General features: G+C 37.2%; 2 protein-coding genes, 2 long non-coding RNA genes and 2 pseudogenes across 9 annotated transcripts; 2 read left to right on the forward strand and 4 right to left on the reverse strand.

Annotated features, from left to right (window-relative positions):
• Positions 1-6,884: 6,884 nt before the first annotated feature.
• Positions 6,885-50,477, reverse strand: LOC109186045 (annotated as a pseudogene).
• A 10,455-nt stretch (positions 50,478-60,932) lies between these two features.
• On the reverse strand, positions 60,933-73,961 carry LOC109186043 ((R)-specific enoyl-CoA hydratase-like). Its single transcript, XM_019335958.1, has 4 exons — positions 73,891-73,961; positions 73,687-73,802; positions 73,487-73,588; positions 60,933-60,975 (listed from the first exon to the last, which is right to left on the reverse strand). The coding sequence occupies exons 1-4, from the start codon at positions 73,933-73,935 to the stop codon at positions 60,933-60,935; spliced, it is 306 nt and encodes a 101-aa protein (XP_019191503.1). The 5' UTR covers positions 73,936-73,961.
• Positions 73,962-73,979: 18 nt separating this feature from the next.
• Positions 73,980-78,810, reverse strand: LOC109186049. Of its 2 annotated transcripts, XR_002055074.1 has the most exons (4): positions 78,692-78,810; positions 76,702-76,778; positions 74,230-74,278; positions 73,980-74,033 (listed from the first exon to the last, which is right to left on the reverse strand). It is a non-coding gene; the product is annotated as an uncharacterized LOC109186049 (long non-coding RNA). The 2 variants fall into 2 exon arrangements; XR_002055073.1 differs by having other exon boundaries at positions 73,986-74,278.
• A 9,066-nt stretch (positions 78,811-87,876) lies between these two features.
• LOC109186044 lies at positions 87,877-97,430 on the reverse strand (annotated as a pseudogene).
• A 1,052-nt stretch (positions 97,431-98,482) lies between these two features.
• On the forward strand, positions 98,483-101,022 carry LOC109186046 ((R)-specific enoyl-CoA hydratase-like). Of its 3 annotated transcripts, none has more exons than XM_019335959.1 (4): positions 98,483-98,898; positions 99,891-100,411; positions 100,500-100,615; positions 100,714-101,022. In XM_019335959.1, the coding sequence occupies exons 2-4, from the start codon at positions 100,145-100,147 to the stop codon at positions 100,838-100,840; spliced, it is 510 nt and encodes a 169-aa protein (XP_019191504.1). In that variant the 5' UTR covers positions 98,483-98,898; positions 99,891-100,144; the 3' UTR covers positions 100,841-101,022. The 3 variants fall into 3 exon arrangements, with proteins under 3 accessions (XP_019191504.1, XP_019191505.1, XP_019191506.1); XM_019335960.1 differs by having other exon boundaries at positions 100,075-100,411; XM_019335961.1 differs by lacking the exon at positions 98,483-98,898 and having other exon boundaries at positions 98,949-100,038; positions 100,083-100,411.
• Positions 101,023-107,033: 6,011 nt separating this feature from the next.
• On the forward strand, positions 107,034-111,982 carry LOC109186047. 3 transcript variants are annotated; one of them, XR_002055071.1, is made up of 4 exons: positions 107,034-107,269; positions 109,186-109,262; positions 111,684-111,732; positions 111,929-111,982. It is a non-coding gene; the product is annotated as an uncharacterized LOC109186047 (long non-coding RNA). The 3 variants fall into 3 exon arrangements; XR_002055070.1 differs by having other exon boundaries at positions 111,684-111,976; XR_002055072.1 differs by having other exon boundaries at positions 111,689-111,976.
• The last annotated feature ends 10,892 nt before the right edge of the window (positions 111,983-122,874 follow it).

The raw sequence follows: 122,874 nt of genomic DNA on the forward strand, positions 1-122,874 counted from the left end.
AGCCGCGATTTCTTCATCATTGATTGAGTGTTTGCCCATGCAAACTAATCAGTATTTTTTATTTTTTTTTCGCTTGTTCTTTTGAGTATAATATTGTCTATATTTGGATTGTCGTGTATATGTATAAATGCCCGAGTAATACGATTGTGCATTCGTGTGTGCTGATTGTGCAACCTAGTGTTGTAAGTTGTGCACTATAGGCTAGGGAGTTGTGCATTATAGCACATAGTTCAATGCATCGTAGAACATTGGATGTTCACTGTATGATTTTTGGCGGGGTTTGAATGCACAACAATGAAGTCATTGATGCACAACACTCAGTATAGGAATGCACAACATTTTGTATAGGAATGCACATCTTTTAATAAGACTGATTTACCCTAAATTTATATATTTTAATATTTTAAAGGGATTTGTTTTCTTAATCCGTGTGATTTGTTTCTTTTAATCTCAATCATACATCATTCTGATTTAATGCTCTAGATTAGTCCTCACGTCCTCACCTGATCCGGACCCTAATATATATATATATATATTATATATATATATATATATATATATTATGTGTGTGTGTGTGTGTGTGTGTGGTGTGTGTGTGTGTGTGTGTGTGTGTGTGTGTGTGTCTGTGTGTTTTATTAAATATTAAAAAGCTATTAACAATGTGATTATGTTGAAGCCAAGAGAAATTATAAAATTATAATAATACCAAAAATGGATTCAAACTCTAGACCTTCACTATAACCAAATATATACCATGTGGCTTGTGATCCACTAGTATTCTGTTGCTCCCTTATGTGGGAGGTCTAAGGTTTGAGCATCGGTGTAGGCATAGATCGTATATTAATTCACTTCTTGTTAACATTTATCTGTTTTTTTATACTAATATTAAAATTTAAACTATATATACATATATACATACAACTATTATATATGGGGTGAGGAGGGCAGCTGCCCCCCTTTGGCTCCGTCCATGACCATGTCCACCTTGCAAGGTAAACACGGTTCAACAATTTAATTTGCCCCAAAAGGGTGGGGCGGGCTCTAATTTTTTGAGCCCATATTAGAGCGGACTTTTTAGCCCGTCCCGCCAGCCCGCTTAATTTTAAAATAATAAAAAAATAATAAAAAAAAAAAAAAAAAAACAGCCCTACATGGAAATTGTTATATCGTGCACAAAGGCGAACAATGCATTGTGCGCCCTCAAAAAATTAAATGTTTCGTATGTACAGAATTGTATAATATAATACACATAAACTCTTAACATAATATAATAATCTAACATAATAAATAATATACATAAACTCTTAACATAATAAACATAAACTCTTAGCAGAATACACATGAACTCTTAACATAATCCACATAAACTCTTAACACACACACAAACTCTTAATATAATATATCATTATAATAAAGCTCTAAGTTTCTGCTTAACAAATTCTCCCGCTCAATTAAAACGATGTCACTTTATGTCCACAAAAAAAAAAAAAAAAAAAAAAGTTGTACACTAAATGGTGCTAAACCAAGCTTAACGCGTGCACTTTAATTTTGACAGCTACTTTTTGGTAATACCAAGTAAAATAAAGCAATTTAAATAGACTTCTAATAATTACACACTTCTAAAGAGAGTGTTCATATTAAACACTGTGGTAGTATAAGTTCCGACCGAGAACTCCATGTGTCCTTTCCGTAACCTTGCCCTGCTTGCTCGATCGATTAGCCCGACCGCGTTGCTCGACTGATACTAGCCCGACCGCCTTGCCTTTGTAATAAAGAAGGGACAACACGTGTCGGAAGTAAGAGATGACAAAGGGCCAAGATGGCATGATGACACGTAGAAGACACGCGTGCGACATGCCGATAAGGAGTGGAGCTATAAATACCTTCTAATTACCTGAGTTAAGGGATTTTGGGAGAAATTAGAAAGACTAGACCCAGAGCTGCCCAACCGTACCCGGTCGGTCCTCGAGTTTAGTCGGATAGGTTCTCTTTAGGACCACGTGTATTAACACTATCACACTGCTTCAAAAACATACTTCTCAAATCTAAAATAAATAAATATAAATAGACTCATACTAAAGAGACTCAATGATGTAAATGTCTGATCACCATGCTCTTGGAAACTGAAAGGTCTCCAGCAGCATTCATACTTCCAAGATAACATCATAGATTTTGAAATCTAGTTTTACATTGTATATAAGCCTCTGTCGATGGAGACATCCACTCCCAACTTCACCATATCTTCAGTTCGAATCACCTGCCAATTAGAAAACAAAAAAAAAAAAAACAAAATATCTGCAAAGAAACCATGCCAATGTATGCTGCTGTAAAAGATATTGGCCCTCTAGATAGGGAGAAAGCAATAAGAGTAAAGTGTGTTAGATGTTATGAAATAGCTGAAAATAGAGGCTCTACAGAGATAAAGAGTCAAGAAGTTTTGGTCTGCGATGAAGAGGTATTTTATTTCACTGTTTAATATTTTAGTTCACTGTTTAATGTTTAGGCTCTACACAGATTTATGCTCTACCAAATCGAGGCTCTAAACATATTTTTGATGTACACAGTTTTTTTCTGTTCATTGTTTAAGGTTTTCCTTATGCTAATGTTTTATTTATTTCACTAATCTTATGTGCAGGGAACCTTCATTCATTTGAATATGCAAAACAATGATGTAAAAAAATACAAAAATATTTTCAGAGAAGGGAAGCTCTATTTAGTCAAAAAAATTTTTGGTGTTCACCCACTATTATATGTACAAAGCTTGTGATCACAAATATATGATCAGGCTAAACTATAAAACTCAGGTAAAGGCAATCAAATCCAAAGGTTTTCCTACTAAAATGTTTCAGCTAAAAAGCTATGACTCTTTGAAAGACCCTACTCAAGTCAATCACAAGGTGCTTGTTTGGTAAGTATTTTGTTCTTATTTTTGCTATTTTTCATTCAACTATATTAGTATTTGGTCTACTATTCATTTATTTTCTATTTATACATATTTAATAGGCAGAGTGGTCGAGATCCATGCTCCTGTTGAAAAAATCATAGGAGGTAGACCATCCAAACTACTAGACTTTAAAATGGCTGACAATGAGTAAGTTTCATACTAATAAATCTGTTCCTATATTTCCAGTGATTATATTTTTTCTAACACACTTGCCTATAGGGGAAATACCTTACAGTGCACTGTGTGGGACAGTCATGTTGGTGCCATGCTACCATACTATGATGCAGGTCTTAAAGAACCACTAATTTTGGTTTTTCAGCTTTGTCGGGCAAAGGTGGTCAATGGTAAGTTATAATCATACATTATTCTTTTACAGTATTTCTAGGTTTTCCATTGTTCATTAACACCTATCATGCTAATAGGTGAAATCAGAATCACTAGCTGCTATGATGCTACCCAACTTCATTTCAATGCATCTTACTAGGAATTTGCTGATTTTAGGTCTTAGTAAGTGCCTGAATTTTATGTTTTATCTACACTCTACATTTTCTAAACTACTATATCAGACATTTATACAACTGTGTATTAATTTTACCTGTAGGTTAACTGCTGCAAACAGTCATTTACACAGTATCAGTACTGCAACAGTGCTGTCTCAATCAACAGGAATTGATGACTCTACGAGTGGTGCTTTGACTGTAACTAAAGTAGTTAATCTATTGAAAAAGAAGCAGGTTAGACTCTATGGTTCTAAAAACCATGAATACAATCCACAAAACTAATTATAGGTTAAATAAGATAGATTACATAACACAGAGTAACCAAGTGATTTCAAAAAAATTGTAGAATGGGGAATTCTATGTTTCTGCTAAAATTGTGGTCATTGAAGGTTCTTTTGGATGGATGTACATCTCTTGCATGTCACTAGGATGTAACAGAAAGCTTTATGAACAAGTAGGTGATCTGATTTGTACAACTTGTGATAAGAAATATAAAGAAGGAATGGTCAAGTATCGGGTCAAAGTTATTGTTCTAGATAAAGGTCTAGGAGATGTTCCCTTCCTTTTATGGGATAGGGAGTGTTCTGAATTAGTTGGTATCCCAACACACAGTTTGTACACAAAGTATAATAAAGTAAAGTTACATTACTTTTAAATTTAACACATACATATAAAGTCTTTTTTTATTTGTCTTTTTTAAAAGTATGCTATTTTCTGTATGTTAAGTTTCTGACACTTCCAAAAGAATTAGGAATATTAGTTGGTATGAGAATGGTAGTTAAGATATCATTAAAAAATGGAGTTCATGAAGGGAGCAAATTCAGCCTACACTGTTATGAGAGTTCTAAGGGATGAAGCCTTAGTCCTAGCATACTGTTCTAAACTGATTAAAGACCAAGACAAGGATTTGATATCAAAAATGATAGATGAGGACGAAGAGGAACATGAGGAATCAGATCAGGTAGTTATTGTTACTAAAGTAAAATCATTTTTTACATTTTTAATCCTATGTTTGACATGTTTTAGACTAAACTTTATTTTAATATACATGAAGCTTCTAATGGAGACAATGAGGTCAATAGTCCATTAAGTATACAACAGTCTCAAAGGCTAGACAATGAACTTGAAGATTCTAATGGTGTGAGGAGATCGCTTTTGGGCCAATTCTCCTCCTCTTGCAAGAAGGGAAAAACTGTGGCTGTTTAACAAGAAAAACTTTAAGATCTGGGAGACTACAGACTATTACCACATTAGTGTGGTTTTTTTATCTTTTTAGACTAATCACTTACCCTGCTCAATTTCACTGTGTTTGTGCTGAACAATTTCATTTTGTTTGAATCTATGATTAGACACTTTGCCTTTGTTATTTACCTATTGAGAGCTACAAGTTGTCTTGGGAAGAAAGAAGAAAGCTAAGGAGATTTGGGAGAATTACTTGGTTTATTCTTGTACTCTCTTTGATTATTTGTAAACTCTTTATTTTTATTATGAATTCTAGTTTAGCCATGCTCGGCTAAACACTTAGATTCTTGGGTTAAAGTATTTATGAACCTTTGTGCTTAGTTCTCATAATCTTTAATATATTATTATTTGGGTTTTATGCTTGTATTGCAATTGTGATTATATTGTTGTTGCTAGTAGTTCAGAGCCTGAATTACTTGTTTCATAGCTTTATTTATGTCATAACGGAAGTTAGACATAATTGAGAGTACACACAATTGCATTTAATTGTTGCACATTGGGAGAGGGCAATTATGTTAGGGAGTTTAATTCTTGATTATTGCACATCGAGAGATGATAGTAGTTAGGAGTTTATTATGAATGCTTGTTCTTATATTGTTGGGTGTTTATATCACGGGAGTGAATATTTACTAGGGTTAGAGATTACGTGAGTAACTCTATACAATATTTGCATTCTCACACTTGTTTAAACCCAGTTTTAATAATGTTCATAAGGTTGGCACTAGGTGATTAAATACTTGAATCCCAGAAATCTCATTCTCTCTCTATTGTTTTCGCAAACCTACTACCTTTCTTTTAAATTAGTTTTATATTTAATCAACCATCCATGATTTTCGTTAGGATTAGCTTCACAAGAATAAATTAGTAGCTAGTGCTTGATACGCCTCACTTCCCTGTGGATTGGTAACCCGATACTCCGTGTAATTATTTGTTTGAGAAATATACTACAATCAACCGTTGACTCGCTTCTCAGACAAAATCAACACTTTTCGTCGCTCTCGCCTCGTCACTTTGGCTGGAAAGTGCAATTAAGCGCATGTTATATCATGTAGCTGTGCCTTGCTCAGGCGACGCCTCGCCTCGCTTTTGCACTTAAGCTCAAAAAGCGCTTGCCTTTAACAAGTTTGATCTTAGGTTGCGAGATGCTATGATTGAAGAGATGAATGCTTTAGATCACAATGGTACCTGGGAATTGATTACTATGCCTGCGAGTAAGGATGTGTTTAGAAACCCGGAAAATGATTTCTGGAAATCATTTTCCGGGTTTTCAGTGTTTGGTAGGAAGGAAAATACTAAAGTCAGGGAAAATGAAGTTTATTCAATGGAAAATTCATACACTTTTCCGGAAAATGACTTCCCCTTTCTTTGAGGGGAAGTCATTTTCCGCGTTTTTCTTCTTCTTCGCACATCGTTATTTCCTCATTCGCACAATCATGGAGACTTTTTGTTGCGCCGCTTCCTTCTTGACCAACGGAAACCTTTGCCGCGCCGCTTTCTGCTCGACCACCGAAAACCTTCGTCGCGCCACTTCCTTCTCGACCACCGAAAACAGTTTCCGACTTGGAAACCTACAGATCTGGTTTTCCACGTCGAAAACCAGTTTGGTTTTCCGACTTGGAAAACCAGAGGGTTCCAAGAATGAAACCAGATTGGTTTCCTTGCCGGAAACCATGCTCTGGTTTGGTTTCCGCGATTGATTTCTTGCTGGAAACCAAACCAGTGCTTTGGTTTGGTTTCCGACAAGGAAACCAAAATTTTATTTTTAAAAAAAAAATAAATAAATTGTTGTTTGGGTTCTAAATGGGTTAAAAGATTATAGGACAAACTAATTTCTCTTCGCATTGGCATTATAATAATCAAAATGGTGAAGTATACAATTTTGTTCATTTTCCTACTCATTTTCTGAAAAATGAACCAAACACAGTTTTCTGTTGTGCAGCCAAACACGGGAAAAGAAAATATTTTTCCGAAAATGAGTCATTTTCCAGAAGTAATTTTCCTGCTTTCTAAACGGACCCTAAAAGACCAACTGGAGAACAATTAAAGGATCTATTCACAAAGGCCCTAAATAGAACTTGAGTTTGTTATTTGTGTAACAAGTTGGCCATAATTAACATCTATGTACCAACTTGAGGGAAAGTGTTATGGAATGTACATATATTATTAGGTAGCATGGAAATTTATAAGGAATTCAATAACATAAGGAAATAATGTCTTATTTCCTTCTTAGAGGTCTTTTAGATGTACATATAGAACTGTGTATTCACCTTTCTATTCACTGATTCAGAAACCTTCTCTTCACTTTCTCAGGCACTGACAATACCACAGTTGAATGCATTACAGCTCACAATACGAGCCACAGAAAGGACAAGGACAATGAGTGTTGTCAAATTTCAGCTTGATTGATTACGTACTACACAATTGGGGCATATGTACAAAACAATTAACATATCCTCTGTTTTTCTCCAACATTGTCATGATAAGTTTAGCCACTCTTTTAATTTGTTTAAAAATCTACCTTAGGCTACTTTGGTGCAAAAGATGCACATGGCACCGGCCTTGCTCTTTAGCCTGGTCAATTGCAGACAAAAGTGTGTGTAGAAAGTCCGTTGCCCTTTCTTTTGATGTAAAGAGCAAGTCAGTTTGGAATAATGGAAGAGGAGCACGAGGATTATTGTTCCAGCTTCGCTTGCCTTCTGTTCCCCAACCTCTTTTCTGCTGATTCTGCTTCATTACTATATCTGACCTACTTCCTATGATATGCACCACCTCACCATCATTATCAGCATGGATGATGCTATCCATTCCAATCTCCATGTCTATCACCCATTCCAGGTTAGCAGGAACTCCACGAAACTCGGGCTTACCCAAATTTTCCAAACTTTTGCTACTGACAACTAAGATGAGTCTCTCAGTGATGATTACAAATCTCCCATCCTCTTTGAGTGCATTACAGATGACTAGGACCTCATCCTTGAGATTTAAACTATCATCAACCTCCTGGAGTACAGATGATCCAATTGCTTCCTCCCAACAGTATGGCCTCAAGGGGTATTCCCTGCTTAAATGCCTTGGCAAACGAACCCTAAAGCGGTGGCATCCACTGTGATGCCGCTTGCTCCAATTTCTAATGCTTTGTGCTGTTTTACCAGTGATATCAAGGACACTAGCAGTAGGTTTTGCCACGAGTCCCGTCACACCAAGGGCTATACCTGGAACAAAGGAAAATCTTAAAACATGAATTAAACCTCTCACGCAGCTTGCAAACACCATTACCACAGCGATAAATTAATCTAGAAATTAATCTTCAACTAGTAAGTAATACCTGAGACTACTCCTGGAAGTCCATGTTTTTCAGCCCCCTTTATAGGTGATTGTAGTAGACCAGTTAGTCCCTGAGTATCAACACAACAAACTTCAAAAAAGGTAAAAACAAGGAGATAAAGTAAACTTGCAAGACTCAGAACTTTCTATATTACTATACAGCCATACAGGTTAAATTATTTGATGAGGTGTACTAAGAAATTCTAGCACGTCAGTGCCATGAAAAGTAGACAAATCAAACAAATAAAAAGAATGGATAAGAAGAGGAAACTAAAATCAATGTAGCTATGAAGTGCAAGCAAATACCTCCAGGAATTCATTTATTACACCTTTACTCTGGGCGGATATTCCTTTCTGGGGTCTATCCATATTTGCTATACTGTGGTCATCAAATGTAAATGCAACAATGCCCTACATTGTTAAGGTTGAATTGCATTTTAGATAAAATAACCACAGGATTTACAATTCTCAAGTGTTAGACAAAGGCAATCATAAACCTTCTGTGCAGCCTTGCTAAATTGAGTGGCTGTATCACTTATTGCATAGACAGTGTTGCTCAAGAGACTGGAGGTGCCTTGTGCCATGCCTTTAATAAGTCCTGCACGACTCTGCAGAAGCAATTTTGAGCCTAGTATTAGAAGAGAAAATTTGATTAGTGAACAAATCATATACGTATAGTACCTGGAAAACACTTTGCAAAGGAGCTGATAAGAAATCTTTGATGCCAAGAGTTACACTCCTTGCGAACCCCATTGGATTACCTATCACTCCAGCTGAACCAAGCACCTGTAATGCAATCAACAACAAGTCCTGGTTGCTACTAAATTCAAACCTTTTTGGTTGCAAAATTAGAAGAGGGTCTATAGAAATAATTGTAGCAAAACAGGAAGCTTTTGGAGAAGTGCAGATCACGTTGGAAATTCTGGATTGTTATCAATTAGAACATGTCAAAGAAGTAACTTCATACTTGGTCAACAAAGAAAATGTGCACAATGAAAAATTTGTACATAAATTGCCAGAATAGCAAATCAGGAGACAGAACACTTTAAGTGGCACCTTGGTTTTTGTTTCTTGTATTTTATTGTTATTCACATTATAATAGTCCATTCTCAATACAATGCTGTTTTGTTTCCTTTGGTTGAATGTGCAGCAGAAACCTACTAATCAATGGTCAAGGGTTCCAAGGACACTAGAGAGTAAAGCACAGTATTTCAATTGGATCTTTCAACTAGTCTTCATGATTAAGGATCCTATGGACTCTGGAGCCTTCAATGGGTTCTAGGGTTGAAAGTATAAGACATCATATTCTCATCTTTCTTTTGTATGGTGTCACTAGGTAAATAGCCTGGCATCGACAAAATGAAGCACATCATCATTGTAGAACCAAGTGGAAAATAATTACCATCCTAATATCCTCCTGTAATGGGTGTAAATAACAAATATGTACATTTACCTTCAACTCATTATATATGCATATAGGCATTCCAAACATAAAATGCAATGGAGAATACAACTAACCAATAAAGTACCTTTAGCTGATGGTTTGATATGAGGTATTTTTACAGGGTTCTAGCATTTAAATATTTGAACACTGAGCTCCTTGTGATGAGAACCACTAACCTTATACATTTCATGAAGAAATTGTCTACTGTAATGCCCAATGAGGATCTCTTGGATGGATTCCCAGCTAGCTAGTTGATGTGATAGAATCAAATGTTTGAGATGAATTTGTGCTCCCTCCACATCAGCAAGTGCCATTAGACCACTCTGTAATTCTTAGTGTCACAGGGCTTGAATTGAAAAAAGTTATATAAATATAATTCTAATTGCAACAATAGCAAAAATGCACTGCCCTTTGGCACTTCATATGCTAAAATCATTGAAAAATGTTTATACTGTATGAACTTCTGAGTCTCGGATATGCATGGCACCTTCACCAATCACCACTTACATGAACAAGAGATTCACCAGATGTAAGGACCCCATTTCGAAGCATCCAAGGACTGCTAGAAAAGCTGCATGAAAAATTCATGCTGCATAGAATCAAGTTTTGTACACAGTACACTACAAGCATGACTAGTGGGAAGAATGACTTACCTTAAAGTCAGTTTGATTGAGGACATATCAAGAAATTCAACATATATTTTCTTCTGCTTTCTGGCCAGAAGGTGAATCTGCTGCCATGGTGCACCAATAGGGATTATTGGAGGCAGCAAAGAGTTCTTGCTGCTTTCATGAAATAAAGTAATGTTTGATACAGGGTGCTGCTTAGAATTTGAATTCAGAGGTTCAAAGTCTAGAGAGCAGGAATGGATAGACAAATCCGATTCCAAATCAGAAAATATTGGATGTAGGGTTGGACTCATATGCTGCAACACTCTGCTCTGCAACCTTGAAGATACTGACTTGATAAAGTCAAACAAGCTCAATATCACTTCTTGATCAAGTTCTAGATGAAGTTCAGCCACTCTGCAAGTACAAAGCATGTAACATGTCAAGGAATGACAAAACTAGCAAAAATTTTCACAGCCGCTGGTGCAGAAAACAAACCTTAAGCCTATATATTCAAATGAAACCAGTGAAAGATATTTGTTCCTCCACTTTGCTACAACTACAGAGAATGCAGGTTCCTGGGTCCCAATAGCTGCATCTCTTGTATCTCTACTGGTAATGCCAATATTATGGTCAAAAGATAGGATGACAGGGTAAGGAGTACCAGGCAACTGGTTATCGATTTGCAAAGACATAATTTGCAAGGAGAACTTTTGTTGATCTAGACTCTGCCCAAAATTCATGGTAATGTTCCTTGCACAAGCAAAAAGCAATTCCTACAAAATAAAACCCACAAGATACCAAGGGTTACTTTTGGCACCTAAAACAAGGTTGTAATATCCTCTATATAAAATTTTAGGTACCTCTGGTATAGAATTTATTAAAGATATTCCAACAAAGGGAATGTCAACCACAATTCTCTCCTTGAAGTGAGCAACAGATTCAAGCTTCCTGGCATGATTTCCTTTATCTTTAAACTGTGGGAGACATGGGCCCTTTGAATCGTTTAAATCATGGCAGCTTGAATCAATAATGCGAAGAACCTTATCACGAGGGAAAAAGAAAGAAACATTATTTTACAGGGAATAAATAAACAAAAGTATTTACACCCCCATAATCATAAAATAAGCACCTTAGTTGCTCCTTCAGAACAGACAGAAACAAGCAGAGTTCTTTCAGGTTTCTGTAAAGAGTAAGCAGATATTACAAGCTTAACAAATGAAACAAGCTCAGCAAGCAATGAAAAAATATACAAATTATTATTGTTGATGGTGATGTTATTATTATCACTTTGAATCCCAGAATAAAAGGATTACAGTTATAAAAGCAAAAGACAGTAGTAAAAGAGCATTAATAACAGACATCGGAAGGTACCTCAGAAGTAGCTGATAAACAAACAGGTGTGTAGTCCTTTACGTCATCAAGAGTATATGATCCTACGACACGTTCACCAGGAACCTTACAGATTTCAAGAAAAATTACTCATGTATGTCCACCAGATGTCATTCATCTGTCAAATGTAGCAGATCATACCTCAACAGTTAAACGATGCGGGTAACAAGGTTCATCCCATGCATAAGGGCAAGAACTGTAGGAGTAAATCATCGTTTCAAAAGCCTCACACCTTTGTTGGTAAACGCGTAGTCTCTGCATCTCGTCAAAGACATCATGTCAGATAATAAGTATATCTGATATTTGACGATGGATATCTTAATTCAAGAGTAAAGAAAAACTTCAAAAATTTAAATGCAAGTTACTATGTTGAACTGCATTATTTCATGAACCAGCAGCATATACTGTGATTGCTCTCTAGAATTGGAGCATAAATTGCCTTAATATTTTGGGAAAGCAACAGCAAAGTTGTAAGAGCAAAGCACATCATCTCAACCATTTTATGTATACACAAAGAACTAAATAGATTATAAGAATAAAGAAAATTGAATACATATTAGAAAAAGGTTGATTGAGCAGCTGTCAGAGTTGATTTGCATGAATACCTTTGCAACACAAACCTGAGGCATAAAGCTTACTGTGCAAATACTGGCATAACGCACTAACCTCCTTTGAGAAATTATCAATCCTGTATGGCATAAAGCCTGTGTCATCATCTGACAAAAGAATCAGGTTTGTCCCAGAGTTTCCACGTGGGCTTCCAACAATCTTTTCATCTCTAATGGAGAAATCAGCACTTTGCACTTCTACGCGAATCATATTAACAGCACCAGAAACAAAGTTTCTCATTTTCACCTGAGTATCACCTAAATGTTCAGGCAAGAAGCATCCTGACCATTGCCATCCAGGTTCAACAAAACGAAAAGAAACTAGTAATTCTCTGCAAAACATTGAAACAAAATTCTTAGAAGTATAGGGTGCAGATTGTGGGCAAGTATAGCCATAATGATGGCCAATAGGCTGAGAAGCACCTCTACTTTCAGGACATCCATTTTCTGAGAACTCTTTCTAGAGTGTTGAATAGTAGAAAGATTCATTGTATTCAACTCAAAAGAACTGTACAAACATCTACTATTTAAATAGGAATATGCTATTAACCTAATGGGCCTATTTCTAAAAGGACCTAGGGTTTCAACACTCCCCCTCAAGCTGGAGAGTATAAATCATATGCTCCAAGCTTGTTACAAATATACTCAACCCTTGGAGCTCTAAGGGGTTTTGTCAAAATATCAGCCAATTGATCTGCAGAGTTGACAAAGCTTGTTTTGATACACCCTGACACAATCTTCTCTCTAATGAAGTGACAATCAACCTCAATATGTTTGGTTCTCTCGTGATAAACTGGATTTGAGGCAATATGTAGAGCTGCTTGGTTGTCACATATCAATGTCATTTGAGCAACCTTGCCACATTGCAACTCTTGTAGTAAGTGCTTCAGCCACATAAGCTCACACGTGGCAAGGGCCATGGCTCGGTATTCAGCTTCAGCATTGGACCTGGCAACAACATCTTGCTTCTTACTTTTCCAAGATATGAGATTACCACCAATGAGTACACAATAACCCGAAGTAGAGCGCCGGTCAAACGGACAACCAGCCCAATTTGCATCAGAATACCCAACAACCTGAGCATGTCCTCTATCTTCATATAGTAAACCTTGTCCTGGTGCTCTCTTGATATACCTTAGAACCCGAAAAGCACCATCCCAATGAGTATCACAAGGATTCTCAAGAAACTGACTCAACACACTAATTGCAAAAGAGATATCTGGTCGTGTGATTGTGAGGTAATTCAATTTTCCAATTAATCTCCTATATCGTTCTCGGTCAAGTAATGGCTCCCCTTGTCTTGGTAAAAGTTTAACATTCGGACCCATTGGATTATCTACCGGTCTATAATCCAACATGCCAGTTTCTTCTAAAATATCCAGTGCATACTTTCTTTGAGAAATGACAATACCACTACTAGACTGGGCTACTTCAATTCCAAGAAAGTATTTCAGCTTACCCAAATCCTTAGTCTGAAATCGACTGAAGAGATACTCTTTCAACTGAGATATGCCCTCCCGATCACTCCCTGTAATAACAATGTCATCCACATATACTACAAGGTATATGCATTTCCCATTAGAATGACGATAGAAAACAGAATGATCAACTTCACTTCTAGTCATACCAAACTCACATACCACAGAGCTAAATCTTCCAAACCAAGCCCGTGGAGATTGCTTCAAACCATACAAGGAACGACGAAGTTTACATACCAGACCAGGCTCCCCCTGAGCAACAAACCCAGGTGGTTGCTCCATATAAACCTCCTCTTGAAGATCGCCATGTAGAAAAGCATTCTTGATATCCAATTGGTGTAAATCCCAATGATTGATTGCTGCCAAAGATAAAAGTAATCGAACTGATGCAATTTTAGCTACAGGAGAAAAAGTATCAGTGTAATCCAGACCAAAAATTTGAGTGTAGCCTTTTGCCACCAGTCGTGCCTTAAGGCGATCAATCTTGCCATCAGGGCCCACCTTCACAGTATAAATCCACCTACAACCAACAACGGTTTTACCAGGAGGGAGGGGAACCAACTCCCATGTGCCACTAGACTCCAGGGCCTCCATCTCAGTGAACATGGCTTGGCGCCAATCGGGATCCGAGAGGGCCTCACGAGTGGATTTAGGTATAGACACAGAAGAAAGGTGAGAAAGGAAGGCAAAGTAAGGAGAAGATACACGATGATAACTCAAAAAGGTATATATAGGATGAGGGTTACGAGTAGAACGTGTACCTTTCCGGATAGCAATGGGTGCCTCAGTGGGATCAGCGTCAGATTGCAATTGAAGTGGTGGAACCGCAGCCGGAGGAGGATCGGGTGGCATGGGTGAGTCAACAGGAGCCTCAACAGACACAGGGCGAGGACGGCGATGGTAGACTTGAAGGGGGCGGTCAGGAGCAATTGGAGGATTATGATCTTGAACAAGAGGAAGTGAACCAAGATAAGGAAGAGGGAGAACCTCTGAAATAGAGACTGCGTTACCTGGTGTGGGCTGGAAAAAAGAAGTAGACTCAATAAATGTGACATCAGCAGACACAAACGACGATTAAGTTCTGGAGAATAACACCGATAACCCTTTTGGTGCCAGGAATAACCTAAGAAAACACACTTGACAGCTTTAGGGGCCAATTTCGAATGCCCAGGAGTCATGTCATGAACAAAACAAACACACTCAAAAACCCGAGGTGGAAGAAGGAAAAAATCAACAGAAGGATACACAATGGAATATGGCGTTTCATTGTTTAGGACTGAGGATGGCATGCGATTTATCAAGTAACACGCAGTAAGAATAGCATCAGCCCAAAAATGATGAGGAACATGAGAATGAACTAACATAGTGTGAGCAATTTCAACTAAATGTCGATTCTTACGCTCAGCCACCCCATTCTGCTGAGGTGTGTAAACACACGACCGTTGGTGTAACATACCCCGAGAAGTCATATAGGATTGAAAGGGGTTAGAGAGATATTCTTTAGCATTGTCACTACGCAGAACACGAATGGGTTTACCAAATTGAGTTTGTATTTCAACACAAAAATTTTGAAAAATCTGGAATAACTCAGAACGATCTTTCATAAGGAACAACCAAGTACACCTAGAATAATCATCTGTAAAAGTGACAAAGTAACGAAACCCCAAAGCAGAATTGACACGACATGGACCCCAAACATCAGTATGGACTAAATCAAAAAGAGACGCAGCCCGATTATTGACTCTCCGTGGAAAGGATTTACGTGATTGCTTTCCAAGGTGACACGACTCACAATCTAATGACTCTATAGATAAACCTGGAACCATCCGTCGAAGTTTGGAGAGACTAGGGTGGCCCAAACGACTATGGAGAAGCAAGTGAGAATCTGTAGAAGCATAGGCAGCAAGATCACCACCACGGAGGTAATAGAGGCCTTGTGACTCAATCCCAGTGCCAATCACCTTCCCCGTACTACGGTCCTGCACAACAACCGAATCCGCACAAAAGGTTACAGAACAATTAAGGGTACGGGTGATTTTACTCACAGAGATAAGGTTGAAAGGACTATTAGGAACATATAAAGGGATAGGATAAACTGATTTTAAAGGGAAAGATGGCATAGGATGAGCCTGACCAACACCGGCAGCTGGTGTTTGATTGCCATTAGCTAAGGTAACCATGGGCAAAGCCTTAGACTTTGTGACATTAGTTACCAGAAATATGGTCTGAGGCACCTGTGTCTAGAATCCAAGTATTTGTGTTACTAGCTTGAGAAAGACACAACAAAGAAGAGGTACCAACGGCGAGAGATGAAGCCATAATATTATTCAAAAGGAAAGGGAAAAACTGCCTCAAAGGATGGTTGACCGGAAAGTTGACCGTTGACCGGTGAGTTGACCGTTGACCGGCGAGTTGACCGGCAGAGATGAGAAAACGGAAAACACAGTCTGAAGCATTTTCTCGAGACGAATCCAACGGTGGTAACGTTGTCACGATCGGAGGTCGGTACAGGCAGATCTGGCCGGAAAACAGTGGCAGGTCTCGGTGACGGCGGCGGCGCGTGCGGCGGCAGACGGCGACCGGACTTCGGGCTTTGGCTCGCGACGAGGCTCCGGTGAGGCCTGTGGTCTTGGTTTGGGAGAAGAACCACCAAGCAGATGTCCAAAAGCAAAAAAAACAGTAGCGGCGGCGTGAACTCCGGTGGCGGCAGCGGGAAAGAAAGCGGAATTATTATTTAAGGTTTAGGCTCTGATACCATGTTGAATAGTAGAAAGATTCATTGCATTCAACCCAAAAGAACTGTACAAACATCTACTATTTAAATAGGAATATGCTATTAACCTAATGGGCCTATTTCTAAAAGGACCTAGGGTTTCAACATAGAGTATTATGATGTCCTCATTAGGAGGGAAGTAAAGGTGCTTTTTGTGGAAAACATTTAATCTTATTTTCAGCGAGAATTGCAAGTTGTTTGTGCTTTGAATTGTTCATTTCTTATTTCTCAGTTTCCGTTCACATTAGAGGACATTTTGTCTTTATTTCCATTTATTACTCACTTTTGTTAGACAATGAACTCAACTTGTATATTTCTATATGTTCTGTGTATATGTACAAGGGAGTGTAGAGCTATTTATTATACAAGACAAGAGCTAATCCTAGCCGTAGATTTCAAACACCTAAACCTAAGGCTAAGAGAGATCCTCTCAACTAACACCCTATTCCTCTAACACTCCCCCTCAAGTTAGAGCATCCAACTTGTTACATATGTATCACATGAACCATAGGACTCCACACCTAGACTCAAAACTTCCAAGGCTAACACCCAAGTCTTGAACCACTCGAACAACCTTCGAACCACGTTGTGCCAAACCAGTCCACAACGGACCTTGTCGCACCAACAACACTTCTACAGAGCCAACAAAAGCTAGCCCAATCACCACAACGCCGCACCTGCCTCTCACACCCCACACCCTTATCACCGCTGCCTAACACCATAGCGTACTTGCCTCTCACTCCACAAACCCTAACACTCCCCCTCAAGTTAGAGCATCCAACTTGTTACATATGTATCACATGAACCATGGGACTCCACACCTAGACTCATAACTTCCAAGGCTAACACCCAAGTCTTGAACCACTCGAACAACCTTCGAACCACGCTGTGCCAAACCAGTCCACAACGGACCTTGTCGCACCAACAACGCTTCTACAGAGCCAACAAAAGCTAGCCCAATCACCACAGCGCCGCACCTGCCTCTCACACCCCACACCCTTATCACCGCTGCCTAACACCACAGCGTACTTGCCTCTCACTCTACAAACCATTAGCGCTGCTAGACCACAGTGCACCTGTCCCTCTCACCATGCACCCTTATCAACGTTGCCTCACACCACAGCGTTTCCCTGGTGCATGCACGTAAACCGATTCACTCTGAATCATTCTCTAGCCGTCGGCCTCCCCCGCGGCATATGCTAGGTCCGCCCCACTCCTGGCACCTGTGCTGCCCACTCCTGCAGCACCCCTGTTTACGCACACTAAACATGCTGAACTTGACTCAACTCAGACCCTAAAATTGCTCCCATACCAAATTAACTTAAAACGAGCGACAAACTATGACAAACCAAACACAAAGCTCAAGACTTATTAATACGATAAACAAAAGAACCTACTGCCTAATTATTCCTCGTCAGCAGCACAAACCTAACCACACATTATGCTTCCAATTAATTTCCAGAAGCATTCATCAACTAGACCTCCACGCCATTTTTTATTTGTAGCCATGAGACCACCCAGCTTCGTGGACCTACCTACCATCTCTCTCTCGATCGTCTCTCTCTCGCTGGTTCCCCTCCATCTCTCTCGACCAGCAGCAATTCCTCCGACGCGCAGCTCCCTCCAGCGACCTCTGTTTCTTCCTGGCGTGCACAACAGATCCGGTGAGCTTGGAAGCTTCTCTCTGGCAAACTCTGCTGCCTGTGTTGCTTGACGAAATGGGATCGCCAACACGTTTTGCTGGAAAAGTCACCGGAAATGACCTCACGTGCCTCCACCACCACCCCAGACCTCTTGGGCTCATAGAGACGAGCCGGCCGGTACCAGCCTCGACCGGAGAAGATGCCAGAATAGTGTGCACGCGCCGGCGCGTGGCGTCGGAATCCTAGGACTGCGCCGGCACGTGGCGGCGCATGAGAACTCCGGTGGCTGCTCCGCTTTTTCCGACGGCGTCGCCTCTTCTTTCCGACCAAAGCCCACTAACCACTCACCTCAGTCTCGCTCTAATACCATGTTAAACAATGAACTCAACTTGTATATTTCTACATGTTCTGTGTATATGTACAAGGGAGTGCAGAGCTATTTATACAAGACGAGCTAATCCTAGCCGTAGATTTCAAACACCGAAACCTAAGGCTAAGAGAGATCCTCTCAACTAACACCATATTCCTCTAACAACTTTCTTCAGGCAATCAATATACTTTTTTTTAATTTTTATAAAAAATTGACAGAATGAAATGAAAACTGATAATATTTGAAAAAGGACAAGGTATAAAAGTATAAGGTATTACACCTTGTTGTATCTGTCCATCGAATATGGGAATGTTGTCCAGCCTCCAATAGAAAAACAACATCAGTTCCCTTTTGCCTGTAGCACAGGTCCTTGTTGCAGGCATTACTGATCACATATCTGCAGAATTACGGTGATTTATGCACAATTACTAATGAGAAAGGATCAAGATTGTATACTAATTGCTGGCATGCTATTACGCTCCTGTCTTAGAATAACAAAAGTAAGGTCACACATAATGGTCTCAAGAGAGTACCTGGGTTGAAAAGTAATAATCTTTGTCCTTCCAGAAAATGGTGCAGCAACAGCACTAACAGACATTACGTACCCAGAACTTTTGGATGGTTGTGGAACAACAACAGAAGTTGAACCAGTACGGGGGACAAGGGAAAAAGCATTTGACCAAGACTCAGGGGCATTATGTGTAACACAAGCAGACAGGAATCTACTGACCTTAACTACAATTTTATCAGAAGAGAAACTTGAATCGGGAGAATACATGCAGCAATTAATCACGTCACTTTCATTTTCAAGGAAATCAGAAGACCTCAAGCTGGATTGGCTACTTGACCCTGACTGATTCTTGAAAGTAGAAGAAGATGATTTTTGAGTGTATAGACCGCGGTTATGTGAATACCGATGTACAACTGTGGATGAATGTAATGCCTTTGAATGATTATCAGATAATCTGTTGTCATTTGAATTCATGATAGGGTAACTGTTCGTGGATGATATTGGGAAGCTATTGTCATATGGAGCTATATCAGAATCAATAATAGGTGATAGGAGGCTAAGACCATCCTTCCTGCTTGGGACCAGGTCTTGCTTGTCCAAATCGTAACATGAAGGAACAATACAACAATGCCCCTTTGTCCCATTGACAGCATTGGATACAACAAGTGATAAACCCGTGCAATTATATAGTAGAAATGGAACAGAAATGCAAATTTCACGGGCCCCAGAGAATGCATCCATTACCTTCTCAAAAGTAATGCATAAAGGGCCTATGGAAGAAGGAAATTGTCAAATAAAAATTTTAAATAAGCAGTAACATGATGCAGCTTTACTATTTCGTAAGATCCAAAATCACACAGTTAACAATTAGAAATTACCGGAACTTGATTTAGAATCAAAGATGATGGTTTCCCACAGAGAAAATCTTGTTCCACTGAACTTAGCTGTCTCACAAAATGTTTCAGCACGTGGAAATTTTATAGCTGAAGGGTTAAATCCACGCAACTGGAAAGTAATTGTCAAGTCATGTGAAGAATCAATGTGAAAAAAGGAATTTTCCACCTGAAAAAAGATTAGTATATTGATGAAGATAAATAAGGCATAACAAAATCAATATATAAAATCTCTGCTGCAAAGAAATGATGCAAACCTCTGACAATATTGCAGAACTTGTAACACCTCCATTTTCTATTGTGATCGATACAGCCTCTGGGAGATAGTTTTTCAAAACTAGTGGGCTGCTTAGAGTCAACTGGTGGACATATCTCTTTTTTGATCTAATCATATCATGTGACAATTCATTACGAATTTCAGAAGAAGGTCTAAGTGTATCCCTATTGGACCGTAATGCACCCATCTTAGTTAGCCCAACTGAAGGTAAGCACCAATCATGAACAGATATGCAACAGCGGAATGGATCACTGCTTGGATGAGATGGATAGCAAACAAAGGAACGCAAGATGCTGATTCTACTCTCATGTGAAAGAATATTTTGAATATTATATGCTTCACTCCATAAGTAAGCATTGCCAAGAGGACGCCATCTCATGCGGCCTGCTTCAGCCAAATGGAGAGGAAGAGGACATTGCTGACCAGGATATATGGGATCCAGAATCTAAAATGAAAGAGTCATGTAGGTGTAAGATCTATATGACATCAAAATAAAATTTTAATTACATGGAATGAAGCAGTGGAACATCCTTTTTGCTTCTATAGAGATTACCTTCGGAGATACACTAAATGGAATATCCAACCGTACTTCAAGTGGTTCTGAAGTTGCATTTGAGAGTAACACCTGACCAAATATATTTCAGAGGCAGCTACAAAACGGAAATAAACAAAACTGAAATTATGCCAATTGTTGGTAGTAAATGTGCTTACCGTTGAGTACAACTGCACCATCTTAGTATAAGGCTGAATGGAAACATCAATAACTACGGGAACAACAAATCCAGTTTCTGAACCTGTGCAAACTTGCCCTTCAATCTTTTTGAATATTTTTGAAGCATTTTCATTTGTAACAGCATCAGATTTACTTGATGATTTTGAAAAATCCACCTCAAAGTACCTCAGACCTACAAGATCCATTGAAATAGGACCAGATGGCATTGATGTTCCCTCAAGTTGAATAGAGATATAATGATGAGCTGCCTCTGCTGATTGCCCATCACTAAGTTTATCTGAGGTTTGAGCATAGTTTACAGTGTAGATGTTGTTTTTCTGGAGTTTCTTCCACATCAATAGGAATAGAAAAACCTGGTTGCAAAAGCTTTCCACTTTTTGTAAGTGATACTGAAAAATTACTGCTGGCTTGCTGCCCTTTATAGACATAAAAACTTAGAGGCAAGGAAGTCAAATTCTGTAGTACATATGGAGCATGTCTTCTGCCATCCAAATTCACATTTAAACGAGAACTATGCAAGTTTAGGCTTTCTGAACTAGTCCTAATCTCTGCTGTGTTCCAAGCATCTCTAATTACCTCAGTGGTCCTAGAAGCAACCTTCACAAATGGAGATTACAACAGCTTGTCATCAATCACTTCAACCAATCTTTTTTGGGATAAGGGTCAAATAAGCCCTTGAACTATTCATGAAAGTGCAATTAAGCACTCAAACTAGAAAAAGCTCCAATTAGACACTTGAACTTAGAAAAAAAGTGCAAATGTGCAATTAACCCCATTTGACCTGTTATTACAGGCAACAAAACATATTGACATGGCATTCCAATCACCTTTAACTTGGGAGGTTACCTGCAATAACAGATCAAATGGGTAAATTGCACTTTTTTCTAAGTTCAGGTGTCTAATTGGAACTTTTGCTAATTCGAGGGCTTAATTGTACTTTCATAAATAGTTCAAGGGCTTATTTGACCCTTACCCCATCTTTTTTTTTAATATTTTATAAACTCCCCATATCGCTGCCACTTTTCTGGCAAGCCATGAATTTCAAGGCACATGACCCTGGAGATTATTTTATTTTTTTTTTGGGGGGGGGGGGGGGGGGGGGGGGGGGTTGGGGTGGGGGGAAGAGATGCAAGAAATCTAGAAAAACAGAGAAATAATAAATCTTACTTCCTCCAAATGATAATTCAAAATAAAAACAGAAAAAGAGGGATTCAATTCATCTATAAATACTGGATTCAATTTGTTGAAGTGGACCAGTAATTAGCTCACTTGGTGTTTTTGGGTCATCATTGAGAACATTAGCTCAATTAGAGTGCAAACGGTCAAACAAAATAATAAGCAATCATTCAAGATGTAGAAATCGTATACTTGGTGTTGTGAAAGAATATATTTTGGTCAACTTGTAAGGCTATTTGAAGACATCTGTAAATACTAGACTAGAAATGAGGGCCTTTGAAATCACCATTTCATTTTCTGTAACTATCCAAAGATTCGTAAAAATAGAGCTATTCTAAACAAAATTGTGGAGCTTTGGTTATTTTTCCCAATCTTATGGTTTACACATTTAATACATTCCACCCATTTATCTTATTTCCATATTTAACTGGCACTATGTTGAATAGTAAGGAGTCAAAGTTAGGGAATTTATTTTAGGAAAATATTTTAGGAATAATGGAGAGGTTGAGGGTGATTTTCAGTATCTCCTATAAATCAGTTCTTGATTTTCAGTTACCAATTTTTTAAGGGAAGAATTAAGCTAATTAGTTCTTTCCTTTATTAGAGTAGGTTGTATATACACTGCTGTAATCACACCATTATTGTATGTAAGAATTTCAGAATTTCTTCACTATAATGTCACAAATACCACTGCCTCCAACCCCCCCCCCCCCCCCCCCGCTCCCCCAAGTCAACAAGCCATCCAGGCAGGCATGACCTATCTCATGCTATGAAGTACCAAGAAAAATTTCCTTTTGATTGCGAAAGTGTACTGTAAAGGTTAAACCACAAGTACCTCAACAAGGGATTCAGTGATGTTCAACTTAAGCTGAGAAGTAGATTCAAGACGAATCTCAGTAGAAGCTTCAGTACTTAGAAGCGAAGTCTTGTCATGTATTCTGCATAAGCATAGCTGGAAACCCCAGGGCTCTATAAATGGTTCCCACAACACCTGAGGCAACACAAATAAAGAACTTATTTGAGACTTCAGAGAGAAAGAAGCAAGCACACAGCATCAAGATTCCTGTAACTCTACAATACCTTGTCAATATTATTATAGTAGGCTTGTATATCACCCACAACTGACACCTGAATTTCTTTGTCATTTAAGCTTGAGTGAAGGAGTAAGTTTTGGATCAAAAACTCCATCAGAGGTCCAGTAGAACTCCACTATAAGAAACATAATGATTTTGAATTAGCAAAACTTGAAAGATATAATAGATTTTAACGCCTTCTGATATAATATCATTTCACAAAAAATATAAGGAGAATTATCAAAATGAACATCAAAATTGTTTCAAGCAACATTCAGCTAAGTGAAGGATCAACAAATGACACTGTGACACCTTTTCAATCTTCTTAAGTTTAGAGACATGCAAGATCACATTTGTTTTCATAAGTTCAGCCAATGTAAATGAAAGTAAAATTTACATATATAACTATAAGCAGGAGACTAAAATGACTGGACTTCCTGGGCCCTCAATTGAATTATCTGAAAAATTCTCTTTCCTTAGCCAACAGCTGTTTACTGACTAGTTAAAGCAGAACCGGTCTAAATCAAACTCCAATTCAATAATGACACCCTTTACACCATTTTTATTGGCCATGTTTTCTTTATGGGATCTTCCACAGTTAAACTTCAAAAGGATATTTAACAAATTAAGTCACAAAATCATAACATGAATATCATAAAACAAGTTATGAGTATTAAAGGCAAAGGTTGGGGTATGCATAAATGCACTGACCGGACTTTCATTATACACTACCTAATTTCCTAATCAGAGTGGAATTAACAATTAGACATAGGGAGTAATAATAATGAGCTTGAAGAATAAATGCTATATTTTTAAGCTGCTAGTGGGGAAACATTTATAAAAGTTAATTCCAGATTTAGTCCTCAACTATGGTGGCATACTGGCATTTCCAAATTTAGTCATTGACTAATAATTTGACCCTCTGGTGACAATTTCAGATTCAGTCATTTATTACCAATTTTGTCTTATTTTGTGAAATTTTAGAATTAAAAGGTAAATTATTATAATGTCAATAGAGGAATCATCAAAGTTAACATTCACCAATTACTAGCTTTGCTCTGACAATCAGGATTCTGGCACAATGTTCAGCATCCAAATCCACACAGAACTGTGTAAGTGCATTAAAATAAGCTTTAATGGAGTCAAAGAAAGAAGTAGTAACAAAAGAAATCTATTGGCAGATAATAATTTAACTTTTAACTCCCCAATTTTATAAAAATCAAACAAAATCGGTAATGAATGACTAAATCTAATATTGTCATCAAAGTCAAGGAAAAAATATGGTCATTATTTATTATTTGTTAAGAACTGAATCTGGAAATGCCACCATAGTGAAGGACTAAATTTGGAATTAATTCTACTTTATAACACTATCCACAACACACAACCTCACGTTTGGGAAAATATTCTTTTATAGTTCGAACACAGGGTGATTAGTGAAGGCAAACATTTACTGTATATTTTTGTCCTCAACACTCTCATACCAAAGTGAAACTTACACCAACATCTCCCATGTAAGATTTGCTGCAAAGTATCAATTATTAAATCATCTTTTACTTCTTTAAAACTAAATACATTAAAGAAAAGAGCCTACTAGCAAAACATTTAAAATAGAATCAGATATTCTAGTTTCCATAATTTATAGTGAAAAGCTTCTAATTAAATAAATAAATAAACAAAAACAAAAACTTATCACTAAACACTATAAAGAATATTTAAGATAGAGAATTAGGTCTAGTCTGTTGCTTTCCATATCAATTTGAGAAAAGCAAGCACCAAGTCTTTGGACAGTACCGAAACATACTAGCATGGATCTGCTTATTTTGTATGGTAATAATCTTTGGACTTAGTATAAGTCTATAAAAAGAACCATATATGCGAAATATTCTACACATTGGAAATTCATTCTAAACGTGGTTATGACAAAATATGTATCTTATTTAGTTCTATAAAGCAGCCATAGCTCTTTATAAGTAAAGGAAATTGTGTACTGGTTCAAAATACATATAATATGCTATGAAATGTATAGTGTACGTGACTACAAGCACTGTGGGGCTACCTTGATGTTTATGTGTGTATGTTTTATACTCTTCTTTTAGGATGTTTGATTAGCATTTAGGCTAGAACAATGAAGATATTTCATATGCAGAATGTTCAAATAGAGAGAAATTAATGCATAGTCAACCAGTAACGAATCTTGTTATGTAGGAAGGGACTCCAGTGCAACAAAAATAGAGAAATTTAAACAAAAACTACCTTCCCATTAGTCAAAAAAAGAGACAGCTTCCTCAAGTGGACTTTTGAATCCATGCAATTGATAATGAATTGAGAAGTGTCAGCAGCCTGATTTTGAAAATGCACAAAACACCAGAAGTAAAATATATGATTCGAAAGCCACACATCCAGACTATCACATTGAATGTCCAGTTTCCCGCGGATCCCATTCACCAGATAAGAAGAAATTTCAGCATCCAAATTGACTTGGAACAATTGAAAAAGAGGCGATGTGTGTAATTTATCTTCCCCACGGAGCTCCACTGACCCCTTTGTATGATCCAGACAGAGTTCAAGCCTCATACCTTTCCCACCAATAGCCAGTTTGACAGTTCCCTTTTGCAACTTAACTGTGATAAAGCCATGCTGATTTCCATAAATCATGCTTCGTAAGTCATCCAGATTATCATTCTTATTTCCTTCAAAGATGTCAAAGGCATCTTTTCTCACCCAAACAGGAATGTGAACTGTTGTGCCAACAATTTCGAGCTCTACTCTGGGGAATACAGTAGAAGGCTTCACATATTCAGAACCAGAGCAAGATGAAATATTTGGAAGCCTATGAGAGTGTCTTAAAGTATCAATTGCCTCATTTTCAATTTCATCCACAAAAGCGGAAGTGAGATTCTCTGGCGGGGTGCTCAAAGTATGAGTTACAGGCTGTTCTTGAATAAAAGACTGAACTAAGTTCACTAACTCACCCCAATCATATGTATGCAGCCAAAAATCAACTGAAGGAATGGAAAGTAGAAGTATACTTCCATTCTCCTTTGATATTAAATAGGTCAAGTCCAGAACAGAAATAGTGGAAGTCGAAGGACATTCTGCAAGCATAACTGAATTGAGTAATGAAAATAATGATAGCGTAGAGAACGAAATCTTTAGGCATTGAAGTTCATCGTTTCTAAATGATGCAGTGCAAGTAAATTGTGAATTAGCCTCTGCAATGACATCAGCAGCAACAGAATCTCCTTTTGTACGGCACAGTCTTAAGGACATTGACTTTATACATGCACGGAGTATCATTAAGTTTGCCGCAGATGATTCAGGTAGAGATGCATTATCAACCCCTAGTAACTTCTTGAATTCAAAGAACTGGTAAATATTAGATTTGAATGCTTTGGATTGTTTCTCAATCATGGAAAACTGATTTATGCCGTCCACCAATGCTTCATATCCAACAACTAGAGAATCACCTGTAGATTAAAAAAAAAAAAATTAAAACATGAGGCGGGGGGGATAGCATAGGAATTGGACATATTCAATGATAGAAAAGCTTGAGTTGTGATCCAATCAAGGCATAAGATGAAATGTAGCTCCTACCTTCAGCTGTAAGCTGACAATCACTGACCATAATCATGATGAATATTGGACAAGAGGCTAACACCTTAGGAGGCTCACAATGAGAAGGTATTCTCACCCATAATTCAACAGTGAGAGGAGAAATCAAGGTAATATGCATTTTCCTGGGAATGTGAGTGGAACCTGAGCACTCGGGCATGTCTTTAATCGACAATAATGATAGGGACAAGTCACGCCCAGATAAGTTTAAGCAATGGTTTCCATGAGCAACTTCATCAGCTTTGACCAAACATTCTGATGGAACATTCTTAAGGGCAGACTCTAGATCTACATTTTCAATGAAACTACCACACAACTGAGGAATATCAAGTTTTAGATATTGGTTTCCATCCAATCCTACAGGTACAAACAAATTTGAGTCTAATATCTCAAATTTATATGTGACAGATGCATTGCCTAATATGTCAGTATGCTCAGAGTTTTCAACTATATGTGGTTTTATTCAGGCTGGCGCTCCAATCAGGTAATAAAAAGTAACCTATTATGACAGCCAGAAATTCAGGAGGAAGAACACAGGACACATGCCGGATATCAAAGCTCATTTCCAAGAGTGATTTAGCAGTTTCTTTCCTCACACATAAGTTCAGAATTGGAGGACAAGTGGGTGTCAAGGGACCCCAAAGAAAATCATGGATCGGCTGAGGCCACCATGGTGAAGAAAGAATCAATCCCTTAGAAGAGCAAAGCACATCTAAATTGTTTTCACCAATGGAAAATTCTGACCTCAGATTAGGTAAAGAAACACTTCCAAGAATGCTACAAGAATCATGAAAATGGATCCTGAGACCACCAAGATCTAAATTAATGAAGTACATCGTGGCAACATTAATTTGAGGGCAGGAAGGATTAGACAAGAATGTGGGCTGTGCATTAGATATCTCATTTGAGTTAAATGCACAACTCCTGATCTTGCAATCTCTTGGATCAGAATATTTCCACTGCTCAGGTGTGGCCGAGATAAGTGGACTTTCAGGATTGGAAAGAGAGCAAGACTTTTGAACTGATACAGAAGGTAACTGCTGCAAGGGAGACCATTTTGAAGAACTAGAACCACAGAAGCCTGAGATGCCAAATCCTTGGCATGGAAAATTGGAGTATGAAAGTGATACTTCACCATATGCTCCAGCAGTATTTTCAACTCCAGTAGATGCTTTATACTCAATTATTTTATCAAAAAATCCAGTCAAGTGTCCAATTATAAATGGGTAGCAGTGAATATCAAGACCAGTTAACCATAATGCATATTCATGCCGAATCATTTCGAAACACTTGCAAGCTTTGTAATGCAACAAAAAGAACTGCTCCCCAACAAATTTTTTATTACTATGATTGCCAATTTGATGACAAGTTGGGGTGCCAATGTCATACTGGCCAAAAGATTCTCCCGAGAAACTTCTGGATGAGCACAAAACATTGTCCTTTTCTTCAATCTGACTTGAATAACATTTGACATCCAGTGCCTTTATGGAAGTCCAGCATTCCGCAAATTTGTTTTTATCAAACCTGCAATTTTGTTAGCATTATGAGATGTTCTTGAAATAAGAGAAGCACTCATAAGCAGTGAAAATATATGGAAAATTCTTCACCATTGTGAAGTAGATTATGTCAAATAGATTTTTGAAACAAAAGCAGAAGAAATAATAGTGTTGGAAGAAAAGGTTACTGGTTTATTATTGTGAGAAAACAAAAGTGTTCTTCTAATTTTCTTATTTATCACATGCTATATAAACAAGGTCACAACATTATTTGAATACATGAGCTATAGTAATCTTTTTATCACTCTAATAATTATCATCAAGTTATTAATCTATCTGAAGAAGTTCAGAAATTCTTACATAAACTAATGGTGATTACAGCAGCATATATACAACCTACTTCAAGGAAAGAACTAATTAGCTTAATTCTTTCGTCAAAATCTGGTGACTGAAAATCAAGAAGCTGATTCACAGGAGAAACTGAAAATCACCCTCAATCTCTCCATTATTACTAAAATATTTTCCTAAAATAAATACCCTAACTTTGACTCCCTACTATTCAACACTCCCCCTCAAGCTGGGGAATATACAACATGTAATCCCAGCTTGCAAATTAAGTCTTCAAAGTTAGGTCTTGGTAGAGCCTTCGTGAGGATGTTTGTAGTTTGTTGCTTGGTAGGAATGTTGTTCAATTTAATAGTCTCACTAGTCACCTTCTTTGTGTTGAAGTGTCGATCAATTCCAACATGCTTAGTCGTATCATGATGAACAGGATTCTTTGCTATGCTAATAGCTGCCTGATTGTCACACATTATTAGAACAGGTGATGAACTAACTTGTCCCAATTCACTAGGAACCCTTTTCATCCAAATTCCTTCACAAATTCCTTGTGCTAGTGCTAACTCGGCTTCTGCACTGCTTCTGGCTACCACTGATTGCTTCTTAGTTCTTACTCCTCCATGTAACAAGATTACTCCAAACAAAACAAACAATATCTAGAAGTTGACCGTCTATCAATGATGTCTCTTGCCCAATCAACATTTGAGTACATCTCAATGTCACTTCTTAAAAATAAGCTTGTCCCTAGTGTCATCTTCAAGTATCTAAGAATTCTGTAGACTGCTTCTATGTGTCTCTTTGGAGGGTTGTGCATGAATTAACTCACAACACTCACTGCAAAACCAATACTTGGTCGAGTGTGTGAAAGATAAATCAAGCGTCCAACAAGTCACTGATACCTCCCCGTATCTACATTTGCACTTTCTTTCTTAGTGCCAAGTTTATTTTGACTATCCATAGGAGAATCAACCGACTTACCTCTAAGCATGCCAGTGTCCTTGAGAAGTCTAAAATGTATTTTCTTTGAGAACCAATAATGCCTTTCCTTGATCTAACCACTTCTACCCCAAGGAAATATTTTAGATTGCCAAGATCTTTAACCACAAAGTCTTTTGACAAACACTTGTACAAATTTTGTAGTCCTTCCACATCATTCCTAGATAAAATAATATCATCGACATAGACTATCAGTACAAAAAAATTTCATGTATGAGATTTCTTACCAAACAGAGTATGATCAGACTGACCTTATATATAGCCAAGCTTCAAAACCACCTTTGTGGATATATCAAACCAGGCAAGGGGGGGTTGTTTAAGGACTTCTTGTAATTCTCCAGCCCTATCCAAACCCATGTTCACCCTAAGTGGACTTGAAATTGAGTTAATGTCTTGGCCACATGTTGGCTATGATCCGTACTCTAACTCCTATCTTTTCTTCCTCCTAATGTAAACTTGAAAATTATCATTAGCAAGTTGTGGAGCCACAGAAATAATGGGTACGGGAGACTAAATAGGCACCGGAGAAGAAACATCTAGTGGCACGGAAGACTGGATAGGCACAAGAGAAAAAACATCAAGTGTGGACATGTCTTGTGCAGAATCAATAACCACAGGTTGATAAGGCATGGGATGAGAAGAATTTAGTGACTCTGAATGGGCAAAGGGTACGAACTCAAGAAAGGACTCCCAAATTTGAAGTTCCTTCATGCTCTCCCCCTGAACACGAGATTTGGGATAGAATTATATATGTTCAAAGAAAGAGACATCCATATTGGTGTTAAACTTTTTGGTGGTTGGAGAATAACACTTGTATCCTTTTTATGTTGGGGCATAACCTAGAAAAATACACTTATTGGCTCTAGGATCAAATTTGCTAAGATGTTGGGGATACACAAACAAATGCCATGCAACCAAATACCTTGAGTGGTAAATCAAATGACATTGCATGTATGTGAGGAAAATATTGCAATTTGCAAAAGAAGTTGATGTGGGTTTTTAAAATTAAGGAGTCTAGATGGCATACGATTAATCAGGTAGGTGGTTGTGAGAATGGCTTCCCCAGAAATAATTAGGAACATGAGAAGAAAATATAAGGCACCGGACAACTTTCAAGAGATGTCTATTCTTTCGTTCAGCCACCCCATTTTGTTGGGGGGTGTTAACACGAGCTTATTATCCATATATAACAAAGGCCTTTAAAAACATATATATATATATATATATATATATATATATATTAGACCCCCCCCCCCCCCCCCCACACACACACACACAAGAATCTAAAAGAATAAGATATCACATAAGGTCATTGAATTTCTCATTACATGTCTGAAGGCCTACAAAGCATTCCCATTTTCTTTCATTCCAAATCAGGCAAAATAAGAAAATAGGAGCTAGGTTCCATTTTTGGCTTCTTTTTCTCTTTCTTAGAAGATTCCAACCACGCAGTAAATTTTTGACAGAAAAGGACATAGTCCATTAAATGTCACCCAAAACAAAACTGAAATTCCAAAACATCCACGCCCAATTATATTAAATGAGCAGATGGTGGTGGTTTCTTCATCCTTGTGACACAAGGGGCAGCATTTCGCATGGACACTTTTCCTCTTCCCAATATTTATACCTATAATGAATTAAGGATAGTCTCTCTAGAAACTTGCCCAGCTAAAGCTAAACTTTTGGTGCACAATCAACTGCAAAAATACTTTTACAAGGAAAGGTGCTCAAATCAGAGTGGCATGAGGACTGGTAGGACATACACAGATACATTTTGTTGCTGTTCTTTTTTCATCACCCCTATATATTAAAGTTATAGGAAGCTTGAACGGAAAAGAAAATTGTTCACTCTCCAGTCTTGGAGGCTCCTCTTAAGTCCTAAGTCTCATGTTCCAGAAACTCTCCATTATCAATCTATTTTATCTTTAATTCTACTCTCCCACTGTGTATTTATAGTATTCATAGTACAAGGCTTGTTTCAAAATATTATATATACAAGGATTGAAAATAAATGCAGATCCTCTAATCTAAGTTACAACTGACTCCAAAAATATAATCCAACAAATACAATTTAAAAAAAAAAAAAAAAGAAATAGTGGGTAAGTACCCTTTGTAATTTCAAAATGTAAGACACATCCACTCTATGAATCCAGGTAATTGTTCATCTCAAATTTAAGATTATATAATTTAATAACATGCAAGAGTAGCATCAAAATATACCATTATGCGACCAAAAGAGCAGGAAACATGAGAAAGGCTTGACTTTTTGTTATCAAGGGCTTTTTAGCAAAAACATTGAATAATAGCAGAAATACAGAATAAAGATATGTCAAGGAGCTGTGGCTATTTTAATATCGTCATTCAATAAAAATGAAATTTAAGCATCTTTTATTTGTCAAAGTTTCATTTCCTTGGACTCCACAAGAGTTTAGTTTTGAGGTCACTAAATAAGATACTTACAATAACTGATATATAATATAATAAAATAAAATAAAACATACCGAATATCTAGCTCCTGAAAAGAAAGCATGAGGCTACAAGGATTCCCAGCATCATTTTCAAGGTCAATTAAAAAAGCAACAGACTCCACATTGGCATTGGCAGAAAGCCAAAAACAATTAGAGGGAGCCAGCCCACCAGACTTATTATTAACCATGTTTGAGAACGAAGAAACAGATGTCAGATCCGGCAGCACAAAATCTATGATTAGTTCTGTAAGTGATGCATATAGAGGTAGTGAAATGTGAACAAGAATGGATGAAACCTCCATGTCAACCTGAAAGCAATAGAAGAAAACAAAAAAAAAAAAAAAAAAAAAAAAAAAAAAAAAAAAAAAAAAAACAAAACAAAACAAAAAAAAAAAAACATCACTGACATGTATGAATATAATGCACATATATAAATATAAATAATAGATCGTTAAAAAGAGTTGGCTTTTTTTCCATTTTGGGTGCAATCGAAAAATGTAATTAAATCCATAGTCCATACAGATTAAAAAATGTATCCTACTGATTCTTAATGAAAGAAATAATAATAGTTTTTCTTAAAAATTCATTTACTGTACACACACACATCTGTATAGTTGCAACTGGCAAGAGCAATTTATATACTTACAAATCTCCTACTTAAGTTGTTTATCTGCACTATTAATAGTCGCTCCTTGATTGATTATCGAATAATCTGCACTATTAATACTGCTCTTTGCTATTGATTTTGCAGCAGTTTTTGTATTACATACAGTGCCCCCTTAGTGCCTTTTAATGAACTTTCTTAAGCATTTTATTTACTACAGGAAAAAAATGGCTCTGGAAAGGAAGCACTTTATTTACTAGATAAGTGCAGGATAGCTGTCTATAAAGTAATCTAAGCATGCACATTTCAAATAATATCATCCTAACCTCAAGTCTTTTCAATATTGGTTCATCAGGAATAATGCACAATGCCAGGGCAATAGAACCAGTGAACTTTTCGAGAAGGGGGAGAGGCACAGAAGAGTAAGAAGTCAATAAATTTACCTGCAAAATTTGACAAGTTATGACTTGCATGTGAAGGATTATTCTGTTAACATAACCAGCACACTGTTGCAAAAATCAGCCTAGGCGGCCTAGGCGCCCGAGTCGGCCAACTCAACCGAGTGTTTTTTTTGTGTGTGCTGTTTTTCTTATTATTATTACTCGGCCGCCTAGGCGCCCAACTAGCACCTAGCACCTTCTACAACATTGCACCAGCATACTAAAAGTTTGTTCAAATAACAATCAAAAGACACTGACCTGAAAATTGTTTATATTGATCTTAAAATGCTCATAGAAATCTTGGAGAAGATAACCGTCAAGAAAATCATCTGAGAAATCAGAAGTTACCGTAAAAGATCCCTTGTCATATTTAGAGACAAAAGACAACTCGCCCACTTCAAATACCTGCCCAACTCATATCTTTGAGACGGTATAGATGGTAAAACAATGAAAGAACATGAAAATAGTAAAGAACGACAACCAAACTTGTTAAGTATATCCCTATGAGAATGGGCCAGGCCGATATTAACCTCTATATTTGTATATGTTGTATTTGTTTCTACAATAAATAAAACAATAATATTCTTTCTTGAAACAAAACTAAAAGATATTACAATACTTGGGTCCAATGGAATCTCTGCAATCAATTCAAGAAGAACCTTAACAGTTTCCAAATTCAGGTCTTTGATTGCTTGGTCTTGAAAAAACACAGTGCAGAAATACTCAAACGTCACCTTTAACCCAATTATTAGATACAAAACATCCCTAGCAATATGGGAACCTAATGGCAGAGTCCAATATACAACTCATATATAGTATAGATGAAAACATAATTCCCACACTGATCAATACAGCACTCAGCAAAGCCAGTGTAAAAGTTCCCACATAGCACAGGGTGTTTGGGTTGAAGAGGGAGAGCATCATATGTTCATTCACATAACCTTTGCACAGAAAAAGGGTGGATTTGGGACTCCTAACAATTTGCTTATAGGCACGGCACATAAACCAATTGTTTTGCAAAACGTAGACACTGAAACTATAATACAACAATCTTTTACCTAGGCTTTTGGCTTGAATTTCACTTATATTGTAGTTATGCTCTCATTATTTAGGAAGGGGTTTGTTCCCTTTCCAAAATTGGGCAATATGTCACCTTTGGTGACTATACTCCCTGTATTGTTTTACATCTCAATAGTATTCTTCTATTTCTAATTATATAAGAATGGGAGAAATCAGGAAAAAAGAGTGCCTCCTGTGAAAAAAGAGAATGAATCTTGACTGTCAATCACAAAGTATGAAAAAGTTTGAATGAATAAATGATGTGTACTTATCCAAGCTGATTCATGTTTAAGCTTCTTGATCTATTCATGTGTGTTTAGACCAAAACGAAGTGTGTTTGGATTGAAACAATGAGTTTGGACTTTGGACAGTGAGTATTTAATCTAAAACAATGCATGTAAAGAAAGTCAGTCCACTGCGTATTTAGCCTAAAACAATGCAAGTTTTCTTAAAACGATATGATTTTATCCAAAACTAATGTATGGAAAAAACTTCTATATGTTTACAAAAATGCCACATCTTTCATTCAAACTTCTGCATATTTTAACAGGTTTTTCCCTAAAAATGTGAGTTTTCCCCAATGTGATGTGTTTTACCCCAAAACAACGGTGTTTGAATCCTAAATAATGTAATGAAAGTTCTGCATATTTACAAAAATGTCACAATGCTTTTCATTTAAGTATAGGTCTCATCCGTCTACTATTTTGTGATGGACGAATGAGATTCATTATCATTTTTCACAGGAGCAACTATTTTTAGATGATAGTATGATACAGTTCCTATATATACTTCGAGTAGACCTACCCATGGGCCATGGCCCCCTATTTCAAGAATTGCAAATTGATACATGAAAATAAGTTACTGCTACTTTTTGTTGAAATTATAGCTTTGAATGGAATAATATGAGCCGAATCCTTTATTTGTAATGAAAGGAATATTTTTACCATCCAGATAATTAGTTAAAATTTTCTTGGCCAACAAATAAGTACATTGAAGAGGAAAGTAAATACCAAAATCTTAAAGAGGAACTAGCTTGACTTGGATGCATTACATCAGTTTGAACTAAAGAGAGGGCACTTTTCAGCATTGTAAGAAAACTTCTATGGTAAATTTCCATATGTTTGAATAAGTTAGCTTCTTGATACATCATACATCCGAACCTCAAAAGTTTTTTTCACTTTCAAGAAGGGACTAAATGAGATTTAAAATAAAATAAAATAAAAAGGTCATGTTAGAATTTAAGATTGGGTTGAGATCACACGTAAATAGATTGGAGTTGAGTCCATGAATAAAATCGGGTCATAATGCACATGGGTCAAACGAACACTAAAAGGTGGAATCCAATCTATTAGCTAGTCTAACTCATGGCACTATAAACTCATTTCTTTCTCTCAAATTTATCAATGTATGACTCTCTCAATACATCACAAAAGTAAAAATCAGAAGGCTACTGAAAACACATTCTTAAACCAGGAAATGATGAGAACAGTAGACCTTCACAGTCAGGTGATCTGTCATACAGAATTCTGAAGAGGAAATCTCAAAACATAGAAAAGCATCCACTGCTATTGTTCAACAAAATAAGGAAGGATGAATACAGGCACATATTTAGAAAAATATAATTCATGAATAACCTAAATTGTTTAAATGCATTCTAAACAATATAGTATCAAGACTGTTCCTCAAAAATTTGATAGATGTTTCATAGCCTACAACAAACTTCAATGTGGAGAAATCAGAAAAGTATGCAGAATTTAACTGCAATGCATACCCATGAAATCAATTTAACAATTCAAGTAAAAAATGGCATCATGATAAAGTTTCATAATCAAAATAGTGTGTACTACTCACTACTACATCTGAGGATATATGAAACGAGAAATAATTATTTGCACCAATTATGAATTAAAATAAATACCAGTTTGTGCACTTCAGAATTTGCATTTTTCCAGGGAAAGCTGATAACAACAGCTGTGAAACAAGCATCCCAAATAATCTTCTTGCGACTTGATAAAATATAGCTGTAAAGAAATAAAGGAAATAAAACTATGAGTGGCTGACTAACAGGCATATCAGAACTAGGCTTATTCTAAATGCATTACAAGCAAGTATTAGTTGTCACAACATATAACGCAAAGAAATGTATTCATAAGCAATACTTACTCAACCTTAGACAGAAGTCTGCGTTTGATGTTGTCAATCCCATTCATGGATAACAGGATCTAATGAGGAAAACATCATTGTCAGGTAATCATTACACAACCTTTCCAGGATTTACTTTAATAAAACATAAATACACATAACATTACAGCCACCTTTAAAACTAACTGTTACGAAAGTAAAGAGAGTTTCTAAATGTGTTGTCGTATATTGTCTCAAACTGTCTTATAGAAAAGAGAATACAAAGCCCTTGGAAGACTACGAATAGGAAACAAGTTTCCATATGCCTACCTACCTAAATCCCTAAGACGGCTAATCTATAGAGATTCCAAATAGTATATCTATATTCCATAACACTCCCCTTCAAGTTGGAGCATAGATTTTAATCATGCCCAACTTGTTACACAAATGAGTGATAACCCAAAATAACTAAATAACGAACTAACTCAAATCCATTTAGGACACTCCTTTGAAACAAAAGCTTTTAACGCCACCAATACTACGAACAACGGGTGAACACAAAGTGACCGAACAAGCTTGAGATTGGACACTCCCCCTGCAACGAAAGCTTTAAATGCCACCAATACCACGAACAACGGGTGAACTCAAAGTGGACCGAACAAGCTTGAGATTGGACACTCCCCATGCAACAGAAGCTTTGAACGCCACCAATAACCAAACAACGGGTGAACTCAAAGTGGACCGAACAAGCTTGAGATTAGACACTCCCCTTGCAACGTGTTGAAACCCTAGGTCCTTTTAGAGATAGGCCCATTAGGTTAATAGCATATTCCTATTTAAATAGTAGATGTTTGTACAGTTCTTTTGAGTTGAATACAATGAATCTTTCTACTATTCAACATGGTATCAGAGCCTAAACCCTAAAATAAAATACCCATTCTTTTCCGCCGCCACAGCCACCAGAGAAGCCACTGTGGCAACTGTTCTTTTTGTTCCGACCCTTGCCTAGTGAATTTTCTCCCAAACCAACTCCACAAGCGTAATCGGAACTTCATCGCAAGCCTAAGGCTAAAATCCGGTCGCCGTCTGCCGCCTCACGCGCCACCGTCGTCGCCGAGATCTGGGTTCGTTTTCCGGCCAGATCTCCCTGCTCCGACCTCCGATCGCGACGCTGTTGCCACCGTTGGATTCGTCTCGAGGAAACGCTTCAGACTGTGTTTTCCGTTTCCTCATCCCTGCCGGTCAACGGTCAACTCGCCGGTCAACCATCCTTTGAGGCAGTTTTTCCCTTTCCTTTTGAATAATATTATACCAATTGGATATCAAGAATGCTTTTCTACATGGCGATATTCAAGAGGAGGTTTATATGGAGCAACCACCTGGGTTTGTTGCTCAGGGGGAGCCTAGTCTCGTATGTAAAATTCGTCGTTCCTTATATGGTTTGAAGCAATCTCCACGGGATTGGTTTGGAAGATTTAGCTCTGTGGTATGTGAGTTTGGTATGACTAGAAGTGAAGTTGATGATTCTGTTTTCTATCATCATTCTAATGGGAAATGCATATACCTTGTAGTATATGTGGATGACATTGTTATTACAGGGAGTGATCAAGAGGGCATATCTCAGTTGAAAGAGTATCTCTTCAATCGATTTCAGACTAAGGATTTGGGTAAGCTGAAATACTTTCTTGGAATTGAAGTGGCCCAGTCTAGTAGTGGTATTGTCATTTCTCAAAGAAAGTATGCATTGGATATTTTAGAAGAAACTGGCATGTTGGATTATAGACCGGTAGATAATCCAATGGATCCGAATGTTAAACTTTTACCAAGACAAGGGGAGCCATTACTTGACCGAGAACGATATAGGAGATTAATTGGAAAATTGAATTACCTCACAATCACACGACCAGATATCTCTTTTGCAATTAGTGTGTTGAGTCAGTTTCTTGAGAATCCTTGTGATACTCATTGGGATGCTGCTTTTCGGGTTCTAAGGTATATCAAGAGAGCACCAGGACAAGGTTTACTATATGAAGATAGAGGACATGCTCAGGTTGTTGGGTATTCTGATGCAAATTGGGCTGGTTGTCCGTTTGACCGGCGCTCTACTTCGGGTTATTGTGTACTCATTGGTGGTAATCTCATATCTTGGAAAAGTAAGAAGCAAGATGTTGTTGCCAGGTCCAATGCTGAAGCTGAATACCGAGCCATGGCCCTTGCCACGTGTGAGCTTATGTGGCTGAAGCACTTACTACAAGAGTTGCAATGTGGCAAGGTTGCTCAAATGACATTGATATGTGACAACCGAGCTGCTCTACACATCGCCTCAAATCCAGTTTATCATGAGAGAACCAAACACATTGAGGTTGATTGTTACTTCATTAGAGAGAAGATTGTGTCAGGGTGTATCAAAACAAGCTTTGTCAACTCTGCAGATCAATTGGCTGATATTTTGACAAAACCCCTTAGAGCTCCTAGGGTTGAGTATATTTGTAACAAGCTTGGAGCATATGATTTATACTCTCCAGCTTGAGGGGGAGTATTGAAACCCTAGGTCCTTTTAGAGATAGGCCCATTAGGTTAATAGCATATTCCTATTTAAATAGTAGATGTTTGTATAGTTCTTTTGAGTTGAATACAATGAGTGTTTCTACTATTCAACACAACGAAAGCTTTGAAAACGCCACCAATACCACAACTCCGGGTGATCACAAAGTGGACCGGACAAGCTTGGACACACAGGTAAAGAGACAAACTCCAAACGGGAGGACACAATTTCTTTACTAGCAAAAGTGAAGCATCTTGACTAACAAAAGGGAAGCATCTTTACTAACAAAAGGGAAGCACGCTCCAAACGAAGAGCATCAAAAGGGAGAGACTTTACCAAAATAGAGGAGAGACAACACCAAAACAAGGCAACACCAAAACACAAACCAGACAACACCAAAACACGCAACGGACTCCATCCGTCTAGAGGTCAATGTAGAGACCTTCAGTCGCAAACCCCTCACCAATCACCCTCTTCATCATAAGATCCCGAGGCAGCAACATACCAGCCATACCCACCAACACAGATCACAAACAAATCACAAAACACACAAAAAAGGGAGCCTAAATGGGTACGAAACAATCTAACCGTAAAACAAAAACGCAATGGTCCAAACTAAGTCCAGAACCGAGGAGAAGAGACTTAGGCGACCCAGAAACTGCCAACAGAACAATTTTTCGATCGCCGGAAAAGGGCTTACACGCCTCCACGCGCCGGTGCATGAGAGCTCTGTTCGCCGCAAAACTTCCCCAGTGAGATCACCCCCTTCGCCGATCAATGCCCACTGGGCTCTGATACCATGTTACGAAAGTAAAGAGAGAGTTTCTGAATGTGCTGTCGTATATTGTCTCAAATTGTGTTATAGAAAAGACTAAAAGAGAATACAAAGCCCTATAAACAGGTGATAGAAGACTACGAATAGGAAACAAGTTTCCATATGTCTACCTACCTAAATCCCTAAGACTGCCTAATCTATAGAGATTCCAAATAGTATATCTATATTCCATAACACTAACAATGGCTAAAGAAATGCTACATCCAAAGAGGAATAACATATACCAGCCTCCACATCAACCATTCCTACCATAATTATCAAGTCTGGGAATAGATTTATTAGAACTACACAACATGAATATCCTTACCCTGTAATTCAAAGACTTGAACTCGTTCACAACATATAAAAGAGCCAGAATATTCTTTACAAATTCTGCATCATACGTCACTTCCAGCGGCTGAATTATGGCCTGTATTGAAATTTCTTGGACTAAAACAATCAGATGAATGATGAAAAAGAAGTTAAAATCTTTAGAATAATGAACAGGTTTTAAAGGGTATATCCTCAAGTACCTTAACTGATAGGTTGACATCTCTCTGTGGAGAAGAAACATCAACATGGATATTTACAAAAGGTTGTGGAATGTCAAATATGCGTTCACCATGGTTCATCTGGAAAAGATTGAGATCAGCTCAGAAACTTCACACCAACAAACAAACTAATTGATGAAAGCTGGACAATTTTTCATCATATAATAAAGTCAAAATTTACAAGGAAATCAACTCTAAAAATAAGTGTTCATAGTTATAAAATCAAGCAAAAGTTCATCAAATGAAAAGGAAACCCCCATTCCACTACACACAAATTTTACAAGAGAATTCTGTTAGAAACTAACAAAATTTGTACAATAGTATAAAGTGCTTTACCAATTTGCTAATTACCAAATGCTACAATCTCGGGGGTTACTGAAAACCAGTATGAATCTAGAATAATTAGTGCTGCCAGCATATTTTATATATAAATATAAAATTAATTAATTAATTATGTATAATATATATAATATATGTGGCAGCAGTGCACTGCCAGCACATTTTATATATATATATATATATATATATATATATAAAACTCATCGCCTAGGCGACAAGGCGGTCGGGAGGTGTCATGATAAGCTTGCCTCCCACTATTGAAAAGTGTACGGAAATTATCATTTCATACTGGTTTTCAGTAAACCCAAATGGAAGGACTGATATATGTTGTGAAAATTGAGGGGTAAGTCCTTCCCAGTTTTTGAACCAAGACAATAAAGTGAAAATTCCACATTAGTTGAAGGACCAAAAGTTGAAAATTCCACATTAGTTGCCAAAGTTGAATTTGGCAAAGAATACTAACCCTCATGAGTAGGATGAGTTCCTTGTTGACAGGATTCAGCATCTCACCAGAGCTAATTCTGGCACTAATTACTGCCTCTTCCTCCCATGTCTCGAACCCAATCGAAATCTCATTCAGCACCAGATGGGCAATGGCACAACCCAATTTCCTACAAAAAGGGGGTGGAGGGAGACAATTGACATATATAACAGTTAATTAGCTTAACATAGAAAACAGCAACTAAAAGTACCAGCATATATGCATACAAATACAGGTCAATGTATGCGTATCATAGCCTATAATTGGCAGCTAGGCTATAAAGATAATTTAAAAATAAAAAAAAAAATAAAAATAAAAAAAAATAAAAAAAACAAGTATTAAAGTTCTTATGCTTGAAGGGCCATTCAAATGACAAATAGAGAAACGCTGGCTAAACTGACAGTTGTTACAAGAAACAAGATTGACAAAAAGTTTATTAGAAGAAAATCATACATGCTCTGCAAAGCAACCGAAAGTTGATTAATGCTGAACTTGATTGATGATATACAGACTTTGGCACTTTCTGCAGCATCCACATTTAGAGATTGTACAGGCTGGAACTTAGTTGCTTCATAGATATCCTGCACTAACAGATGCCAAAATTCTTGGTTGATGACAAAACAAAATAGTAATCATACTAAACATGTACCATTTTTATGTTGCATTACTCAGACTAGAAGAAAGAGAGGAATGTGCTTACCTTGATTACATCATCTGAAATAATGCCCGAAAATTGGCTAGAATCATCTGTACCACCAGCCCCAAGCATCCCATGAGATAACCAATTCAACCATCCACGGGGCCTGCTGAATGGCCGTTCATCTTCGACAGGTTTACCAGTATTCACACTGTTAGACGAGGAAGCAAGTAAAACGTCCTGCAAACAGTGCGAGAAAACTTTTTCTTAACTGAAACTAAGAATTTAAAATGACTATAAAAAATAAATTAAAAAAAAAATTTAAAAAAAAAAAACAAAAAAAAAAAAAAACAAACAAACAAAAACCTTTTAGAACCAGGAGAAAGAACAAGATTGCACATGTTTATCATGTGATTCTTATTTCTTAAAATGATAGATTTAATGCTTCAATTCTGTTTGTATTCTTAAGCTAAACTTCCAAGTAAAAATTAAAACTTACATGCACCACTAAATTGACAATGTATGCTACGTAAAGCTATTCTATGCATCACAGTTACCTGCAGCTCACGCTCTGCAACAAATCTGTAACTTAAGATCTCATCAATGTCAGATTCTTTCTCTATTTCCTCTAGCATTTGCATCACATCTTCAGCAATCACCTGATAATCATGAACAAGAGTTTTTATGAAGAATAAAAATTTAGAGAGGTAACAGATTCGTTTTTACACATTCATCAAATGATTTAGGTAACAAGTAGATACCAACTAGCATTTTGGCAGATAATATGAAGATAACAATTTTAGGAATGTAAAGTCAATTGTCAAACAAAGTAAGAACTAAGAAGCAACTTAGGAAGGCAAGTGAAGGGATGAAAAAGGTTGGCAACAAGATTTGCTGCTATTGGATAATATAGCAATAAAAATTAATTTGTTATGTAATAAATTTAATAATTAATAATATATTTATTATTAAAATTTAATAAAAAATACTAAAGATGTGCTTAAATTTAATTAAAAATACTAAAGATGTTCTTATGTACAAACTCACATGTATATTTTGTTTCACATCACTTGTGAAACAAAGAGTAACCTTGACCGGCAAATTATGTTGTGCATCCGTATGCACCATGCATGGTGCATACGGATGCAAAAACGACGTCATTTACTCGTTTTATTAAAAACGTGCGTCTCACTTTAAAAAAAAAGGAAGCCTGAAGGAATACGAAACAACCTGACCGGAAAGCAAAAGGCATTGGTCCAAACTAAGTCCAGAACCGAGGAGAGGGGACTTAGGCGACCCAGAAACAGGCGACGAAAAAAAATTTCAGTGGCCGGAAAGCCCTCACGAGCCGGCGCGTAGGGCGAGTGGCGGCAGGTTGCGGCGGCGCGTGAGGCCCACGCGCTGCCCAGATCGGCGTCGAACTTTGCAGGCTGGGCGGTGACGACAACGGAGCGACGAAAAAAATTTTTTATGGCTCCATGTTACGAAAGTGAAGAGAGAGAGTTTCTAATGTGCAGTCGTATATTGTCTCGAACTGTCATTTAGAAAAGAGAATACAAAGCCCTATAAATAGATGCTAGAAGACTACGAATAGGAAACAAGTTTCCCTATGTCCTACCTACCTAAAACCCTAAACTGCCTAATATATAGAGATTCTATATATCAAATATATATTCCATAACAGAGATAATGTAAAGTTAGTTGGTTCAGCCCAAGAAAATCATGTGTAAAAATCCTTACCCACAGTTGAATCAAATGGTTCACTAATAAAGGAAAGTGAAAAAAGCCTTTGCAACTAGCAGATAGGTAAAGTAGATGGAAGTATGGAACATACAGAATCATCTGAAACCTAATAGAATGACAGTTACAATAATAATTTAATAGACTGAGAAGGCAGGTTAGCTAATATTAAGTTACATATAAAACAGGTGTGTCAGTCATGGTAGGCACAACAGTTTTTTCAACACAGAAGAATGAAGATATTGTAGTAAAGACCAGGGTTATCTAGGCGTCGCCATCGCCTAGGCGCCGCCTAGGCGTCTGGGCGGTCACAGCCTTGCGCCTAGACCGCTCGCCTCGCCTAAGTGCAAAATACAACCCAAAACCCCACAAAACATACATGGGCAGAACCTACACACTAAGGCGAGTTGACCGGTGTAATTTTCAGCCGGAGAAGACGCCGGAATCTGCCTCACGCGCCGGCGCGTGGTGTCGGAGCAGCGGCACGGCGGCGGCGCGTGGCAGCTCCGATGGCGGCGCGTTTCGAGCTCCGGCGTCGTCCTCCTATTCTGAGCAAAGCCCACTACCTCACCCTGACATGTTATCAATAAATACTAACTTCTCACTACTCTAGGAAAAACTATTCATCTTCTCAAAGATGACTTGAAGTAAATAGGGTTCAAAAAGGCTTCCCAAGACAAGATATTTCCAATATATACAATAAATACTAAACTTCTCATTATTCTAGGAAAAACTATTCATCTACTAAAGGCAACTTGAAGTAAATAGGTTGCCCAAGACAAGATATTTTCAATATATATGTATATATTTTATATTTTATTTATTTAATACTCATCGCCTAGTCATCGCCTAGGCGGTCGCCTAGTCGACTAGTCGACTAGGCAGTTGGTGGCATCTCGCCTAGAAAGTCCGCCTTGATAACCTTGGTAAAGACATAAAAAGTATTACAGAATTCTGTACAATAATATGTATGGTCACAGAGTTCAGTACAATAAGAATTCAAATCTAGAGAGAATCAACTCTGTAAAACATTTTACCTGGTCTTGATGAAGGCATTTCAGTTTTGTCTTGTACAAGTTCACATACTTCCGACGACGATTTCTGCCAATAGATTCAAATCTTGGATTATATTTCCATAGTGACAAATAAATAAATTCAGCAGAGAGCCACAGAACCAAAATAACAGCATGTACTGTTCAAACATAGTTATTGAATCAATGAATTGACATTTTACTACATCTCTCCAACTTACAGCCTCTCTCCAAGGTACTTCCAGGAAATTTTCCTCAATCTTTTTCGAACATCCAAGAGAACAGACTGTTGAGCATAATGCCACCAAGCTATCTGCCACCCTTTCAGCTTCTTATCCATAGGACTCCACCAAGGCCGGTAGCGTCCATACCTACAAACATATTGAAAAATCAACCCTCTAAAGATAGGTAATCTGTATTCAGACAAGGCAGAGAAAAACTAAGTGACGGAAAAACATTTGAGAAGTTGCAAAGTGAACAAAGAGGCTGAAAAAAAAAGATTTTGTTTATACTTACTTTTCTCGCAATTGAGATGTCAACAAATAATCACAAAGGCTCAAGATTTGTTGTATTTGAACCTCATCCACATAAATGTGCTAAAACCATAACCAATAAATAAGTTAGTAATCATCACTTTACATACAAGTAATCACATTGCTTACAATGCAAAAGAAGAAAGAACAGTACAAACCACGTTGTTTAATTCAACATTTACTGAATACTGTGGAGCACTGCTATCAAGCCCCACTGATCGATTTACCTATATGCAAAAAGGTAAATATTAGTAATACAGAAACCATAGGCATTCAGATGATCTATTGACTCTTCCAGTGTTATTAGCAAAGAAGACTTGCCCACCCAAGTAACAAAAGCCATGATTTAACCTGATGCAAGCATAGTAAATAACCATTTTTCAGAATTCTTAAAGAACATAGCTTTTATGGACTCCCAAAACCATGTTCTTATGACTGAAATTGTAGAAAGATACGAGAAAGAGAAACAAACTCAATAGGGGCCTGTTTTCAATATCAAAGAAGCAAGAGAACAGATAAAAGAATAATAGATCAAGTTAAACAGATTCTAATCCAACAAGAATGTTCCAAGAGGACAATACACTTTCGAAATGGATTTGCCTTTAATAGTAATCAGGGTGATGAAATTTCAGTCGCTTAAGATAAGGAAAATACATGCCACATACCGAAAGAGACAGGGTAACATCCAATGGAGCCAATAAATTAACTTTTTCATTAGCTTGCAATAGTGCACCCTCCCAAATTTTGGAACCCACAGCACTGTCCACACTCATCAACTTATCAGATCCTTGAAAAGTATTACAGTAAAGTTCCAACCCTTGAACTTCAACAATTTTGTTCACTTGGCCTCCCCTCATTTTCCCAGTAGAAGACCTGAAAAGAAAATATAAGAATCAGACAATTCAAGCATCATAAAAACTGGAAGGATTGCGCAAAGCGCATGATTCCCATGAAAAGGGAAAAAAGTATTACTGCAAGTAATTACCACAAATTAAGCATCCATGCTCATCAATTTGTAAGATGTATGAAGAAAATCTAATGCATTATACTAAAAAGATTTCATCTATGTTTCACTCATCTCATAAGCAACCTCCTAAAGGTTGAAACATTAGGTTTATCCGTTTATGAAAGATATGATAATGGTTTTCTACTTCCTCCTATTTCCCTGAGGGAAGAAAGTATTGAAGTATGTGTTCCACCTCTACTAAAAGCTTAATATGAAGGGGATTTTTTTATGGGCAAAACACATGAATTGATGGTAGCACGTAGGATTTGAACCTAGGGCCAATAGCCTATGAAGTATGTATTCCACCTAAACTAAAAGTTTAAACCATTAAGTAAACATTTATTATTTTATATTTATCCTCTACAGAAAGCACTTAGGTAATTAGAGCGTCAAAAAGTAGAATAATACCCAGGAAAATGTTGCTTCATAATTGTCAAGCTTGAAAACTTCAAACCAAATACAGTCACTGCCTGGAAAAAAAAAAAAAAAAATCAAAGCAGAGTTCATCAATGAAAATTCATATAAAGGAAACAGCCATAAAAGAACAAACAGCAGCATAAATGCCAAGAACCAGCAAACTTGAGGGCTAATGCACAAGTTTCCAGGTAAACTACTACCTACCACATGCATTACACCTATTTCCTAGCTATTATGCTTCACTACTCCTATAGTTGTGACTTCACTGGCAACCTGATGGACTACGCGGGAAGTCTAAGAGTCCTACAGTTTTGGCAGCTAGAGCTTTAAATTACTCTCAAATCTCAATATCTGCATTTCCTTTAAATCTTATTTTCTTTCCCATTGTCATGCATTTAATGTTTCAAACACTTCCCTTACATTTCTATTTAAACTAGATATTTCTGGTTGAAAGTCAGATTGTGTATTATTTGAATCCTATTGGAAGTTGTTTTCTTGTTAAGAAATTTGTTTAAGTTTCCCCCGTTCTTGTTAAGGTTGTTCTGTATCACAATTCACAACCACCTATACTGCATTGTAATGATTGTAAATTAAGAAATTTCAAATAAATCTAAACAAAACAGACAAAAACAACATGCCAATTCATCCAGACAGTCTAAAATATTCAATTAATCAGAAAATTGGTTGTACAAGGAGATATAACTAACCAAGTAGTCTCTATGAAGCCAACATACCTAGTGGGGCAGAATATATGAACATAAAAGTACCAATCAAAAAAATAATAATGGACACTAAAGAACACAGACAAGAGACAACTAATCCATCCAGAGATCCCAAGTGTCAATAAATTGACCCTTTTCAATACTCATCTCCAAACCACTCAGCATCTAGTAACTATTTTTCCAACCTTCAGAGCATAAAAACCAAGAGCACATGTAATAGAGGAAGTGGGGCAGCGAGAGACAGAGTGGACAACAAACAACAATGTCCAGCATAATGAGCATGTGAGTACAGTAAAAGTACCAACATTTATTTATGAATAAGAACAAAATGAAAATGAAAGACGAAAACAAAACAAGATAATGAATGCTAAGGAAATAGAATTATCAATTATACCGATGTAGTCAGCATATCACGATAGAGAACGTGCATGTTTCTAATAGACACTTGGATGCTGTCAAGAATCTATGAAAGTGAAAGTGAAAATAAACTGGAATAAGAAAAAATAATTTATTATGGATAAACCAAATAACCCAGTAAAGGTACTTATTTGAAGCAGGCTATCAATACTACCTTTGCAGCAATGTGTGAAATAAATGAATTTCCAGACTGACTATCTGCAGATACACCAACTCATTAGGGATGCCATCAGTTACATAAAAGGCATAAATAGCAGGAAGTTAAAGATAAACTTTAAGAAGAAGAGAAGGTAAGTAAGTCAGCCTCATACAATGAACATCCTGCAAGTTATTTTGGATTTATTGTTGGAAAGGCCATGAAGAAAAAGAAACTAAAAAAACAATTAGACAACCAAAACAACGTAATACATCTCACAAGGTCATATGCAAGAATGTAGTAATGAAATTAACAATGCAAAAACAGATGGCAGAGTATATACTGCCTTAAAAATCACCGCAATAAAGTTAAATTACTTACCACAGACACGTCTAGATAACTTTGCAAGTTCAGCCGCAGCAAGTTTGGCCTTTTTTCCTGCAAATTCTCTTTTCTCAACAGCATCCATGCTCCACTGCCATCAGCAGGAGTAAAATAATTGCAAGATAATTCACAGAAAGGAGGAGAACATTGGTCGAAAGCATTCCAGACTTGAGAGTGATGTCATTAGGGTTCTTTAATATCTTTTTCACTCAAGGGATGAAGCAATGATAATATAACATTTGGGCTGTCTAGGCTAACAAGATATTACCCAAAAAAAAAAAAAAAAGCCTTTTGGCACATAAAATCCATATAATCTATCAATGCCATTTAATAGTAACAATATCAAATTAAACTCATGATTAGTTCTTTATGAATTGTGCAACCATAAGGGAAGTACGAATGTTGTTTAATCTATGTGGGGAAAATTTTGTATCCCTTGATTCAATCAATGACAATCTTGCCACTAAATCTCAAGGTTTTTTTAGAGGAGTATTGAATGCAAAACATTGTGAAAATATGCTATGTTCACTATCACTTGGTATTTGGTCAGACTACAATGCTAGGTATCAGTATGGCTATTTCAGATCTGCAAAGAGCAGAGAGATTTCTTTTCAGCTTATGTTTCTTCCCCTACTGCATTTCAGCAGACAAATTGTATCTTTTCCTTTCTTTCTGTTGAATGAATACCGTTAACTAGGGAACTCCACTTTACTTATTGAAACTTTTTTTCTACTAAAAAACTATAGTTCTGTATCATTCTTAGGTGGCATTTAATTTAGGATCATGTATAAAAATCTGGCTATTAATTAATAGTATAATAAAGCTGTTTAAAAGGAAAACAAGCATAAATAGTGGTTTATATGAAGTGCAAGATATCAGATATCAATACTATGGTGAAACAATACCTCTTTTTCATCTCGTTGGGAGGCACAGATCAATACATCCTCTAAGATGATTATAACAGGATCCCAGCCAAGCTTTTTCCATGGAATCCTAATACTCAACTTGCCAACATGACCTATAAAGATAAATGAAGTTAGATGCTTTAGTACTCTGAACTCATAATCATGAACCATAAATCCTATATCATAAAAGGCAAAGGAACCGCCTTCTCAATAAGTTTTAGACCCCCTCACCCCTTTATAATTTCTTTATTAAATTGGAGGATATTGCACAAGTATTTATCTGTGATAACTCAGCAGGTTTGGGTTTTAGATGAATACAACAAAGCCAAAGGTCACGCTATTTTAGTTGGCTAAAGTGTCAAGTGCTTAACTTCTCTTCTTCCTGTTAGTTACATCCAAAGCAGCAAATAGATTTTCACAACATGACTTTCTACCTTCAGCACACGGATCAAAATATCTACTCCTCCACCCACCCTCTCCCAAAAAATAATGCACCTTATAACTTTCATAGTGTCGTTCTTTAAAAAGGAAATTATTCTCAAAAGGTGATGATTCAAATTCCCACAATATCATTAAGCAAACAGTTGCAAGGTAAATTTAGCAAATTGGAGAACAAAATTCCATAAGCATAACCTAAGCTCAGATACAGCAATAGTTGCAAGCTATAAGACTATAATGGAATTATGGCAAGTAATACTAAATGATGTTTTTAAAGAATTCTAAAAGTGCTTGTAATGGAATAATTAGCAGAATACATGGAAAAAGTACAGAGACTTTACCTTGCTTTAAAGCAAATGGGAACTGAAGGTAATCAAACGCTTCAAGAATCAGCTCAACATTTTCCAATAATACTTCTTCTGCGATAGTAAGATGATTGTTAATGTAAATTTTATCTAAAATTCAGATTATTTTAAGTAGCTAGAAATGATCATGATACAGATATGTCATAAATATAACAGGAATTAAAAATTTAAAAGAGAAAAAAAAAAAAACTATTTGCTTATCCGTTGTTATGTATTGCCAACCATCAAAATATTTAGCCCTAAACGGTCATTAGAAGCTCAAACCCCAGCACAAAGAAATGAAAATGCCCAAACGTAATCGCATTAAATATATATAAAAAAAAATTAAAAATTTATAAAAAAAAAAAAAAAAGTTTCCACTTCGTCAATTTTGTTACTATTACTTGTAAACCGGAGTCGAAAAGAGTGCTTTTCTCAAATGATCAGCAAGTTACCGTTCCACAGAGTAATCTTGAGCTGCTCCGATTGAATGTCCCGAATGTATTGGCCAAGGTAACCCAATAGCAACTGCCGAACTAAACCTTCAAACATTTCCAACAACAAGCGTGTAGATGTAGTCCGTTTCCTAGTAGGGTTTTGAAAAAAATAATAATAATAAAGTAGTGCCGATCGAGAGGGATCAGGAGTTCGCTGGCAGCGACTGGGTTGACGGGGTGAAGCAGCCGGAGAACGACGGTGACCTGTGCGGTTGCTGGTCGACGGCGCTGGAGGTCGCCTGTGGTGGAGTAGATCGCGGTTGTCCGGCTGGCAGTGGAGAAGCTGTTCCAACTTGGCAGTGATCAGTTTTGGTGATATTAGAGGCTTAGAGCAACCCCATTGATGGTTCAAATTTGGGAGAATGGAAGGGTGCGTGTTTTAGACATTTATTTGTGTGCATTGTATTGTCAAAATGAGATCGAATTCGTCAGGTACAAATTTGCTACTCCCTAGTTTTTTTTTTTTTTAATTGAGGAGAAAGTCTTTGACTGAAATTTGAATGGGTATTTTAATTACAAATTACTAGTATTTGCTCGCGTGCGATGCACGAGAAATATGTTCTAAAAATAGGTGTTTATTTCAAGATAAGCCAGAAGAATTAAGTGGGAACAATATATTTGTACCCGTACGATGCACGTCAATTAGAAAATCAAACTATATACAATAAATTAAGGATTCTTTATTTTTTTCATGAGAAAATATAAATGATATTTCAAAGTTTCAAAATTAGAAAAGTATGAATACTCATACTCTTTTGCAACCATTTAATGAAATTGGATGTTGTTTAAGAAATTAAAGTTTATTATATATAAAAACATCAATGAGTATTATGTAGTATTTAAATGATTGGCAATATTGTTAGAGTTACATAGAGTAAAGGTCAAATAATAGCAAATAAAAATAAAAATATTTTTATAACATTTCACATAACTAAAAAGAATAGAATTAAAATGTTAAGAGAATTCTAAGATAAATCTAAGAAATTTAGATACTAACCATTCTGAATAAAGCCTATTGAAGTTGAAGTTGTAATATATAACATAAATAGTATTTATCTATATAATATATAATATAGAAAATGAAATAGGAGGGTTTTACTTTTAATTATATATATATATATATATATATATATATATATATATATATATAAAGAATATATAGATTAGTCAATATTCATAATATAGACATATTATTTTATATTCAATTGATTCAAAATTTAAATTATGGAAAGAATATACATTGATATTTTGTAATTACGTCCATATTGCAATATGAAAAGAATCAATGGACACGGTAATACATAATTGAAATTATTGACTTATAATTAAAATTATGGAAAGAATATATATTGATATGTTGTAATTATGTCCATATTGCAACACGAAATATTATGAATTATATATAGACTAATTATATATACACGGATATTTGTTGTAATATATTAAGAATATTTGGATCGATATATAATTATTTAAATTAGAACATCAAATATTATATAATGCAATTGACAATGTAGTTTGGATCATTTGTGTGTTTTGATGTTATCATTGTTGGAAAAATTAGCTTAAAATGGCATAAAATGGCATATTAAGTGGCTATTTTGTGGTACAATTATCAGTGGGGTCCACTTCCGATTTGGGTCGGGTCAAAGCGGATTCGGGTTCTTCGTAGTGAGACGAAGAGATTGATATATTGTACGCTCAAAACGGATAATGGGTGAATGAGATATTGATTCTCAAAGTAGACCCATTTGAGTTGGGAAATGAAGGGAAAATAAGGGACTTTGTCCCACATTGGTTTGGAAACAAGATTTGCCCCCCTTATATACATGAGCTCTTTTCAAGCTTGTAGAATTGTATAGCATAGAGGCTCTCTCGCGCGGGGTGGGGGGTGCAAATCAAAATCCAACTAGAGGACATCAAAAAGGCTTGATTCAAACTTCGGTATCATTTTCCATCTACTCTCGTGCAACGGTGAACACGAGAGGTGTACTCTCGTAGGTGTACTCTCGTATTGCACCATAGCACGAGAGGTGTACTCTCGTGGTGTACCACAGCACGAGAGTGTGTACTCTCGTGCACCCCAACGGTCTTGAACACGAGAGGTGTACTCTCGTAGGTGTACTCTCGTATTGCACCATAGCACGAGAGGTGTACTCTCGTGGTGTACCACAGCACGAGAGTGTGTACTCTCGTGCACCCCAACGGTCTGAAACCCGAAAGTGCAGAAGATTAAACTCATCTGTTACGGAATTAATACTGTTTTAATTCCAATTTTTAAATTCTGAGTTTAATCCTACTTAGTGGTGACCGTTACAGGTGTTACATAATTGGTTTTAACACCAATTTAATGGCCATGTTGAATGTTATCACTCCAACATCCCTATATAAAGAGAGGTAGAAGCAGTAGCATTTTACACAGTGAGAAACAAAAGGAATTCCAGTAGCTTTTCATCTCAAAACTCTGCTTCTACTCTCTTCTTTTAGCCAACCAGTGTTCTAAGCTTTGCTTTGTTTGCCGGGTTCCTTGTTTAGGTGCTTAAACAAGGAATCGTAGCACGTTTTATCCTGGGAAACCTATGCTACAATGCTCCTAGCACTTGTGGGAGGTAGCAAATAAGGTTTTAAGGAAAGGAGCTTTGTGTTCGAACTCATGCTAAACCTATACCCAAACATTCAACATTTTCCTTCCCAGATTTTCTTTTTCCCATATAATATTAATCTTTTCGTAGGATTATTATTTTTGGGATTTTTCAACCTTATTACCCAACAATCATTGCTTGAATTTGAGCAAATAATTGCTCAAATTAATAGCTAATGTGTAGATGTACGCATGCGGTGCATGAACTTTAGATATTTTATTTATCATTGTTTAGTATTTTTTTATAAATTAGGCAAATTTGCTCGTTCTCTAGCAACTCAGTTATAGGAATGAATTGCTATTTTAATTCATTTGTATGGAAGATATATTTGTTTGTCTAGATATATAGCAATTTTGTCATTTAAAAAAACATAATAGCAACGATTGTATTTACACATTATTGAAACCTCTTTGTAGACGACATTGGTAGTAGCAACACAATCTTGTCCATCATCGTCTAGAGTTAACACCTTCAGTCCATCAGGATGTGTAACTCGGGTGAAAATATATAATGGTAGAATATTAGTCAATTAGCGATCCATTTATATTTTAAGTTAATTAGTAATATCCGATTCATTTTCAACAAATTATTCTTTTCTATTTTGAGTCAATTAGTCAATTAGAATATCATATGCAGTGAATTTTTACATAATTTATGTTCTATTTTTAATTGCTGATGTATAATATTATTATTGAAATATTTCCATTCCATTTTTAAGGTACGTTTACTATTGTTTAAAATATGCATGATAGGAAATATTCGGGTCAAACGGTTCGGTTAACGGGTCAAACAATGAACAACTATACATCTAACCGTTTGTATACAATTCTACTCACTTTCCTATTCATTTTTCAAAAAATGAACCAAATACACAAAGACAATTTCTGAAAAATGAATCAAATACACAAAAAAAATGAATCAAATACAAAAAGACAATTTTCTGCTATGCAGCCAAACATTAAAAAGAAAAACGTGTTTTAGAAAATAACCCATTTTTCAAAAATCATTTTCGTACTTTCCAAACGAACTTTAATATATGTACAATTTATTTGTTAATTGCCATTTTTTTATTATTAGATAATTATGTTTGGAAAAGGAGCATTGCTCCTCTTATATAGATGAACTCCAAGAGCTCTTCTTTCCAAACATTTACAATGTGGGATAAAAAATGATCCCATATCATTTACAAAGGGGAGCCACAGGCTCCCCTTTGTTTTATTTTTTTATTTTAATTTTATTTTGTATATACTTTTGTTTTGATTATTATTATAATATTAATAATTAATAATAATAATAATAATAATATTGTAATTTTATTTTATTGTTATATAATTACATTATTAAATAATAATAATAATAATAAATTCATCAAAATTTTAACAAATTCGTCATTTTAACATTTTCCAAACTACTAAAAACTAAATTAACACATACATTTTGGGGAAATATTAAGATTAATATTTTCTCAAAACCCCGTAATAAATTTAAAAAATTCAAAATAAGAAGCCATTAAGTTAAAGTTTTTTAAATAAGAATATTTTGGCTTCTCAATACTTGCCCACGTTGATGGCCAAGCAATTATGTTTGGAAGAGGAGCTTAAGAGCTCATCTTTCCAAACATTTTCGATGTGGGATCATTTACAATGGGGCGTTTCTCTCATTTGTTTGTTTTTTTTTTTTTTATAATTTTAATTTTATTTTATATATAGTTCTGTTTTGATTATTATTATTATATTATTAATATTATTATTGTAATTTTATTGTATTATTACATAATAATAATAATATAAATATCTATACAATTAATTTGTTAATTACCATAATAAGTTATAATAATATTGTTAAACTGAAATAATTAAAAATAATGTGTTCACAGTACAAAAGTTTTTATAATTGACTTAATAATTAACTCTTAATTTTTATTGCCTAACTAATATAAATTGTCAATTATTAATATTATTTATGGTAATTATTGTATGACATGTAATACTAAAATTATTAGGTACTATTTTTATAATTAAGGTATAATATTAAATCGAAATTACTTAAAATATATAGATCCACATCAAGAAAAATCTTATTAATTTCGGATATTAAAAATATATATTTATATTAAAAGTGAAGTTATGAATAATTAACTTTTAATAAGTTTAGTTATTCCCTAAGTTATATATATGGTTAATAATGAATTTCTTCCTATATTAGATTATGATTATATATGATTTACCCGTATTTAACCATCACTATATTAAATTAATATATAATTCTTTTTATATAATATATTATTAAATCTAAACATATGATTAATATATATTCAATATTATTACAAAAATATTACAATTATAAATTTATAATTATAACTTCTATATATGAAAAACATAGAAACTTGAATAGTTTAAATCAAAATTATTAAAATTAATGTGTCTACCGTACAAAATAAATTATACATGCTTTAATAATTAATTATTAATATAATTGTGTAATATAAATTTACAATTATTAATAATTATTTATGATAATTATTAGGCATTAAAAAAAGATAAATAAATAAAAAAAGAAAAACAAAAGAAGGAAGTATATAGATGTCATACAATATCTTACATAGGCATGTATATATATATATATATATATATATATATATATATATATATATATATATGTATGTATGTATGTATGTATGTATGTATGTATGTATGTATGTATGTATGTATGTATGTATGTATGGTTTACTTTTTATAAATTTATATCATATAAAATGTTGTTATCATGAAGATATTACAATTTTATAAAATTACTAATCATACAAATAATGAAATAATGGAACATTAAAAGTTAATTTTTTGTCAAACCGCGCCATTAACATCACTACACTACCAAGCAAATGCCAACTTCATATATGCAAAAAATAAAAAAAAAAATTCAACAAACATCCTATAGAGAATAAATTACATCCAATAGGAAGATGGAGGCAACCAATATAGAATAAAAACAAAATAGAAGTACAAATAAAATACAATCTTCAGTGTAAATATGAACCCATATTTCATATTCTAATCACCAATTCACCATAATAGCATGGAAGTTAGCAAGAGTAAAGAGGCTACTTAATTTGCAATTGCAAAGCATATTGTAGATGATAGTTGGATTTATCCCTGTGTTTACAAAAGTCATTAAAAGCAGCTGAGAATTTAACGTGCTTGAGAGAGTATCAAAAGTCCTTGATTTACAAAGGATGGATGCCTCTAAATATTGAAAAAAAAAAGAATATATATATATATATATATATATATATATATATATATATATATATATATATATATATTAAACCTACTACATGCGAGAGTTATTTCTCTCTGAAAGAGTAAAATCAAACTTTACAATAATTGGGTGCAATGAAATATAACCAGAAAGGAAAAGTAAAACATACAGAAAAAGATTAGATTATGATGATCATAACTCTAACCCTCAACTCCTCTGTATTCTTCTGAGTTAGTTATCATAAATGGTTGTTGTTGCTCACTCCAATGAAAGGCTTACGACCAGTTTCAACTCGATCTTAAATCATGTAGTGCTGATCTGATCTGCTAGATATTTCCAACCCTTTTCAGATTCACCACTAACTCAACATGATCTTTAAGAGTGTGCATCTCCCAGAGCCTAATTTGACATTTGACATTAAGATAAAATCGTTTCAGATGAGAGTTTGAGAATGCATTATGCAGAGTTTATATAGAATAACATTACCTGGCCATCTCAGATCTCCTCTTTTCTTGCTCCGCGACCGGGAGCAATGACGGTGATCCGCCATTCTCGGAAAAACCTTAGAGAGAGAATATGATTCTTGAATCTCTCGAGTAGTTCACAGGGGACAGGCAAGCCCAAGTTTGATTGTATTGATCATTTTATAGGCGGTAGGTAGGGATCTCTTTTATTTGCAGTCAATTAGTAATTTTCATTTCTTTTTCCAATAAAACTAATATTTCCTAATTTCGGAAAATAAAGATGGAAATAGTTTTCATTTTCATAACAAAACTACTCGGTTTCCATTTTACTCATAAAAGTACTAATACTAATTGACTCTAATTTTCCTTTTATTTTCATTCCACATTTTCCGTTTTCTTTTTCCAATTTGTTTTTTCATTCGTAACAAAATTATTTCCATATTTAATTATATTATTTACTTACCAAAGAATATTTCCTTATAAATTACATTATTCTCTTACTAATTATGTTTTATTACTTCTTTTATCAATACTCAATTAATAGATTTTAATTATTTTCTATTGAATATTTACTTACCAAATAAGATTTATTAATTACTTAACCAATAAAATATTTAATTAATTGAGTAGAAAAGTTTGGACGGGAAAATGATGTAGGAGGATTTTACTTTTATATATATATATATATATATATATATATATATATATATATATATATATATATATATATATATATATATATAGATAGATATAGATATAGATATAGATAGATTAGTAATTACTTAATTAGCTATTTAGGTTGAGTTCATAACGAGTAGTTATCGCATTAGTGAAATCTCTTAATGCTTATTTATACAAAACCACAATCTCACAAACAGATCAAAGACGAGTGAGACGATATATGATGCAGTTCGATAAAATTGAAGAATTCTTCTTGATCATACAAAATCACACATTTTAAAGTTTTTCAATTATCTTAACATGTAATTAAAATTACTAAATATTTCACAATTCTTGTTTATTGTTTTATTTACATGATTTAATAATTCTGATTTCAGAATAATATATTCAAAATTTTGTTTTTTGATTAATTATTTATTTAAAGAGTTTATAAATAAATTCTTATTTTTTCTTTAGAGTTTTATAATTATGTTTTCTAGAAAATATTCATATGGATTTGAGAAGCGTAAAAAGAAAAGAAGAATTGAGCAACTAACTCAATTTCAAAAGGGAGCTCTTGAAAAATTCATTACAAAAGAAACTCAAATAGATGTGCAAAAAGATGATGCCAAGGAAAAATTGTTAGATGCTAATTTGCATATAGAAGATCAAGATGATTGTGAGATTGGAAAAAAATTAAATGATAGTGTGCACAACAATGATCGGTATCATTGTGACACTGAAAATAATAAGAATGTTGATAGTTGTTTAGATGATGTTGGTCACAATGATTCACTTTTATTTGGCATATATGATCCAAGAAATTGGGATGCCCTTGATTCTAAATACATAGATATTCTTGTGAAAGATGGTCCTAAAAGAGATCTATCAATATATACAGGTCTAAAGATAAATTCTCTAGAAGATTTTCGTCAGCATTTTACACAAGATATTTGTGTCTAAATATGCATGTCACTTTTTAAATGAAATTTTAGATGTATTTTTTATACAATATTTATATTTTAAATTTTTAACATACTTTTTGAACAACTATTATTTATATATACAAATTATTTGAAAAAAGATGCCCAATTTAAGATATTGCAGAGGGCCCCATTTTTTATTGGAACGGTCCTGTACAGCACTACATGCGTACATCTACACATTAGCTATTAATTTGAGCAATTATTTGCTCAAATTCAAACAATGATAACATCAAAACACATAAATAATCCAAATCATATCTTCAATTGCACTATATAATATTTGATGTTCTAATTTAAATAATTATATATCAATCCAAATATTTTTATATATTATAACAAATCCATTCCGTGTATCGCATGAGCGAAAATACTAGTAATAATAATAATATATATATATATACTTATATGTTAGTTATTTTCTAAAATATAAATATCAAATTTATAAAAATATCTTATATTATTATTACTAGTAATTCACCCGCGCGATGCACGGAAAAAAATTATGTTATTATAAATACTAGTATTTTCACCCGTGCGATGCACGAAATGGAATTGTTGTAATATACTAAGAATATTTAAATCGATATATAATTATTTAAGAGTTAATTTCATCATAGGTCGCTTATAGGATTTCTATTACCATCATTAATTATCCATAATTTACCATAATTAAATAATTTGACCAATTATAAAGAGAGATTATTAAAAAATGCACGGGACAATTTTTTAATTAAAAAATTTAAAAATTCATTAATAAAACATAAGGTTCTTATAGTTTTTTCTTAGAAACTATTTAATAACACATTTTTTTTTAGAAATTGGTGGGCCAAACCGCCTACGGCAGTTTGCGGTGGATATATCTCGAAAAAATACACAATTTCAAAAAAACATTTGTCCAAAACGGACAACCGAGTCAAAACTTATGCATTGCCGAACTTTTGACACTTCACAGCTTTTACCCAGAATTATTGTACGAATGGAAAGTAGAAATCAATATATTTTATTGGGAAGAGAGATTTTTTAGGAATTGGGCGGTAAGTTAAAATTTCTGGATTTTGTTTTTATATATAGTATAGAGTAGATGTGCAAAGAGAATTGTATTACACTATTTTATAATTTTAGAATAGAATTTTTACCCAGAATTATTGTACGAATGGAAAAGTAGAAATCAATGTATTTTATTGGGAAGAGAGATTTTTTAGGATTTGGGCGGGAAGTTAAAATTTCAGGATTTTGTTTTTATATATAGTATAGATTAGATGTGCAAAGAGAATTGTATTACACTATTTTATAATTTTAGAATAGAATTTTTACCCAGAATTATTGTACTAATGGGAAAGTAGAAATCAATATATTTTACCCAGAATTATTGATTTTGAATGTAATGTTATGAACTTATGAATGTATATCTGTAACATTATGTATGTGTAGATTAACCATTATGAATTGATTCGTATATTGTTTTTACTGCTGTTTATTCACTATCTATGCAAGCTTTGAATGTCCATAATGTTTATTCACTTATGTATTTTATGTCATGCAAATATGTATTTTCTGTGTGAGATTATGAATTTTCTCATATGAGATTATGAATTTTCTATTGTGACTATGAAATTACGGTTTTGATGTTATGAACTTTCTGATATGAGGTTATGTATTTTCTGTGAGAGATTATGAATTTTCTCATATGAGATTATGAATTCTGCATTGTGAGTTGTGAATTTTCTGTTCCGTAGTTATGAATTTTCTGTTCTGCAGTTATGAATTTTCTGTTCTGATGTTATGAATTTTCTGTTATGAGGTTATGAATTTTCTTTGTGATATTATGAATTTTATGTTACTATATTATGAATTATGTGTGACTGTTATTGATGGACAATATATTCTTTTTGGTAGAGCATGGCTGGAATTATTCGGCACTCCCCGTCCCCCCTCTACTGAAATAAAGAATATATTTCCATCAAGCTATATTATATGTTGTATATGAGTTACTTGCTTTCTAACGTTTTTAATAAAAGCAATGGACACTGCTCAACGAAAGAGAACACGCTCACAAACAAAGGCAGTCTTAAGCTCTCAAGCTGCACAGCCATCACAACCCTCTCAAACTACAGATGAACAAAACAATGCAGTAAAAACTAAGACAAAAAACAAAAGACAACGAACAACAAAGGCTGTACTTGACTCACAAGCTGCTCAACCATCCCAGCAGCAGTCTGATGACCTGCTCGAGCAAGAAGTGATTAGAGAAAAGAGATCAAAACAGATAAATGATAGACATAGGGGCAAAGTAGCCATTGTGCAAAATACTGAAGCAGATGGAGGTGATCGTGCAGAAGGGAGTTCTACTTCGTACTTCAGCACACGAATGGGGCCAAAGACCATGTTCAGGCTTGTACAATAGCTAACGCCAGAACAAAAACAATATGTCCGTGATATTGGTTTCGGAGCCCTGTTGGACCTTCAATTGTGTGCAAATGAGTCACAATTAGTACAGTATTTGCTAAACAACTTTGAGCTTTTCCGAACACATTTCAAACTGGAGAACGACAAGCTCATTGTTGAAGAAGAAGACATTGAGTACACTCTTGGCATTCCAAGAGGAGAAAATGATGTTGTTGAGGCCCCAAAATATGATGAACAGGGGACACCGGAGTACATGGCTCTCTTGCAAAGCTGGAGGCAAAGGTGGAATATTAAACTTGGTTCCCCAATCACTACCAAGATGGGGGATGTCATAGTTCAAAGGGGAGATTATGGAGATGAATTTAAGAGGGACTTCATGGTCTTAACTGTTTCATGCATGATGCGGGGATTTCAGACACGCTACTACAACAACAGAATCCTCAACTCCTTGATTAATGTTGATGAGATAAAGGAATACAACTGGTGTAGCTACACCTACAACTCTCTGATCAAATCCATTGAGAAGTACAAGAAGAAAAGTAGTAGCTTCTTTACTGGATCAATGACATTCATATTGGTAAGTTCTAGTTCCACTTATGAATCTTATGATATTCAGATTGTGAATTATATGTGTCAGATTATGAATTTTCCTCTATATGATTATGAATTTTCCTCTATGTGATTAAGAATTTTCCTCTATATGATTATGAATTTTCCTTTATGTATTATGAATTTTCCTCTATGTGATTATGAATTTAAAGTATGTACTTATGAATTTTATGCTATTTAGATTTTATGAGAATTATGTGTCAGATTATGAATTTTCCTTTATCAGTATATGAATTTTCCTTTTTGTGATTATGAATTTTCCTCTATGTGATTATGAATTTACAGTATGTACTTATGAATTTTATGCTATTTAGATTTTATGAGAATTATATGTGTCAAATTATGAATTTTTCTTTATTTGATTATGAATGTTCCTTTATGTGATTATGAATTTTCCTTGTTGTCATTATGAATGTTCTTTTAATGTTATGTAATAATGAATCTCATAATAAAAAGTTCATAATTGCATAACATAAAATCCATAATATGGTAGTTGAATATAGTGTTCATATTATGAATATAGTGTTCATATGGATTATGAATTTTCTATTATGGTATTATGAATTTTCTGTAATCTAATTATGAATTTTGTGTTAGGATATTATGAATTTATAGTTATAGAATTATGATTATAACTTTTTTGTTTTACCTTTTTCTTGAACATTGTAGCTATTCTACTTTGATCGGGTCTAATTCAAATGGATGAGGGTTCAAAGAACATATCCAAGTATTACTGCATTGACAAAAAAACTTGCAAGACAGAGAGTTTCTGCTGAAAAAAGGTCAGGCGGATATGGTAAAGGGAAAGTTATCCCACGTATTGCAAAGCCTGCTGCTGACTGTGCCACTCATGGTATTGCTTCTACTTCAGACCAACCTGCTGCTCCTGATGCTCATCATACGGTCCCAACCATCTCTGTGCCGCCATCCAGTGTTGACAGGGTCACACAAGTTCTACAGCGCCTTGCTGTTGATGTGTTGGAATTTGGAGAGGCAATGACTGAAGTTGGTGACAGGATAATAGGGCTGGCACCCGACCCGGATCACAAATGGGCATTGACTCAGCATCACATGGGAACCCAACGGGCAGAACTCCAACGGTCAGGAATTCCAACAGGTGCCACTTTACTACCATTGAAGCCAGCATTGAAATCCCCATTGATGAGAGAGAGTTAAAGGCTAGGCTCCCCATTTATATCCCATGTTGTTACCGTTAAGACTCTAAGTATAAATGGGGCTCCACTCAGCTAGCAATGGACACACTGTACTTTCCATACTGAAACCTAGCAATGGACACACTGTACTTTCCATACTGAAACTAAGGCAATACAACTATTGTCACTTTCTTATTCGTTACTTTATAATATATTTCCGGTAACATATTTACCGTCATTGGTGCTTTCATTGAGAGCCTGAGTCCAACACTCAAGCAGGCGACGACACAGACAACTCTTTTTCTCTTTCAACAGCAAGCTTGAAAGAATGGCGTCCCGCAGCTCCCACGGTTCTCGCAACGTGAACAATGGCAACGCCTCAGGTGACCTCCGTGACCGACTCACCAACAATCGCGGAGGGGACCTCCGAGAACATCTCAACAATGGGAGGCCCGGGGACCTTCGAGATCAACTCAACAATGGAGGAGACCTTCGAGACCAACTCAACAATGGAGGAGACCTTCGAGAACAACCCCACAATGGGGGGGGGGGGGCGAACCAAGTCATGAGCTTCCAGGCAACCATTCAGCAAGCAGTGACGGCGGCACTAAACCAAGTGCCCCGCCGCGGCCTCAGGAAATAAAGGTAGAATCCCCACGGAGAGTGGATGCCCAGGATGCAACCCGTGCCGCGAGGGACGCAGGGCGTCACACTAGGACTAGGGGCCCGGGAGAGGGCACCCAAAGAAGTGGACCGGCCCGACGGCAACCTAGGCCCTCCCGCTCTGCCTTAGAACGGTTGGGACACGGGGCGCCTGCTCGGCAAAGGCCGGAATCGCGTGCCGAGGGGTCTTCCGTTAGAGGCCCTCGCCGACACGAGGAAAGAGAAGTTGAAAGATCGCCCACAGAAAGGATGGGCGAGTCTCGTGGGCCGGCCCCGCGCCGGCACGATGACGAGTCGGCCCCGCGTCGACACTTGGATGAGCGACGCTTCGATGAACCAGCCCCGCGTCGGCACTCGGCGGAGCGACGCGTCGGCACTCAGCGGGCGAACGACGCGTTGGTGAGCGAGTTCCACACCGACACCTAGAGGGACGAAACGTCGAGGAACCAGCTCTGCGTCGACACTCAGATGGACGGCGTGCCGATGAACTAGCCCCACACATGGAGGAGCGGCATCCAGCCCCGCGCCGGCACCCTGACGAGTCGGCCCTAGTCGAAAGGCTGCAAAGAAGGATCGAGGAGCTAGCAAGAAGGATGGAGGCACGGGAGCAGTCGCCGGAACCCGAGGTACGAATGGCAGCACCATTCTCCCCAAGTATCATGGACGTACCTCTGCCAAGGGACTTCAGGTTACCCGCCATCAAGGCGTACACGGGAGCCACGGACCCACGTGTCCACATGACTAGGTACAAGGCCGCTATGGTAATGATTGGGGCAGGGGACGCCATCATGTGCCGAGCATTTTTGTCCACCCTGGATGGAACGGCCCAAGATTGGTTCAACACCATCCCGGACGGGTCGATCCAAAACTTTGGAGAGTTGTCCAAAAGTTTCCTAACGTACTTCTCGGGTAGCATACAACGTAAGAAACCGTTCTCTCACCTCTGTGTGGTAAAGCAAGATAGAGGCGAGAGCCTCAAAGACTTCCTGATCAAGTGGAAAAAGGAAGTCAATAATGTCTACGACTTTGACTCCAAGGCGGCGATCCTGATATTCATCCACGCCTTGAGATCGGGGTATTTTCACAAGCAGCTGAACGCCCACCACCCCCGTTCTTACGAAGATTTGATGAGGACGGCTAGTCGCTATGCCGAGGCAGAGGACGTCGACAGGAAAAAGAAAGATGAGGAGGACAGCAGGAAAAACGGGAAACCTGGGAAAGCTGGTCCGTCCAGCCAAGCACCGCTTTCGAACCTCCCGGCCGTAGGGAAAGGCCGGGACCTTGAACGGCCTCGCCTGGTTCCCCTGCGTAACCTAACTCCCCTTACCCATCCCGTCAGCGTCATCCTAAAACAGGCTGAGGAGATGAGAATAGTCGAGTTCCCACCAGAGTGCATGAAGGTCTCCCCAAAAGGAGACCAAGCAAAGTACTGCAGGTTCCATAGGCAACCCGGGCACGACACGGATGAATGTAACGTACTGAAGAGACAAGTAGAAGAACTCATCCAGCAGGGCTACTTCCGGCATTTCGTCAAGCGATCCAAGCAGCAGCAACAGCCGCAGCGCGATCCATAAAAAAATCCACCAAAAAATGTCTGGAGGAAGGAGGATGGCGCCGAGCCGTCCACCTCGAACGCCAAGAAAAGAGAACATGACCAAATATCTGAGCAGGATGATAGCGAGAAGGAAACCGAGGTGGCGCCAAGGCGACAAAAGAAACACACCATACACTTTATCTATGGTGGACCTGCGGGGGGCGACACACCCATAGAGAGGAAGAAGTGGAGCAGACAGCTGTACGTGGGAGAAGTGGTAAGTCTTCCCAAAGGAAAGAAGCAGAGGCGGGAGGCCATCACTTTCTCTGACGAGGACCTCCCCGAGGGCCCCTTACCCCATCGCGATGCACTTGTGATCAAGATGGATATCAATGACACGATCGTACATCGCATCTTGGTCGACACGGGAAGCTCGGTTAATGTGATGTACTATGACGCTTTCACCAAGTTAGGGCTACCTAGAAGCCAGCTCAAAGAGGTACGAACTCCACTCTCTGGGTTTACTGGGGATTCGGTGGAAACAGAAGGGTCGGTGACCCTGCCCGTGGAAATAGGCACGAGCCCCAACATTCGCAAGCTGGACATAGAGTTCATCGTGGTAAGACTCACCTGCGCGTACAACATCATACTCGGGAGGCCGGCACTGGAGGACCTCAAGGCCATAGTATCGGGGGAACACTTGTGTATGAAGTTCCCCACTCCGAATGGAATAGGAGTCGTCAGAGGTGATCGACGGGCAGCCCGCAGTTGCTACGTGAAGGCATGCAAGAAGATTGGCAGTAAGGACCTACAGGTCCACACGATCGCGGAGAAAATTTTCAAAGAAGAAGAGGCCTGGCCCCGCGCCGAGCCCGTGTCAGAGACGGAAGATATAGTTCTGGATCCCTCCAGACCAGACCGAGTGGTGACGATCAGCACAGGCTTAAGCCCAGAGCTAAGGGCCCAGATAGTGGATGTAATCCGCCGTTCTCACACGGTGTTCGCATGGGGGCCAGAGGACATGCCGGGCATAGATCGAAGGATCATAACCCACAAGCTCGCAGTCGATCCCAGCGAAAAACCAGTGCATCAGCGAAAAAGGTATATGTCGGCAGAACGAAGAGAGTTCGTGAAAAAGGAGGTGACTGCATTACTCAACGTAGGGCACATCAAGGAGATTTACTACCCACAGTGGCTGAGCAACGTAGTCTTGGTTCCCAAAGGATCAACATGGAGGATGTGCGTGGACTACACGGACCTCAATAGGGCATGCCTCATGGACCGCTTTCTACTACCCAATATAGATCAATTGGTGGATGAGACGGCAGGATGTGAACTCATGAGCTTCATGGACGCCTTCCGTGGGTACCATCAGATATCCACGCATGAGGAGGACGCAGAGAAAACCGCTTTCACCACTCCCGAGGGGATATTCTGCTACGTGGTCATGCCATTCGGACTGAAGAATGCCGGGGCCACATACACCCGTATGGTGGCAAAGCTGTTCAAGACAGTACTGGGACGAAACATGGAAGCATACGTGGACGACATGATCGTCAAAAGTCGTAAGGCCACCTCCCACGTCGAGGATCTCAATGAGGTATTTTCCATTATGAAGAAATTTAATTTGCGCTTGAACCCAAAAAAATGCACCTTCGCCGTTGATGGGGGCAAATTTTTGGGCTTCATGGTCACTAGGAACGGCATTGAGCCGAATCCAGAAAATGTAAGGACTATCCTTGACATGGAGCCTCCGCGGTCCATAAAGGAAGTCCAGAGACTCAACGGGCGTCTGGCGGCTTTAGGCCGTTTTCTATCTAAATCGGCTGAACGTTCCCTCCCCTTCTTCCAAATCTTGAAAAAGAGCAAAGGGTTTGAGTGGACGCCAGACCGTCAAAAGGCCTTCGAAGAGTTGAAAAAATACTTGTTGTCCCCACCCTTGCTTGCAAAGCCAGAGGCAGGTGAAACCCTAATCCTGTACTTGGGCGTGTCACAGGGTGCGATCAACTCCGTGCTGGTCAAAGAAGAAGGAGGGACTCAGCGTCTCATCTACTACGTAAGCAAAGCCCTACACGACGTGGAGCTCCAGTACAGTGTGTTTGAGAAAATAGTATTTGCCATAGTCACTTCATCAAAAAGGTTGGCTCACTACTTCCAAGCTCACCCCATCCACGTACTCTCACATCAGCCGTTGGGGAGCTTCCTACGGAATACTAACAGCTCTGCCAGGATGGCACGATGGGTTATTCACCTCAGTCAGTTTGACATAGATTTCAAACCAAGGCCCGCCATCAAAGGCCAAGCTCTCGCAGACTTTATAGTGGAGTGCACAGCTCGAGAAGTGACGGACCAGGTAGAAACTGAAGATGGAGGGTGGTGGACCTTGTCCACAGACGGCTCTTCAAACAGCAAAGGTTGCGGCGGTGGCGTAGTGCTCGTCACTCTGGAGGGACTCCGCGCCTACTATGCCATCCGATTCCACTTCAAATTATCTAACAATGAGGCAGAGTACGAGGCCCTCCTCAATGGACTGTGATTGGCGGCGGGACTACGAGCTGAGAAGGTCCGAATTCGATGCGATTCCAAGCTGGTGGTAAACCAGGTGTCTGGGGAGTATGAAGCTAACGAAGGAAGCATGCTGAAATACAGAGACGCGGTGTTGAGAACCCTGCGCGAGTTTGAGGGATATGAGATACACCAGGTGCCTAGAGAGCAGAACGCCGACGCCGACATGCTCTCAAAGCTAAGTACCGGAGTCCCCAGCCACATTAGGAAGATCGCTCGACTAGAAGACCTCGAGACCTCAAGTATCGACGTTTCGTGGGTCTTCCCTGTGCAGATTAGGGAGCCATGTTGGATTGATCATATCAAACGATACAAGGCAGACGGCACCCTACCGCAAGACGAGGCAGACGCAAAGGTAACGAAGTTATGGGCACCCAGCTACGTTGTCTCGGGCGATAAACTGTACAAACGCTCCTACAACAGCACGTTACTGAGGTGTCTATATCCAGACGAAGCGAAGTTGGTGATAAAAGAAGTCCACGAGGGGGTATGCTCCGCGCACCAAGGGGCGTACACCATCGCACGCCGCATCATGTTACAAGGGTATTTTTGGCCCAAAATGCTAAGGGACTGCGCCGAGTATACAAAGCGATGTCCCAAGTGCCAAGAATTCCAAGCACTGCCGGGTCGACCTGCGACGAACTACACCCCGGTAAGCACCGCGATTCCTTTTTCGAGATGGGGATTTGACCTGGTAGGAGCCCTTCCCACGGGGACTGGAAGCAGGAAGTACATCATTGTGGCCATCGACTATTTCACGAAATGGGTGGAGGCCGAGCCCCTGGCAAGCATCACCGCAGCAAGGTGCAAAAGGTTTGTCGAGAAAAACATCCTGTATCGTTTCAGTATCCCTCTCCAGGTAATCACAGACAATGGCCGTCAGTTCGAGGCACGAGAATTTTCAGAATTCTTAGCAGGATGGGGCGTTAAGCATAGCCGGGTGGCGGTATCTTATCCTCAAGCGAATGGGCAAGTGGAGAATGCGAATAGAACCATCCTCGACGGCCTCAAGAAAAAGCTAGAAGTGGTTGGCGGAGCCTGGGTGGAGGAACTCGACGGCATCCTCTGGGCCTATCGCACGACACCAAGAAGGGCCACCGGAGAAACCCCGTTCGCACTCGCCTATGGATTTGAAGCTCGGGCCCCGGTGGAAGTAATCATACCTAGTAGGAGGGTGGAGGAATTCGAGTCAGAACAAAATGAACTCCACCAGAGGGTGGATCTGAACTTCTTGGATGAAAAGAGAGAGGCGGCATTCTGCAAGATGGAGAACTACGGTCGTCAACTAAAGTCCTACCACGACGCAAAAGTCCGACCCCGGTACTTCTAAGTCGGCGACCTTGTGCTGCGAAAAAGGGAAGCCAGCCAACCCCTTGAAGGGGGAAAATTCGCAAAAAAGTGGGAGGGGCCTTACGTCGTGGAGGAAGTCGTTCGCCCAGGGACATACAAGTTAAAAACTACAGGGGGAAGAATGATCGATCGGGTATGGAACTGGGAACATTTGATCAAGTACTTTCCTTAAAAATCCTGTAATAGTAATCATTAGAACTGGTGCATGGCAATCACGGTCCGTCCGCTCTACATGCTAAAAGTTCTGGGAAATAATATCTTACTTTCATGGTCCGTCCATGTTACTTAATAGAACAAGATCGTTATCATCTTTTACAAAATTTTTTGAAATAATATCTCGTGCTCGTGGTCCGCCCATGTTAAAAAAAACAAAAATGGCTGAGGCCGCGCCTCAGCCAAGGCCGAGGCACACGCACTACTACAGAAATCCCTTACAACGTCGGGGATATAACGTCGGTTAAATGAAAAACCGACGTTATATATTTTTCTAAATTTAAAATTTTTTTTAAAAGACTTACAGCGTCGGTTTTGTCCAAAAACCGACGTTTTAAGTCCATAAAATTAAAAAAAATAAAATTTACGAAATATATGACGTCGGTTGTTCATTTAACCGATGTCGTAACATATTAATTTAAAAAATAAAAAAATAAATATACTATACGACTTCGGTTAGTAAACTAACCGACGCCGTATAGTTATTCGTTTTTTTACTTTTTATTTTTTATGTGAGGTACGACGTTGGTTATTAAAAATAGTCGACGCCGTAACCATTTTGTATTAAAATAAATAAATAAATATTGCATATCATATTGAAATTACAACGCAGCTCACACTTCAGATCAGATCAAACAAAAAAATTAAACCTACCGCCGCTCTACCTCCTCTCCACGCCACACCTCCATCCTCGTCTCCACGCCACACCGCCGCTCCACCACCGTCGCGTCTTTGCCACATCGTCTCCTTCTGCTCGTCGCACAGCCGCTCCACCGTCGTCGCCACAGCTGATCCACCTTCGTCGCCACAGCCGCTCCACCTTTTCCTTCTTCTCGCCGCCACCGCCGTCGCCAGCTGCCTCACCCCTCACCGCACCGTCGTGTCGCCCCAACAGCCCTCGCTGGACGCTTTCGGACATCGCCGCGCCACCATGCTTTGGTATGGAGATGAAATTTCTACTTGATATTGAATACACAGGTATTTAGCTTTTCCTCTTATCTTTGGGAAATTTAGGGTTCCTTAATAGTATGAAGGTACACATCCTCTTATGGAGAAAGACGTATTAGGGTACACACAGCAGCAGCACCTGTGGTTGCAGAATTAGGAGAAATGTATCGCCTTGCTGATGCTGGTGCAATTGTATCTTTGTTCTCTAGGCTAGGTATAAAAAAAATCACTTTTCTTTCATTGCATTCCGTTCCTCTTTGATTTTGAATGTAGGTTAAAGAGGAATGGAAAATGCTGATTTGGTTTGTCTTTCTTTAATCTAGATTTTTCTCTAGATAATCTTCCATTCTACTTCCTACGAAGGAAGGTAATTCCATATTTTAAAACATTTTGGTACCAACAACCAAACAACTTTATAATCTTTAAACATTTTCTGTTTTATTTGACTGGCTCCATATCATGGATTTTATTTTATTCCCCCCTGCTTTGTGTTCTACCCCACAACAAATAAAAAAGAAAAAAGAGAAAATAGCTCTGCCAAAGTTGACATGCTACCTTAGCTTTATTTTGCACTTAATTTTGTAAAATTTCCTCTGATGTGGCTATTTTTTGTCTCCTTGAGAATCAGGTTTGTCTACATGAGCAAGATAATGAAGTGTCAAGAAAATTGATGGGCTTGCTTAGAAAGTTTAGACAAAGTGACCCATCGTATTATCAATTATGTCACCTTGTGAGGCAAGATGAACAGCCGAGAGAAGGATTCTTCCTTCTAAGAAATCTAGTTGAGGACCAGGTTGGTGGTACAAATGGTTATATGGATTGGATTGTGCAATTACACCGGCAAATCCAGCAAAATGCGTAACATACAGGTAATGGCCTAATAAAATTTGTTAGAGTCAATGATGTGAATTAACTTGCTGGCAATTTGTGTATCTCCTTAAAATGAGCCATTTGTTTATTCTTTTATCAAAATTTACAATGAATCACATGTTTTTGATTTTATGTTCGTCTTTGTTGATTATAATTTTGGGTAGGGAAAGGGGTCAGAGTGTCTTTTGAATTATGATTGTCTTCTCTTTTGTTAAAAGGCTAGAAAGGTTTCTTATTCATACTCCTAACTTCAGATTACAGATCAATATATAGGCATACAAGAGTATTTGGAAGAGACATAATAAATAAAGGAAGCTACTCCTCTCCCCAAGGCTTTAATTACTAGAGTAAACAAATTCCATTCTGTTACTAATGTTGAGTTCAATGCTTACTTCCTTATTTATCCCCTTGATTACTCACTTTTTACTTGCTGCATATGCCATTAAGAATGTGAATTTCCTGATGATTTTTCTTATATTTCCATTATTTCACTGTTTGGCCCTATTCATTTCATTGTGGAATAGACGCATGTTATAGGGGGAGTCATTATGTGCTGAAAGAGATAGCGTGTTAAGGAATGGTGTTGATTGATATTGATCCCCTTGATGTTTTATGAATGATGTTTATTATAGGGGTAGTCATTGATTACTCATTTTTTTTTCCAACTTTGTAGCATTTAAAGAGATAAGGAGGTTTGTCCTACAATCAATATGAGATTGATGAAGTTAGAGATGTGTGATCTTTTACCATATTCGAGGACCAGACGCTTTTGAAAATCATACCGGCGAATTTTTTAGAATATCGGTGACCATTTTATAACGGGCTAAAAATTTTGTGGAACTCTTTTACTTGGGTAAAAATGTTCATAGCTCAACTTTGGTGCAAATATGAGTTCGTTTATTACCATTTTAGAGGACCGAAATCTCCTGAAAACCCTATCGGCAAGTTTGTCAAAATATTGATGACCTTTTCTGAACGAGCTCAAAACTTGTGGAAGTGTTCTGCTTTTGTAAATGGCTGTTAGCCGTTATCTGATTATGTTAATTAGAGGGTATAACTAGTTGGTAAAATTGACCGATTTGTAAAAATGTGTTTGATAAATTAGTTGTTAGCTGATAGTTGTTTGGTATATTTTTTTCTTAAAAAACTAATTAAAAAAGTTGTTTTGAACAATTTTTTGAATTTTAGCATTTTAGAGTTACAAAAATTAATTAACCAAACACTTATATTGATTTTTTAACCAAGTCAAACAATTAATAATGATCAAATAAGTCAAAATTAATTGATATACTAACTATTTTATCAAACAGTGCCAGTAATTTTTTATTTTTTTTTAATGCTACTGACTCTATTACAATGTAGTATATGTTCATAACTACTTTGTGAACCTATTGAAGCACGGCTCGAGCCCACAACCTCCCATATGGGAGTGCAACCTTATGCCATTAGACCATAATGTCTTGGCATGTAATGAATCTTTGAATTGTAGAAAATAAAGATAATATAACTAATGAAATTATATCTCTTTATAATAAATAGTGAATAGAATATTTCGTTGCTAAAGTTTATACAAACAAAATGTATAGTTATTTAAGGGAAGAAAATGTATACCAGGACTATGTGGTCTAATGGTATCCGAGTTGGACTTCCATTTGGAAGGTTGTGAGTTCAAGCCTCAGTGGAGGCGTTATTGGTTCTTTGTGTTTCAGTAGGTTCTTTGTGTTTTAGTAGGTTGAGAAAGTATATGAACAGATATTACAATGTAATAGGGCAGTAACATTCAAAAAAAAAAAAAGGGAAGAAAATAAGAAAAATCATAAAAAAATTCTGAACCAAAATAATATGAACCATTCATTTTAACAAACATGGTCATCTTGTAAAAATCATTCATTACAAGTGATGAAACATTATTCACGTTGAGAAAGTTGTTGGATGACTTTTTTCAACAGAAACAAAAAGACAATGCAAAAGCGGAACTTTTTTAAATTCGAATATAAAAAAGTTTGAAGAGACAATGAAGAACAGTTATAATATAGAAAGACGAATTGAAGGTATCACTTTTTTCCGTCTAGGTCGCAGCTCTCCATTAAAACCAAGGAGATATAGTTGAACACCAAAGCATTTTCGGGGCGGCTAGAAACTATGCCGGAAGCTTGGAACGGGTGCTTGCAGGCATGGAAGGTGATCTGCAAGAGCGTGGAGTTGATTTGCTGGATGGCGTGCTCTCTCAACGCCTGCGCTTTGTTCAATTCCGCCTGCGCGTGCTGTCTGATCCTCTTGGTGTTCGCGAACTCTTGCTTCGCTAACTCGATCTGCTTCTTCGCCTGCTGTCTCGCCTCCTTCGCGTACGCTTTCTCCTCCATCCCCGCCCTCAGCTGTTCCCGCGCCTCCTCCTTCATCGCCCTGAAGCTCTATTTCTCGTTCTCCGCCGCCTCGCCATTGTTGCTCCTCTCAGTGTAGTTCGAGGAGCCGATGGAGAGCTGCAGCTGAGTGCAATGGTCGGCGTCGTCTATCTTCGACGATACCGAGACATCGAGGTGGCTCGACGACGAGGTTGTCGTCAGGAGTTGAAGCTCTAGGTTGTGATGATGATGAGGATTTGCATTAATGGCGGCACTGACGACGTTATAAATTCTGGTTCAGATTTATGCACCGAGTAAGGAAAAGACGATTTTATCCCTCGAATTGACACCCACTTAACCAGCACTTAATGGAAGGACCTCAATTGGAAAAAATTTAATAGTGGGATGATTAAATTGTCCAAATTAAAAAACGGAGACTAAATGTGAAAAATCAACATAATCGGTGGACCATTGCTGGAATTAACTCTTAACTTAAACATCCTCCGGTTCTTCATAGTTTTGAGTTGTTGACGGTAGAATTAGCAATAAAGTCAATTTATTTTGTTTGTCAAAATTCAGTCCATAATTCTAATTTCTACTTTGCTCAACAAAAACTGGTTACTGGAAAAGCATGCATTTCAACCATTAAACGGGGAAGAACTTTGTGTTGTTCTGCGGGCAACAATCGAGTACACCAAAATCATGCATTTTGACCATTAAACAAGAAATAATTTTTTGTTCTTCAGCTCGACAGTCACTGTCGAGCTAGTTCTTTGTTCAGACTCCGCAGGATCGCTGTGGCCTCGCCATCAATAACAAGCGCGCCATCACGTTTGAAGCATTTGGTGAAAAATTTGACCCTGACAATCAAAACGAATTGAAGAGCTTGGAGAAGAAGGAACATGGAATCTAGATGAAAATACATGAAATCAGGGGGGATTCAGCCAGGGCAACCTACACATGTTTTGCTTTCAGAACCTTGATATTTGTTGCACATATTTCACCAACTATCTCCTCTCCAATGTACACTGGCAACTTGAACTGCAACATTTGCGAAACATATACAGCTCCCGGCTACAAGTATTTCCAAACACCAAAAGAGAAATGAGGCTTAAACAAAATGACTTGATAAAAGTATAAAAAATTGATGAGTCGGACTTACAAAATTTGAAGCGATGGTTCTTGGGAATAAGGAAGCGACCAACATTCCAGGAACAAGCCTGTCACTGAATCCAGCAAAACGCACGTCAACAACAACTTGTTGAAATTAGGCAAAGAAGCAGACATCCACTCGCACCTATACAACTGAAAATCTCACAAACAATTCATCAAACACCTTACCGGCATTGCAGAAAGCAATATCCACTCACCACCCGCAAACTAGATGGCCAAACAGATTCAAGTGAGCTCGTGCACCATCCAAAGGTGTCGATTCCAGTATATATACGTAGAGATACACGCATAGCAGATACAAATCAAATGAAAGACGAGAAACACGTACATGTGGCTGTGGAGTGAGATGAGACTTGAAAGCCCGCTATGGCGCTATGCTAAATTAAATTTAAAAATGCATTACTTTTTTTTTTAAAGAAATAAAAATGAGGAATATGGGTTAAATATTAAGGATAGTGGGCAGCTGGGCTTAGCCGTCAGAGAAATAGATTTTTTTTTTAATGACTATATAAGCTAGGCAGCAATTATATCGTGGGCCATGGCCTACAAAGCTTTGTGGATCATGGTCCAAAAACAGTGCCGTTTCTTTAAATAAAGAAACGGTTGTTGTTACAGTTTAACGAAACTCGTATTTTTGGTGTGTTAATTACAAAATGAAACTACATTGTATCTAAAATGAAATTGTCTCACATATTGTTTTTATATTATCAAATTAAACTATAATTGAATTGAAATGAAACTGTAGGCGTGTTGAAATGAAACTACAATATATATAAAATGAAATTGAATAACATTTCACATTTTTGAGTGTATATTGTGTAACAATTAACAAAGCTGTAGTTATATCGAAATTATCATGTAGTTGTGTTTTAATGAAACTATGGTGTATGGTGTATATAAAATAAAATTAAATAAAATTTTCACATATTTGGGTGTTATAATTATCGAATTATATTAGTGGAGGGTTGCTGCTACATTACCCCTAGATGATGCTTTAATATTGAGCTGCGGGTTGCTTGTTTTATACTGGGTGGATTTGCAGCTTGGGGCTGTATGGAATTGTGAAGAAATATGGGAATTTTGGCATTCCAAAATTTGATAGGTTTTGGAGTTGTTCTTGGGTCAATATTATGGCACAGGCTAGAGTGGATTTAATTGAATATTAAATTAGACTAAGTGTAACACTTCTGGTTTAGCACCTAGACCCTTGGTTTCCTTGTTCCTGGTTCTACTTGGTTGCACAACGCCCACTTTATTCCACCTAGACCCTTGGTTTCCATGTTCCTAGTTCTATTTGGTTCCACATCGTTGCACCTAGACCCCACCGTGTAGCACCTAGACCCTTGGTTTCCCTATTCCTGGTTCTACTTGGTTCCACATTGTTCCATCTAGACCCTGGTTCCCCAAGTCCTTCCTGGACCCTTTTTTCAACAAATTATTCCGACCCATGCATGTGATGGGAATCGATCCTGAGACCTTCCATTTAAAGGTCCAACCCGGGTGCCATCAGACCACAAGGGGATGGCGGGTTCAGGGTTTAGGGTTTAATTAAGAGTTAAGTAAATAACACAATATATTTATGCCCTTATATATCATTTTACATGTAATCAGCTAAAGAGTAAACAACTAATTTATCAAACACATTTCTATAACCAGCTAATACTATCAGCTAGTCAAACCAACTAACACAATAAGCTATCAGCTAACGGCCAATAGCCAATTGTCAAACACCCAACTAATACAATGAATAAATAAGTAAATAGCATAATTCGTGTGATTTGTTTTCCCTTAATTTTCTGCTCCAATCCCATGAATTCTGCACCATTTATGACATGCAAATCTGATGATTGATTGATTGGTTACTTTCTTTTCATCTTGAATTAGTGCCTTATTAGTCTTGCTCAAACGTTTATCATTTTCTCATATTGTTATCCATAAAAAAAGAAATGTCATTGGTGATAAAACTAGAGCTCATGATGAATGAAAATAAAGTAATTTAATATTTAGACCTTGTTTGGCAATTGGCGTTAGCGGATAGCGGATTGTGTTAGCGGTTTTGACCAGCGGATTGTATCAGCGATTTATAAAAAGATGTTTGGTAAAATTAGTTGTTTCGGATAGTAGTTAACATGTAAGATGACCTATAAGGGTATACATATATTTCATTAAAAAAAAAAAACAACAACAACAACAACAATAATAATAATAATAATAATAAGGGGATCCCTTTGTTTTCTAGCTTTTCCCACATCTGTGGGAAAAGTCGGATTGGAGGATTTGGAGCCTTGAGGCTCCTTATAAAGGAGCCTCAGGCTCCTTAAATTTGCATGCACATCCATTGATAGGCAAGTATTATTGAGGGACAGCATCGTTTTTGTTTTCAGCGGTTTGGAGCAAACCGTTGAATAACCAAAAATCTTCTTTGGCATTTTGACCAAGGTCAAAATGCCAAAGTGGCAAACCACCATTTACCAAACAAGCCCTTAGCCTATATGCTCATTTACTGGAATAGCTACAAGGAAATTCTAAAATCTCATTCCAGACTCAGAATATATGACCTTCTCACCTTCATGATTTTCCATATTTCAGATTTGTCTTATTTTCCACAGCTAGAAAATCAATTACATCTCTTTGTCAACATAAATTTTGAGGTATTAAAGCCCAGAACTACATTGGCATGAATCCACATCATGTTACACCAGGAAAGGTTCAGAAAACAGTAAAATGAACAGGAAGAGTTCTCATTTGCACTTGAAAAGTAAAATGAATGACAGAGATTCAGAACAAGAATTATTATTACCTTCACTCCCCAGTTAACATACTTGAAGTCATTGTTAATATATAGATCTAATGTCATCCAAACTACAACCTTAAATCCTGTAAATTTGAAACATGATTAAAATACAATCACATGAAAGAGACTATAAAAGCAGCAACTCATCTAGAGAAAAATAAAGAAATTCTGCCAAAGAAATTGCAAGCAAACATTTTTTCAAATACACTTGAGAACAATCCTCAACAAACTAGTAAGGCCTCTCAATAATGATCCTATGTGAAGTAAAAGGAAAATATTCTCTCCGATGGCAAAGAAAAATATGTGAAAAGATCTAATCCCACTATCTGAAATATGGAGATTAGAACAAGATAATGTTTGATCTCACTTGAGCTCATTTTGAACACAGCTTATGCCAAGCCTAACCTGGTCAACTAGCTCACCTCTCACTTCATGTACAAACTTCTAATTTCTCACTTTTTAGAGTGTGAAAACATATCTGATAAGCAAAAAGTACAACCAATAGCTCCATAGAATCATATGAACACACTTTACACACTAAGTTAATATCACAAAATATACTAGTAAAGAATCACAACATACTACAATTTATCTTATCTTATTAAAAAAAAAAAACAAACAAACAAACGATACTACGGTCTACTACTACTACTTTATCAATGTGTCCAAATAGTTTCCTTTTTTAATGCTCAATTGTAATTTAGTTGTAACAGTATAAAGTCTGTCTCACACTTCAATTAACACGCATTAGAAAGTCTGACTCTAATTCACCAGTTTCCAAATGTATAAGTTATTAAAACATATATCTCAATAAGAAAAAACAGTTAAAACTGCTTGTCACATTGTAGTAAGCAGTAAAAGTAATCAAAGTCAGTAGAGCAAGAAGAAATTAAGCAAAGCAGTTCACAGCGTTATCAAGCTAAGTGCCAGAATGACTAAATAGATCATATAAGTGTCTAATGAAACTGGCTCAAGTACCAAAGATCATCAATATATCAACACACTATTTGCTTTCCATTTTTCAAGTAAAGACATGTCAGCATTTCACTCTCCTTGTTTTAGGGAAACAAATATGAAACTTATCATTGGTTTACCATGTTTCTAAGTTCTAACACTACAAGTATTCTACAAATGCAGAAATACCAGATGCATATACATTCTTGAGTGTTTGTATGTTGATGAGTACTACCTGTTCCACAAATGCACATGATCACACTTCATACACAATAGCTAAAATGTTCAAATTATGACCATACATTCAAATAATGCTCAGCCCAAGCATTCAGACAAAAGCCTCTGAGCATATAATTCACAACAGACATTCAATTTGTTAAACCCGCTATGATTTATGATGAATGATTGCATAAGTTACTCTATTTCTAGTAAGCTAGCTAAGTTCACCTTCAAACTCTTAAAATAGTGCATTCCTCCAACAAACTTCACTCCAAACACCACACAACAAATCATCTTATGACAAACCTCATTAACAAACCCACATGGCCTGATGTGATGGATGTAAAAACAGAGCAAACCTTAAAATTGAAGTATGCATAAAGATTCACACAAGTCATATAAATTTCAAATACACTCCCAAGTCTACATTGATGACTACATAACAAGGTGAAAACTCCAATTGCATATAACAATGCATAATGGAGAGAATTCTCAAATTCATGGCAATACTAGCCCTCTCCTAACCGCAGCTCGAAAATAAGTGTACTAATACCACTGGATAATAAAGGAAGAAGGCAGTACTGACTACCGGTTACCAAATGCCTAAACACACAAAAACTACTTTTACGGATGCGAAAATATCAAACTTCTTTGAGCACAAAAAACACCTAAACTCTCCAGACACAATTCGAATACGATCACCTGACGTTGTCCAAACCCTAAAATTCAAAGTTTCAAATGCCAACAAAAAAACAAAAAAACAAAAAAAAAAAAAATACGACCACGGATAATACATAAACACGAGACTACAAGGATATCTTACCACGGAGAGAAGAGGGAAATTAACCGGATCTGCGAAAGCACCGATCTGTGAATTGTTCGAAAAGGACGACAAAGTGACAACCACGTATGCATATAAGTTATATATATATATATATATATATATATATATATATATATATATATATATATATATATATATATATATATATATATATATATATATATACGTATATATGGGAGGGAGAGAGAAAGAGAGAGGAGATGGTGCGTATATATGTATCGGTTTCTATAGAGGAATGACGCAGGGAGCACGGAGTGAGGAAGAGAGAAGAGAGAGGAGGAGAGAAGGGAAATGGATAATCGAACCCAAACCCAATGACGCTCAAATCCCTTTTATTAAACCAGGGTTATAAAAAAAAAAATTAGAATCCCCTGAATTCACATGGCTTTCGGTTCATTGTAATTTAGCTGTAGTTAAATTAAAATTCTGTGGATGCTTCAAATACATTATTTGGTTGGAGAGAATTGCAATTCAATGAATTTGAGAAAGGAAAAACATATAAAATGACATTACTACCCTTGGTGTTATTACTATTAGAGTTAATTCCAGCAATGGTCCTCCGACTATTGCGATTTTCTAAAATTGTTCCTTGACTTTTAATTTGGACAAAAAAGACACTTGACTTTCACATTTGTTCCAGCATTGGTCCTTTTGTTATCTATCCGTTAGTTAGGCGTTATGTTATAGGATAAAATGGTCATTTTCTCTAATTTTCTTCTTCCCGATGACATGAGAGGACCAAAATAAACTCCATTGTTTCTCACTTAGCTTCTTCTTCACTGGCCGAATTTTCCTTCGGATGTTTAGAACTTTAGATACAATTGGCTAGCGATGGCGACATACCTTTCTGATGGGCATCCCTCTTCCGCAACATTGTATTCTACATCCTCATTGAACTTCCACCGCAGCAGATAGGTGTGCAGCATGCTCTTCCTCCCAACAAAGCCTCCGCCAGTATCCTTCCGCAATCGCACTACCGCACCAGAGCTCCTGATTCTCCGTCGATGCGTCCTGCGAGGGCTGGGCTGCCTTGGAAGACGTGAGTGTCGGGAACTTATTCCTACTGCCAGTGATCTTCATTACTTTTGCCCAGATTCATCTATGAACCGCCTCTACGTAGAGTTTGCTCATTTAAACTCCAATTTGCATCAAACTCCATTGAAGTTTGATTGTGTGACATTTCTCCATGTCTATTCCACTCAAAGTAATTTGGCACAAAACCAAATTTGCACAAGTGAAATCTCACCATCTCAGCTTCTTCAAATGAGATGTGACGACATCTTTTACATGGACAACGAATTTTAGTTCCATCCATAAAATTCGGCTTACTACATGCAAACTCAATAAATGTTTCCAATCCTTCAATAAAATCTTGATTAAGATCACCACGTTGAGTTCGTCTTTGATACATCCAACTTCTATCCATATTACTCATTTATATATGCCTACATATTTGCACATATATTATCATAGTTTTCAAAGTAATGATTATGCAATATATTTAGTAACAAAGAAGCAATCAAATTAGTCCTTATTATCGATAGAAGTAAGAGAACCAACTCTTAAAGCTAGATAACAGTAAACAATATTTGGCATATAAGGGTGGTGCATGGAAATGTTGATGAATTTAGCTTTAAACAAATTAAAGAATTAAGGGTGAAATATAATTCAGTGTTGATTCAGGATGAAATCTAACTCATGTTTGGACTTGTAACATACCGATCTTAGAGAAATTCTAAGGCATATAGGTGATGCCTTCTTCAGTGATTGAATTGCAGAAGAAATCCAATCATCATTGTAATTTGCAACTTCACTTTCCTACAAATGAAAGTAACTTTTAGTATCACTAATTCCAAAAACTTGCAGCCAATAGTATCACTTTCCTACAATGAATGTACATTGTTTTATAGTAAACAAAATATGATCCACACAACTTGTATGGACCATGGTCCACACAATAATGATTGATAAGCTGCAAGCAAAATGAAATGAATATTCTAATTCTAGCAATTAGAATTACATAGATAATTTCTTTGCTCTACTAGTTTTTATCAAGAGTTATATTGATCATTGCAGAAAGAAACATTGATATTTGATAATCACTCTAATAATATACACAGTTAAGTATATAGAAATGCATCACCTTAAACATTGATATTTGAATATTATGAATACTGATTCCATAATTTATTATTAAACTAATAATTTACACAGTTAATAATTTACTAAAAGGGTAAATGAATAATAACAGTAGTTTAGTTTTGAAGTCCATACTCAGAAATTGCATTTGAAGAAATGAATTTCAAACAGCATTCAGGGAATCAGGGTCATGCTTCCTAAGAGTGCACATTCAAGAGCATACTGCTACGAAATAATGATTTTCATGGTTTAATTGAAACAAGGATAATAAAACAAACCATTTTAGCCTCCCATGTATAATAAGCATTAACACAATAAAACTTTGAAGATGATGGCCATTAAAACTTATGAATATCAACCTGTTTGTTAGAGTGCAATTAGATCCTCTGAATGCTTCACTTCTGCAGAAATCTAAGTGCATGCAAATACAAATTTAAATCTTAGAGCCTCAGTTTCTTCAAAACTATGTATTGGGAGAACTTACCAGGCATGCCTTGAACCCAAAATATACATTATCTTTATTGATTCATAATTTGATACTAGGACACAATCAAATGGACAAAGTTGTATCTTTATTTTTATCAGATTCAATGTACTAAATTTCTATACCACCATATATATTCACATAGCAATCCTTCTACAATAGCACAGATGCACCATATATCATGCACTAGAACCATAAGAGAACTAGAATATTTCCTCATGTGCTCAGAATGATGTTTCTATATCAACATCATGCTACTACAAAAAATCTGAGTCTAACAAGAACACACTCAATCCACAAAGAAATATGTTTATGGGGAAACAAGGAAAGCCAAAAAGGAAAGAAATCCAATATGAAACAACCAAAGCAAACTTTATCTAAGAGAGATTCTCAAACACGCCAAAAACATCAAAGCTAATTACTGAAATAACATATAATAATATAAAGGATCTTAAAGGCAGCACAATTAGGTCTTAGTGCATATGGAAGTACTTGTTTCCCATCTCAATTTGGAGCCTATCTAGTACCTAAAGTAGAAGTTAGGTCAAACGCTAAAAAAAGAAGAAAACCATCTTTTTCAAGAAGCTCCAAATTACAACTATTTTAAAAAAGATATATATGTTTGACAAAGCCAATAACTGAGCCAAACAGGGACTGCATTTAGAGATTGAAATTCCAGCCAATAAACCAAGCAAAGCTTACACTAATTTCGAAAAACTAAAGGCCAGAAAATTGAAGTCTCCAGAAAATGAGTAATAAAAAAGATTATAACTGAGCTATGAAGTCTCCAGACAAAGCCAATCTCTGGAATGGGGCTGATTCAAGAACACAGTGCAGAACTTTCAGTACCAATAAAGTTCCAAGAGGGGATGTAGAGAAAATGAATTACCGGTCAGAAATGGAGGAGGAGGCGACGGCTATGGAGTTTTGGTGATGACCACGGCGGCACGGCGACGGCTGCACGGTGATGACGACGGCGGTGTGCTGCTGTCTTCTACGATGGAGTGTATGCGATATTGTTCGCGAGGGAGTAGCGTCTGATGTCTTTTAGGACTTAGGGTTAAAAATGTTTTTTAATTTTAATTTAATTCTAATTTTGTAGTCAAAACGCAGCGTTTAAGTATACAAAAAAATAAAATTTAATTAAAATATTGCGACGGAATCTGAGTGGTCGCAATTTCCGTCGCCATATTTAGTCCATAATCCAAAATTTAATTCATTTAAGGACGGAATCAAATCGGTCGCTAATTCCGTCGCCATTTAACGACGGAACACAAATCGGTCGCCTTTTCGATCGCAAAATGGACGACGTAAATTACTTCCGTCGCCAATTCGGTCGTGAATATTTGCCGCCATTATTTCGCGGACTTTATTTTATCTTCGCGCCAACATACACGACGGAATTTAACTCCGTCGCCATTTCCGTCGCCATTTCGCAACGGAATGTAGTTGGTCGCAAATTCGGTCGCTAAATGGCGACGGAATATAGTCCGTCGCGAATTTCCGTCGCGAATCGCGATTTTTCTTGTAGTGTACCCCGCCTACCCTGAGAAGTCAGTAACTAAAATAAAGCATCACTCTTCAGCGCGATCTCTCTCTCTCTGTCTCATTCACAGTACACCATTGTTACAGTGTAGATTCGTATAGTCAACATCTGTGCTTACAGTAAAACTCTGTGTTGAGTTAATTCCAGTAATGGTCCAAAATTTAATGACGAAAACAAGAATCCGAAGAAGATGGTAGCGATGAATAGTCGGCGAAATTCACTCTGCTTGTATAAATTATTCCCACCAGTTGGTTTTCACGGTGATTGCTTGATTCTGTTACAGATATGAGCATGGAAGCGTTTACCTATGGTAAGTCCCATTGCATTCATTCACATTTAGAACCTTAGCATAAGCCATATGGTACCAGGTTAATTATACTTCAATCATTGTTGTATCCTTTTCAGTTAAATGTATCCATTTTACATTTACAAGTGAACTCACAGTTTGACATTTGTAATAGGTGGTCAATTGGTCATGTCGCCATCATTGGCCAACTGTATCTAAACATCCGAAGTTAAATTCGGCTAGTGAAGAAGTTAAGTGAGAAACAATGGAGCTTTGGTTTTGGTCAATTGCATGTGATTAGGAAGAAGAAAAGTAGCGAAGATGACCATTTTAGCCCCCAACATAATGTCTAACTAACAGATAGATAACAGAAGGATCAATGCTGGAACAAATGTGAAAGTCAAGTGTATTTTTCGTCTAAATTAAAAGTCGAGGATCAATTTTGGAAAATTGTAATAGTCGAAGGACCATTGCTGGAATTAACTCTTACTATTATTATTACACAAGGGTATTTTAGTCTTTATACCACTTAACAAATATAATAATAATAATAATAATATAATAATAATAATAATGATAATAATAATAATAATAATAATAATCTAAAATCAAATAAATTATTAGACTGACAATTTTAATAATAAAACTAACTTAATAACAAAAACAACCCCAAAAATTAACAATATTAACAAAAACTACTTATAACAATAATAAATAAAAAAATATATAAATTAATCAATTATTGCAAATTAACTATAAAAAAAACTATTTAAAATAACACTAAAAATAATGTTTATCAGTCACATATGCTCTTATGCTTCTAATAGTCTCTTATGCTGCTTCTTGGAACATCTTCTACATTGTTCTCATGTTGATTGAACCAAAACGTCGACCAGGAGTACCTTCTTTCGATGACAGTTCATCTTCACTTTCTTAGGAGTATATTTCTCAAGCACTTGTTGAGTTTCAAGTGACACAACATCATCATATTCTGGAGCTCTATTTTCAATTTCTGAGTCCATTACTTGTCAAGTAGAATATGGAGATCTGATGAAAAGTGAGAGAGAATGATACGATGATGTGCCTGGAAATGGATGGGAATATGAGATGGGTATAGGCAAAACCGATATTGAAGGAGAATTTTGCTCACTTTTTTTATTTTTTATTTTTTTATTTTTTATCACTGTTCTCCCATTTCCTTGGATTTTTTTCTTTAATTTCTTCTATATTTTAGTTTTCTGACTACGTTTTTTCTCTACCAAAATAGATTAAAATAGTCATTGCAATTTTTTTTTTAATTTTTTATTTCATTTGTTTTTGGGAATCGACAAGAACAGAGAGATGAAGAAGTACGAGTTTGTTAGGTGGACAAAACTAAAAGTTTCACAATTTTTTTAATGGACAAGAGAAGAACACGCTGTCATTCTGTTTGAGATGATATCAAAAGTGAAGGTGGGGGACTGTCATAAAAAAAAAGGTACTCCTGATCAACGTTCTGATTCATATTGAAGTCAGGAATGTTTGTTGTCAGGCATAGTTAGATGATAGGTGAAGAAGAAATCTTATGAAATTATATTTTTACCCCTAATTTGAACCCTCAACCAACAGACAAGTTAACATATGACTAAATTAGATGAAATTTACATAATTGAGGACTTAATTAGGTAAAAATGATAATCAAGGATTAAATTAATAATTACGACATAGTTAAGGGACCGTTTTGGTTATTAATTCTTTTGATATCTCTATCTCTATATATATTAAAGCAAAATAATAGGAGCAAAAAACTCCCGCCCAAAAGCAACGGCGTCGTTTTGACATAGCCGAAATAATGAATGTGTTTGCGTCGGAAATCGAAGGGTTTATGCAGAGTAATACCTAAACTTTATAGAAACAAGCGTTTTAGTAAATATCTACCGTAGATCAATCTCTAATCCAATGGGATTAGAGAATGTATTTAATCCCATCAGTTCCCCATATTTAACATTGAGCCCACGAACCCATTTAGTTTATCTAGGTATTAATTTCTAAGGAAAGTTTCGAAAACTCATCAGTCCTTATATATACATCACATATACGGTCTTAAGCCATTGCACAGTCTAAATTTACGCAGCCCTCTCTTCTTTTTCTCTACAAAAAATATGTTCATCCTTGCTAGCCAAATATCTCCAATGAACACCAGGCAAGCTCTCAGATTGCGGGTGGTGCGTGCTTACCAGATACCTGATAGAAGTGATGCAACTAAGATTAGATCAAAGGAGATAGTTTTTCATGATGAAGAGGTAAGTATATTTAAATACATCAATAGTTTGCAGTGCAGTTTATATAGATATATACATCCAAAATATGCATGGCAGTTTATATTTGAAAATAGATGTTTTTTATTTTTATAGTTGCTATCTATCAGATAAATAACTCTCCTATTATTTTTTTGCCTATACACAGGGGTCCTTCCTGCATGCTCATGTACCAAAGGAGTATGTGGACAAGTACCTAAGTTCTTTTTGTGAAGGTTCAGTTTATGCTATCAAGAACTTCTGTGTCATCACTAATTTCTATTCATACAAGACCAGCCCTCAGAAGTACATGATTAAATTCAACTATCAGACAATCGTAAAGGATCTAAAGCATGTCAAATTTCCCATGAAAATGTATCGGTTGAAGTCATTTAGGGAGATCAAGTCTAATGAGGGCCTGGATGAGAAACACCTCTTTGGTAATCAATTTCTAACTTTCTATCTAATTTAATCAATAATTGGTTCTGTTAATAATATTTTATTTTTGTTATTATATTATACTCTTATAATCTATTTTGTAGATGTGATTGGTCGAGTCATTGAGATTCACTGCCCACAGGAGAAATTGTTTAATGGAAAGACCTCTAGACTCAGTTGGATTTGCTGAGGTCTTTGATGGTGTCTTCGATGGTGAAGTCAATCCATGGAAAGACCTCTAGACCTCTAAATTGTTTGATGGTGACTTCACTTTGTCGTCCTTTTCGAACAATTCACAGATCGGTGCTTTCGCAGATCCGGTTAATTTCCCTCTTCTCTCCGTGGTAAGATATCCTTGTAGTCTCGTGTTTATGTATTATCCGTGGTCGTATTTTTTTTTTTTTTTTTTGTTTTTTTGTTGGCATTTGAAACTTTGAATTTTAGGGTTTGGACAACGTCAGGTGATCGTATTAAAATTCAGTGGTTCTCTCTTTCTCAAATGCATGCACACACTTTTGTTAAAACTTCATAGAATTACTCACTATTGTCTTTTTTGTTTAGTTTGTGTCTTTTTCCAAATAAAGTGAAAATAACTCTCTCTCAATGCTCTCTATGTCTCTCTACATGTGTACACTAGGCATACTTCTTTGATTTGTATCTGCTATGCGTGTATCTCTACGTATATATACTGGAATCGACACCTTTGGATGGTGCACGAGCTCACTTGAATCTGTTTGGCCATCTAGTTTGCGGGTGGTGAGTGGATATTGCTTTCTGCAATGCCGGTAAGGTGTTTGATGAATTGTTTGTGAGATTTTCAGTTGTATAGGTGCGAGTGGATGTCTGCTTCTTTGCCTAATTTCAACAAGTTGTTGACGAGTTAATTGAACAATGTTGGTGAAACGTGCGTTTTGGAGTTACGTTTCCAAACTGTGGATCGAACCGGTCCTTGAGCCAAACTGTGGATCGGACCCTAAACCGGAACTGAACCAGGATCGAACCGCAACTTGAACCGGACCGAGTCAATTCCGGCCAGACCGTAAGCTGGACCGGACTTTGAGCCGAACCGATGATAGGACACTGAACCAGTCCAGACCGGAATCGGGGCCGTTAACCGAACCGAACCCCCCAAACCGTGAACCGAAACGGCCCGTGAGACGGACCGGACTATGAGCTAGACCATAACAGAGCGTGAACCGGACATTTGAACTGACCGAACCGGTTCGAAACGTGAACCGAACCCGGCCAGACCCGACTTCAAATAAAACCGGATCGGACCGTGACCCGAACCAGTCGTGAACCGGACCGGGCCGAACCGTGGATCAGCTCGTGAACAATGAACCGCACCCGACCGTGGCTGCTTAAAATGACAAAGTGAGACCTTTGATTTAATAAGGGAGCTGGGTTTATGGAGAGCTATAAAGCCGGTGGGCTTGAAAATCTTTAATGCTTAAGGCCGTGTTGGCCTGTGGATATGAGTAGAGGGCAATTGGGCCAATTTAATTGAATAGCCCAGTGGGCCGACCAGACCCGTCTTCAAATAAAACCGGATCGGACCCTGAACCGAACCGGTGATGAACCGGACCGAACCGAACCGTAGATCGGACCGTGGACGGTGAACCGAACCGGACCGAAACGTGGATCAGCCCGTGAACAATGAACCGCACCCGACCGTGGCTGCTTTAAATGACCAAGTAAGAACTTTGATTTAATAAGGGAGCTGGGTTTATGGAGTGCTATAAAGCCGGTGGGCTTGAAAATCTTTGATGCTTAAGGCCGTGTGGGCCTGTGGATATGAGTAGAGGGCAATTGGGACCAATTTAATTGAATAGCCCAGTGGCTTCTTTGGGCTTCTAATTTGGCCTTGGTTTGATGATGAGGCCATTTGGACGGCTTTGTTATATGCATGGCTTTTGTGATAGCCAAAGGGCCTTATGGCCAGTATGGTTTTGCCGCTGGGCTAATTAATGAATTACCCCAGTTGTTAGGCCTTGAATGGCCATAGATTTGTTAGGCATGGAATGGCCTTGGCCGGTTTTGTGTGAGGCTCTTGGGCCGTTAGACAATTTTATTTGTTAGGCAAAATAATCAATCATTAAAAAAAGGAAGAAAAAAAATAACCAAACAAGAAAAATAGACAATGGGGGCACAATCCGGCCACCCTCAGCTAGAAGGAGCAGAACAACTCCAAACCCATAAGAAATATAAGAGATTAACAACATATAAATTATTGTAAATCTAACCTCGCCAGGGTAAGGTAGCCGATTTAACCACCACAAAATTGAGTGAGAGAATGTTCAATGTAGACCAACATCACGAATCGCCACGCGCCGCTTAACGAACAGATTGATGCAACTTTTCCATGCATATTTGTTTCACCTTCACAAATGTCAAAGCTTTTCCTCACTACTTACTGCTAGGTAAGCTTCCAATTCACATTAGTCACTGGCCTGGCATAATCCAAAATTTTCAAAACTATAAGCCAACAAAATCTTAAAGGCAAAGCACCATAGCAAATTAACCACACGACATCATTATGTTAGAACATATTCCAACTACCCATTTAAAGTAAGACTCGTGAAAAGAAAGGGCGAAAGGCTAGCATTCAACTTATACCATGTGCATTCTAGTCAACGAGACATTTTTTGTCTGGATTTCCTCCAACATAACAACTGATTTGCTTTTGTTTGTATATGTATGTTGTGCATCATTGACTGCCATTTACTTTGATTTGATTAATAATGCATTTTGTTTAATTTCATATTTTCTAACTTTCACGGCACCCGATTACACCCATACATACATGCTTTCCACAAAGTTACTTTGCAATAAACATGAATACAATAAAGCAATCCACATACAATCAAAAGTCTGGTTAGCATAATGCAAACTGCTTCTCACTTCACACAATGGAGAATGGATAATAGAAAACAAAAAACCTTTTTACTAACACATTTTTTCATTTTTAAAATTGGAAACATTTTCTAGAAAACTGAAGAACTTTTAAAAACTATTTTCTAAATGGAAAACAAAATCATTTATCATCTATTTGGTTATATATCACTATAACTGCATTTTCACCATTATCTACTCACAAATATTCATCACAATGATTACATTCATTATCCATCTTCTATCTTTTCAACTCGTATTTACTTATATAAACATAACTTATTTGCTTATGCTTAAAGTTAGACATTATTCACATTAAAGTTTTAGATTTTGATTGAACTCAATAGATTATTGGTTCGGATATTTTTTAGTTATGTTATATTGTAATACAAGTCTGGCCCGAATATCGCATCATATATTAAACTTCAAAGTAAAAATTATCTATATACATGTCATTGAAATGAATAAATACAAACATATTTTAAATATTAGCTCAAAAAATATTAATATTATCTAAACTAAATTTTGGTTGAACTTATATGTATATAAATTTGGTTCGAATATCAAATGTAAAAATCTTACATATATTAGACTTAAAAGTAAAAAAAAAAAATATTTATTCCATTTAAATTAAACATATCCAAAAATATTTTAAATATAATAATGTCTAAAATTTACTCAAAATTAACCTTATGTTAATTTTATAAGGTTAGTCTAAGGAAAAAAAAAATTGAAAATACAAGCATTTAGTAAACAAGTTTTCTAAACATAAAACAAAGAATAGAAAACAGAGAATGAAAGCTAAAATAGAAAACAGTTTCTTGAAATAAATGGGTCCAAATGTTATGGGACCAGAGCATATAATAATTAATTGAATCTTGAGACTGACCTTAGAGCCCTAATTCCCATATCCATGAGATATGCCCGGTGTTCATCATCATCATCGGGGAACTTTTTAAGTTCTTTCGTGAAGTAAATTATATCTTCTCTTAAATGTCCAGCACCAGCACACCTTTAGAAGGGTTGGACACATAACAGCAAAGGAGAGTTAAAACACAAATAGATTGGTCATCGACAATTCAACATACATCATATACTCTATGTGTGCGTGTATTTAAAACTAGTATGTCTATTCATAACACTTGACTACTATACATTTTTAGAGCACAAACAAGTGAGTTTGTTTATTGGGAATAAATAATATCAACCCATTTACCATCAATACTGTAGTTTAGTCTGCACTTTCAAATTAGTCAAGATCCATCACCTAATCCCAAGATCTTAAGTATTCCATTGAATTGAGTCATTGAGAGGGATTCTTATTCCAATTCTCCTCAATCCTGTGAACCAATCCCCCTGACTAAGCCTTAGTTCATATTTGGTTGAAGATCTCATACATTCCTTTTTCAGTTTCATGGCTCCAATTTGTGGGTCCACTTTAAAATTCATTTCATTTTCCACCTGATAAGATATAATTCTAATGCTTTTTCACTATATGCAGATTCTATAAAAAGAGTGCAAAGATGTAATACAAAAAAGGTGTACATAAAATATGCATGCTCTCCCTCACAACAAGAAATCACATGTTTAGGCAACCATTTCTCTACAATATACAACATAAACCATAAAGAGGATGGGAAGGGGTGGGGGGAGGGGGTAAATTCATAGTGCCTACTCCAAACCAGGAGGTTGAGGTGCTGTGTCCTAAACCTTGTTGAATACCAAACAAGAATCCCTTTCATAGCTAAATAAGCATATAGCCTCCAAAGAAATACAGGCTCATATTTTATCAAATTTAAGCCATTCTCCACTCAAAACTGTATTTATTTGTTATTCCAGTAATGAGTGGCTGTAAACACTTATGCTGGTTTGAAACTTAAGATGCTTCGACTGCTTGATCCTAGAAGAAAATTGTAGTATACTGCAGAAGTTAGAAAGCTTTGGAGAATATATTGATGCCCAGCTCAGTGAAAACCAATTTGTTTTCATATTTTATCAAATCTAAACCATATCTTGTTTCTTACTTTCCAAGATATGATATCCTAAGGGTATCTGACCCAATCTACATCCTTATAACCAAGGAGCTTTACATGTCAATGATTTTCATATAGCAAACTAGTACTAGAGACCTTATTAGATACCTTAAAATTCTAAAAACTACATCCCACTTGCCCTCATATGAGGATTGCAATCCAACATACCTTTCTCTTCAAAGGATATTCAATTCATATTTCCACTCAGAAACACAAATACCTTTTTTTTTTGTGCAACATCTATGTCAAGGAAATACTTCAACTTTCCAAGATCCTTAATTTCAAAATATTGACTGAACATATTCGGAATCAAACCCAACTCAAACAGATGGAGAAAAGTGTTTTTGAAAAATTCCAGCTAGCTTTCAAAGTTAAAAGTTGTTTCCCTCTTAAGATATATTGGGACTTGCATGATAACCATCCAACCTTTGTATTTCTTAATGAGTTCCAAGAGGAAAGGGTAGATATTTTTCTGCTAAAAGGAAATGAAGTCATACTCATTTTCTATGGACTAACAAGGTGAGGGAGTAAAAGTGATTTCGCCCTCTCATCAATCCAATGTTAGAAAGGGGTTGAAAATTCTAGTATAGAAGGGCGGCAGCAAACCCATTATTGACTTCTCTTCAAATTTCCTCCAAAGACATTGAGGATAATTACCCCTATACCTCCTCTGTTGGCTGTATTATCCAACCCTTCTACTTTTATCCCCATACCAAACACAGTATGTTCTATTTATAGAAATACCCAAACTACTCATAAATGGGGGAAAAAACAAAACAAAACAAAAACTCATAAATTCAATCTTTTTTTTTGGTAGGTAAAGAATTCAGTTTAAGTACCAAACAGGTACCGCCCAATGTTACATCAGTAGTTCTTAGACCCTTTACAAGTTCCAATATATCTAAGCACTAAACCAAATAAAGAGTGTGATTAGGAAACTCCCCATGAATGCACAAAATTCATCTCCTACTTATTGTCAAAAAATATGCAGTGCAGCTCATGAGTACCTTGTAAACATGAGGCGCACCATGAATTTGAATGTGACTTGAAGTTCTCTGACCAGGAAAGAAGTACATCGTAAGAATAGACCCTTTTCCTAGAACAGAACCATTACGATCTTTTACAATGGCCTCCATGACAGCATCTCCATGTTTCAACTCATGTGGAGTTCTTAGTTCCTCCTGCACAATAACATACAACAGAGTGAAAAGGAATAGAAGAAACCTATCAGCAACCTTGAGCCGCTCTGATGAAGGCTCATTGCTTGTTTGGTCCATAGCCTCTACTTTAAAAAGTAGAAGTTGGGCCAAACACTAAAAAGAGCAAAAAACATTTAAGGCCAGATAAGATGCAAAAACCTCTTTTTATAGAAGTTCCAAAGTCGAGGCTAAGCCTCTTTATCAAGAAGCTTAAGCAAAACAACCACTTACGGGAATAGTAAAGAAACGGCCAGGCCTCAACCTAATAGACCACTTCATAGCTTGAACCTCTGGCCTCTGGTGCAACCAATGCTTAAATGTTGTCATCGATTCTCCTTGCCCACAGAATCCATCAAATGCGTCACTCCCAAGATACGCTGCAAAAGCAATCAAACGAAAATAGCGCTCTAGATACTCAGCACCACGATTCAGTGCCACCCTCCTTTCTCTAGGCTCAGTGCGCTGCTGGTTAAACAATCTTCTGTACTGCAAGACAGCTTGGCGTATATTCTGCAGAGCTGAACATCTATCAATAATAGCATCCAAGGCCTCTCGGCATTCCACCCCATTGTCAAACAGCCTTGTTATTTTCCACAACAGCAGGATGTCATTTATCCCAAATTCATGACTTGAATCTTTCTTAGGCCTTGTTTTTAAAATAAGTGGTGCATATGGAGGAACATGACCATCACTTTCATCACCACTTAACTTAATTCCTCATGCAATGCATCATTTAATACTCTGATTGGTCTTCCATAGTCAATGCGCAGTTTTACAAGGCAAGCAATTACAGTTCCGGTGGTTGTCCTTCCTATCCCCATCTGAGAAGAGGGTTGAGATGGGTAAAAAAAGTGACCTCAGAAATAGAAAAATGAACAGCTTTCATTTCAAACTCAAAATGGCAGAAAAATCATAACTAAAATGGTCAAGTGCTAATACCTCCTAAATAGAAGATAATATTACCTGACAATTAAAGACAAGCGCCGTATACTTGGAAGCAGATGCAATATTCAATGCCAATGTGTCAAAGTCAGAACTTTTTGGAGCTTTGTCATCAGTAATAGGAATGCGAGCATACTTGATGGGAAAACCCTCAGCCTCCAGGCACTTAAAGACCTCTAATGGGGTCTGAACTGAATCAGAGCTCACATGCTCCCAAGAATCAAATATTTGTCCATCAGCAGTCTCATGAATAACCATTATAGCACCATGATAACGTTCAGCTTCTCGCATAATATCATCTTTCAATCGAGCTTCCATTCTTTCTACTCTTTCACAATCAATTCCCTAGATTTTGCATTTATTACATAGAATATTAGTTATAAAATAGACAAGGCACACACATACATTTCGGAAAATATAAGATTTGAAAAAGTTAAAAACATACACACCACAAACTTCCTTTAAGATATGCCACAAGATCAGGACACAACAGTTTTAACACAAGTCTGGTCAAGAAAATTCTGAGAGCACAAGGATAAAGGAAAGATAATCGCTTCACTAGTTTCCAAGGGAAAGGGGAACTCTTAACGAAATGTAAACATACACATAACATAATGAGTATTAGACATGCATTTTTGCATAATAAAATACTGAATAAGCATACAACAGGAGTTTCAATAAAAGATTATTAAATGATCCAAAATTATATTATGGAGAAAAAAGGTATTATAATTGGCAGGGAAAAAAAATCATAAAATGGTTACACTTAGCATGCAAAGCTCATGTCTACATCATGTTGTAAGAATGGTTTCTAAAGCTTGAACCCATGATTCATAAATCAACAGCTTGTGCCTTAGCAACAACACCAAGCCCACCAGACACAAGTTCTAAGAGGCACTCCAAACAGATGCTCTTAAACATGAGTGAGAGAGAGCAAACAAAATTAACAGGTGTCATGTACTTAATGATCTTCAAAAGATTGAGCATGCACTAGCACGTCAATATCCGTGAGTACTATTTATGAAGTTATCAAATAGCAGATTTGTACCGTATATTCCAGCATATTTTTATAGGGCCTTTCAACCTCTCGGAGCACAAAGGGCTTTCCATTGATGTAGATCACATGTTCTTCTCTCATGTTATGCCAAAAAACTGGACGACCTTCTTTGGAACTACCAATCCTTTGAATGACAGATAGAATCCCACTTACAGTTGGATTTGCAACACCATAGACAGGAAATCCAGGAATTTCTCTAAAATTAAGAGCACCCTCCAACCTTTCTGGCAAACTAGGATGGTGACAACCAGGACAATGGTCACTCTTAAGAACAGTTTGACTTCCAAGAACCTCTCCACTCCTTAAAGCAGCAACTTGGTCCATCTCAGAAGGGCGGCCATTGGTAGACTCCACATCATTTGCTGGGGAAGGTTTCAGGCTTGCATAGCCTAGTGCACCCATCGGGTCTCTTCTCAGCAACCTGCAGAATGGCAAGTTCTAACAAGTGCCACAAAGAAGTATGCCTAGTGTACACATGTAGAGAGACATAGAGAGCATTGAGAGAGAGTTATTTTCACTTTATTTGGAAAAAGACACAAACTAAACAAAAAAGACAATAGTGAGTAATTCTATGAAGTTTTAACAAAAGTGTGTGCATGCATTTGAGAAAGAGAGAACCTCAAGCTAAACAAGAATGAGAAAATTTTCACCTTTCAGATCACTGTACTATGGAAAGGAAGCCATCTTGTACAGAAAGGTTGTCAAGAAACAAAATTAGCAAGTCTTCAAAAACTATCCTCCCTCTTGATACCCATGAAGGATGATGTGACTGAACACATCAATCTACTGGTGACATACACATATAACTTTCTCCACTTATCTCTGAATAGCTATTCTGGTGTCTCCCACTTTCTTAACTACTTCAACATATATAAATAATAACATAACAGCTTTTATGTCCATTTTACTTGCCAACAATAAGAAAAAAACTTATCTTGATATAAAGAATATATTTAAATGTACTGGCAATCTAGCATACTAGATCATGCACAGATGTAGATTCTGCAATGTAGGAATACAGGCATTTTTTAATATACTTGTGACCCTATAATTCAAAGCAAAGGTGGTTTTTGAAACATCAACAGAGTAGACTTTCATCTTACCTGCGAAGTAGGGTGAAGTGCATCTCGTTCTGTGTGGAGATATACAGCAAAACAAATAAGGAACTAATATCTTTCCAAATACTCCACAAAAAAGGAAAGTGCTGCTTCCCTCTTCATCTCATCAGGCTGACGTAAAATGCTGTTCCGATAAGTAGCAATAGCTTCACGTAGGTTCTGAAATGAGATTCACATACTATCAGTTCAAACTGATGGAATTTGAATATCTTGGAAATTGACAATAGAGCCAGATGGTAATGGAATTTTCTATAGAAAAGTCACCCCACACCTGAAATAAATGTGACTAAAATCTCATTGCATAGTTCTTAATTCTATATGAAGGAAAAACATGAATGAGAGCAAAGTTTGTACAAGTTGTATAGGCTTTCTATGAAATACAAGCGGGTTTTAAACAGCTAGAATATGAGGATGCCCCTACCTGCATTGAGGCACATCTGTCAATGACTTTATCCACTTGTTTTTTGCCTTCAACGCCACCCTAAAGGTATAATTCCAATCAGAACATTCAAATCAGATATTCTATTTATCCAAACATGGAGATTAAAGATTATGAGATTTTCCAACCTCCAAAACTCGAATCAAGCTTCTAATAACTGTATATTCTCCTCTACGAATTGCATCCTCTGAGTTGGGCATAATATCAGTAGCATTGGCACCACAACTGGAAACTCTGCCAATTGAATTTGTCCTTGGAATTCCTGATAAATGAGAACAACAGCATCACACTGGAATGGTTTAACTAAAGACACAAGCAAAGCTGGGAATGTTTTTATCTTGAATCAGATCATCAAAGTCATGCTCTCTGTCAAGCCACCACTAAGAACATAACTAAATGTCACAATTCACAAATGAAAATCCTACTTCCAGCATTTATAAATGTCACAATTCACAAATAAAAGATATTAGTATACTACTTTGTATTATATATGTATGTCAAATCATGCACACGGTTTTCAATTCACCTAATCAGAACACAAAGCATGCCAACTCACCCATGTTTCTCAATTCACAAAACTAGAATGTAAAAACACCCAAAAAAATGTAAAGCACCCATTGAAAGGTTGGAGTTTCACAAACCGGAAACTGATCTGCTCTGCCCTCGACGCCGCCTACTGCTTCGCCGGAGCTCGCCGATGAAGACCGCCGCTGCTGCGGCCGACGGAAAGAATAGAGGAGAGAAGGAGGCCCGGACGTTCAAGCTGCCCTCAGCTCGCCGGAAGGAGTCAGAACTGAATGCTCCGTAGCTTCTTCGCGCCACTGGTTCGTCGCGTATGTGCAATCTCGCTGGCCGGGAAAAGGAAAGCGGCTGATAACAGTGGTGGGTGGTCGCTGGTGGAGGCTGATGCTCACTGCGGTCGACGAAGAAGAAGGTGTCGATGGTGATGGTGGCGGCGGCTGTTATCTTAGGAATAAAGAGAGACTCCGACAGTATATATTTATATTCTAACAAAGCTAGGGTTTTGGGTCACAATTCATATTTATATTTTGTTAGATAATATACTAGTATTTGACCCGTGCGGTGCACGGTATGTAAATTAAAAAGTATTTAATTTTTATATTTTATGTTAACAAATTGTGTGAAATAATGAGTTTAAAATTGATAAGATATAACTGAAATATGATTCGAAATTCAACAAAAACAATATGAAAATGTTATATTACAGATACTTTAGGGTCAATACAGTAATAAGAAATAACAAATATAAAATCACAAATTATTGAAAACTTCGTGATATACAACATTAGTGGTTGATGTAGTCGTTGAAATTGGGTCTTTGACTATCAATATTTTTAGACCGTCTGGACTGTTAACTCGAGAAGCAGCAACGTACAACTGGCCATGAACAAAAACTGGTTTTTTTAGAATTAAACCAACATGAGTTAACGTTTGTCCTTGACTTTTGTTAATGGTCATTGCATATGAAATCATAATTGGAAATTGCCTTCGTTGAAATTTGAACGGCAATCTTGGATCAGAGGGTGAAATTGATATTCGAGGTATCAACACTTTTGTACCTTTGTTAGGTCCAGTCAGAATCTCGCCTTCAATAACATGATCAGCTAACTTTGTGATTATCAACCGTGTGCCATTGCACAAACCCAGGGAATGGTCAATGTTTCTCATTAACATTACTGGGCATCCTATTTTGAGTGTCAATGCATGATTTGGCAAACCTGAAACCCTAATGCTGTTTAGAAATTCCGGTGTGTGCACATCTCCAAAAATACTGTTGTCGCCATCGGCTTTGCATACTGCGTCTGAACTAAAGTACGATATGCTCTCGGCATTGTGCAACTCAGTCATATATTCGTTCACTGAACCCTAAACAAATACGTACTCCTTATTGTCGTTCGAATCACATTGTCACCTGTCGATTGCCATGACGACTATTATCAAAATCGATTCATTAATTCTTTAACTATTGAAATTGAAAACACTTACCATTTGAAATGATACTTAAAGGCGTATTTAGTGAACTTTGGAAAACGCCAATTAGCGGTGTACGTATTTGTGTATCATTGTTTGATTCAAAGGACGGCCTGGATGATGGATTATTGACATTGATATCTACATTACCTGTTACAATTATACATTGTCATCAATACACGTGTATTATTTCGTGTAACAATTTTAATTACTCATAGAAATATATATTATAATTAATCACTCCAATTAACACAATATTGAGACATAATTGTATACACACAATGTTAAAGTAATCTATAAATTGTTATTCACTAATGAGTAATATTTACAATTAATAAATAATTGACTACATGAATTTGTGATACATTTTAAAAAATTTAGTGTTCAAATCATACTAATAATATCTATGCGGAGTAAATAATAAATGTATTTATGGTCCGGACAATTAATTACATTACGAATACATAGTACTCCATCATTTTGACTATGTTTATGAGAAAAAAACATGTTGAACCAAGATGCTTAGCATAATAATAATTATTTAATTTGTTTTATACTAATACATTTTAGTTTTATTATAATCAAATTTATATATAAAGAATATTATTTGAATTATTATAATAATAATAATACTAATACTAACTGTAAACAAAAGTACTGTAATTAAACAAAAATTATAATAATACTAATTAGATTAACAGTACTAATAATATTAATTCTAACAATATAAAAAAACATAATAATAGTAACAAACTAATATTTCTAATATTAAGAATAATAATAATAATAATAATAATAATAATACTAACAATAACAATATTAATAATAATAATAATAATAATATGAATAATAATAATAATAATAATAATAATAATAATAATAATAATATAATGAGCTTTGTGTGGCGTGATGAATACAGCTGTCTTCTACCTTCAGCCCACCGATACTACCCTTCGTAAAAGGCTCCTACAGTATTCCTAAGCTAAGAGTTGCTTGCATTGTATCTTTTCTGGCCAAAATTGTACTCAAATTGCGAAGCGAGGGCTTTCGATTTGGCCATTTCTCTCACTCTAAACTATGGATTCGCGATGAAGATGATCTTACTGGGAAGTAGAGGTTGACTGATTCGACTAACAAATACTAAATCCGAGTGTTAACACCATAGTCAAACCGATTCGGAGTAAGAGAAGCGGTTTCTTGCTATATATTAGCAAAATACAAATCGGCTTTCATGGATGATGGAGAAATCGAAGGTTTATGGTAGTAGATGCATCGATTTCGAAGAATGGAGACATGCAGAAATGTTTGTTGTTCAACCCAATTCCTACAATTGTTTGGCAGTTGGGTAAGAATTTCTAACCCTATCTCTTTTAATCTTTCAAATTTAGGTAGTTTTGTAACCCTATCTATCTAAAACGCATACATTTAGACCTAATTTATAGCTATCGTCTAAATCTGTTATGAAATTTGTTTATCCGAACAAATCTATACTGTAATTTGTATAGTTTATAGCTTTCGAGATAGAATTTGGTCCAAGAACACATGCGTAGACAGTAGATGATTATAGATAGCATTTAGGGCTATAATCGAAAACAGATTCTTATCATTAAGTCTAATAGTTTAGAAAATTACCTTGGTTGTTGCTGTTCTGCTTCCTTTTGGGACCAATCGTGGTTGAAGTGGTAATCCTCTTCATATGTTGGTCTGGAAATACCTGCTATGGACTTCCAATGAACAGTTTTGTATAGGTGTTTATGCAGAGACAAAAAAAAATGTCTATGTGGATTGTTATATAGTAGTACAGACTTCAAAACCAAGATTGGTAGCCCAACATTGGAAAATGGCCAATATAAACAGTGTGGGAATACTAAAAGTTTTTCTTATTGTTGGCAAGTAAAATGGACATAAAAGCTGTTATGTTATTATTTATATATGTTGAAGTAGTTAAGAAAGTGGGAGACACCAGAATAGCTATTCAGAGATAAGTGGAGAAAGTTATATGTGCATGTCACCAGTAGATTGATGTGTTCAGTCACATCATCCTTCATGGGTATCAAGAGGGAGGATAGTTTTTGAAGACTTGCTAATTTTGTTTCTTGACAACCTTTCTGTACAAGATGGCTTCCTTTCCATAGTACAGTGATCTGAAAGGTGAAAATTTTCTCATTCTTGTTTAGCTTGAGGTTCTCTCTTTCTCAAATGCATGCACACACTTTTGTTAAAACTTCATAGAATTACTCACTATTGTCTTTTTTGTTTAGTTTGTGTCTTTTTCCAAATAAAGTGAAAATAACTCTCTCTCAATGCTCTCTATGTCTCTCTACATGTGTACACTAGGCATACTTCTTTGATTTGTATCTGCTATGCGTGTATCTCTACGTATATATACTGGAATCGACACCTTTGGATGGTGCACGAGCTCACTTGAATCTGTTTGGCCATCTAGTTTGCGGGTGGTGAGTGGATATTGCTTTCTGCAATGCCGGTAAGGTGTTTGATGAATTGTTTGTGAGATTTTCAGTTGTATAGGTGCGAGTGGATGTCTGCTTCTTTGCCTAATTTCAACAAGTTGTTGACGAGTTAATTGAACAATGTTGGTGAAACGTGCGTTTTGGAGTTACGTTTCCACTTCCGGCTTCTCTTCGTTGGCAGCTACGAATTTGCTTAAATGCGGGGATGTTTTGAAGCAAGCTCGGGTGTTTACGGAAGTAGATGTTGTTGAATACTCGAAGCTGAGTCATGATACCAACCCCTTGCATTTTGACTCAGAATGTGCCAAGCTTGCTGGATTCAGTGACAGGCTTGTTCCTGGAATGTTGGTCGCTTCCTTATTCCCAAGAACCATCGCTTCAAATTTTGTAAGTCCGACTCATCAATTTTTTATACTTTTATCAAGTCATTTTGTTTAAGCCTCATTTCTCTTTTGGTGTTTGGAAATACTTGTAGCCGGGAGCTGTATATGTTTCGCAAATGTTGCAGTTCAAGTTGCCAGTGTACATTGGAGAGGAGATAGTTGGTGAAATATGTGCAACAAATATCAAGGTTCTGAAAGCAAAACATGTGTAGGTTGCCCTGGCTGAATCCCCCCTGATTTCATGTATTTTCATCTAGATTCCATGTTCCTTCTTCTCCAAGCTCTTCAATTCGTTTTGATTGTCAGGGTCAAATTTTTCACCAAATGCTTCAAACGTGATGGCGCGCTTGTTATTGATGGCGAGGCCACAGCGATCCTGCGGAGTCTGAACAAAGAACCAGCTCGGCACTGCATATTTTTTGACAATAAGTAGGAGATGAATTTTGTGCATTCATGGGGAGTTTCCTAATCACACTCTTTATTTGGTTTAGTGCTTAGATATATTGGAACTTGTAAAGGGTCTAAGAACTACTGATGTAACATTGGGCGGTACCTGTTTGGTACTTAAACTGAATTCTTTACCTACCAAAAAAAAAGATTGAATTTATGAGTTTTTGTTTTGTTTTGTTTTTTCCCCCATTTATGAGTAGTTTGGGTATTTCTATAAATAGAACATACTATGTTTGGTATGGGGATAAAAGTAGAAGGGTTGGATAATACAGCCAACAGAGGAGGTATAGGGGTAATTATCCTCAATGTCTTTGGAGGAAATTTGAAGAGAAGTCAATAATGGGTTTGCTGCCGCCCTTCTATACTAGAATTTTCAACCCCTTTCTAACATTGGATTGATGAGAGGGCGAAATCACTTTTACTCCCTCACCTTGTTAGTCCATAGAAAATGAGTATGACTTCATTTCCTTTTAGCAGAAAAATATCTACCCTTTCCTCTTGGAACTCATTAAGAAATACAAAGGTTGGATGGTTATCATGCAAGTCCCAATATATCTTAAGAGGGAAACAACTTTTAACTTTGAAAGCTAGCTGGAATTTTTCAAAAACACTTTTCTCCATCTGTTTGAGTTGGGTTTGATTCCGAATATGTTTAGTCAATATTTTGAAATTAAGGATCTTGGAAAGTTGAAGTATTTTCTTGACATAGATGTTGCACAAAAAAAAAAGGTATTTGTGTTTCTGAGTGGAAATATGAATTGAATATTCTTTGAAGAGAAAGGTATGTTGGATTGCAATCCTCATATGAGGGCAAGTGGGATGTAGTTTTTAGAATTTTAAGGTATCTAATAAGGTCTCTAGTACTAGTTTGCTATATGAAAATCATTGACATGTAAAGCTCCTTGGTTATACGGATGTAGATTGGGTCAGATACCCTTAGGATATCATATCTTGGAAAGTAAGAAACAAGATATGGTTTAGATTTGATAAAATATGAAAACAAATTGGTTTTCACTGAGCTGGGCATCAATATATTCTCCAAAGCTTTCTAACTTCTGCAGTATACTAAAATTTTCTTCTAGGATCAAGCAGTCGAAGCATCTTAAGTTTCAAACCAGCATAAGTGTTTACAGCCACTCATTACTGGAATAACAAATAAATACAGTTTTGAGTGGAGAATGGCTTAAATTTGATAAAATATGAGCCTGTATTTCTTTGGAGGCTACATAGCAATCCTTCTACAATAGCACAGATGCACCATATATCATGCACTAGAACCATAAGAGAACTAGAATATTTCCTCATGTGCTCAGAATGATGTTTCTATATCAACATCATGCTACTACAAAAAATCTGAGTCTAACAAGAACACACTCAATCCACAAAGAAATATGTTTATGGGGAAACAAGGAAAGCCAAAAAGGAAAGAAATCCAATATGAAACAACCAAAGCAAACTTTATCTAAGAGAGATTCTCAAACACGCCAAAAACATCAAAGCTAATTACTGAAATAACATATAATAATATAAAGGATCTTAAAGGCAGCACAATTAGGTCTTAGTGCATATGGAAGTACTTGTTTCCCATCTCAATTTGGAGCCTATCTAGTACCTAAAGTAGAAGTTAGGTCAAACGCTAAAAAAGAAGAAAACCATCTTTTTCAAGAAGCTCCAAATTACAACTATTTTAAAAAAGATATATATGTTTGACAAAGCCAATAACTGAGCCAAACAGGGACTGCATTTAGAGATTGAAATTCCAGCCAATAAACCAAGCAAAGCTTACACTAATTTCGAAAAACTAAAGGCCAGAAAATTGAAGTCTCCAGAAAATGAGTAATAAAAAAGATTATAACTGAGCTATGAAGTCTCCAGACAAAGCCAATCTCTGGAATGGGGCTGATTCAAGAACACAGTGCAGAACTTTCAATACCAATAAAGTTCCAAGAGGGGATGTAGAGAAAATGAATTACCGGTCAGAAATGGAGGAGGAGGCGACGGCTATGGAGTTTTGGTGATGACCACGGCGGACCGGCGACGGCTGCACGGTGATGACGACGGCGGTGTGCTGCTGTCTTCTACGATGGAGTGTATGCGATATTGTTCGCGAGGGAGTAGCGTCTGATGTCTTTTAGGACTTAGGGTTAAAAATGTTTTTTAATTTTAATTTAATTCTAATTTTGTAGTCAAAACGCAGCGTTTAAGTATACAAAAAAATAAAATTTAATTAAAATATTGCGACGGAATCTGAGTGGTCGCAATTTCCGTCGCCATATTTAGTCCATAATCCAAAATTTAATTCATTTAAGGACGGAATCAAATCGGTCGCTAATTCCGTCGCCATTTAACGACGGAACACAAATCGGTCGCCTTTTCGATCGCAAAATGGACGACGTAAATTACTTCCGTCGCCAATTCGGTCGTGAATATTTGCCGCGTAAATGATTTCGCGGACATTATTTCGCGGACTTTATTTTATCTTCGCGCCAACATACACGACGGAAGTAATTTACGTCGTCCATTTTGCGATCGAAAAGGCGACCGATTTGTGTTCCGTCGTTAAATGGCGACGGAATTAGCGACCGATTTGATTCCGTCCTTAAATGAATTAAATTTTGGATTATGGACTAAATATGGCGACGGAAATTGCGACCACTCAGATTCCGTCGCAATATTTTAATTAAATTTTATTTTTTTGTATACTTAAACGCTGCGTTTTGACTACAAAATTAGAATTAAATTAAAATTAAAAAACATTTTTAACCCTAAGTCCTAAAAGACATCAGACGCTACTCCCTCGCGAACAATATCGCATACACTCCATCGTAGAAGACAGCAGCACACCGCCATCGTCATCACCGTGCAGCCGTCGCCGTGCCGCCGTGGTCATCACCAAAACTCCATAGCCGTCGCCTCCTCCTCCATTTCTGACCGGTAATTCATTTTCTCTACATCCCCTCTTGGAACTTTATTGGTACTGAAAGTTCTGCACTGTGTTCTTGAATCAGCCCCATTCCAGAGATTGGCTTTGTCTGGAGACTTCATAGCTCAGTTATAATCTTTTTTATTATTCATTTTCTGGAGACTTCAATTTTCTGGCCTTTAGTTTTTCGAAATTAGTGTAAGCTTTGCTTGGTTTATTGGCTGGAATTTCAATCTCTAAATGCAGTCCCTGTTTGGCTCAGTTATTGGCTTTGTCAAACATATATATCTTTTTTAAAATAGTTGTAATTTGGAGCTTCTTGAAAAAGATGGTTTTCTTCTTTTTTAGCGTTTGACCTAACTTCTACTTTAGGTACTAGATAGGCTCCAAATTGAGATGGGAAACAAGTACTTCCATATGCACTAAGACCTAATTGTGCTGCCTTTAAGATCCTTTATATTATTATATGTTATTTCAGTAATTAGCTTTGATGTTTTTGGCGTGTTTGAGAATCTCTCTTAGATAAAGTTTGCTTTGGTTGTTTCATATTGGATTTCTTTCCTTTTTGGCTTTCCTTGTTTCCCCATAAACATATTTCTTTGTGGATTGAGTGTGTTCTTGTTAGACTCAGATTTTTTGTAGTAGCATGATGTTGATATAGAAACATCATTCTGAGCACATGAGGAAATATTCTAGTTCTCTTATGGTTCTAGTGCATGATATATGGTGCATCTGTGCTATTGTAGAAGGATTGCTATGTGAATATATATGGTGGTATAGAAATTTAGTACATTGAATCTGATAAAAATAAAGATACAACTTTGTCCATTTGATTGTGTCCTAGTATCAAATTATGAATCAATAAAGATAATGTATATTTTGGGTTCAAGGCATGCCTGGTAAGTTCTCCCAATACATAGTTTTGAAGAAACTGAGGCTCTAAGATTTAAATTTGTATTTGCATGCACTTAGATTTCTGCAGAAGTGAAGCATTCAGAGGATCTAATTGCACTCTAACAAACAGGTTGATATTCATAAGTTTTAATGGCCATCATCTTCAAAGTTTTATTGTGTTAATGCTTATTATACATGGGAGGCTAAAATGGTTTGTTTTATTATCCTTGTTTCAATTAAACCATGAAAATCATTATTTCGTAGCAGTATGCTCTTGAATGTGCACTCTTAGGAAGCATGACCCTGATTCCCTGAATGCTGTTTGAAATTCATTTCTTCAAATGCAATTTCTGAGTATGGACTTCAAAACTAAACTACTGTTATTATTCATTTACCCTTTTAGTAAATTATTAACTGTGTAAATTATTAGTTTAATAATAAATTATGGAATCAGTATTCATAATATTCAAATATCAATGTTTAAGGTGATGCATTTCTATATACTTAACTGTGTATATTATTAGAGTGATTATCAAATATCAATGTTTCTTTCTGCAATGATCAATATAACTCTTGATAAAAACTAGTAGAGCAAAGAAATTATCTATGTAATTCTAATTGCTAGAATTAGAATATTCATTTCATTTTGCTTGCAGCTTATCAATCATTATTGTGTGGACCATGGTCCATACAAGTTGTGTGGATCATATTTTGTTTACTATAAAACAATGTACATTCATTGTAGGAAAGTGATACTATTGGCTGCAAGTTTTTGGAATTAGTGATACTAAAAGTTACTTTCATTTGTAGGAAAGTGAAGTTGCAAATTACAATGATGATTGGATTTCTTCTGCAATTCAATCACTGAAGAAGGCATCACCTATATGCCTTAGAATTTCTCTAAGATCGGTATGTTACAAGTCCAAACATGAGTTAGATTTCATCCTGAATCAACACTGAATTATATTTCACCCTTAATTCTTTAATTTGTTTAAAGCTAAATTCATCAACATTTCCATGCACCACCCTTATATGCCAAATATTGTTTACTGTTATCTAGCTTTAAGAGTTGGTTCTCTTACTTCTATCGATAATAAGGACTAATTTGATTGCTTCTTTGTTACTAAATATATTGCATAATCATTACTTTGAAAACTATGATAATATATGTGCAAATATGTAGGCATATATAAATGAGTAATATGGATAGAAGTTGGATGTATCAAAGACGAACTCAACGTGGTGATCTTAATCAAGATTTTATTGAAGGATTGGAAACATTTATTGAGTTTGCATGTAGTAAGCCAAATTTTATGGATGGAACTAAAATTCGATGTCCATGTAAAAGATGTCGTCACATCTCATTTGAAGAAGCTGAGATGGTGAGATTTCACTTGTGCAAATTTGGTTTTGTGCCAAATTACTTTGAGTGGAATAGACATGGAGAAATGTCACACAATCAAACTTCAATGGAGTTTGATGCAAATTGGAGTTTAAATGAGCAAACTCTACGTAGAGGCGGTTCATAGATGAATCTGGGCAAAAGTAATGAAGATCACTGGCAGTAGGAATAAGTTCCCGACACTCACGTCTTCCAAGGCAGCCCAGCCCTCGCAGGACGCATCGACGGAGAATCAGGAGCTCTGGTGCGGTAGTGCGATTGCGGAAGGATACTGGCGGAGGCTTTGTTGGGAGGAAGAGCATGCTGCACACCTATCTGCTGCGGTGGAAGTTCAATGAGGATGTAGAATACAATGTTGCGGAAGAGGGATGCCCATCAGAAAGGTATGTCGCCATCGCTAGCCAATTGTATCTAAAGTTCTAAACATCCGAAAGAAAATTCGGCCAGTGAAGAAGAAGCTAAGTGAGAAACAATGGAGTTTTGATTTTGGTCCTCTCATGTCATCGGGAAGAAGAAAATTAGAGAAAATGACCATTTTATCCTATAACATAACGCCTAACTAACGGATAGATAACAAAAGGACCAATGCTGGAACAAATGTGAAAGTCAAGTGTCTTTTTTGTCCAAATTAAAAGTCAAGGAACAATTTTAGAAAATCGCAATAGTCGGAGGACCATTGCTGGAATTAACTCTAATAGTAATAACACCAAGGGTAGTAATGTCATTTTATATGTTTTTCCTTTCTCAAATTCATTGAATTGCAATTCTCTCCAACCAAATAATGTATTTGAAACATCCACTGAATTTTAATTTAACTACAGCTAAATTACAATGAACCGAAAGCCATGTGAATTCAGGGGATTCTAATTTTTTTTTTTTTATAACCCTGGTTTAATAAAAGGGATTTGAGCGTCATTGGGTTTGGGTTCGATTATCCATTTCCCTTCTCTCCTCCTCTCTCTTCTCTCTTCCTCACTCCGTGCTCCCTGCATCATTCCTCTATAGAAACCGATACATATATACGCACCATCTCCTCTCTCTTTCTCTCTCCCTCCCATATATATATATATATATATATATATATATATATATATAACTTATATGCATACGTGGTTGTCACTTTGTCGTCCTTTTCGAACAATTCACAGATCGGTGCTTTCGCAGATCCGGTTAATTTCCCTCTTCTCTCCGTGGTAAGATATCCTTGTAGTCTCGTGTTTATGTATTATCCGTGGTCGTATTTTTTTTTTTTTTTTGTTTTTTTGTTTTTTTGTTGGCATTTGAAACTTTGAATTTTAGGGTTTGGACAACGTCAGGTGATCGTATTCGAATTGTGTCTGGAGAGTTTAGGTGTTTTTTGTGCTCAAAGAAGTTTGATATTTTCGCATCCGTAAAAGTAGTCTTTGTGTGTTTAGGCATTTGGTAACCGGTAGTCAGTACTGCCTTCTTCCTTTATTATCCAGTGGTATTAGTACACTTATTTTCGAGCTGCGGTTAGGAGAGGGCTAGTATTGCCATGAATTTGAGAATTCTCTCCATTATGCATTGTTATATGCAATTGGAGTTTTCACCTTGTTATGTAGTCATCAATGTAGACTTGGGAGTGTATTTGAAATTTATATGACTTGTGTGAATCTTTATGCATACTTCAATTTTAAGGTTTGCTCTGTTTTTACATCCATCACATCAGGCCATGTGGGTTTGTTAATGAGGTTTGTCATAAGATGATTTGTTGTGTGGTGTTTGGAGTGAAGTTTGTTGGAGGAATGCACTATTTTAAGAGTTTGAAGGTGAACTTAGCTAGCTTACTAGAAATAGAGTAACTTATGCAATCATTCATCATAAATCATAGCGGGTTTAACAAATTGAATGTCTGTTGTGAATTATATGCTCAGAGGCTTTTGTCTGAATGCTTGGGCTGAGCATTATTTGAATGTATGGTCATAATTTGAACATTTTAGCTATTGTGTATGAAGTGTGATCATGTGCATTTGTGGAACAGGTAGTACTCATCAACATACAAACACTCAAGAATGTATATGCATCTGGTATTTCTGCATTTGTAGAATACTTGTAGTGTTAGAACTTAGAAACATGGTAAACCAATGATAAGTTTCATATTTGTTTCCCTAAAACAAGGAGAGTGAAATGCTGACATGTCTTTACTTGAAAAATGGAAAGCAAATAGTGTGTTGATATATTGATGATCTTTGGTACTTGAGCCAGTTTCATTAGACACTTATATGATCTATTTAGTCATTCTGGCACTTAGCTTGATAACGCTGTGAACTGCTTTGCTTAATTTCTTCTTGCTCTACTGACTTTGATTACTTTTACTGCTTACTACAATGTGACAAGCAGTTTTAACTGTTTTTTCTTATTGAGATATATGTTTTAATAACTTATACATTTGGAAACTGGTGAATTAGAGTCAGACTTTCTAATGCGTGTTAATTGAAGTGTGAGACAGACTTTATACTGTTACAACTAAATTACAATTGAGCATTAAAAAAGGAAACTATTTGGACACATTGATAAAGTAGTAGTAGTAGACCGTAGTATCGTTTGTTTGTTTGTTTTTTTTTTTTTAATAAGATAAGATAAATTGTAGTATGTTGTGATTCTTTACTAGTATATTTTGTGATATTAACTTAGTGTGTAAAGTGCGTTCATATGATTCTATGGAGCTATTGGTTGTACTTTTTGCTTATCAGATATGTTTTCACACTCTAAAAAGTGAGAAATTAGAAGTTTGTACATGAAGTGAGAGGTGAGCTAGTTGACCAGGTTAGGCTTGGCATAAGCTGTGTTCAAAATGAGCTCAAGTGAGATCAAACATTATCTTGTTCTAAACTCCATATTTCAGATAGTGGGATTAGATCTTTTCACATATTTTTCTTTGCCATCGGAGAGAATATTTTCCTTTTACTTCACATAGGATCATTATTGAGAGGCCTTACTAGTTTGTTGAGGATTGTTCTCAAGTGTATTTGAAAAAATGTTTGCTTGCAATTTCTTTGGCAGAATTTCTTTATTTTTCTCTAGATGAGTTGCTGCTTTTATAGTCTCTTTCATGTGATTGTATTTTAATCATGTTTCAAATTTACAGGATTTAAGGTTGTAGTTTGGATGACATTAGATCTATATATTAACAATGACTTCAAGTATGTTAACTGGGGAGTGAAGGTAATAATAATTCTTGTTCTGAATCTCTGTCATTCATTTTACTTTTCAAGTGCAAATGAGAACTCTTCCTGTTCATTTTACTGTTTTCTGAACCTTTCCTGGTGTAACATGATGTGGATTCATGCCAATGTAGTTCTGGGCTTTAATACCTCAAAATTTATGTTGACAAAGAGATGTAATTGATTTTCTAGCTGTGGAAAATAAGACAAATCTGAAATATGGAAAATCATGAAGGTGAGAAGGTCATATATTCTGAGTCTGGAATGAGATTTTAGAATTTCCTTGTAGCTATTCCAGTAAATGAGCATATAGGCTAAGGGCTTGTTTGGTAAATGGTGGTTTGCCACTTTGGCATTTTGACCTTGGTCAAAATGCCAAAGAAGATTTTTGGTTATTCAACGGTTTGCTCCAAACCGCTGAAAACAAAAACGATGCTGTCCCTCAATAATACTTGCCTATCAATGGATGTGCATGCAAATTTAAGGAGCCTGAGGCTCCTTTATAAGGAGCCTCAAGGCTCCAAATCCTCCAATCCGACTTTTCCCACAGATGTGGGAAAAGCTAGAAAACAAAGGGATCCCCTTATTATTATTATTATTATTGTTGTTGTTGTTGTTGTTTTTTTTTTTTAATGAAATATATGTATACCCTTATAGGTCATCTTACATGTTAACTACTATCCGAAACAACTAATTTTACCAAACATCTTTTTATAAATCGCTGATACAATCCGCTGGTCAAAACCGCTAACACAATCCGCTATCCGCTAACGCCAATTGCCAAACAAGGTCTAAATATTAAATTACTTTATTTTCATTCATCATGAGCTCTAGTTTTATCACCAATGACATTTCTTTTTTTATGGATAACAATATGAGAAAATGATAAACGTTTGAGCAAGACTAATAAGGCACTAATTCAAGATGAAAAGAAAGTAACCAATCAATCAATCATCAGATTTGCATGTCATAAATGGTGCAGAATTCATGGGATTGGAGCAGAAAATTAAGGGAAAACAAATCACACGAATTATGCTATTTACTTATTTATTCATTGTATTAGTTGGGTGTTTGACAATTGGCTATTGGCCGTTAGCTGATAGCTTATTGTGTTAGTTGGTTTGACTAGCTGATAGTATTAGCTGGTTATAGAAATGTGTTTGATAAATTAGTTGTTTACTCTTTAGCTGATTACATGTAAAATGATATATAAGGGCATAAATATATTGTGTTATTTACTTAACTCTTAATTAAACCCTAAACCCTGAACCCGCCATCCCCTTGTGGTCTGATGGCACCCGGGTTGGACCTTTAAATGGAAGGTCTCAGGATCGATTCCCATCACATGCATGGGTCGGAATAATTTGTTGAAAAAAGGGTCCAGGAAGGACTTGGGGAACCAGGGTCTAGATGGAACAATGTGGAACCAAGTAGAACCAGGAATAGGGAAACCAAGGGTCTAGGTGCTACACGGTGGGGTCTAGGTGCAACGATGTGGAACCAAATAGAACTAGGAACATGGAAACCAAGGGTCTAGGTGGAATAAAGTGGGCGTTGTGCAACCAAGTAGAACCAGGAACAAGGAAACCAAGGGTCTAGGTGCTAAACCAGAAGTGTTACACTTAGTCTAATTTAATATTCAATTAAATCCACTCTAGCCTGTGCCATAATATTGACCCAAGAACAACTCCAAAACCTATCAAATTTTGGAATGCCAAAATTCCCATATTTCTTCACAATTCCATACAGCCCCAAGCTGCAAATCCACCCAGTATAAAACAAGCAACCCGCAGCTCAATATTAAAGCATCATCTAGGGGTAATGTAGCAGCAACCCTCCACTAATATAATTCGATAATTATAACACCCAAATATGTGAAAATTTTATTTAATTTTATTTTATATACACCATACACCATAGTTTCATTAAAACACAACTACATGATAATTTCGATATAACTACAGCTTTGTTAATTGTTACACAATATACACTCAAAAATGTGAAATGTTATTCAATTTCATTTTATATATATTGTAGTTTCATTTCAACACGCCTACAGTTTCATTTCAATTCAATTATAGTTTAATTTGATAATATAAAAACAATATGTGAGACAATTTCATTTTAGATACAATGTAGTTTCATTTTGTAATTAACACACCAAAAATACGAGTTTCGTTAAACTGTAACAACAACCGTTTCTTTATTTAAAGAAACGGCACTGTTTTTGGACCATGATCCACAAAGCTTTGTAGGCCATGGCCCACGATATAATTGCTGCCTAGCTTATATAGTCATTAAAAAAAAAATCTATTTCTCTGACGGCTAAGCCCAGCTGCCCACTATCCTTAATATTTAACCCATATTCCTCATTTTTATTTCTTTAAAAAAAAAAAGTAATGCATTTTTAAATTTAATTTAGCATAGCGCCATAGCGGGCTTTCAAGTCTCATCTCACTCCACAGCCACATGTACGTGTTTCTCGTCTTTCATTTGATTTGTATCTGCTATGCGTGTATCTCTACGTATATATACTGGAATCGACACCTTTGGATGGTGCACGAGCTCACTTGAATCTGTTTGGCCATCTAGTTTGCGGGTGGTGAGTGGATATTGCTTTCTGCAATGCCGGTAAGGTGTTTGATGAATTGTTTGTGAGATTTTCAGTTGTATAGGTGCGAGTGGATGTCTGCTTCTTTGCCTAATTTCAACAAGTTGTTGTTGACGTGCGTTTTGCTGGATTCAGTGACAGGCTTGTTCCTGGAATGTTGGTCGCTTCCTTATTCCCAAGAACCATCGCTTCAAATTTTGTAAGTCCGACTCATCAATTTTTTATACTTTTATCAAGTCATTTTGTTTAAGCCTCATTTCTCTTTTGGTGTTTGGAAATACTTGTAGCCGGGAGCTGTATATGTTTCGCAAATGTTGCAGTTCAAGTTGCCAGTGTACATTGGAGAGGAGATAGTTGGTGAAATATGTGCAACAAATATCAAGGTTCTGAAAGCAAAACATGTGTAGGTTGCCCTGGCTGAATCCCCCCTGATTTCATGTATTTTCATCTAGATTCCATGTTCCTTCTTCTCCAAGCTCTTCAATTCGTTTTGATTGTCAGGGTCAAATTTTTCACCAAATGCTTCAAACGTGATGGCGCGCTTGTTATTGATGGCGAGGCCACAGCGATCCTGCGGAGTCTGAACAAAGAACTAGCTCGACAGTGACTGTCGAGCTGAAGAACAAAAAATTATTTCTTGTTTAATGGTCAAAATGCATGATTTTGGTGTACTCGATTGTTGCCCGCAGAACAACACAAAGTTCTTCCCCGTTTAATGGTCGAAATGCATGCTTTTCCAGTAACCAGTTTTTGTTGAGCAAAGTAGAAATTAGAATTATGGACTGAATTTTGACAAACAAAATAAATTGACTTTATTGCTAATTCTACCGTCAACAACTCAAAACTATGAAGAACCGGAGGATGTTTAAGTTAAGAGTTAATTCCAGCAATGGTCCACCGATTATGTTGATTTTTCACATTTAGTCTTCGTTTTTTAATTTGGACAATTTAATCATCCCACTATTAAATTTTTTCCAATTGAGGTCCTTCCATTAAGTGCTGGTTAAGTGGGTGTCAATTCGAGGGATAAAATCGTCTTTTCCTTACTCGGTGCATAAATCTGAACCAGAATTTATAACGTCGTCAGTGCCGCCATTAATGCAAATCCTCATCATCATCACAACCTAGAGCTTCAACTCCTGACGACAACCTCGTCGTCGAGCCACCTCGATGTCTCGGTATCGTCGAAGATAGACGACGCCGACCATTGCACTCAGCTGCAGCTCTCCATCGGCTCCTCGAACTAAACTGAGAGGAGCAACAACGGCGAGGCGGCGGAGAACGAGAAATAGAGCTTCAGGGCGATGAAGGAGGAGGCGCGGGAGCAGCTGAGGGCGGGGATGGAGGAGAAAGCGTACGCGAAGGAGGCGAGACAGCAGGCGAAGAAGCAGATCGAGTTAGCGAAGCAAGAGTTCGCGAACACCAAGAGGATCAGACAGCACGCGCAGGCGGAATTGAACAAAGCGCAGGCGTTGAGAGAGCACGCCATCCAGCAAATCAACTCCACGCTCTTGCAGATCACCTTCCATGCCTGCAAGCACCCGTTCCAAGCTTCCGGCATAGTTTCTAGCCGCCCCGAAAATGCTTTGGTGTTCAACTATATCTCCTTGGCTTTAATGGAGAGCTGCGACCTAGACGGAAAAAAGTGATACCTTCAATTCGTCTTTCTATATTATAACTGTTCTTCATTGTCTCTTCAAACTTTTTTATATTCGAATTTAAAAAAGTTCCGCTTTTGCATTGTCTTTTTGTTTCTGTTGAAAAAAGTCATCCAACAACTTTCTCAACGTGAATAATGTTTCATCACTTGTAATGAATGATTTTTACAAGATGACCATGTTTGTTAAAATGAATGGTTCATATTATTTTGGTTCAGAATTTTTTTATGATTTTTCTTATTTTCTTCCCTTTTTTTTTTTTGAATGTTACTGGCCCTATTACATTGTAATATCTGTTCATATACTTTCTCAACCTACTGAAACACAAAGAACCTACTGAAACACAAACAGAATTGAAAAAGCCTTTATTTCAATTTCATTATGAAAGTTTTCTTTTTATTTATTTTTTCATTTCTTTTTCCAGCTACACTTTTTTGTATCTAGATTCTATAGGTAGTGCCAATACAAGTCCTTTTGTTTTATTTTCATTCATTTAAATGAATATATGAATTATTCATATATTAGTTATTAGTATATTAGTTATTAGCATTTTTTTTCCATTTTTCAATTGAACCAATTTCAATTGAAAATGGAATTTCTTTTCTTTCCCAAATCTAGCTAACCTAACCCCGGATTCGTCTCTAGGAGAACTTCAAGAATCCCAGTCTTGAAAGTCCGGCGAAAATGAGGATAAATAGAATGTCCCCCAGAAATCATTAATTAGGCGTTCCGTAGCAGTAATTCCATTCATTCGAGGTTCTTCATGATTCATTATATTCCCATAATTTGTGCTTGCCCCATCACTCCGAACTCCATCATCCCTATTCTGGCTAGTATACAGGCGGTAAAAAAGCTTTATGAGGTAAGCAACTCCGGTCCGTGTGGTGGGCCCATGATATACTCCTAGTCTCAAAAGGTTTGTTGATTTCATATTAGCGTATATATTATTTACTTCCTCGATCATCTCCCGGGTAAGTCTATTCACACAAAGAACCTACTGAAACACAAAGAACCAATAACGCCTCCACTGAGGCTTGAACTCACAACCTTCCAAATGGAAGTCCAACCCGGATACCATTAGACCACATAGTCCTGGTATACATTTTCTTCCCTTAAATAACTATACATTTTGTTTGTATAAACTTTAGCAACGAAATATTCTATTCACTATTTATTATAAAGAGATATAATTTCATTAGTTATATTATCTTTATTTTCTACAATTCAAAGATTCATTACATGCCAAGACATTATGGTCTAATGGCATAAGGTTGCACTCCCATATGGGAGGTTGTGGGCTCGAGCCGTGCTTCAATAGGTTCACAAAGTAGTTATGAACATATACTACATTGTAATAGAGTCAGTAGCATTAAAAAAAAAATAAAAAATTACTGGCACTGTTTGATAAAATAGTTAGTATATCAATTAATTTTGACTTATTTGATCATTATTAATTGTTTGACTTGGTTAAAAAATCAATATAAGTGTTTGGTTAATTAATTTTTGTAACTCTAAAATGCTAAAATTCAAAAAATTGTTCAAAACAACTTTTTTAATTAGTTTTTTAAGAAAAAAAATATACCAAACAACTATCAGCTAACAACTAATTTATCAAACACATTTTTACAAATCGGTCAATTTTACCAACTAGTTATACCCTCTAATTAACATAATCAGATAACGGCTAACAGCCATTTACAAAAGCAGAACACTTCCACAAGTTTTGAGCTCGTTCAGAAAAGGTCATCAATATTTTGACAAACTTGCCGATAGGGTTTTCAGGAGATTTCGGTCCTCTAAAATGGTAATAAACGAACTCATATTTGCACCAAAGTTGAGCTATGAACATTTTTACCCAAGTAAAAGAGTTCCACAAAATTTTTAGCCCGTTATAAAATGGTCACCGATATTCTAAAAAAATTCGCCGGTATGATTTTCAAAAGCGTCTGGTCCTCGAATATGGTAAAAGATCACACATCTCTAACTTCATCAATCTCATATTGATTGTAGGACAAACCTCCTTATCTCTTTAAATGCTACAAAGTTGGAAAAAAAAATGAGTAATCAATGACTACCCCTATAATAAACATCATTCATAAAACATCAAGGGGATCAATATCAATCAACACCATTCCTTAACACGCTATCTCTTTCAGCACATAATGACTCCCCCTATAACATGCGTCTATTCCACAATGAAATGAATAGGGCCAAACAGTGAAATAATGGAAATATAAGAAAAATCATCAGGAAATTCACATTCTTAATGGCATATGCAGCAAGTAAAAAGTGAGTAATCAAGGGGATAAATAAGGAAGTAAGCATTGAACTCAACATTAGTAACAGAATGGAATTTGTTTACTCTAGTAATTAAAGCCTTGGGGAGAGGAGTAGCTTCCTTTATTTATTATGTCTCTTCCAAATACTCTTGTATGCCTATATATTGATCTGTAATCTGAAGTTAGGAGTATGAATAAGAAACCTTTCTAGCCTTTTAACAAAAGAGAAGACAATCATAATTCAAAAGACACTCTGACCCCTTTCCCTACCCAAAATTATAATCAACAAAGACGAACATAAAATCAAAAACATGTGATTCATTGTAAATTTTGATAAAAGAATAAACAAATGGCTCATTTTAAGGAGATACACAAATTGCCAGCAAGTTAATTCACATCATTGACTCTAACAAATTTTATTAGGCCATTACCTGTATGTTACGCATTTTGCTGGATTTGCCGGTGTAATTGCACAATCCAATCCATATAACCATTTGTACCACCAACCTGGTCCTCAACTAGATTTCTTAGAAGGAAGAATCCTTCTCTCGGCTGTTCATCTTGCCTCACAAGGTGACATAATTGATAATACGATGGGTCACTTTGTCTAAACTTTCTAAGCAAGCCCATCAATTTTCTTGACACTTCATTATCTTGCTCATGTAGACAAACCTGATCTCAAGGAGACAAAAAATAGCCACATCAGAGGAAATTTTACAAAATTAAGTGCAAAATAAAGCTAAGGTAGCATGTCAACTTTGGCCAGAGCTATTTTCTCTTTTTTCTTTTTATTTGTTGTGGGGTAGAACACAAAGCAGGGGGGAATAAAATAAAATCCATGATATGGAGCCAGTCAAATAAAACAGAAAATGTTTAAAGATTATAAAGTTGTTTGGTTGTTGGTACCAAAATGTTTTAAAATATGGAATTACCTTCCTTCGTAGGAAGTAGAATGGAAGATTATCTAGAGAAAAATCTAGATTAAAGAAAGACAAACCAAATCAGCATTTTCCATTCCTCTTTAACCTACATTCAAAATCAAAGAGGAACGGAATGCAATGAAAGAAAAGTGATTTTTTTATACCTAGCCTAGAGAACAAAGATACAATTGCACCAGCATCAGCAAGGCGATACATTTCTCCTAATTCTGCAACCACAGGTGCTGCTGCTGTGTGTACCCTAATACGTCTTTCTCCATAAGAGGATGTGTACCTTCATACTATTAAGGAACCCTAAATTTCCCAAAGATAAGAGGAAAAGCTAAATACCTGTGTATTCAATATCAAGTAGAAAATTCATCTCCATACCAAAGCATGGTGGCGCGCGATGTCCGAAAGCGTCCAGCGAGGGCTGTTGGGGCGACACGACGGTGCGGTGAGGGTGAGGCAGCTGGCGACGGCGGTGGCGGCCGAGAAGAAGGAAAAGGTGGAGCGGCTGTGGCGACGAAGGTGGATCAGCTGTGGCGACGACGGTGGAGCGCTGTGCGACGAGCAGAAGGAGACGATGTGGCAAAGACGCGACGGTGGTGGAGCGGCGGTGTGGCGTGGAGACGAGGATGGAGGTGTGGCGTGGAGAGAGGTTAGAGCGGCGGTAGGTTTAATTTTTTTGTTTGATCTGATCTGAAGTGTGAGCTGCCGTTGTAATTTCAATATGATATGCAATATTATTTATTTATTTTAATACAAAATGGTTACGGCGTCGACTATTTTTAATAACCAACGTCGTACCTCACATAAAAAATAAAAAAGTAAAAAAACGAATAACTATACGGCGTCGGTTAGTTTACTAACCGAAGTCGTATAGTATATTTATTTTTTTATTTTTTAAATTAATATGTTACGACATCGGTTAAATGAACAACCGACGTCATATATTTCGTAAATTTTATTTTTTTTAATTTTATGGACTTAAAACGTCGGTTTTTGGACAAAACCGACGCTGTAAGTCTTTTAAAAAAAATTTTAAATTTAGAAAAATATATATAACGTCGGTTTTTCATTTAACCGACGTTATATCCCCGACGTTGTAAGGGATTTCTGTAGTAGTGCGTGTGCCTCGGCCTTGGCTGAGGCGCGGCCTCAGCCATTTTTTTTTTTTTTAACATGGGCGGACCACGAGCACGAGATATTATTCAAAAAATTTTGTAAAAGATGATAACGATCTTGTTCTATTAAGTAACATGGACGGACCATGAAAGTAAGATATTATTTCCCAGAACTTTAGCATGTAGAGCGGACGGACCGTGATTGCCATGCACCAGTTCTAATGATTACTATTACAGGATTTTTAAGGAAAGTACTTGATCAAATGTTCCAGTTCCATACCCGATCGATCATTCTTCCCCCTGTAGTTTTTAACTTGTATGTCCCTGGGCGAACGACTTCCTCCACGACGTAAGGCCCCTCCCACTTTTTGCGAATTTTCCCCCTTCAAGGGTTGGCTGGCTTCCCTTTTTCGCAGCACAAGGTCGCCGACTTAGAAGTACCGGGGTCGGACTTTTGCGTCGTGGTAGGACTTTAGTTGACGACCGTAGTTCTCCATCTTGCAGAATGCCGCCTCTCTCTTTTCATCCAAGAAGTTCAGATCCACCCTCTGGTGGAGTTCATTTTGTTCTGACTCGAATTCCTCCACCCTCCTACTAGGTATGATTACTTCCACCGGGGCCCGAGCTTCAAATCCATAGGCGAGTGCGAACGGGGTTTCTCCGTGGCCCTTCTTGGTGTCGTGCGATAGGCCCAGAGGATGCCGTCGAGTTCCTCCACCCAGGCTCCGCCAACCACTTCTAGCTTTTTCTTGAGGCCGTCGAGGATGGTTCTATTCGCATTCTCCACTTGCCCATTCGCTTGAGGATAAGATACCGCCACCCGGCTATGCTTAACGCCCCATCCTGCTAAGAATTCTGAAAATTCTCGTGCCTCGAACTGACGGCCATTGTCTGTGATTACCTGGAGAGGGATACTGAAACGATACAGGATGTTTTTCTCGACAAACCTTTTGCACCTTGCTGCGGTGATGCTTGCCAGGGGCTCGGCCTCCACCCATTTCGTGAAATAGTCGATGGCCACAATGATGTACTTCCTGCTTCCAGTCCCCGTGGGAAGGGCTCCTACCAGGTCAAATCCCATCTCGAAAAAGGAATCGCGGTGCTTACCGGGGTGTAGTTCGTCGCAGGTCGACCCGGCAGTGCTTGGAATTCTTGGCACTTGGGACATCGCTTTGTATACTCGGCGCAGTCCCTTAGCATTTTGGGCCAAAAATACCCTTGTAACATGATGCGGCGTGCGATGGTGTACGCCCCTTGGTGCGCGGAGCATACCCCTCGTGGACTTCTTTTATCACCAACTTCGCTTCGTCTGGATATAGACACCTCAGTAACGTGCTGTTGTAGGAGCGTTTGTACAGTTTATCGCCCGAGACAACGTAGCTGGGTGCCCATAACTTCGTTACCTTTGCGTCTGCCTCGTCTTGCGGTAGGGTGCCGTCTGCCTTGTATCGTTTGATATGATCAATCCAACATGGCTCCCTAATCTGCACAGGGAAGACCCACGAAACGTCGATACTTGAGGTCTCGAGGTCTTCTAGTCGAGCGATCTTCCTAATGTGGCTGGGGACTCCGGTACTTAGCTTTGAGAGCATGTCGGCGTCGGCGTTCTGCTCTCTAGGCACCTGGTGTATCTCATATCCCTCAAACTCGCGCAGGGTTCTCAACACCGCGTCTCTGTATTTCAGCATGCTTCCTTCGTTAGCTTCATACTCCCCAGACACCTGGTTTACCACCAGCTTGGAATCGCATCGAATTCGGACCTTCTCAGCTCGTAGTCCCGCCGCCAATCACAGTCCATTGAGGAGGGCCTCGTACTCTGCCTCATTGTTAGATAATTTGAAGTGGAATCGGATGGCATAGTAGGCGCGGAGTCCCTCCAGAGTGACGAGCACTACGCCACCGCCGCAACCTTTGCTGTTTGAAGAGCCGTCTGTGGACAAGGTCCACCACCCTCCATCTTCAGTTTCTACCTGGTCCGTCACTTCTCGAGCTGTGCACTCCACTATAAAGTCTGCGAGAGCTTGGCCTTTGATGGCGGGCCTTGGTTTGAAATCTATGTCAAACTGACTGAGGTGAATAACCCATCGTGCCATCCTGGCAGAGCTGTTAGTATTCCGTAGGAAGCTCCCCAACGGCTGATGTGAGAGTACGTGGATGGGGTGAGCTTGGAAGTAGTGAGCCAACCTTTTTGATGAAGTGACTATGGCAAATACTATTTTCTCAAACACACTGTACTGGAGCTCCACGTCGTGTAGGGCTTTGCTTACGTAGTAGATGAGACGCTGAGTCCCTCCTTCTTCTTTGACCAGCACGGAGTTGATCGCACCCTGTGACACGCCCAAGTACAGGATTAGGGTTTCACCTGCCTCTGGCTTTGCAAGCAAGGGTGGGGACAACAAGTATTTTTTCAACTCTTCGAAGGCCTTTTGACGGTCTGGCGTCCACTCAAACCCTTTGCTCTTTTTCAAGATTTGGAAGAAAGGGAGGGAACGTTCAGCCGATTTAGATAGAAAACGGCCTAAAGCCGCCAGACGCCCGTTGAGTCTCTGGACTTCCTTTATGGACCGCGGAGGCTCCATGTCAAGGATAGTCCTTACATTTTCTGGATTCGGCTCAATGCCGTTCCTAGTGACCATGAAGCCCAAAAATTTGCCCCATCAACGGCGAAGGTGCATTTTTTTGGGTTCAAGCGCAAATTAAATTTCTTCATAATGGAAAATACCTCATTGAGATCCTCGACGTGGGAGGTGGCCTTACGACTTTTGACGATCATGTCGTCCACGTATGCTTCCATTTTCGTCCCAGTACTGTCTTGAACAGCTTTGCCACCATACGGGTGTATGTGGCCCCGGCATTCTTCAGTCCGAATGGCATGACCACGTAGCAGAATATCCCCTCGGGAGTGGTGAAAGCGGTTTTCTCTGCGTCCTCCTCATGCGTGGATATCTGATGGTACCCACGGAAGGCGTCCATGAAGCTCATGAGTTCACATCCTGCCGTCTCATCCACCAATTGATCTATATTGGGTAGTAGAAAGCGGTCCATGAGGCATGCCCTATTGAGGTCCGTGTAGTCCACGCACATCCTCCATGTTGATCCTTTGGGAACCAAGACTACGTTGCTCAGCCACTGTGGGTAGTAAATCTCCTTGATGTGCCCTACGTTGAGTAATGCAGTCACCTCCTTTTTCACGAACTCTCTTCGTTCTGCCGACATATACCTTTTTCGCTGATGCACTGGTTTTTCGCTGGGATCGACTGCGAGCTTGTGGGTTATGATCCTTCGATCTATGCCCGGCATGTCCTCTGGCCCCCATGCGAACACCGTGTGAGAACGGCGGATTACATCCACTATCTGGGCCCTTAGCTCTGGGCTTAAGCCTGTGCTGATCGTCACCACTCGGTCTGGTCTGGAGGGATCCAGAACTATATCTTCCGTCTCTGACACGGGCTCGGCGCGGGGCCAGGCCTCTTCTTCTTTGAAAATTTTCTCCGCGATCGTGTGGACCTGTAGGTCCTTACTGCCAATCTTCTTGCATGCCTTCACGTAGCAACTGCGGGCTGCCCGTCGATCACCTCTGACGACTCCTATTCCATTCGGAGTGGGGAACTTCATACACAAGTGTTCCCCGATACTATGGCCTTGAGGTCCTCCAGTGCCGGCCTCCCGAGTATGATGTTGTACGCGCAGGTGAGTCTTACCACGATGAACTCTATGTCCAGCTTGCGAATGTTGGGGCTCGTGCCTATTTCCACGGGCAGGGTCACCGACCCTTCTGTTTCCACCGAATCCCCAGTAAACCCAGAGAGTGGAGTTCGTACCTCTTTGAGCTGGCTTCTAGGTAGCCCTAACTTGGTGAAAGCGTCATAGTACATCACATTAACCGAGCTTCCCGTGTCGACCAAGATGCGATGTACGATCGTGTCATTGATATCCATCTTGATCACAAGTGCATCGCGATGGGTAAGGGGCCCTCGGGAGGTCCTCGTCAGAGAAAGTGATGGCCTCCCGCCTCTGCTTCTTTCCTTTGGGAAGACTTACCACTTCTCCCACGTACAGCTGTCTGCTCCACTTCTTCCTCTCTATGGGTGTGTCGCCCCCGCAGGTCCACCATAGATAAAGTGTATGGTGTGTTTCTTTTGTCGCCTTGGCGCCACCTCGGTTTCCTTCTCGCTATCATCCTGCTCAGATATTTGGTCATGTTCTCTTTTCTTGGCGTTCGAGTGGACGGCTCGGCGCCATCCTCCTTCCTCCAGACATTTTTTGGTGGATTTTTTTATGGATCGCGCTGCGGCTGTTGCTGCTGCTTGGATCGCTTGACGAAATGCCGGAAGTAGCCCTGCTGGATGAGTTCTTCTACTTGTCTCTTCAGTACGTTACATTCATCCGTGTCGTGCCCGGGTTGCCTATGGAACCTGCAGTACTTTGCTTGGTCTCCTTTTGGGGAGACCTTCATGCACTCTGGTGGGAACTCGACTATTCTCATCTCCTCAGCCTGTTTTAGGATGACGCTGACGGGATGGGTAAGGGGAGTTAGGTTACGCAGGGAACCAGGCGAGGCCGTTCAAGGTCCCGGCCTTTCCCTACGGCCGGGAGGTTCGAAAGCGGTGCTTGGCTGGACGGACCAGCTTTTCCCAGGTTTCCCGTTTTTCCTGCTGTCCTCCTCATCTTTTTTCTGTCGACGTCCTCTGCCTCGGCATAGACTAGTCCTCATCAAATCTTCGTAAGAACGGGGGGTGGTGGGCGTTCAGCTGCTTGTGAAAATACCCCGATCTCAAGGTGGATGAATATCAGGATCGCCGCCTTGGAGTCAAAGTCGTAGACATTATTGACTTCCTTTTTCCACTTGATCAGGAAGTCTTGAGGGACCTCCCTCTATCGTTGCTTCTAGCCACACAGAGGTGAGAGAAACGGTTTCTTACGTGTATGCCTACACGAGAAGTACCGTTAGGAAACTTCTTTGGACAACTCTCCAAGTTTTGGAGCGACCCGTCCGGGATGATCTCTCTCCTTCCTCCTCT

Source organism: Ipomoea nil, unplaced genomic scaffold (genome assembly GCF_001879475.1).
Source record: "Ipomoea nil cultivar Tokyo-kokei standard unplaced genomic scaffold, Asagao_1.1 scaffold1378, whole genome shotgun sequence".
NCBI classification, from domain to species: domain Eukaryota; kingdom Viridiplantae; phylum Streptophyta; class Magnoliopsida; order Solanales; family Convolvulaceae; genus Ipomoea; species Ipomoea nil.

Bases quoted from the DNA above. Each gene is read 5' to 3' on its own strand.
- LOC109186043 (XM_019335958.1), bottom strand. From the start codon at position 73,935: ATGTTGGTCGCTTCCTTATTCCCAAGAACCATCGCTTCAAATTTT. The intron at 73,589-73,686 runs GTAGGTTGCCCT...TTTGATTGTCAG, and splicing joins GTTCTGAAAGCAAAACATGT to GGTCAAATTTTTCACCAAAT. The intron at 60,976-73,486 runs GTGACTGTCGAG...AGAGAGTTGTAG, and splicing joins AACAAAGAACTAGCTCGACA to GTGTAGCTACACCAGTTGTA.
- LOC109186046 (XM_019335959.1), top strand. From the start codon at position 100,145: ATGTTGGTGAAACGTGCGTTTTGGAGTTACGTTTCCACTTCCGGCTTC. The intron at 100,412-100,499 runs GTAAGTCCGACT...AAATACTTGTAG, and splicing joins GAACCATCGCTTCAAATTTT to CCGGGAGCTGTATATGTTTC. The intron at 100,616-100,713 runs GTAGGTTGCCCT...TTTGATTGTCAG, and splicing joins GTTCTGAAAGCAAAACATGT to GGTCAAATTTTTCACCAAAT.